Here is a 136937-nt window from a genome sequence, read left to right on the forward strand (position 1 = left end):
ATTTTTCCAAGGCATTTAAAGTAGCATTTAGATGATTGACCTACAAAGACATTTGTGGGCCAGGGAGGAAAAAAAGCCAAAACCTAACTAAAGTACTAGCAATGAGTTCCACAGGAATGTGAATTTTCTGTGAAAAGGTTTCCATATTAATACAGTAGACTGAAGTACAGTCAAAGGCACATGTGGAAAAAAACCTTTTACTCTGCCTTTATGGATTATTAAATTTTAACTGGGCCAGAAGGTGATCCAGTGGAGAAGCGGAACCAGGAGGATCAGTGCTTCACTGGGTAGGAAGGGAATAGGGAGTACAGTTTGCAGCGGTGATATTGATCCCAGGCCTCTCCATCCTATTGGTATTTCCTCCTTGCCCACCATATTTCTCAGACCTCCACTATATATTCTTCAGTGTAAGAAAATATTAGCAATCCTTGTCCTTAATTTTATGCAAGTTAGATTTGAAAAGTATCATTGGGAAAGATATTGTAAGTCAGTAAGTCTCATTATGACCTGATCAAAATTTAGCCACATTTGAAATCTCTGGACTGAAAACACAACCTGCTATGGAAAAAAAAATGATCAGGTTTTAAAATTAAAGYAGCTTCTCTCTTCTTTAGAAGGAAAAAATGCAACCAGGAGACAACTCTCCAATATTATCTAAATAGGGGTGTACAGAGCCAGTGAAGACCACTTCAAAAAGATTATAAAAACAACCGGGAAAGAACAAGGATAAGCCAGAAAATACAGAAAAACTATTTCTAGGGAACACAAACTTACAGTTTACTAGAGCAAATAATGTTTGTGAAAAGAAAAATCTTTTGCATGCACACCAAATCCAAGAAAGACACTTCTTTCATAACACAGAAAGTCTTGCAGATTGCAGTTACATTTTGCTCATAGGTACTAAATGGCTCGAAAAAAAAGGGAAAAGTGTCACAAACACTAGGAAATAGACTGATATGGTGAAAATTACTTGCTATGTTCTTCAGACTTGTGTTGCTCTGAAATGGGTGGAGTTCCTAATTTGGTAGCACATTTACTTAGGAATAACTTTAACTGAACATTGAAGATAAGACATTAAGACACAGAATGTTAACTTACAAGTAGCAGGGTGCTGCAGCATAAAACATCTCTTGAACCTCTGCTTGGAATTAAAAATCTCTTCTCTCTATGTCTTCCAGTTCAGTCCATATATAATAAAAATTGAACCGCTTTAGCTTCCCAAGAGGAATGGTCAATCTGACATAACTGTAATTCAGCATGTGTCTATTGTCAACATCTGAGGCAATGCCAGACACAGTGACCTTAGCAGACTGGCAAAGAAAACTGGAAGTGCAGCTTTCTGGTTTGGAGCAAGTCTAGCAATGGTGGGATTTCCTGGTTTTACTTGGTCTGATTTTTGGTGGTGGGGGGATGGGATCAAGAAACCACAAAGATGGTTCCTGTGAGGAAGTTCTAGAAGCTTTTTCCTTCTTGTCCCTATCCCCTGTGCCCTATCTAAAAGGAGCCCTATCGCCTGTGTTTTAGAGCCAATCCATTATGGCTCTGAGGTTGATGGACAGGCTGCCCATCAGGCCTGGGCCAATTGCACAGGCTAGTTACACCTCTGTGATGATGTATGGTCTTGTACTTAAGAAGAATTCAAAACAAGATAGGGGTGGCTGCCATGTAGTTTTTAGGTTGTTAGTATTTAGTTTTAGTGTTATGCACTGGGGAAAAACAGAGCAGGAGGTGAGGAGATGTAAGAAAAAAATGGAGACCCAAGATCACAGGAAGAAGAAGACAGGTGCTGTGCTGTTGCTGTGGTGCTCGAACATGGAGAAAACAAGCTGTTCTTGAAAGGACTATTACTTCAATGGGAGACCTGTATAGAAAAGAGAGCAACCTTGCTCTGAGAAAAAAAAAAATACCCTGGCCTTTGAGGAATGGACTGAACTGATTAGAAGCCAAAAAAAGGGGGAAGAGGCCTGGCTCCCCCTCACGAATGAAGTGAGTTGGTTCTAAGAAGAAATTGTGTTCTGCGAGGCGGGGGAAGAGGTGCCCCCTGCCCCATGTCTGAAGCAAGTGGATGCTTAGAAGAAGCTGCATTCTGCCAGGAGATTTGTGATAGTGGCCTTACATCACCGAAATAACGCGGTCTGGCCTYGGAGAACACTCTTTCCTTTCTCCCACGAGGTAAAGAAAAGAATCATTGCCATCAGCAGATACACACTGACTGTTTCTTGGGAAAGGATCTTCCACCACTTGGAGCTGTAAGAACGCTTCTCCTATGATGCTGGACATCAACCATAATGAGTAGTTTGATCTATGTTAGACTTTCATWCCTGCCCCCCTTTGCATGTGCGAAGACATGGGGAGGGTGGAGAGGGACGACCTGACAAAGAGACAGGTCCGGGGAAGRAATAAGAGGTGTCTTAAAATGTCTGTTTTTATTTTTCCTCTCCTTGTAAATTTTTCTCTATCTTTGTTTCCCTCCCAGAGTATTCTTAGTAGTTTTTAGTAATAAATCTATTTTGCAACTTAAGTTATTCAGCCTGTCTGACCATTTTCTGGAGCATATATGTATATTTGTCTCAATTATGTTATGTTATCTGAAAGCCATAAATTTCAGTGTTAATTCGGCTTTTGCTCCCCCTTCTGCCTCTCTGGTGGGGCGAAAGGGAGGGAACATCGTGGGTGCAGTGGCCCATCGTTGGCCCAATTCAAACCATGGCATGGGATAAAATATTACAGTTAGAAACAGCAACAAATTAAATTCTGATCAGTAAAGACCACCCCTTCTCTGTACATGTTACATCAGACTGTCCCTGATAGTAAGTCTTCTTTCCCATGAAAAGAACTCCATTCTCCTTTCATCATTTACAGCAGAATTCTGCTCCCATCTGCACAGAGCACTCTAAACTCAGATATGACGCTTGGACAATTTGTACYCTTGTGAGATCTGCTGCATTTTATACAAATTAAGCATTGTCCTTGGTACTCTGGAACAGGATGAACCTCTTTTCCTACCTTGTTTCCTTTGTTGAGAAAGCACTGAGCATGTAATTGTCACCTCTAGGAAGGACAAATGGTTTAAGTGAAGAGTTTCTGCAAAACGTAGCAAAACCCGAAGAAAACTAAATCTGTAAGCATTCATTCAAGCTCACTATAAAGCAAACAAAACTAATGACACATCAAGAACATAGACACACAAAAAGGCAAATTCCCGCAATAACGACTCTGGTTTAGCTTGCTAACCCAATGGCTCCCTCTGCAGGGTGACACACCTTCTCAGGATATAAAATAGTTTTGCTATGTAACTGATGTATATCTCAAGCTGTTTCCACAGGAAGATGACATATTCTTGGGATCAGTGAATCCCTTGTGTTCAGATACCATTTTGTTTTATGTGCAAAATAAATGTATGATATATTAGATTTAAAGTACACACTGTCTCACTTGAACATCATTCTCTCAAAAATTTCTGTATGTACCTGTTCAGTCCCTTATCCCACTGCTAAATCAATGACTTCATGAACCTCCTTGCAATCTGACAGAGATATCAAATATATTATGCTTCCCTCTTTACTTAGCAGAGTCATCACACTTGAGCCTTTCTGTTAGAAAAGAATACAATCTTGACGAAAGAATGTTAAAACTTATTATAAAAAATACCCAGAAAATAATAAGAACATGAAAGAGACTTCACTCAGAAAAACAACAGTGCTTTGCTAGTCTGAAAATTCTATTTCTARTAACAATAAATGTCTAGATAAAGAAAGGAAAGCATGGTTACCGAACTTTCTGATAATTGACATTTTCAATGAAATTTCTGTTGCTATTCATTAGCTTTCAGAGAAAGACACGATCATTTATATGCTTCTTTGTAGTGTTTCAAGGACCATTTATTAGGGGTTGATGTTCAAAAGCTAAGGCTGAGACGTACTGTTCCTGGGAAACATTCTGTCCACTTTAGGTAGCAACATGTCCTTTTCTAATCATTAATTTCTCATTCACCTTGGAAATTGGCAGTGTATGGCCTCCTAAATTTCTTCTAAAAGCTGAGTGTCTCTTACAATGCCTTTGTCTAGACATATAAAACATAGTTAGAGAAAACTCAAAATAAATACCATTATTATTCTATCACACCTTATTGCAGCACTAGGTACTAATAAGCTGTTTCAAAAGAGTTGTTGAAGCAAATGCTCCCCACTGTCAGTACATTTCAAAGTAATTCTCTGGACACCAGACATGCTATTTAAAATATGTATTTAATGTATTATATGTATTTAAATACATCTAATATTCATGAGTTGGACTATTTTGTGTAGCCATAAATAGATATATTACTCGAAGAATTTATTTACTGAGCATCTCTAGATACTTTTATATACTCTTAAACATTCTAAGAATGTATTAGTCATATAGCTACTATCATCTCCTCGTATAGAAAAAAAAGTAGGCATTTTTCTAGTGGTTTTGAAAAGAAAATAATGTCTTCCTACAATTTTTTTTCTTGAATCCTGTCCCACTAGCCCCTCATTTAGAAGCTTTCAGCAAACTGAGAAACTGGAAGCCATACATATCTCTGTGGATTGTAAAGTTGCACCGATTTCTGATAGGTTCAAATAAACGCTTACAACTATCTCTATAAAGCCACAAATCATGATTAATGTGACACTGGGGTATAAACTGGTATTGTGTGATATACATAGATGCTGTACTAACACAACCTACCCAAAATGACTTTTAAGCTCAGTGCTGAAAGGGTTCAGAAGCAGACAAAAGTCCTGTTTTGCATTTTACCTCAAGGAGGATAATTAGAATTCATGTTCAAGAGCCCACAAGCATACTTTGAACTCTCCTTAGATCCAGCCAGCAGACATATTTTTCAAAGGATGCTAGAATAAATGTATATTTGGCATAAGGAAGGAAACCCCTGCCCAGTTGTGTAAGGATGTCTTACTGAAGGCTTCAACATGCCTKAGAAAAGAATAATTGCAGATGGAATTTGCACTGACACTGTTCTAGATATCAGCTGTGGCTCATCCATGTACTCAATACTCAACTCACACCAACACAGAAAATCAAATGAAAGGCAGTGTATTGAGGGCATATTGTTGCAAGTAAATTAAACCATGAACACAATGGGATACGTGAGGATGAAGAGTATTTTCTCATTATTGTCTCAGATCCATCCATTACAGAAACAACATCCCATTTTAGTTGCACCTGGAAGCTCACATAATAGAAATTCAGTTAATACAAATAAATAAGAGGGTGGCAGAAAGCCCATTAAGTGAGGTTTAATAATTCTATGCTATATCCTGGCCTCAGTCTCAATCATTTATCTGTGAAGATAGACTGGTGAAAACCAGCCTGGCTAATCGATACAAATACGCTTTATTTCTCCACACAGCAGACTTCAGGCTGTTTTGAGAAGTAACAGATGGAGTTTTACCTTCAGTTGGAGAAAGTTTCAGCAAGGCAAAAAATTGATTTAGAAGCACTTTAATATGCTGCTCCAGCACCATGCCTACATAATCTCTATAACCAGCCTGCCTGGCTGGATTCTCCAGAATGTGCAAAGACAAGATCCTCAAATTACCACTATGAAAAACCCGGCTTCCCATTAGTTACAAATACCTTTTTCCTATAATTTTTCAAAGACAGAAGTATATGCAGTATAAACAAAATATAATAGACATGAAACAGTAAATCTTCCCAAATGCAGAGGAAACGTGTAAGGAAAAGCAGTATTTAGGAGGCCAGGCTCATTCTTGAATCAGCAGGCAGCGGACTGAGCAAGCCACACGAGGGAGCGCAAACACTGTTGGAAAATGCAAAGAAACGCGGGGGAAAAGGGCTAGGGCCAGGCAGCGCTTGATGCAGAGTCTGTTGCTCATAACGCGCATTCTAATTTGTATTAAAAATCAATTTAATTTTCTCGTCAGATTTAATGCGTTACAAGTTTTTCTTCAATACTAATCTGGTCAGGAGAGAGCAAGAAAAAAGCATTCTTTATGCTTGAGCTGGATAAATGGAATGCAGAGCCAGGTCAGAGAAGCGGGCAAGGCAGACTTGGGAATCAGGCAAATGGAACTAAAAGGCTGCACCTCTTACCTGCGGCAGAAAAAAAATAAAAAGGAGGTCAGCTGTGCACTTCTGCCTCCTGCTTTTGATCCCGCTTTTGCTGCCACCGAAGGAGGGACAGGGGCATGTGCAAGGGCCAGTCCTACCCAAAAGGGGCACCTACTGCTAACATCTAGCAGCAGCCCAAACAGGCACTCCCACCCTCTCGGACTGTTCCAGCCTCACCCTACTTCTTTTTCCTTTCATGAGAGACAACAAATAATGCACCTTAAGGGTGATRACATAGGCTGTCAAAATAAATACCTGACTGAAGATATTTTCAAACTRAAATGTTTGCATGTGCATCAAATACAAGTTTCTGAATTCTTCCACCATCATAGCCAGATTTTTCTCATCTCTAATCTCTGGATATTAGACAGTCAAATTCTGTTATTGAGCTGAAAGTGATTTATATAAGCCGAGGATAAATGTATTCTTAAGAGCTGTTCTTTCTGGGTGGTTTAGCAGAGTATAGTGGTTGCATATCCATTTCACTTAGCTGATGCAGTATTTAGCAGGAAACAGCAGCAGGAGACCAATGCTATGCAGAGGGCAAGACCAAAACAGGTATGCTTGTGAATACTGATCTCCTGAGTGATGTAATCATTGTGATAAAAAAATATCTTAGTAGTATAAGGCCCAACTCTTCTGCATGAACTTAGATACATTCAGCACAAATCTAGTTTCTTCTGGGAGCTGAAAAAAGAGGAAGGTCACATGGCTGTGGAGGTCACATGCCTCCATGGGATCCAGCAGAGCAGCAGAAGACCTGGCACTGGTAGGTCTTTGGGCACAGCTTCAGGATTCACGACTGCATCAAAACCCAGGTAYGAGCGCGGATCCCTTACCCAGGATGAAGGAGATGCTGAAATGYCTCCCAGCAGAGTCTTGGCACACCAGGTGCTGGGAGGCAACAAATCAACTGGGGCTTCTGCACTTGCAGATTAAAAATGGTATTCCAGCCAAATAATTGTATGTATTTTTCTAGTAATGCATGAAATCAGTGAAATATCCTTAAGTGAAATTAATTGGCTCTGAGGTTTTCCCAGTAGTCACCACACATGTGATTTCCCTTTGCATGACAAGATCATGAAAGTTCTTATCAAGTAGTTTATTTAAAATCTTCATTACTTATATAYCCTGCTCATCTCTTCCTGTCCTTCTGTCCTTCACATTTCTCCTTCTCCTCTTTCTTAGTCTGCAGTTCTGTTACTTAATGAACAACCAATGGTTCAAACACTAATTCTAACCATCTTCTACTGCCKGTAATGGGAAAGAAAGGTCCAACGTAAGTTTTTCCATCTACACTGTAATAAATTATCCAGTTGTGGCAACCCCAGAATAGATGAGTGACTTGCAAATTTTAAAAAAAATGTTTAAAAATTGTGAATCACCTGGTGCTACTCAAAGACTGTTACAATACTTAAATTCTGTATAAGGGTGTGAATTTTGTAACTGTGCTACAGTAAGAGCAGAAAATAGTTATGTTTAAAAGATAAGCAAATAGGACTGCAGAACGGTAAGTTCACACTTAAAAAGGTAATGCCAGCCTATAAGAACAAGTTAYCTCCATTAGTTCACAAAACTTATAAACTCAGGCCACAGATTCAGCCTACAGCTCCAGGGACACTTGAAAAGGTATTGCAAGGGCATCCAATGTTGGCAGGGTGCCAACATTGCCAGCTCCACACTTTTGAATCTCTGTCCCCTATAGCAATGAGGACCTCTGCCATAGTGCCAAGCTGCCATTAGGGTTAGGGTTGAGAGAGTTGAAGAACCTTGAGCTCCAGGAACACTGGGGCTGGAAAAGGCATGSCAAGGYAATCCCAGCCAGGCACCAACTTTGTCGCTCCTACATCTTTCTARTCTGGACCACCCATGGTGCTAGGGACCTCAGTCCCAGCAACAAGAATAAAGGATGTTCATTTAATTTCATTAAATGAAGAATGAAGAATTTTCATTGGATTTGAGGAATGGAAATGAAATCTTGAGGTRTAAACGAGTATAATTTTATGAAGTTTCAGCTCATTTCACTGCACTGTAATTCATTCTATTCCATTTTATTGTTTTCAATTCACTTCAGAATTTTCATTTTTTCAAATTAGTTCTCTCGTATTTTCTTTCCTTGCCATTCATTTCACTTCATTCTTTGATTCTCTTTTGGTATTTTCCATTTATTCATTTTTATTTCCTTTTATTTTAATTTAAACTCATTCCTGGGTTTCTCATTTCAGAAAATGAAAATACTTGCTTTCATGAAAAGAAACAAAATCTCATTATTTGAATTAGCATCATTTCATAAAGTTTCATCTCATTTCACTGCATTTCATTTCATTCCACTGAATTTCAAAAGTTTAACTTCTCCTAAGATTTTTTTTTTTTCAGTTAGATTTCCTTATATTTCTTTTCCTKTCTTTTCATTTMACTTCATTCCTTGATTTCTCAATTAATTTTCTTTTATGACATGAAAATTCTTCATGTCATGAAAGGAAATCTTGAGATCTTGATTTCAATGAAAATCATTTCATGAAGTTTCAGCTCATTTCACTGCTCTTCACATGGAGTAGCTAAGTTTACCACAGCTTCCAGTATTTAGTTTTCATAAATTCACAGTTTACGTAATTTTCAGAGTGGCAAATACATTGTACATCAATTATTGAAAAATCACATAATGTTATTGTTAGTTACTCAAAAATTACCTTCATAAATCTGAACAGTGGGTAGKTTGTAAAGAGAAACTCTATACTTGCTCTTTACAAAGGTCAACTTAAATACTATTGTTTTCTCAGTTTCTAGTCCTCTCCTTCAAGCTGTATCCAAAAAGCAACGATATCAAACCATCTCCTAGTTGGTGGGGAAGAAATATTTCACTAAGAACAAAATTATATAAATAAGGTCCATTTAATTATTCAGTGAAGGCTCAATATACAGAAAACATTAAAGTACCAAAAGTCCTGAATGACAATCATCAAATATGCTTTAACAAAATTCAGAGTAAAGACATCTATCAACAATTTTAGCAGAGATTTCCATACTGTGATCAAAAGTAAACTGCTTGGAGAGCTTCAGATGCTGAATCCCTTTAGCATTTCACTGCTTCAGAATGTGGTTTCCTTTGGCAGCCCACACACACTGCCACTGAAAACAGCCTCCACAGTCTACTGGCTGAAATCCATCTCATTCTCATGTCTCTTCAGCTCATCCCTGTAATGGCTTTACTTGGATGACATTTACTTTTGTCTCATTGTGTTTACTGCTGTCATCTATTTGCTCAGTGTCATCACTGGTGATAATAAAAATGATAGAGGAAGAGCTGAAAGTCACTTTCTTCTTTGGCCTGTCCCCTGCTTTCTGAGACATAACTATTGGTCGTATTGGTTTGTCACTCCCTGTTGCTGGTGTCTCTTTCATTGTCCTCTGGAATCTCATCAGGCGAAAGCACAGGAGTTGCAAAAGGCAGTGTCGAAACTGCAAGAAAGAATTAACAGAATCAAGTTCAGCTTCTTATGCATTCACTATCATGCACAAGCCAGTGAAGGACACAGTACAATAAATGCCTCCAAATAAGAGACTTCTGAATATCTTGAGTTAGTTTCAGTAACAAAACATGGTGCCTTTGTAGTGGGTAYATTTTCCGCTACAAATGAAAAGGATCATCGAGCCAACAGAGGGCACTGAAATGCAATTGAGCATTGTACCAGCCACAAGATCTGCAATCCACATCTGCAAAAGACAAATGGACTAGGTGCTATAGGTTTTGTTTCCATATTCAAAAATCACACATTTGATCCAGCAGGGAAAGAATATTCTCACAAACACTTCACAGAACACAAAGGGAAAGAACAAGAGGAGGAGGAAGGGGATACAAAGTGATATTTTTTTTCCTTTTAAGTAACTCCAGGGTCTGGAATTTTAACAAAAGCATTTAATGTCAAGATGTAAAATGAAATTTCAGTTTTAACACTGTCCCCATTGAATGGGGAAGTCAACAGGCAGCCTGTTCTACTGTATGACTAAAAAATGTGAGGCATTCAGTGAAAGCTTGCACCAGCATATAGAAAGAAAATTTAAGTAGTAGTGTTAATTCTGTATTAATTGTGTTAATTGTCTAATTATGGTCTCCCCTTCAACAAAACAAAGACCCAAGTATGAAAGTTAAAGGATGCATTCATTCAGTAGTTCCATGTGTGCACACATTTAAAGCTCAAAAATTATCCTTTGGGGAAGATCTCTGGTTCTACAAGAAATAAGTGGGCAATTTCATCTTTGTTTAATAACCTATAACAAGGCTTGCCTGGAATGTATGAAGAGGACTTCAGCCAACCAACCAACCAACCAACCAACCAACCAACCAACCAACCAACCAACCAAAATATCAAAAAAACCCTAAACAAAAACAACAAAACACACACACAACAACAACAAACATCCAGGGGCTGGTGGGAAATGCACCATTTCTCTGAATAGTGGGTGGGACACATTTTTTGAACAGCCTTCCATTTAGCTGTGTTAAGGATTACTCTGTATTATCCTGCATGATCAGTACCTCTGTTTTCCAAGCTATCATGCAAGAAGCAATCTGACATGCCAGTTTGGAACAAGGTTCTGCTGTGGAAAATAAATCCTACTCTGATACAGAGAAGGCAATAGGTCTGTCCTGTTGGGAAAGGGACTCAGCTAATTTCAAGATGTCAGAGAAAGATAATCTGGTGCAAAAGAATGGTCATGCAAGCCAGTGTAGGAAATAAGAGAATCTTACATCTCTATAATGAGTTTAAAGGGAAGGAAAGCCCAGGAAAATCCCTCCAACAACCATTCATGGATTTTTACCCTTTGTTAAGGGATTCTATTAAACACCAGATATCTTTATACAATCTTGGTTTCAGAAGTTTACAATGTGTATGTTGCACATACAGTTTCAGTCCTTGTGTTGCTATAAAATAGAACTTAAAGGCAAGTTTTTTTATTCCTAAAAACCAGACACTGATCCTTCTAAATTTTCTCTGATGGAGTTCTGCTATGGTAAGGGAGTGATTTATATGAGGTCTTCTACTTGCAATCTATTTCACAGGTAAACTGTCAAAACTAGACAATTAAATTCTGACACTCTCTCCCATCCCTTTCATGCAAGTTAAATGTCTGAATTCACATATGAACAAATTAAATTTCTAATCTGGTAGTATTTAAGCACCATCAGGGGTTTTACTCACTTCTTCTAGATTGTCACCATTTATCCTAGCTTTTCAAATTTGAAAAAAAAATCAGATTAAAATATATCTGAACTTAACTCCACAACGATACTGGCTACTAATAATTCAAACAAGAAAACCTTTAATGTACCTACCTTTCTACTCATGAAGATATAGATGACTGGATTATAAGCAGTGCTTGACTTGGCAAAGAAAGATGGAATGATAGCTACTGTTGGAGTCACAAGGTTGCTATAGCCATATGTTATCAAGAGGGAGACTACAGCATAGGGCATCCAACAAATAAGGAATGTGGAAATCATCAGGAAACACATTTTAGCCACCTTCTTTTCATATTTTAGAAGTTTGATCACTTGAACTGTCTGGAAATCTTCAACAGAACGAAGCTGTAGATGAAAATAACATAGTAAAATAAAAAAAAAATAGCTTTACATACTATTTGAAGATAGTATTCAAGTAGTATTACTTGAATAGTTCTATATTTATTTATAAGTAACTGATTCACTAATTTAGTTTAAGGTACAGACACTCTACTCCTTATCTTGTAAACCACAATTCTTCTAGAAGCTTACATCATATTTCTCAGACCTTTATTCTCTACATTAAGTGTAAAAATACAAGCCAAGAAAAAATAGAATAGCCAATCTTCCAGAAAATAACAAATTCAGAGATGTAACAAAACATGCTGCAGTTATAAGTATTTTAGAAACATAACTKGCCCACAGGTATTGGCATAAGCAAGTTCAGTTTACATTACTGTTCTTTTGTCTGAATAGTTAGACAATCCTGTAGATCTGTGTCATCAGAAATCTTTAGAGAAAAGAAAATTTCATAAATAGATTTCCCTGTACTGCTTTGCCCTAAAGTTGGTTACCCTAAAATTATGAAATCTCTATAGAAGACTACTAGTCAGTAGGTTCTCAGTGTTATCTGAGTCATAAAATAGGGAAAATATAGGACATGCAATGAACATACTCCACAAATTATCCATTGTGCCAATACTGTTGACCATAAACTTGAATGGGTCCAGACTAACTACCCACAAAATATGAATCATTAACAATTTCTCATACTAGGAATTTGCATTGAATTTGCAGGTGAGAACCTGATGTGGATTAGTAAGCATAAGCAGTTCCCTGCTTCCTCCCAGTGAAACCACACAACAAATAAACCTCGGTAGATCTAGGCTGGCTCTCTTCCAATCCTACATCCTATCTAGTGGTACCTGACATACATGAACATCAAACATTCAGAAGTTTGAATGGCAAGTGAAAGTGCCAATTTGTCTTGGATTCAACCTTAATATGCAGCTTCAACATTTTTCACTATTAATATTACATTAAGGGAAGTCTTAGTTGAATTAACTTACCATTCTTACTGCATAGAGAATATGGCCATAGCAATAGGCCATGATCCCAACAGGGGCTACTAGACAGCCAAGGAAAAAAAGGAGCACAAAGGAGGTATCATTGGGGTCTTTTGACTTCCAGTCCACTGAGCAACCTAATCCATGAATTTCCAGTGTGTATCTGTTCCAGCCCAAAAGAGGTGCTCCAGTCCAGGCTAGTGAGTATAGCCAGATGTACGTGATAGCCCGCCAAGACCAAGAGAAGTCAATCACTTTTGCATGGACCACCCGAATGTAGCGTTCATAGGCAAGAGCAGTGAGAGTCATAATTGAAACAATTCCTGAAAAAAAAAAACCAAAAAAAAAACTAATTTAAATATTCACAAATACTGTAAATTGCACTGAACTCCCCTTGATAAACGTTGCCTTTGCTAGCAAGTTAACTCATAACTACCTAGCTCATATTATGTATCTAACATCAATAAGATTTTTGATCCATGATGTACAATGGCCAAGAACTGGGACAAGAAAGAAAGAGACCAAACCAATATTTCTTCCTAAATATTACTTCATTAAGTGAGGAACCATGGTCCATGGTTTGGGAGTTTTTTCTGCTGGCAATTGTTGTAGGGTTTGTTGTTGTTATTCCTTCCTTTGGGGTTTGTGGTTTCGTTTGGTTGTTGTTGCTTAGGGTTYTTAAAAGGAAAAGCTATCAAATAAAATTGAGATAATCAACAATAAAAAAAAATCTCTTAGAAACTCAGTGAATTGAGAGTTGAGAATGAAATTAAAGAAAGCCTGAATAAACTGAAAACATAGATGTGCACCTTTACTGTGAACAAAATTACTAGAAGAATCCAAATTTATTTCAAGATATCCTGTAAGTCTTTGCATTCCAAAAAGAACCAGGTAGGCAAAACATTACATTGCTGAAGGTTCCCCATCTGAAAGACATTCAGTTATTTCAAGTGTCCTTTCCTATCTTTCTGCTTTCATGAAAGTATCAGTCCTTGTTCATTTATGTACGCTCTTCCTTTTCTGCCCACCTCAAACCCAGTACACAATTATTAGCATGTTATGACAGAAATGACACATTATCTTCATCTCTCGGTGTTACCCTATCCAGACACTTTTATCATTTCGTGAAGTCAAGGCAATAAGGATTTCTGTTTCAATGGTCTGTAACATTTGATGATCAAAAACAAAATTGCCCATCAGGAAACTGTCAAACATATGAAATCTGTTATGATTCAGCCATCAAGCTCATTAACATAGGTTCTTAAACAATAAAAGGACATATTTCACTGCATTCTGTGAGATTRTACAGATATCTGTGTCTAAATATGTATAGATTTTATCTAATTTGAAGGGTAAGTATTTTGTCATGAATATGGACAGCATTTGATTTTCACATTCATATGTGCCAGATAATGTGCATGTATACAGCTGTAAGAAGGTTAACTGTGCAGATTTCACTAGCAAAGAGAGAATAAGCATTTTTAGTCATCAGAAACCTGATCTCATGTTGAAAAAGAAAGAATAAGCATTTAATTAAGACAAATTAACAACAGCATAAAAGGACCAGTAACTTGGAATTTAGGAAGGCAACTAAGAGTAGCAAAATCTGGAGCAACACATAGCCTCTCTGTCAAGGTATTCAACAGCAAAACCAGTTTATTATTAACCAAATATCTCACAGTASGATATCCTTTAGGATTCTAAGAAAGTTACTTTATGCTGCAGTTATTAAAGGATTCCCTTTCTATAAGTGATGAGCTCGGAAAACTTTCTTGATTAGGCGAATTTCCCTTTCTAAAAGAAAATATGCCACAGTCTTTCGTAGATTTCTCTAAAATGAAACTATTTAATTTTTTTTTATGATGTCCTTTTTTTCTAGTTATCTTTAAACCTTCATCACAAAGTGATGTATATATTGTTGGGCATGCAGTAACCTTTCACATTTCGTTTTTTGGGGGGTTTTTTATTGTACAAATCATTGCTGTAGAATTTCATTTTCATAGCTTGGAACTGGACTAGCAAATGAGCTTCCAAAGAGCTAACATTTGGTTCATTAGTTGTTCTTTTGCATTTTGTTTTTAAATGAAGTTGAAAAGTAGTGCTTCATGGCCTTTTTTGTGACCCAAGATGCTGAAAACACATTAAACAATGTGGATCTAAGCAAAATATCAGGCACTAGAAAAAAACTACAGGATTTTTAAGGTACTATTTTACACTTACACTGGCTCAGGTAAGTGCTTTATTTAAATAATTCAAATGCAGTCTACTACCTGAACACAAAGCAAGGCAAGTTCCCCTCACATTTCCCTTACCCAAAGATTAGTCACTACAAAATTTTATCAGACATGTTTCTGGACAAAAGTTCACATCACTCAACTTAAGGCTCAGTTTGTTTATATAATGCACTGCAGCTTTGTCTGATCAGTCGAGAGAAAGAACAGCTCCTCAGGATGATGAGCTCTTTACCAGCTTCCTTCTCCCTACAATGGTATTCAGTGACTGATGTCCCTGTGTGCTCTTAATATTTCCTCACCCCTTTCTATATGAGTGCTGAATTCTAGCCACAACAAAGTAATCAGAAGCATGCATGCTTGGTTGAAAGTACAGGTGTTCAGAAGCAATAATTCACTAAGTCCTCGACATTCTCAAGGAAGGCATTGGATCCTCAATATTTCTAAAAATCTGTATGTACACAGGGATGTTTGAACAATGTTCTATCTGAAACCACTGCCCTTCAAAGGCATACTTCAATTTCTTCCCTGCCTCAAAGGGTAACTAGGACCTTGGAAAGCCTGTTGGACAGTATGCACCAAATATGCAAATATGCAAGTATGCAAATCCCTGTTCTGTTGGTATTCAAGGAGTGTCTGGTCACATGCAGACATGAGGCAGGAAACGCTGGTCACAGCATAAGATATATACGATTTTTGCATGTGTATGGCTCCATTTTCTAGGTATGATTCAGCTTCTGTAGTCTAGTGCAGAGGAAAGCACTGAATTTTATTTCACTCCCTGCCCCCCTGCCGCTCCAGAAGCTTTTCTGGAAATCATTAAATTTTATTCTGAGTGAGTTGCATATTTTAATATGATGAATCATTAAAAAAAACAAAAAACAAATCTGCTACAGAAAGCCATTATGGTTATTGTTTGGGTATTAGCCCCCTCTTAGCAAAAATATGCATTTCAAACCATTTTTACCTTTTATCTGAAAAAAATGCTGTTGAGCTTCTTGAAGATCTACGTATTTTGATTCAATGTTAAGGCCCAAGATTCTGAGGGTTGATTTATTCTACCAGCAAATTCTAACTCCTTCAGAAAGACTTGACTGCCCAGTGTTTACAGAGAATGATGTCTGATATACAGATTTTTATCTCAGAGAATTCTGCTATCTGTAAGTGCTGATTATAAACATAAATACTCTTTTTGTTTAGGAACTGATGCTGGGTTYAGTGCTGATTTAAGCCTGGGCAATTACCCCAGCACAAATGGGATCATTCCCATATAAGTCGCTGATAAACGTAGCAAAACTGAAGTGCCTTCTTGTTTAAGCCAATAGCTTTGCAATTTCTGCAACTCCTCTTCTTCTCCAGTGGCCAGTCACATAGAATCAGGGACCAGTGACAAGCTACTTCTTGTTATTTGGATGTTTATGAAGAAAATTCTCATTTTTGCCATTTTATTTTGTTTTCCTACCGAAATACTGCATTTAGTGTAGATTGGATTATGTATCATATATGACAATTATTTCTTCTCTTCTCTGGGCTTTTCTAGGAATCATATTCATTCTGAATGCATCATTAAATACTTCAAGCTGCATTGTGTGGGTCATCACAGAGAAGACTGCAAAACACAGCTAAGCTGTAGTGTGTTGTACCATACAATGTGTGTATTCTGACTTTATAATCCTTAATTAGAAGAAAAATATTGCAGTGCCTTTAGAATTGAAGCACTAGTTTCAACGGTTTCTGTCCTCTCCATGCAAGATATGCCTTATTTTCATGGTTTGCCTCATTGAGCCCCCACCCCAAACACGGCCTATAATTTGGTCAGAGGTGGTATCAAATATTCCCAAAGAATATTCTCTACACAGCACCTGTAGCATAACATAGCAAATAAGATCCATTTCTGAGACAGACCATGGCTTCTGTCAAATGGCATTACTTTCTATAGCAATTAATCCTTCCCCTGCATTCAAGTGCTGAATGACAGTTTTGAATACCTAATCAGAAGAAAGCCATTCCTGCAAYGCCTCCTCACCTACTTTCACATTTAAAAAGCTAGACAGCAGCAATTCAGTAGAAGTAACTTCCTGTCCATAGCAAGACAGGGTGCTATTGCACTCTCTAGTTTCATACCACAAAATAGATAACCAATCTATCTGAATTCAGCATTTATGCATTACAATAAGTTTTAGGCACCAGCTATGCATCACTTCTAATTTTTCAACCGATTTTAACATCTGCATTCAAATCTAGGTAGGAGAAAAAACACTTCTCTTAGACGTAATAGACTTCAAGTATATTTTATATGCAGCGGTCCTGTAAAACTATAGTGCAATAAATCACCTCTTACAGATTCAATACTCAAAATAATTAACTTGCTCTAAAAAAAAATAAAGCTGAAGCTGAAAGCATGCTGATTGAGCCTCCAGCTATTTGTAACACAAGATCTTAAAACTATCTGCTAAGTAACAATAGAAAATGCTTTTAGTGAGATTAAATCAGTGCATATAACATACATTGGTAATGCAAGAGGGTGGCACAGGACATCATTCTGTCACTGTGCAGAGAAGAGCCTTAGGTGAACAGGCTGTAACTGAAGCCTGGTCCACAGGACACTCTCAGGCAATTAATCCTTGTTTCAACATTTGGTGGATGCAGTGGTGCTGGTGTCAGCTTGCCTTGAAACAAACAAATAAAAGAACCTCAGTTCTACACACAGCAGCTCTTCATGGGAAAGTACAGTCTGTAAAACAACTTAAAATTTTTCCCATCCTCTAGTTCACATTACAGGAATGGAGTGTACACACGGATATCAACATTTATTTGGTAGTTCCTCAAGATCTAGCTGCTGTATACCAGTGGTAATCTGTCCAGAAGGGACACAATACTTTTAATTAATTTGACATTAAAAGCTGGCAGTGGTTTTTTGCCSTTACAAAAACAGCTTGCAGTTAGGAAAGACAGAGGTCTCTAATCACACTTCAGTAACAGTAGCTTTTAAATCACAAACAAGGCTTAATAATACAAAGCCTACCAGAGTACACCATGACTGTGCAATCTTCTGTCAAGAGACTACCTCAGATAAACCGTTTTGGTTCCTGTTCCTCAAGACTATTCCTGTTATCAGCCAGTTTTTCCACTCCTTTTTTCCTTTGYGTGATTAAACTTCCCAGAAAGAGTTAGAACACCAGTACTGGCCAATGGTTTAGCTGCCATTACTTGTAGCTGAAGTGATTTGTGCTCAAGGGGTTATGTGTCTATGCTCCACGTGATAAGACTAGCTTACCTCAAAACCCTCAGGGCYTATTTCAGAGGGCATTAAAGCAGACATCCATTGCCTGGGGCTGAGCAGCACACAAATTTCTCTTGTGCACATGAAGTTCTGATAGTTGCTGTCAATTTAAAAAAACCTTGTATGTCTGAGAGAAGCCAGCAGATACATTAAGATCATGACACCCTGACCCTGTATTTCACAATTACCCTCTCACCTGAAGAAAGAAATTATCTGTGTCTKCTAACCAAGACTTTGAACAGCTGTCAGGTGACTTCTCTAGAAACTATACCCAAAAAACTATGCTGACAGTGACAGACAGAAAACCTCCCAAGTATGAGCAGTATTCCTAAATCAGATAAAGAGATTACACAGATTTCTACTACTTACAGCTTGGTTGACTACAGACAGGGAAAGATAAGCTTTTCAGCTTAAAGAGAGGGTGGCAGATGAAATAGGGCCAGCGTAGAGTGAGTTGATTGCATACCTCCATAGAAAGGTGACCCTCATGGTATAAATAAATCACTTAATTGAAGCAGCTATGGTATCACACCAGGATACATCACCTGTTACAACACTGGAACTCAGTGAAACAAAATTAAGAGGGGATTATTGTCTAAGAAGAACCTACGTCACGAAGGCTTAGCCTAAGACTTGTCAGGTAATCATTTATGTCATTTTCCCCACATTAGTATATGAGGTGCAAAGAATGGCTTTGCAGTAGAGTCCATGTAAAATATGAAGACATGTACCTAAACTACATCTTGGCTTCAGACTTCAATCAGTAAAAGAAAGTAGGAGCTCTTATTTGTGCAACAAGGAGAGATGTTCAGTAGCCAAAATGACCAGCTTTACACTGTACCAAGCAGGTCTCTGCACCTTCTAAAGGCTCAATATAAAGCTTTCAAGTCACAGAAAAAATAGGCAGTAGCACAAACATCAGGTTTAGAGCTGTAAAATGCAGCTCAAGATCAGATATTACCACATGGGCTTGTCTCACCATAAAGTTATGATAATGCAGAAGCAGATTGTTGYGAGGACCACAAAAACCAGCCACCATGCATTCCTAGACAGACAATAGTTCTGCTGCCATGTTCTCAACTTAAAAGGTTCAGACCATGAACATCTGCTTACAGTGTCTAAGTTCTGGATCGTACATGCCTCCAACTGGGTGGCAAAATGCAAAGCACTCYAACAAAGAAAATGTGCAGATTCATCAATGCAAAATTATTAGAAGTGTAGAGAGTGGCCTCTAAGGAGGAAAAATCGTTGTCATTATTATATAATGAAGGTTTCCAAAAATATAGATGCTACCAGTTTATTTTAAGCATAAATGCCACCTATGTGTTTAATCATATTGAAATCCTCAAGAGGAACACAGAAATCTCTTGATCTTGGCTTTCAAAACAGTATGAGCAAAAAAAACTTTGCAACAASACATGAAAATTTAAAATAAAGTAGATTGATCATGGTTTTCAAAGTGACKTCTGATTGACTACAGTAATTAGAATGAATCTGATTTTTAAAATTTGTTGACAATGACCTCTGAATTTAAAGTGAAAATCCTATTTAAAAAAAAATTAAAGAAAAGCAGATGTAATAATTTGTCCCAAACATGTTTCGTATCAGGGAACCTCTCATTTATAAGTCAAAACATGCAGAGAACAACTTCCACMAAGTATTGGGCCTTAGGAACTGTTCTTCCAAATTAAAAAAATGCATTAAGATTGAAAGTAAGTCTGAACAGCCTTCAGACCTGAAGGAGTGGCACCGAAAGCTCATGTAGCAATGCCCAAGTTCATACCCAAGAACGAAACCACCTAGCTGTAAATAAACAGGTTTCGGTGATCTTATGTATGACCAAAATAAATGAGCCAGACCGAGTCCAGTCTCAGGAATATCTACACCACTAAAGTAACCTCACATGATCTGTTATGATTTAATAGACTCGACATCCATGGTATCAGAGCTACCACCACTTTATTCTAGAAACATCATCTTTATGTCATTGTGGCTTACTGAGCAATTGAACACTGCAAAACTATCAATTTTGTAAGTTTTCTGATCAGCAAATATACTTTGTATTCCCAAAAGATCCTGGGGAGAGTGTTATGCTTTCAGAAGCACCTGTAGGTAACTACACATGTAAGACTTCCATTACATTACTTTTCCCACCACCATCATCTCAAGATAATAGGTGTCTTGGGCTATTGTATACGAGAGAAGTACGTTTATAAATATAATACTTGGTTACTGTGAATGAAATCTTCAACTGGTATCCTCACCACTACCAGGGGAAAAACAAANCCACAAACAAACAAAACCAGAAAAACAAACAAACAAAAAAGCACAAAAAGCCCACAAAAAACCCAACCAAAATACCTAACCCCAAACAACAACAAAAAACTATGAAACAGAAACAAACAAAAAACGTTTAAATTACTCCTCTTCTTTTGTAGACACATTAAAAATTAAAATAGAAGTCATGGTAGCAATAATCTAGATGGCAAACAAGTGTGATGCCACCTGTGGGGCACCATTTATAATTTTKTTCCTCAGTATTGACATGGTCCTGATTTCCTACACAGATGGGGAACCACTTACCTTAAAAAMAGGAAAGAACAATCCTTCTATTTCTAGATGAGAATACGAAAACAATGCTGTGGAGATTAAGTTCAGACATCAGTTTTTCAATTTAGTATTCAATTGTAATAGTCAAGTGAAATATTTTCTATTACTTTACCTAATAGCTAAAAAAAATAAATTCAGGCATCATTCCTGAACATTAAGTTGTGCTTTTACTTTATACTTCCATATGATCAACTACACACAAACACACACTTTTGTAACAATAATCATWAAAAAAATCTTCCCAGTGAAACACATTACGGAAGAGGAATATAGTGTGACCAGGCACAAGAAGATGTAATTTTGCAAACCACTGATGCTAACTTGACTACTCTCTAGATAAGGCCCGTGAATTTGCCTAGTCTATTTGGAAAAAAAATTTCTTACATAGAGGGATGCAAGAAAGCATCAATGCTGAATATCTTTATAGTAAAAATTTCATACCACAATTCAAAATAAAAAAAAATTAGAAGTCCTCTGTGATCAAGTAATTTCTTTACCAATTTACATACCTCATTGTTTCTATTTCTACTATTTCAGAAGACAGCACAAGATTATTATAGTCTGGTTTTTCTACCCTTACTATCTTATTTTTTGAACCTATATGGAAAACGTCTCCATCAAAAATAATAAGTAAAATATTTAAGAAATAAAAATAGGCACAGAACCGTATTTCACATCTCCTTTGTAGGCTTAATGTTCAGTTTTCTGGCAGCATCTGTTTGGCAGACACTAGAGTTTCCCAAGAATTTGAGCAGCCTGGGTGATGGAGATAATCTTATGCTAACAAGGTTCTGTAGTACCTTCCCCCCTAACAACAGCTACACAAATGTCTGAGCTGTGCACTGCAGAAAGCATCTGGTACTAAACCTGGCACAAATGGTTAACTACATCCTGCACCAACTGCAACTTTCAAGATTTTTGCTGCACTATGCAGCAGCAGTCAAATCGATCATGAGCAGCCATGCACCTCTGCCCAGTAGCTCACAAAAGACAGACTACAGAGCCATGTGCAACAAAGGTCATGTATGCAGGAAAGCTACAAAGCTTACTGAAGACTTTGATGTGCTGCCTTAGAGTCAATTGTCAGTGCATACATGTCCCATGGGTGTGCTGTGTTCCACCTGTAATTTATACACCTCTGCCAGAAAAGAAAGTATCTGATAAGAGCTTTAGATTTCGATCCTGATTAGCCAAACATTTACTTTCACCATTAGAAACCCAACCCTGTTCTTTTGCAACATCCTTTACTGGTAAAACAAAGCCATATTCCTTGTAACAGACTGCATGGGCATAGCTGGACTGCAACCTATTCTTCTGCAGAGTTCTGCAAAGGGTATGTATTCATTTAAGGAAGGAAACCAGTGAAGAGCTTACAGGTTTTGAAAACAGAAATCATGCACATACTCCTTCTGCAGAGCAAAAATTTCATGGGAATCAGTGGTTTCCCAAAGCCTAACTGTGACACCGTTATGACTGAAAGATGGTACTCGAATTTCACATATGGATAAGGAAATTCAAGGCACTGTCACACACTGCGTAGCTTTATAAACAGAGAAGTTGGGACCCTGGAAAGAYTGCTGTGGAACAGCTTTCCACCTGTTCCACGGTGGCGGGACACTGCTGATCCTAGAACCCAGAGCCCTATGTGCTCGTTATCCACAGATTGCAGCGATTCCTCCTRTAAAATACAGTCGTTTATGCTCATGAATTCTGCGCAACACTCGGTCAACTCGAGACGCCGTCTAACAGCGCTACTGCCCTCTTCCCTAAGTGCCCCGTTACACCGGCAAGGCCGGTGCCGTTACACCGGGAGGCCGAGAAACTGATTCTCGGAGATTTTTTTTTCCTCTGGATCGTTTTCTTCAGCACTGCCGCTCTCCTTTACTAAAAAGCGCCCGCTCCCGCCCTGCCAGGGAGGCGATTGAACCCCCCGAGCCGGAGTGACTCGAGGGAGCGGCGGGGAGGCGGCGGTCGGGGCCGGCAGTGAGCGGGACGGGGCGGTTGGGAAGCGGGGACGGAGCGTTGGGGCGGTTGGGAAAGCGGGGACGAGGCGCGGGACCGCCGGTAATAGCGGGAGAGGAGGAACCCCCTCAACAGGACAGGGAGTGACAGGCGGCGCCCGCGGCCCCAGCACCCACCGAAGAGGCTGCTGCTGAAGCCGTCCCAGACGCAGCCGGCGGCATTCCATACCCAGCGGCTCCTCAGGCAAGACATGAAGGTAAGGCTCACGCCGAAGACCGACACGAGCAAGTCGCTGAGGCTGATATTGACGAGGAAGAGGTTGGTGGGCGTGCGGAGCCGCTTGAACTTGTAGTAGAGCACCAGCACCAGCAAGTTGTTGCACAAGCCCAGCATGCCGATGGTGGCGACCAGCAGCGCCAGCAGCTCGTAGGTGCCGGCGCTGAAGAGGGGCCGCTCGCCCGGCACCTCCTGCTCGGGCGCCGCGGGATCCGGGCGGCTGGAGGTGTTAGTGTCGTTCCCCGAGGGCATGGCTCCCGGCCGGAGCGGGGCTAAACCTCCCAGYCCGCTCCCAGCCCCATCGCACACCGATGTTCTTGGCAGGAGGAGGAGTCCACGCTGCCTTCCCGCCCACAGAGGGCGCGCCCTCGAGTGGCTTCGCCCTTGCCTGCCACTGGGCGGGCCGTAGCAAGGCTCATTCTAAACAGATAGCTCGTCTCGCCGTCTTGCCGCGGTGAGCAGCCTGATGTGGGTGGCTGTTGTCTTCTTTTCCTTAAAAATCCTCTGTGCGCTTTCTCTGGGCCACGGCGGGCCTCAGCAGCCCTCCCCTCACGGAGGCCGCGTTTGAGCAGACCTCCTCTGCTCGGGAGGTCTGCTCAAACGCGGAGGGTCTGCTCAAACGGGAGGCCAGCTTCGGGAAGAGGTAGAACAGGTATTTAGGCTTCTTCCCCAGATGTCCTGCCAATGAAAACTCTTATTATGGCAAAAGCCATAATAGTCTTCTCAGGAGGTCTCCCGCATGCCCACAGCTTGGCCTTAGGAGTTAGAACCCCACAAAGCAACCAGCAGCATCACAGCCCGGGCAAACTTGTGGTGCAAGTGAMCACTTTTTTTTTGTCAGGCATGGGGCAAGTAAAACACCACGTTTTGCACCGTGAAGTCACCCGTTCTTTGTCTCCAGTGTGTGTTCTGTGAAAACAGTACAGGAATGCCCTAGATGCCTGTGTACAGCTCTAGCTGGTGTTAGTCACAGTATTGCCCTTAGGTCCAGCTGTGCTGGCCTGTCTGTACTGTATCCAAACACAACCCAGCCCTGAGTGTTTCACAGGGAATTTGCTCACCATGATCCTACACCCAAAACACCTTGCCAGACCAAGCACCAGTTTTCCTCTTAGGAAGATATCTAGCTTATTTGCTTTAATACATGTTAATATGTGACAGCCTTCATATGGGCTCAAAGAAAACTTTCAGTTTAGGTCTATTCTTCAGTTTAAAAAAAGAAACCCAGCTGTGAAAGCAGTAGAATTTTAATGTATATATATATCTTGTCCAAAAAGAGCTGGTATATTTTTCTTCTTTTATACACAGGGGTATTAAATGGTTTAGACTGAGAGTGAACTGAGACTGAAAGCATAGGTGGTTGAGGTAGGTTTGATGTCTTTCAAAACACAAAACTATATACAAATTATGGGCAWCTCATGGCACTAAATTTTATATGACAAATTAATGCAGTAATATAAGGTAGTAGGAATGAAGTCATAGGTCAGAAAACTAAAAAACTGATTAAAGTAGCTGTTCTTACTAATGTTAACTTTATTTACAGTCCATGTTGTTAAATCCCCCAAATATGATGCAATCAGTAATTGAAACTGAATTAAAAAAGCTACTTCAGTCTGTTTCCTAATCACTGGGGTTTTTCTCATTGCAAAGGAAGTCGCAGCTTCCTTTCTCAAAATCAATTATATGTTTTTTACCATGAAAACTGTATTTAGAGAACATATGACCTTCCAAAACTTCCAGTRACAGACCACAGTACTTGAGCATGGGTTTTAGGGAAGGCATAATTTTGTCTTTCATTGTCAATAAAATAAATTTATCTGCATGTAACAAACCATGTGCAAAAATATTATGTCAATGCACAGTCATGGGTGCATTTAAGACAGTTAGTGCATTTTAAAAGTCTAACAATGACATTATTGGGCCAAATTAATGCTGCACCTCATTGAGAACAAGACATCTCTATCTTCTGCCTTTAAAGGAAAATCTTGAATTCTATATCTTTTTATTCCTGCAAAATGGAAGGAGAGAAAGGGTGGTAGGAAGAACAGGGGCAAAATGTAATTTAGTGAGTAGTGCATGCCAGACAAAATACTGTCCATTCGCAGATTCCATTATATACTTAGAGTTTCTAAGAGGTATTTCACTACAGTCAGAAATACTCCCTCTAGATGTCTTTGAATTTATGGAAGATAAGAGGAGGAGAAGCCATAACTTGCATTTTCCAAAGATCATATCTCAGAATTCCTGGTTTGGACTTCTTTGTAGCAAAATTAAATAGATCCATGAATGTCCAATCTCTTCAGTACTTTATTTGCAATAGTCAAATTATTAATACTGTAAAATTGCTAATGTTATTCAAGTGGTCTTGGATACTTCATGAGCAGAGTTCCATTTGTCTTCCATGCAGTTTCACTTCTCATATGAGTCACAACAAAAAGAAATGCTGTTTTGTTGTATCATCAAATCAAAGGCAAAGCTGGAAACAGAACCCAGACAGTCAAACTCCTGTTTTATCTAACCCAGTCTAGAGCCAATGCAGCTATGATTTTAATAATCKAATTTAATTCTTTAGTCAATCATTTTCTGCTGCAAAGAGGTTTTCACTTTTACTTTTACCATTGCATAAGAGGATAAGCCAGAACCCATTTCTAAAAGTTGTGTGTGACTTACTGGAGGTGCATCTCAACTCAAAGTACTAAACATGTAGGTAGTTAAGCTCATGGGATTCAAAAAGTAGAAAAAGAAGCGGTAATAGAAGGACCCCAGTCCTGTACTAAACTGTTCAAAAATAGTCTCTGAACCTCCCAATGACTTCCTAGATCTCTTCTGCAACAATCCTTTTAACATTGTCTGTTATGTACAATTCACATGTACTGGAAGAATGCATTGGCTGTAAATTCTCAGGTGGCAAACATATGTGTACACATGCATAAGACAAACCTTAAAAGCAAGCCTTGGTACTAATAATTCATAACTATAAAATTTGCAGATGTCTGGGACTGTCTTCAAAAATTTTTGGTGTTTAGTAATTTTGAAATGTTTTAACACATCAGAGCATTGAGTATCACATGTAAGAACTGAAGAATCTGAAGCTGAGCAAATAAAGTGTCAAAGTCACTGCTTCTCCCTAAGCTTGTGTAGAAATACAAACTGCAAACCATGACTCCCACTTGTAACTGCACCATTAAAAACGTGTGAGCTTTTGCAGTGAGAATGCTGTGGGGTGGAAAAAGGCATTCAAGAGACCTATTTCATTTAATGTTCACTGACTTAYGTGTTGCTTTGACTCATTTTCTCTATTCTCTGCTGTCTTCTGCTAGTGTGCCTTTGAAGGCACAAGCTCTTTCCCATCTTTCTTGACAAGCAGAGAGTGAGCATCAAGTCAAAAGTCAAGCTTTTGTCCGTATTAAATACATTTGTTTTAGGATTCAGATGACACTGGGGTTTTGCTGCCTGGTTGGAATTTTGTAAACTTATTTTTTCAAAGGGCATGGTATAGAGCCAGAATGCAGACCTCTGAAAACAAAACAAAACTTCCCAAAAACTGTCTACCTGGCTTCTGGCTATCTGGCTTCGACTTTAGTTTTGTTTTTTTAACAGTGTTCTGGCATTCTTTTTCTTACATATTGTTTTTGCTATTCTTTAGCATTAAAGACAGAAGAAAGTCAAGTATTATTCACTGTCTCTATATAGCTGCACTGCATATCTACAGAGCAAGGGTGAGTTTATGGACAGTGAAACCTTTCATCTGTTCCCAACCTCTTGGTATTAAAACAAAGCTTTTAATATAGTTCTACACTTCTTGATAATGGAATATATAAGTAAAAGAAACTAAAAAAAAAAATAAAAATAAAAAAAAAAAAAAAGAAAAATAAAAAAAAAAAAGCCAAAATGCACAGGTCTAATGGCAAAAGTTTAAAACTAGGGCTTCATCTTGCAAAATTTATAATCCTGCCTATACAATCTAGTTCATATTGGGATGTGAACTTTAAATCATGAAGCAGATAAAGTGCAACTGTTGCAAGAATGTGAGACTATTCTGGGTTGAGATGAATGTTTGGCACAGTTCACTGAAGCAAACACATCAGCATGGGAGGGGAACGCAAGCAAGCAAGCAATCCTGGGAGGTGAAGGCGAACAATCAGAGCATGTGTGCTGAAGTTGGAAGTTGGCTGCAGCTTGTTCCATGATGTGTGAGCTCAGGTATGCCTGACATGTGCACAAAGAGCTGTAGTAGCTGCAGGTGTGATTCATCTCACCTAARTGATGTATTTGAAAGTTAAGCACCTAAGACCAGTAAGATGAATCACTCTCTGGAAGTGTTTATTGACTGGCACATAAGGTGACCTGAATAATGGATTTTAGATGCTTGAGTTAGGTGAGAGGGGCTTAATCTTGGCTACACAAACCTGTGTGGGACTGTGGTATGTGCTCAGATGGCAGATGCATATCGATGCCTCTGTGGCACTTGATTCTTGCAGAAGGGATTAAAAGAAATGGTGATATGTATTTCACCATCATACCATGATATCATACCATGCTTGGCTGTACAGACACAGCTTATAGGGCGGCCTGAACTCTAAATACTAGCATTATAAAACCATTATAAGACCAACAACACCAGGTTTTGCAACAAAAACACTGTGAAATTAATTTGTGATATAAACTCGTTGTTTTCAAGGAATAACCTTGCATTGTAGTTCATACTTATGCTGCAGCTTCTTGATAGAGTGACAAATGTGAAATGAGAGCATTTAAAAACTCACTGTGCTGTTGTCATTTTCCAGAGTCCAACATACAAATCAATATGTAGTTCATCGGAAATACTGTTTTTAAAACTATCACTTGGTCATTTCAGCTGCTGTTAGTGACAGAGAGGACCAGACTTTATAGCAAGGAGTGCAGTACCACTYGTGGGGTGTTAATATCAAAAGCAAAGTGAAAAATTAAGCCAGCAGAGAAAAYGAGTGAGCTAATGTAAATGTCAACATCATAGTACCCCTTAAACACTGTTTCTTGGAAACAATTTAATTTTTACGGTGCTGAAATTTATTACTTTCCCAGCCCTGTACTGGTCAGAGAGTTCAGGATAGAGCTGCTTGAGTTCTGAAGTCTGAACTCAAGCAGCTGTATCCTGATCCAACTTAAACACAGCCAGGTTTAACAGGGTTTATATGGAAGAAATAGCAAAGGATGAGTAAGCTCATCAAAAGAAAGCGTCTTCAGAGACTGATTTTTTTTTTCTTTGTTAAACGTCTGGACTTTATCTGGATGAAAATCAGTCAGAAACAAAGTCTTTTATGTCCCAGAGCCTCTTTAGGAACGACTAAGGCCAGTTAAAATCTACTGTGTTTTCTTTGGGGTGTTCTGAACCGTCATTTTATTTGGGTAGAATTTGTGTTTGCATGAGACTRCCAGGAAGAGTGATTGGCAGCCTGGTCCAGGCAGAAAAGAAGATCTGTCACCTTTTGCTGTTTGTCTTCTTCAGTTGCCTTGGGTTATTTGTTATTGGCCGTTAAATTACATGGTCAGAATTTTAAAACTTGCATTACATTTCATAGACTTATGACAGTTATAGAGATAAAGATTGAAAATTACTGATTTTTCAAATGAGGTGCCAATCCTGCAATGAACTTTCTGCAGTTGTTCTTTGCATCCATATAGRTACACAAATCATTATCTTTGTATTGAGAATTTCCAATAATTGAGACTAATAGGATTATGTRGGAGGGTTAACTTCTGAATAAACATAAATTCTACCATATTCCATATCCAATGTTTTTCACTCTATCAGTAAGGGAGACAGTGAAGAAAATGTTTTTCATTCAGTTAGTGCTACTGTAGGCCTATTAATGCAAGGACTTCCTGACTCATCAATTAAATATTGCATTTGCCTTTTAAACTTTGCTTATCCTCTAATGCAATTCCTATCTTCTCCACTTTTGTATTTCAATCATCACATCTTATTTTTAAGTTGTACTGTACTTTTCTTTTTTATTTGAAACGTTAAAGACAACATAATCAGCTGGTACTGAAAGCCATTATTCCTCTTTTGGCRTTTCTTTGTGTTTTTATTATGTTACATAACATGGAGTTTTTATATGGACTTTTGCAAGAGACCAAAATACAGCATTCTTTACTTAACCCTCTATTCTGAGGATGGATGGTAATACCCTTTATGAACCTTAAACCCTGTCATCAACTGGGAAATGAAAATATAACCTGATGTCATACAAGCTTAGATGACAGAGACTGGAAATATTAATCAACAGGAAGCACTGCATGACAAGAATTCAGATGGAGTCAGTATATCAAATACACCACAACTCTGACCAAGATGTAGTATCTGACCAGCCACTGCATACCTTATCACACAAAGGAAATCCTTTCCTGGAGAATTACTGCTGGAAACAGCAAAAATGTATCCTCAAGCTATCCCTTCCTTTTCCGGGTATCATTGCTGTTTTTCTTTGCCAATCTTTTTCTCATTCTAATTGAAATAAATATGTATTGCAGTAGAGCAGAAGTACCCAAAAACTTTTATGTCCCTCCCTTTGAAATGATAGAATTTCAAGCAGTTGGATTGCTTGTGTTAGGTAGCATATTGATGCCTGATGATTTTTGCCTTTCTTTTCATGTACCCTTTTTTATACTTTTATATCCTTTTATACATTTTCTGTACCCTTTATGTATCACTTGTACCCCTTAGCCCACATGTTTGTAAATTCCTGTCACCTGATGTTCCAGCTTAGTTTAGGAGTTCTGCTGGGCAGAGAGACCAAACATCCTGAGGAAGGAGTCAGTGTGTCCTGTGCTATCTTAAACCTGAGGCTCCAGCCTTGGTGAAGCCTTCTCTCTGGAACATCTTGTRTAAACTGGGCTCTGGCCTCATCGGGGGGGGACTCATTAGAATAGGGGGACATTACTGCATTTGTTAAGTTTCTTATTGGGGAATCCTAGATAGATATGCTAATTTCTGAAACCTATAAAACTTGTATCTGTGCTATACATAGGGGTGCATTCTGCCATCAAGTTGTGCACCTGGGATCCCAAATACTGAGGTAAAACCCTTTTATCCCCTTAACCATGTCTGTGTCATTATTAAAAACTGGCTGTTCAAGGCAACAATATCATGAGACACCATTTCCCCTGAAGAGCTAGCTGTTCATGCAGAGATATTTCCATGCATTATTTTTAGTAACTCTGTTTAATACCCAGTAGTTGCCTTCCCTATAAGTTTCAGAAATGTTCAGCTGATTTTCCAAATGTGTGTGAAGACTATGGATTTAATCTGTTTTGTTTGTTTTCTTTGAAGAAGTGACTTGTATATTCTTGAAACATGCCAGTTTGGTATCAATCCTCTAGATTGCCATAAGGAACTATAAAATATAATTTCTCATTTTCTTTCAACTACAGAATCTCCACAGACCAAAGACTCCATGCTCAGGAATTCAAGAAAGCCTTGACCAGTAAACCTGGCACCAGCCTTGGGTGAAGTAATAGAAAAGTGGATCTGGAGATCAATAGCTAAAGCACATTACAAAGAAATTGATCAGTGTGGTCTACAGAAAAGTGAGTTTAACAAAAAGCCTGAAAATCATCATTTGCCTTTTATGGTCTAGCAGAGTAACATGGCATTACAATTCTTTAAAGATGTTAAAAAGATGAAAAATGAGGAATCGCAGTTATATTGAGACCTAAAGGAAAGAGCTGCAATAGGAGACAGAAAGTTTAGTCTGCTTTAATTAATGTAAGAAMAAAATGGAGTAGTAGTCCAGGTACAAAGGCCCTTAGTATGAGAATGTACCAACTAAATTAGTGACGCTATTCCCAGAGCTGCCCTTAGGAAACAGAAGCCACACAAAATCATATAGGAGGCTTGAATGTTAACAGTGTGTGTAATTAACCTTTGGAACACACCTGTTGGATTGTCCATCTTTTTATGTCTGAAGATTAACACTTGACACCTTACTATATGTTAGAACAAAATTTTGGGCTCAATATAGTGATAAATGGCTGATATTTATTGATCTGTAGCATAAAGGAGGTAAATGTAGACTTAAAGGTTTCTTCTGTCACTTATTACATGAGATAATATGAAATAATCTCACATGCCAGGTTGTTTGGTGATCCTGATTCATGACTTATGGCCATGCAGTGAGTAGGACTCTATGATGTCATGGGGGGTTGCGACAGTTCTCTACACTTTGGCAGCTTGACATGCTAAGCCAGAGTCTCCTCTTTTTTATTATATAATATTTGGAATATCTGTCATGCAGCTGCGTTTCACATGAACTCATGTGGGAGTTTAAATAAAACAAGGCTCRGACCTGGTTGTAAGAACTCCCCCTCTTGTCTTTTGTTAATGAAGGATGTCTGGAAAGAAGCATCGTGATAAGGAGAGTTGCTCTTCTCTTGAATTGATTGATTTCAAGAATGCTTTGGAGCAGTTCCATAATCTAGTTGAAAAAATGGTCATCCAGAAGACCAAGGAGAGTTCAGGCTTGTATACTAAAGATGATGGTAAGAGATATTCATTCTGATGGAAAAGTGTAATTTTTACATGGAGAGAATGTATCATAGAGAGAAGATGATAAGAAAGACCTCAAGYTAATGTTCTAACTATAATTGTTTGATTTTTTACAGAAAATAGAGAGATTGCACAATGAGAATTCTTTTCTCCTTCTATTAGGATTTCTGGCCAAATTGTAAGGCCATGGTAATCACTCAAAATATAATTGGTGGAGTTGCCACATATAGAAGTTAGCATGATGCAATGTTTCTGTAAAGGCACAAACCCGATGAATTATGTAAATATGGTGGTTAATTGTAAATAATGGAGGCAAAATTTTGCTTTTCTCAATGCAAGTGGCTATTGCTGCTTGAAAGGAGAAATTTTGTCCTAAAGTTAGTGGTTTTAAAGTCCATTCAGGTTCAAAAAGTCAAATCAGAATTATGACAAAGAGGGGAAGAAAAAAGAAGTGAGAAATTTTTATCCATTCTTTTATCTGTTTCCTGTCATGCATTGCAAATTAGGTCATTTGGAAAAGAGCAAATATTAGGATTGKTTTTTTTTTTTTTCAAATGCTTTAGTGAATACAATGTGAGAAGCTAGAATGTGTATGCTATTGAAATTGAAAGAAATTAAACCAGAGGTAGGGTGGATGAGAAAGGAATCTGTAACTTACCAGTTTTAAACTTTGTGGACATTGTTCCTCCCATACAGATGAGATAGACTATGATAAATTCTATGCAACCACAAGAACACTTTTTGGTCCAGCAGTCAAGGATCATAATATTCAGGCCTTTTTCAGGAAGGCTATGAGCAACCTTGATGAAAGGCCAGAATGGCTTGAGGTAAGGATTTCTAAAGTTTTCTTAAATATGAAAAGCTAATTAGAATCTTAAACGGTGGTGGTATTTACCTGTTGACTGTATGTTGTTTACAAGTCTGTTTTTCATGAGCTCCAAGGCATAATGAGGCACTCTGTTGCTGATATTTATCCTTGCTTCCTGAAGCCTGGGTGTACTTAGGTCTTCACAACTACTTCCATGATACGCATTGCCCTAAGGCTTCTTGACAAAATGCAAAATCTCTTTTGACTACAGTATGCCATTTGTGCTCTGAGGACAAGTCTATCTCTAGCTAAACCTTCAGAAATGCTTCCTTGTTTTCTCCTCTTCCCTCTCTTTTCTCTTACCTCTGCTCCCTTGCCTTTCTCTTCCCTTGTTCAAAGCATAAATCTGGCCCTTACTTTAAATATGAAGCATTAGAGGGCATCATTTTGATAGAGTTTTTTAACCAGAGAATTCTGTATATATTTTTTGGTTCTGTAGTTGAATGAGCGAGATCCATGTAATCAATTTGTCTGTCTCTTRTGGTGGTAAATCACCAATTCTCATCAAGAGCTCCTATCATCATATATTACTACAAGATTTTTAGGTTTTTTCTTACCTGAAGAGAAAATTGTGCAGAAGGGGCRTAACTTCAGCACACAGTGACTTTCCTATGGTAGCATAGGAGGCATTGGATGCATAGCAAGTTCTTGCTGGACTTAAAGTCTTATGGCAGAATATTAGCAAGTGACATGAATATAAATTCATCAATGTATTTCCATTTTATGTTACTCTCAAACATCACACTACTGTTGGAACCTTGAACATACCCAACACCTATTCCTTACATGTTATCAACAACTACTATCAAGTAGTTTCCTAATATCATCTTAAAAGGGATGTGTTCAGCTATTTCTATTTAATAAGGATCTGTATGGAAACATTTTTGAGTACTACCTTTCTTAACCATAATTTTTTCTTACAGTGTAACATTACTCACAGGGTTTGCTCATGTCAGGCATTAAAGATTTCCTTCAGGGAGGGCTTGGGGCAAATCTGGAAAATAGTTGACAGTCTGAAGGACTGATTTTCCTTCATTTAGGGTAGCAGAACAGTTTCAAATAACRTGCAGCCTCATTCCTTTGTAAGAGAGCTGAGGGAAGCTCTGTTTTTTTATTGGAGTGTGTATCATTTATTCCAAAACCTTCCTTGAGTCTAATTCAGTCAGACTACTTAGTAAATTACATAATTACATACATAATTTGGCTACATAATTACACAAACAAGCACAGCATGGGGTCTAATAAAGGAGGTGAGGCCACCTTAGTTTCCTTATGAAATCTGTGCATTATTTGCCCCGGATAAAACTCCCCAGAGCCCTTTCTATGAGCATTTCCCCAATTTTATGAAGGGTGAGCTGAGTAATGACAGCCTTTTAATATGCCTTGTGCTTTTTCTTGAAAAAAGCAGAGCATGGTAAACAATGAATCTTCAGCATCGCTCATCATGCGTGTCATGTAGACTATGGATAAGAATAAGCATATAAAGAGTGCTATAGGCAATAAAACAGAAATATTTATAGTTTTTTCTGTTCAAAAGAATCCTGATTAAAATGTTAATTTGGGGGGGTTTCCCATTATTTTCTCCTGGGGGAGAGAAATATTTAACATAAAGTAACTGGAAGTTYATCCATGACAGAGTTGATAGTTCAGTTATGAAATAGACAAAGATCAGACTCAATAGTCTATTTATTTCTTTACCTTAACACAGCCTTATCCAGCAMGGTTTGAAATATAATACTGCATTGAAAAGCTGCAATGCATTTTTTGCTTTTTTTTTTCCTCTCTGTTTAGTGAGAAATCTGATGGTCCATATGTTATATACATTATGGAACATAAAGTCAAGCTCCTTTCAGGGAAAAAAAAAAAAAAAGGATAAGATTTGGTTTATTGGTAGTCTAGCTAGAGAGAAAGAGAAAAAACTGCAACAGAAAAACTGCTGACTTCTGGAATTCTCCAAATTTGGCTTACACAGAAGCAAAATAATTCCTGAATCGATCATTTGATTGATGTCTAAACCCAATTTACTTCAACCATAAATTCAGCATGAGCTTTTGAATTCCTGTAATTGTGGAAGCATCCTATCCATAATGATTGGATCAAAACAGATCCTTCCAGATTTATTTGAATGGGTTCCGATAAAATAAAATGTGATTGGTTTGTATCCTACATAGTATGTGTTGGTGACATTTAAAAATTTTGTTTCTCTGACAAACTCTACAGTTTCAAAATTGTTCAGGTAATTCTGGAAAGTTACTAATGTCAGGAATGAAGGCAGGAATGTTCTGACTGGCTACTTTGCCAGAGACTTACAATTGTAAGTTTATACAGCTCTAAATTCTTTTCATCTGTCTTTAACCTCTTGATAGTCAAAGATGTCCACGTGTAGTTACTGATGAGGATCATAGACCTTTTGTTGCTTCCACCCATATCTGTAGCTCTTCTTTTTTATATGATTTTGAAGTTGACTCTATTTAATCCTTGGCCAGACTAAATMCCACTTGCATTTCTCTTGCTCCTTAGTCTTTTAATTCCTTTTAAATTAAGGTTGTCTTTTTTCTGAAAAAAAAACACCCAAAAAATCAGCAAAACACAATACAAATTAAAACACCTGCCAAACAAAACCCCATCAGCCACAGACACAAAAAAAAAAAAACAAAAAAAACCAAGAAACCAAAAAACAACTGCAAATCTGCTCTTTGACATACTTAATAACTTTATTGAAATTATCATCAAGCTTTTAAGAGGCCAAAGTATTCTTTGGAAATACTAGCTAACACCAGCTRTTGTTTGAGAGAGATGGTGAAAGAGACAGCAAGGCCTCCCTTACCTGATGGTATTCTTACAGTGTTCATTAATCTACTAATTATGTCAGAAAAATCACATTTATAAACTGCAATTTGGACATATCTTTCATGACCCGCTGTGAACAATGGAAGCAGCCTTGATCTTGCTTCAGCCTCCTTTTTTATAACYTAATTTTTTAAATGTATCATTAATAGCAATTACTGTAACATCKTAAACAGCCATCATGGTTTCTGCTGTCCGTGCTCCAGTTTTCTAATGATTTTTTTCTAAAAGTCCTGTATTATAACCTTGTTCTTCTGAGTTCCCCTGCTCCTTTTAGCACTGCTGAGCATGCCCTCAGTCTTGAAAATCAAGAAACAGGGATACACCTCACTTCATTCCTTTCATATGTCTCTTTTATAATTTCTCTCTCTCTCACCTTAGCCCTCTTCTCAGAACTCTATCCCTGACCCTTTGCTCCTATTTTCCTACTATAACAAGTCTAATTTTTTTCAAATTCACCTCTCGATTTCTGGCCTCTCTTCAGCTTGACAAAATCTTACAAATTTATTTCCATGGTTTGTGTGAGTGTTCTTATTTCTTTAACTTACTGATATTTCTCTTTTTCAAGTACTTTATGTTCAAGGGTTTCCTAAGTTTCCGGTGGTCTCCACAACAATGTACCCATGTTCAAAGGATACTTTTTTATATGAGAAAAAAAAAGTTATTTTAATCATCTCTAGTTAAATTGGGATCCACCCTTTGTCATTTGCTCACTTCACAGTTTAAAAGACTTTTCCTGGACAGTTCAGCAGCTATAATTTATCGATGACTTGGGAAACTCACCTCTGCATCTTTTTCTCAAATGTAGTTAGCTCTTAGAAAGCTACATTTTTTTTTGGAAATAAACATCTGAAGTATGTGTAAGGTGCATTTTATTTCACTATCAATATCTCATAGACGTTATGGGCTGGGGCTTGTTGGGCCGCATCAAAGTCAGCAGAAGCCATTAATGCAGCTGTAAGGTATTTCAGTGATGCTCTTTCTTTGGGCAGTGTCCTGCATGCTGGGCAGAAGCAAAAGTGGCATTGTCTCATGTCTGCAGGAAGCATGACAGACACACCTGTGTGGGCACCGAAAACTTTCACCTCTGCTGGTTTTAGGGCAGCTGCTGGCCTAGCGCAACCACTGCACCTGGCATCCTGAGTCAGGACTCAGGAGGGACCTGATACTGGATAAGCCTGTCCTTAAACAAAATGTCCTCCCACCAAATCCTTAGTCCCCAGAAAGCTGACAAGCCTGTTCTCTGCTGGAAAGTTGGTGCACACAATTAAGAAAGCAAAATGTTGCTCCTTTCAATAAGAGCAAGAGCTCGGATCCTTGGAATTACAGGATAACTTAGCCTCTCTGTGTGGATACAGGATAGAAAGACAAGATGATGCTACAAAAAACTAGAAATCTGAATCTCTCAAAGAAGGAAAATGGGAGCCCTCTTGTATAACATGGAAAATATTGAACTAGAATAAAATACAACATTTTGTCTTCCATCCAAAAGGGCATTGCTTTTAGAACTCATGGTATGAAGTATATGTACTGTCCATAATGTGAGAAAGGAGTTAAAAAATCTGTACAGCTGAATGGGACTGAACTAATTTCCTAAAAAATTACCAAACTACTTTTAGGTACAAAGCTTGAGATTTGTAGAGCATTTCAGCTGAAAATTTCACATCCTGGAGCAGCATCCCTGACTATCCTGTGCAGGGATCTCCATCATGTTCAGTACAAATGAAACATTGCCAGATTTAATGAGATGACTAAAAAAAAAATTTAAAAATATTGTCTTTATGCTATTTTTTTTCCAGCAAATGGGAATCGACATATCTTTTTGGAAAAGCTCTTCTTCTGTTTAGGTTAAAATGCTATGCTGCATTGAATGTCTCAGTTTATAAATACAGAGTGGTTGGGGTTTTTGTCCTAGYTGAGGGTCTAGTTTAGGAAGAACAAGTAGGTAGAACTGGAAAATGAAAATTGAATATGATTATTTATAAACAATCATTACGAAGCAAAGCTGTATAACAACTTTAGCAAACAGATGGGCTATATTCCTAGAAGCCCTGTGCAAGCTGGCTTTTTCGTAAACACTGAAGAAAGAGTGTGCCTGAGTAGCAGATCTCAGCACTCTAAAGTCATATTGGCAGCTAATGGTTAAAGGAAACAGCACTAGGGTAATTAAAAAAAAAATTTAATTATTAAAATGTGAGATAAGTATTTGACTTTATACATACATCTTCCAGAATTAGTTTTACAATAAATTACTTGTTTATTTCTATTTTGTTTTGTTTAGATTTTTGGCTGTTTCATAGGAGAAAGTGATGGCATGCCTTCCCCTTCGAAAGAAAGCATGGTCTTTCTTGTATCTGAAAAACAGCAGATTACTCATTCAGGTGACATACTTCATCTTATATCACAAAATACTTTTTCTAAGGCAGTGTGTTGCTCACTTTTTTGAAAGTACAATGATAAGATCTGTCTTTGTTTATTCATGCTTCTTCTTCTTCTTATATGTTCCAAACTATATGGGTTTTTTACTAAATTCACTGCATCTGAATGCTCCACTGCTACATTTCCCAGTGATCCACATTCCTACATTATTTTGAAATTATGAACTTTTCTGAACCGGACTATTTTTTTATGCAGTTACTCGTCTTTCTGTATTTTTTGAAAAAATGTAGGAAGATCTAGCACATCCAGAATACATTAATGAAATTTAGAAATGCAACATGATTAATTAACTAAGTATAGAATAGAATAATATATTGCATCACTGCCTTGAATTTGGTACCAAAATGCATTTCAGGAAGACAAAATGTTCTTAGTATTATAATTCTATTTTTTTTTATGTTTTCCATGTCTGTAAGATTAAAAGTAATATTTTTTCATTGACAGTTGTCAAGAGAAAAGATGTGATTAAAGGAATGGTGAGGGTGCCCCTTCAGAACTTCATAGTAACAGCCTCTCAGAAAGGAGTGCTAAMTGTTTTTAGTGAACAGGTAATTCTAAATCAATTTTTTTATTATTCCATTAGGCAGTACACAGGGGAACTGATTGGACTTTGATCTAGAACTCAGGTTTTCCCATAAAAACCTAGATATCTTTCTTAACAAAGTTATTTTTTTTCTGTATTTTAGAGTACAGTAGGAAACATACATTGTTCTTTTAAAATATAAAACTATTAGACAGTCCACAGAAACTGATAGAAGGTAGACATGGCTACTAATAGATATTCTTCATAGAAATTTGTTTCATAGAAAATAATCTGCACTTCTGTTTAGAAAAGGTTTTCCTTAATACAAAATATGCTATTGGAATTAAATTTTCTATATAGAGTGGAAATCAGAAAATTAACTGTTTTCTACAGCTACTGAAAATATCTAGAATGGACAGAAACAGTTGTTTGCAAATAAGATTTATTCAGTCCAGCAACATCTAGAAGCTTGAAAGTTCTGAGTTTGACAACAGTCTGCATGACAGTTTCTGATTTACTGAGTTACTGATTCACAGTTAGTCCCCTCATCAGTAAACTGTAAGGAGATCTGTACCATTTTAAGTAGAAATTCAGACTTAAGATGCTCTTAAACTAAAATCTGTAAATTAATCTCCCAAATTATTATGTTACTATTTAGAGGTATCCACTTGCAGATGCTATGAGGTACATCATGCATCTATACTTGTTGGTGCTTTACATTCATACTATTTTAATGCAACAATTTTTTTAAAGTTATTTCAGACAATGCAGTAAAGCTTAAAAGCAGCATTAGTGCTTTCTAGGGATTTTAGCTAATTAGTGCATAATGCTTATGGCAGGAGCCTTTAAACCAAGAAGGACCTCCATGGATGATTAAACAACAAAGCGGTACTGCAGCTTTGGTAAATGCTAAAATAATTTATTTGAAAGCCTGGCCTCCAGAACATTATCCCTCTTACATATCTATGAAAAACAATTTCCCAAAGTATGAGATTAAAAATAGCTCTCTCCCCCCCCCGTACCTCCCCAGTCTATTTTCAGGTTGACTTGCTGCCTCCTCATAGGATGGATTGATGTTATCCGACATCAGTGACTACAATGTAAATGATTTTATACTCAGCTGCTTAAGACAGTGAATTAGGGACCTCAAATCCCACTTATAAAACTATGTTCTGAAAATGACTAAGGCATTATGACAGCCTCAAGATGTGCCAGGAGAGGATAAGATTGGWTATTAGGAATAATTTCTTTACCCAAAGGGTTGTCAAGCATTGGAACTGCCCAGGGAAGTGGTTGAGTCACCCACCCTGGAGGTATTCAAAAGATACAGAGAAGTGGCTTTTGGGAACATGATCTAGTGTTAGTTTTACAGTTGGACTKGATCACCTTAAAGATCTTTTCCAGCCTTCATCTRTAATTCTGTGATTTCATTTGAGGGCTGAGCATTGCTTTCTGCAATAAATGTGGGCCTAATACGCTTCAACACCGGTATACAGCTCTACACCATCAAACAGCTTACTACAGAGCATGAGACACTTACCTTTGTCGGACATGGATACTGCCTTGACTAGCAGATGAAATCGGTAGGAGTAGACAGCCTTAACAGCACACTCTACTTACTGTAGATAAAGCCAAGTCTGATAATAGTGGATGGATATCCATCTCTTGATTAACAATACCCTTAAACTATGCTCAAAGATTGCCCATGATCACACTTAGCATCTCACTTCTATGGGAAGAAAGACTTTCATCCTAACTTCTTTATTTTAAAATATGGAATAGCTGGGATAGGTATGCCATTTAATCATTACTGCTGAGGGGCAGGGGCAAGTGTGGGGGGAAAAGCATCTGTGGGTGTTTCAGAAGGGAAAAGKTTGAATCTGCTTTTGGAAACTTAATGGTTTTGTTAAAGGACATAGAAGGTAACCCTGTCTGTACTGGATAATGGTGACACTTAAAACTTCAGGTTTTGAGCTACATGCTACACTGTCTACCACTAGCGAAAGATGCTGTACCAGTGTGAGTATTCCTGTTTGCAGCCTGAAATACTGCCTCTGCCTGGCATTTTGCTGGCACTAGTTGACATGGCATCTGGGCCAGCATTTGCTTGGATTTCTRTATGACACATCCTATCTATCAGAGCAGCTAATGCTGTTTTAGGTGTCAATAACCATTAAAAGCACAATTCCATCCAAAGACCAGCTGATCTGTATTCCATTGTAAAAATGAGTATTTTTTACTTGTTTGCTCACTCCAATATCTCAATGTAAAAACCACAAACTGAACAAGAAATTATGAAACACTTGTGAAAAAAGAGAAGTTTTAAATTCCTCACTATGTACAGAAGAACAGACAGCAGGCAGCTTAAGGATCTTTCTAAGATCTTCACCRCCTACTCTTTCAGTTTGCAAATATTGTTCTAATCTGCCTGTGAAGAGATGACTTTGTTTAGACTTCTAATTTAAGTGCTAACTTGATATTGTGACAAAATCTTTTTTGATTTTTCAGATGAAGGTTCTGGCAACTCTCAATGTTGAAGTAAGTTCTCTTTTGTCTCCTTTCTGTTAAATAATTTTAAGTAAAGATCAGCATGTACTAAACTAAAAAAAATTAGAAACTGAGCATTATTCTAATATCACTTCTAACTTTGAGACTTTTGCATGATTTGTCATAGGGAGCTGTAGGTCAAATAGTTTCAATTCATTCCTTTTAGTTACAGAAACAATTCAGTAACTTGATTTCTTTCCTCTGATAAATGAAACCTCACATAAATGCTGGTTTTTTTCTACCAAATTGTCCTTTATCCATTACCTTGCCAGGATTTTTTCTTCTAAAATCCAAAACTTCAATTGTCACTGTAAAATTTAAATAAGTAAAATTCTAAGTTTGTTCATGAAAAATAGTTCTAAGTTTTACTAGGTAGATGATTGGCTACACAGTATATACATTAAGACCTCATGTAGAGGTTTTACGTCTTATAAACCCTGGGAGTATCACTGCAGATTTTAGGTAATGAGYTTCTTTCAGATGACCTGTAGACAAGAGACATTAGTCTTAGCAAAGTGATGTGACCCTGTGTCCTAAAAGTCCATGTAGGTCTCTTGTACCAGGAGGCAGTGCATTTTGTTGATTCTCTCTTGCATATTGTGGGAGTCCTAGAATTCAATAGAAGTACTCCACACCAGAGGCTTTACTACTCCAACTMAGAAAATAGCTCTGAGCCTGAGTTGAATTTAATTTATTGCAAGGGCTAATCTGACCTGTGGAATCAGTGCAGAGAGGCAACTATGAGAAATATTGTTAAGACCCATGGACTTTTGGAAACATAGACTAGAATTAGAGCTTCTCCTACGGGTGTGCTACAGGAGAGAATTTCAGTTGTTCCAGCTTTGCTTGTAAGAGCTGCTTTCTCCAATCCAAATATGCATAGGATCTCCCCCAGAGATACCAAGCGGAAGAAGCTGGAAAAAGCTGGAGTGTTAGCCCGATGCTGCAGAGGACTGCAGGGTCTCTTTCCTTTCTGAGCTCTAAGGACTTGTCTTAAAATGATTCCTCAATGAATCTGAAGGTCTTTTTGCTGCAAAAGTAGCACAGTATTTGGCAGCTGTGGCAGTCTTAGGCGCCACTGAAGGACATCATTGCCATTAAAAGTGGGAAAGAAGGGTATGTTTAACCTAATGATATCTCTCTGTGCGATGGTGTAATACCATAATTGTGAGGATTGTGATTTCAAATACAATACTAAAGCTGGTAGTTTTAGTGTCTGTGAGCASCCACTTGTTTCAGCTCTGTATCATATCTGTGTGGGCTGCCATGTTCTGCTGTCATTGTAATTATAGGCCAGTTTCCSATTCTTTCCCAGCTGAGATATTTTCACTTTTTCAGCCTTTCCTAAAGACAGAAGAAGTAGGTTAAAAATAGTTTGGATTSTTCTCCATGTTTGGGATGGAGGATCATTGCTGCTGGGGATCATTTGATCGGCTGTGATCATTACTGCTGAGTATGACAGTCTCTACTGTATAGTGTCTTTCAGAGGAAAATCTTTGGTTTCTCAGGGGCATTTGGTTGACTGTGGAGCTGACAGTTGGTGAAAAGATAAACACATGCTCACCCTGTGAAATCCCTCTGGTTCTATATCTGAAAGATTTTATGGTATTTGGTGATGTCATTTTAGCTTTGTTGAGGTTATTATATTTACATTTTTGGTATCAGAGTTACAAAATTTTCAGATGACTTAATTAAAAATTACCCTTTTCTGCTTTGTGCTCTGCCTTGTCTTATGGAATTGGAATTTTTATCTAATATTCTTATTTAAGTGAATGATCCTACCCTTGTTCAATTCAATTTATTCTCATGTTTCCTCTAACTACTACACAGAAAAGAGAATTAAAAAGCCTTTTGTTGGAATTGAGGTTCCTGAACTTTTTGATGGTTATTGAAAAATTTTAATGCTTGTAGAATGTAATATTTTATGTTTGTTCTTTAAATTTAAATTCCCAAACTGAAATGAAATAAAATTCTGGATTACCTTGAATACCACTTTCCAGAATGATGAAATGTATGATGCTATTAAATTTATTAACTTGAGGACTCTTTGAGAGAATCAATGAATTCATTCTAATGTAAAACATGCTTATAAAAACTGAAGCTTTGCATCTCAATACCTCTAATCTAAACACTTACTAAAAATCAAAGTACAATATCTTATGAAAGTATAAATCATCACCCACCAAGTACTTATTAAAGATATGGTGAACAATACTTGTTGAAGACTTCAGCACCAAATGATCATAATGTACAATTACAAATAATAGCTTATGATTAATATCTAAATACCTAACAAAAAAAGATGACTGCCTTTCAAGGCTTACATTTCACTTTTTCTGATCTGCAGAAATAATGACATATTCTTTTCTCACCACAATTATTATGCGGTTTTCAGTTGTTTTGATATCCTCAATAGTGGCATCAATAGCTAACTGATAAAGCTATGTACTTTTGTGCACCTGCCTGCAAATGTAGTAAGGTTCTGAATTCAGGACTTATWCAGAGATAAGTTATCAGACTCCAAACCTTCTATCCATTGATAGTGACGCATCTAGAGGGTGGCTTACAGATTTAAACAATTCTTGTGTTCCTATGCTTTCTTCCATTCAGTGTTCTCATTCTTGAGATGTTTCAGAATAGAGACCTACTCAAGCAGAGTGATAGAGGTCTTGGCCCTGAGGATAGTAAAGCAGAAAGACTGTGACACATAGTAGTGCTAGAAATAAAATCCAGTGGAATGCAGCCATCAGAACTTTCCTAGCATAACGATGGTATAAATGGAGCATGAACTACCGCATACATTAGTTAAAGGGATAAACTTCACTTCAGGAAAACCCGATTTCATTTCTTGATGAAATTAAGTGACTGAGTGAAAAGAGTAGAGGCATAAATATAACACGCTTTAAACTCTATACAGTATTTGGCTTAGTACCACATGACCTTCTGGTTTAAAATATAATGACTGGGGAAAAAACCACTAGAGTGCATTGATTAACAATTGTCCAGCTGACAGGTTCAAAAATAGCTATCAGCATAGAATCGTTGCTGAATGGTGATGTGAATACTGGTAGTGAGCAAATCACTTCTTTCAAAAATAGAAATGAAATGTCTTTTCAATATAGCATAGAAAAGCATAAACAGACTCAATGGATGAGCCAAAGTGAAACAGAAGCTGTATTGAAAACAAAGGAGGAAAGATAAGAGCCCTTGAGTGACAGGATGGAATAAGAAAATCATGAAAATGTTGATCAGATACAGCTGCCTAGTTGTCTGTCAAGGATGGCAGTGCTAAGAGAAATTCTTATAACCTTTCCTCTAAAGCTGAAACCTGCTACTTCGACTGCCTCATCACAAGCTAATATAACAAATTAGTGACTTGACTACAAATTTAAAATCATCTTTTTCAAGCCAGTTAGTCATTGTTATCTGACGCTATTATAAGGACCTCAAAAAGATACAGTTAACAAAGTCTTCCAGAAGAATTGCCAAACAATCCATAAGACCTCTGCGGGACCGACATTTTCCACATATTTATTGTACTAAAGGGCACAAAAAAATCCTCTGTCAGGATTTTGCACTCTTTACAGTAAGAGCAATGCAATGGAAATAAAAATAGAAGCATCGGGAGTCTGATCTATACTTTGCAAAMGCAATTATTTTACATTAATACCTATATAATAAGAGGAATATGTGAACAATTACTTAATAGGGATAGATGTATGTATTTTTAAATATTTGATGTACCTATTGGGAGAATTATAATATTTGATAAAGTGCATTATTTTCATAAATATTCATTTCAGTGGGGTTTTTGTTACTATAGCTGAAGTTTTGACTGCCTTCAAATGTATTTCATTTCAAAGCAAACTGTATCCAGGTAAAAGCTCAATCTGCTTTACTATGGATGTTTTAGCTTAAGCTTCTTCTGCTTAGAGTGTTTTTCCAGAGTGTCATTACAGTTCAACTAACAGTATATGTGTGTTGTGTCCTCTCATGTGCAGCATTTGTGCCTCTGAGGTGAGTCATTGTTAACAGAGGTTAAGCCTGGTGCCTCTGTAACTTAATGTCTGAGCTATTCCTGGAATTAGAACTCTATATCTCATACATGAACTGGGGCTAGACCCAGCAGGAGCTGGTGCAGAGTATATATAATTTATGTAGGAATTGTTTAAAATATGTACTTACATGATAGAAAGGTTGATAAATTTACAGAGAAAATCCTTCTTTAGATACTCTTTTTATTTTCATCAGGATACTGCTTGGATCACTGGATGTGATTTCCTACCTAATCTGAAATATGTTGTGGCTGTAACTGAAAACACAATCATTCTCTGGGACTACAGACCAAAAGAAACCAAGGTATTATGTTGGATCAGACAAATGCCAAAATGAAACCTGAAAGCTGATCAATCTTTTTTTTCCAATATACATTCACATCGCTTTGGTCTAATAGGATGAAGGCTTTTAATTGTTGTGTGTAGGAACTCAGTGAAACAGTGGAATTCACACTAAAGGAGGAATTCTCTTTGCACACCAAATGGGATTATTAAAGTATATTAAAAGTTTGGAAGAAAATAAAAAAAAAAAATCATGCTATGGTGCAAAGAAACCCCCAAAAAATTATTTATGTGCATCTAGTGCATKCATGTGCACCTGTATATCTAATATGTGTGCATGGGCAGATAGGTATCTTAGAACCTATTAAGAATCAAGGAACAGGTTTTCCAAGGAATATAACATAAATTCTTTTTGAGGTAACTTYCTGATCTAAAAAAAAATATTTCTTCATATCCTGTATTTTTTTCCAGACATTCTAAGAGCAAAAACATTTTGATGTTCATGTATGTCCAAATTGTTAAAGTTTTCTTGAATGCCTTATGCATTTTCCCGACCTATATCTTAGTTTTTTCCTCCTGTTCCTGAGACTTCTTGGAAATTGCAAGTTAGCTGAGATGATAAGGAGAAGCAAAGTAAATATTTTAGGGTAAGATTGGCTTAAGATTTAGGGTTTGGTTTTTTTCAKTATTAAAGGGTTGCTTCCCAAGCTCAGGTCAATTTAAGTCTATTTGTCAACACAACTGGACTTCTGGGAGAAAAGCTTAGAAATATATTCTCCACTTATTATTCTCCAAGTTCCCTCCAGTCATTGCATCAGTAAGAGCTGCAGGTATCCTGTTGATGAATAGGTGAAGCTCTCTTTCAGACCATAGAAACAGTATACAGACAGTTCTATAKGTCTGTTATGTGTCTTTAATGTTTCTGTGCTACAGATAGCTTTGAAGCAGTTAATTCCTATGGCCTGTGAACACTTCCCAGTTTAGGTTGGCAAGGATGCTTTAATCAAATAACAGATGAAGTCAGGCAGAAGAACCAATAAACAGTGTAATGCAGAAGACCTCAAACCCCTTTCCTGGGTCTTCTAGCAAAATACCACAATGACTTGCAACTGTATTCATTCTCACTATCTCTGTGCTTCCAAAATTGAAACACCTGCCCATATAAGTACACTTGGCATTCCCAAGTTGTAGTATCAATTAGGAATCTGATATAGTTTCTCCCTGTCTGTTGCTGCTATATTTTGTGGTTTGAATTATTCTTTAATTTTATTTCCAATTTCCAATTTCCTTGTAGACAGCATTTTATTTAACAGGAAACCACATACAGTCTTATCAAATRTGCCAGCCCACATAGCATGCAAAGATCCTTCCTAGAATTTAATGAAGTAATTAATAGAAATAATTAATAAAAGTAATTAATACTTCTTCACTAGAATGGAAAAAGCTACCTATGAAATAAAGTCTTGCTGAAACCCTTAAGTTTTGCTTTTAACTCCACTTGGTGATGATCTTCCATGAGTTTCTGATACAGGGAAACAGCTATCACAGGGGCAGCTTGAAAAAAAAAAAAAGTCAAGAATCAAACACTGATGTAACTTGATAAGTGTGATAGATTCAGTTTAAGGGCCCTCGTGCAATATCTAATAAACTCTCTACCTATTCCACAGTATGAAGGCTTTGTCATCAAACCAATGAAAAACTGTCTGCTCTGTGTTTGTACGGTGACTATGGCAGATAACTTGCCTAGAGATACTATCTTAATGGGAGATGATAAGGGTTACATTTACCTGCTTACTATGACTAGTGATGACTTCATAATGAAGCAATCTAGAGCCGACAAAGAATCACAATTTAGGTTCTTCGACTCCGAATCCTTTACCATGTAAGTTGTTTATGATAAAATATTATCAGTCTTGCATTCTGTTTGGGTTTTAATTCTGATTTTGCTAGCCCTAAATAGAGGATTAACTTCTATTTATAAATTAACCCCATCTAACCAAAGCAAATAATCTTTCAAACTGCGGTAAGTATGATTTGCTTGTTGCTCTGTGAAGGAAATGCCATTAATTTCAATAGMAGATTTTACAAGAGATCTTACAACAGAGAGGATGCAGAATAAAATTCAAGGAGAGAATTCGCAATTAATGTTATTCTGTTTGACAAAGAAACAGCTTTATTGTGCCAAATCAGGTGGAAGAATGATTGTGACTGGAAGAGTGCATGATTAAACCCCGACTTTCTCTCTGCTTGCATTTGAGCTGTAAGAGTGATTCTGTATCTGCCCTGGATATTAAATTAGCATTGGTTGTGCATATAATCTCACTGAAAAAAATCCCTGTCCACCTTCAGATGCATCGCTGTCGTTGCTACTGTAGCCTAAAAACGTCTCCATTTGTATCCCCAGGCTTAAACGCAAGCTACATGATGACTGGGTTGGGAAAGTCAGGTATATTTCTGCCCTAAAGCGTTTTGCATCCTGCTCCACAGACAGTACTAAATCATTTGTTTTGGATGACATAAAGCGATTAGAGGACAACTTGTAAGTATCTGATATCTAGACAAAAATAGACCTGCTTTATAACTGTGCTGGAAATCAGTGCCTTGCAAGGTGTCATGTTGTTGTACTGAAGCTGCCTTTTCTATAAGCATTGTTAATGAAAACATAAATACAATTGCTTAAGTGCTTGAATATCTTTGTGTGCTAGATTTTGATGTAGAAGATTGTCCATTTATGTTCAGTACTCACAACCCTTAAAATACATTACGTTGACAGTGTTGTCTCTTCCAATTTCTCCTCAGCAAGCAAATTTTAGTTAGAAAATTGATTGATTTGTTGCATGCATATCATGTACCCATTCATTTAAAATTTATACCCAGACAAAAATAAACTCAGCTAGGTTTCATTCACAGTTTTAGTCTCACAAGTTTGAGTTACACTAGATTAAACCAACAACGCAATTTATTTTGAGGGCTATGAAATGGTGTTACAAAGCAGCAGGAAAGAGGTCATGGCCTCCTTATTTGTGCCACATCCTTCTTCATACGGCACATCAGTTCCATAGCTGATTCCAAGCCTTATTAGTCTGTGAATTTAGAAAAGTTTATAGCACAATTAAATAATACTAATTCAATTTGATTTTTAAAGGAACTATAAATAACATATAGATAGAACTTCAAATGTTTCAAAGCATTGTAAATATTATGTCTGCTTCACAATTCCACTGTGAGGTACATCCAGAGAGATTAATTAATTTTAAGGCTAGCAGCTACAATTATTATAATCTGTTTTATTTCTTGTATAACATAGGCAATAAATATTCATGCAGTAATTCTTGAACCAATACAGTAACCTTAGGTTTTATGATTATTGCATGTATGTTGAGGATGGGGAAAGTGAACTATGAAACACTTATAGATTATACAAGTTCACATACCTGTGTCAGCTGAAAAGCTGACAAATCCTGTTTGTTTTTGTTGAGAGTTTTAGAAAAATAGAATTAATTAGAAGAGAAGAAAACTAAGTCTGCAGAACCAAAAGTCTGATCAGCATAGATGCTACCATYATATACTTCAATAAAAAACATTAACTGCAGATATATTCATAGCTCTTTTTCTTATTACACTGGCTATGGTTTGTGTCTCCAAATGCAAGAAAKGTGTATCTCTAAGCAGTTTCACACAACAGCTAAATGAAATTATATTTGGACAACTGAAAAATTATGTAGCTGTTAAAATGAAATTAACAGTCCTAAAAATATCTATGGATCAAATAACTTTGAAATGTCCATTTAATAAGTAACTAGTTTAAACATATGATTTACTGGTTCTAACAAAATAAATTTCTGCAACAAACTTTGCAAGAAGGAATTAGTATTGTACTTAGGCAGGGATGCAGTGCATCTTCTCTCTTATGTGACTAAAGTTTCTTTGTCCATARTGGCTGGTGAAGAGCTATAACCTTTCCTTGTAAAGTATCTAAAAAAGGGAGGTATAAATATGATCCTTCTGTGCTTCTGTTGCAAGGCCATGGCTTAGACAGGGCTTCATAGTGCCAAAATCCCTTATTCTCACTCATCTTGGAAGAGCATCAAGACTGCTCAGTAAAGACCTAATAGACAGTTAAATAGAAGTATAAAAGGTAAAAAAAAAAGTAGGAAATCTGTTAATCAGACATTTAAATCAATAAATTGTTATTTTATACTGTCAAGAGAATTGAGACTTCTTTGTTAGAGCTCTAGGAAGAAAACTTTGCTTACTCTAATTAGTAGAAAGCAAACAGCCTATTTTTAATACCTGCCTAGAAATAACACTTTCATTAATCCTTAAAATTTCCCGATTCTTTTGTCAGATTTATTGTAACCCCCATTTAAGGTTTTCAATTTTAATGATTACTCTAGCCCAGAATGGATGAACTAATACTTGTCTGAATTTCAAATGAAAAATTAAACTTATATTCATTTAGTTCTATAAAGCATATTTACACTGACAGACATTGTTTCAGGTGTTAACCCTTCTATTGCTACATCCAAAAATCAATAAAATATTCACTTATTAGTAGCCATGGATGAAACATGGATAGATAAGCAGAAGTTGCTGAAAGGATGGGTTTAGAAGGGGCACTGAATCAATCTCAGTCTGTGTTGTCAGTTTGAATTCTCGTGCTTTAGCAGTGAATGTAACAGACTAACTTCTGAGTTTCAGATACTTGTGGTCTCTTCATGTTGTTCTACAACACAAAATACACCATGTAAAGAACATTCATTATGAAATACATTATACAAAAGCAGCAGAAAATTAACTGCACTTACTTAATGTATCACTGAGATCACAGTAGACCTCCATGTCTGAAAAAGGCAAACACAGTTGCTTTTCTCCTGTGATTAACTGCTTTAAACACACACGCTTGTGTGCAGCTTACTTTGGCAGTAGCTACCATTTTAGGAGTCTGTTTGGAATTTGCTTGTTAAAGAATTCAGGTGTGCAAATCATATATTTATTTCTTTAATGGAAATTGCACCCTGTTTCTGTTTCATTGATGTCAGTATAAGTCTCTCTTGTAAATCAATTTGCTTTTAACAAGAGATTGTATACATTATGCAAACAACTATTCTATGTACTATAGAAAAATAAGGTGGAATGACTGTAAACTGTATTTTCCTAATATTTCTTACATGATTGTTTTATTATCAATTGCAGACCTGTAAAGGAATTTTCTGTCCCTAAAGGAGTAAATGCCTTCACATATTGTGGAAAGACAAAAGTCATTGTCACTGGAGGTAAGTAATAGGGTTTTTTTCCAAGAGATTGTTCTTGGAAAAAACTGTGAATTTTTTACTTGCAGTTAGATTAGATCAAATAAAGCTGAGTTAGCATCTGAAGATTTTAAATAATGTCTTCTGCCTACAATTAGAGGAAACAGAGGCCTTGCTTTTAATTGCTGGGAGCCCTCATCTGAAGAGGAGAGTAGAGGATAGGAAACTCTCAAGTGCTCCATCTGGGTTTGATTCAAGTATCATTTATATGCTAAAACAGAAGAAATAGTATGTTCAACTACTGTAAATTATCTTTCCAAGTCACAGTGGTCTGGGCCACGTTATACACTTTTTTCCTTGCTGTATCAGCAGGGCTGCCACCCTATTACTCTTTGGCCAACCTTTCCTATCTTAAGCAGCCACTTGTCTTAATACTTTTCATTGGTTGATCATATTTCCCCAAAGTGTTACTGTTTGTTCTTCCTACAAAGCAGACTGCAGGAATGGCACTCTTACATCCATTTCTTGCCTYTTATCCAGTACCTGTCTACTGCAGTGGTCATATTTGATGCTGCAGAAATGTTGCTAGAGTATGGCAGCAATTTTGTTGATATATTCTGACTGGGTGGTGCCCCGGAGTGACATTGACACTGCTGTTCTACAAGTCTTTTTTGCTTAAAACTTTGTTAAAAAAATTGCAACAGCAAACATAGGAGTTCTTACATCTATATTTAACAAGAACCAAAAATAATGGCCAGGACTTTCGTCTCCAGCCTAGATAATATACATGGCAGTAAACTAACTAAAAAAAAAAAAAAAAAAACAAGAAGGTAAAGCACAAAAACCCAAACAAAAAAACCCACAGCAACCAAAATACCTAGACATGGGGAATAATGCAATTCATGTTTAATTGTAACAGTTTACCAAGAGGAAAATTGTGACAGATACCAAAATGGTCTATTGATTTTCTAGATGCAGGATTTAAAGGAAAAGCAATAGAGCTAGAGARGAGTTAGTGAAAATTCTGAAGTTCAGCCTTGGAGGAGATACTGTGTACATTGATTACCTTGTCACAAAAAAAGTAGTCTGGAGAAATTTACTGATTACACAAATTAGGGAGGTCCTATCGCAAAAAATGTGGTTCCTACAGGTACAAAATACTGGTTGAAATATCTGTTATRCAAGTAACAAAGAACTGACTTCTCTGAATTCGACACATGTAGTGGAATTCACTGTATCATTGATATACACCATGTTTAAGATTACTTGAATAGAAGAAAAGGGTGGGGTAAATCTTATAAAACTAGAACAGAATCACAGAATATTGAGTGGAAAGGGACTCATAAGGATCATCAAGTCCAGCTCTTAAGTGAATACAATGATTGAACTCACAGCTGTGATGTTTTCAGCAGCAGGCTCTAACCAACTAAGCTAAGCTCTAACTGCGCCATTGTGCAGAGATTAAAAAAGTGTATTTTCAAAATAACAATTAACAAGGAATGCCACTTATGTCTATTAGAGCAAAAATTAGAGTAGTGATGTTCAGGAAGAATCTTCTGAATAGTGGCAGATGCAGAAAAATATCCTGTTTGGAATGGAGCTTCAAATTTTTGAAAAGGTTAGATTGCCTAATYGTTTGTGATGGTTGGAGCATAGTCTTTGAATACAGAAGCTCCTATTCCTTCTAAACACCTACCTAATCAGAATAGTTTAGAAGCAGATGAGTTTTCTCAGCRCCAAATTTTAATTTGTTTTTACATTCACTGCACAGAAGTACTGAAAATGTAGGCAACATGAAAAATGTTTGATAATATTGTGTTTAAGGACTTTGTAATGATGATTTTGGTGATTTTGAAAAAGTGTAAGAAATTGTACTTACTTCTAATAATCTTCCTGTCTATTCATAATATTTACATACCCTTGAGTTGGAATCCTGTCACCAGCCTTTTTCTTGTTGTTGAAAGGTGTCCTCKTGCCTCTCACTCTCATTCCCAAAGCTTAACCCTGCTTCTCCCCTTGAATATGAAATGAAATTGTTCCTGAGCTGGATTACTAAGTGTCACAGGACACAGTGGGAATGCATGTTCAAAGGCAAAGACAGGGTGGGATCATCTCTTTTAATTTCATTTTGAAGTTAGATCAGTCAGGGCCTACTCTGAAGCTGCACCCAGAATTTAGAATAATGCTACAGATCTTGGAACACCCATCTACTAAATCCTTCAAAAGCTGAGCTTTAGAATTCTGTGATCTGTTAATGAAATACACTGCTCAGTACATTGTCAAGCTGGAGCACATTACGTTTGCCTCTGGATCTTAAAATTCTCACCCTTGACTAACAGAGAAACATACGCTGATGATCCAATTAATGACAGACTTAAACTATTTTAAATGAACACTAGCTAATCCTGTTAATTAGGGATACTGCAATTTTATCTGTAATATACCCTGAAAACCAAAGACCATAACAGGTAAATCATTCAGGATTCATAATATATAGACTTTTTGGTGACACGTTCAATCATATGTAAAAGCTATGTTTATTTGTCACATTTAGCAATGAAAATAAAAGAAAAATCCAGCCTTTGATTGCAGACTAGTTTCTGTAATATTCAGCCAGGGTAAACCTGCTAACTATTTTACTAAGTCCCAACTTAATTGTATTTAGCCAGGTGTTTATAGCACAAATGGAATTCTACATACTCTGATAAATTATTATTGTGACTATTTTAAAAGCCACATTTTAATGTCCTTACTCTTCCATCATTTCTTTGTATTTGATTATACTCATAAGTTTCTCAGTACTGTGACACAACCTAATTTTGTCTTCTAGATATTTGACATTTACAATAATGAATAAGATAAAAAGCAAAGCTGGTACTGAGTTCACTTTTCATGCATAAGGCTTGATTTCAACTGTAAAATGATAAAATTTTGATAGTGGCCTAAAATATGGAGCCTAGAGTAGTTTTAAATAACTCTCTGTATAGCATTTTGCATTAATATTATGTTGAATGGTAAAGTTACATGGCTCTCTTCTTTTTCTGTATTCATTTCAATTCCAGCTATGTCTTAATCATCGCTTCAGGGAACAACTGCAATTRAAATCAAATTAGGTATGCATATAAAAGTGGGAAATGCTCAGTTTTAACTGATTCATCAACTCCTAATCTTATTTGTTCTTCAAATCTGGCTGTTGTTCTCCAGTGAGCAATGAAGCAGAAGAAAAASTATTAGTGATTTCTAAATCTAGCAGAAACAGATTAAGACTGCTAAAAGGAACTACTCAATGCTTGTTCAGTTTCCTTTGAGAATTCCTGGAACAAGTGAAGCATATTTTCAGGAATTCCCAGGAATCCTAGTGATAGAAATCAAATGCCAGAGCTCCTCTAATATTAGCTCTCAGCAGCATAGCAAACTCATTTCCATGATGCAGTCTAAAATTAGGAAGAATATACAAAGACAGACAAGGAAGCATAAAGAAAAAAAAAMCAACAGAGACATTTGTCAGTATGAAAAACATTTGAATTTTTGCTAGTTTAGCAGATGTTTGACTGTTCTGAAGAGGTTTTACAGACATTATAARGCAAGATTATTTAAAAGATATATTTGAGGAAAAGACAAGTTCTTTTAACGCATAAGGAGTTTTCTATATGAGGGTAGCAGCCTAGAAAGAAACAGGAGTTATATTTTTCATTTCAAGTCTATCAAGGATGCTAGGCTAAGCCTAGTATTTCCCCATTCAAAAATGTTATTGTTCTCAAGTGTGTTTCAACATCACTGAAATGCAGACATCTCAGCAAACTTGTAATACCACACAAATTGCTAAGTTGTGTCAGCAAGACAGTTTGATGAAGCATCACATGTTCAAAGTAGCTGTTTGAGTCCATAACATCTATCTAGAATAGACCTGTGATTGTAGAATCTGACTTCTAAAAAAACTCTAAACATCTGTTTTTATAATTATTTATCATGGAAAGGACCACACTCAATTGAATCTGTTTTGATTCAAATAATTGATTTCACAAAATCTTAAAAATTTGCTGTTGGATACGTAGGCAAATCATCTTCAAGGTTTTCTTGAATGTTCTTTATACCCACGCTTTCGGTGTGAGGATTCTGAATCCTGGAGGCATATTTGGAGCATGGAGAGAACAAATGTTCCAGGAAATGTTCCAGTGTAGCAGTGAATGTTAGGGCCTATCTGGCAATAGTCCAGAAAGAGAGAAGAGAGCACACGTACTATAATAAAATCTACCATTATTTCCACATCAGTAAAAGGAAGTGAAATTAATCCAATACTTCACATGAAAAGCAAACAGTATTTGTAAAATAGGGAAAGGTTTCCTTCCCTAAAGTCACTTTATCTTCCTGCTAATATCTGAAGTACATAACGCATTAGTGATTCTACTCTTAAAAGAAACTCTCTGTACCAGAATTAAAGGGCACTATCTTCCCCTTCAATCATCTGCCAACACTTCAGGAATATAAAGAAAAGAGCAGTTAGGAAGACCAAGAAATATTCTGTTCCTCAAAAGTGCGGCAAGGAGGTAGTCACGTTGATCAAAAATTTTCAACAACTTCTAYTTGCTTCACCATCATCTTAAGTAAGACATGACCGTTTCCATCTGGGACTGGTAAGGGGTATGTTGTTGAAGTAATGTTTGTTCCCTCTGATGTTATAAACAATCTCACCAGTCTCACTGGAGGCTTCTGTCTACTATATCTTGTGTCCTTCTGTTGATCTCATGGGAGGTCTGCAAGCTGAGTTTTACTCCCATGGACTTGTTTCTCAGTTTATACTGATTTGGTCATAAGGGTTCTGCTAACTTGCAGGACATGTCTGGGACAGCCTAACACAAAATCTAGAAGTGAGCAGGGATCCACAGTGTTCTGGACTTTCCCCATCCAAAAAGGATTCATCAGCTATTTGTGCAGTTATAACTCATTTAAGCTACTTCCTGCCATGCTTATATCATATACAGATTATCTAGAGTAGTTTTGCTTGAAGGCTGCCCCGAAAAAGAAACTGTTCCCCCTAAAGTTACAAGCCAGTCAGCTACTCACTCATGACCCTCCTTTCGTGTGCAGTTCTCCCTCCATTGTGCTGATACATGCTGTTTGCATGGTTGAATTCTGAGTCACACTTGTGAAATGAGCTGGCATAAAACAAAATGGCTTTCTGTTGTAGCTATTTTAAGAGTAGATTATTCCTTCAGTGAGCATCTCTCATTTAGAGAGATGCCAAACAGTGGACTCAATTTAACTGAGAGAACATCATTGTTTAATGGAGGAAAATGGAGATCGGATGCTCCATTAATCTTGCTGTATTAAGAAGGAAGRGAACAGATTTCTGGAGAGAGAAATGGAAGAACTGACTAAAGASAGTAGGTTGAAGAAGCTTAAGGAAGTTTATTAACATAATTGAGCTGACTGCTTAACATAATTGAGCTGATTCTCTTGGAGCATGTAATTCCAAATCTATGGTTTTTTTGGCTTTGCTCTTCGATTTAAGATGAGAGCAAACTAAAACTCAAACTGAAATCTAGACAAAATGTGGCTATTTCATTTATTGTGKGTCAAATGTGTCAGTGTTCAGCTAACTGCATACAATTCATACAATTGCAATATTTGCGAGAATTGAAAGTTATTAAGTAAGTTTTTAACACCTTTGTGCTTTGAAATATTTATGAAAACTATTAGCAAAGTAGTACCAGAATATTCAGCAATAATACAATCAAGGATTATTCCTAAAATTGTAGGCAAATTCAAAGTCTGAACATACAAGTAAGTATGAAATACCTAATTCTCATTTACTTTGCAACAAACTCAATTAGCAGCAGTTASTGTTTCCTATCTGCCCTAAATTTTAATGCCCACTTCTTTCTGCATGCTTGCCTTCTTCCATAAAGGTGGTTACCTCTTAATGTCCTGGCTAAGCTGACTCAAAAATTATATAGACATTTTTCTAAATTACATCTTTGAAGGAAACAAAATCTGAGCTCCAGATGTGTTTCTTTTWAAGTACTCTGCTCCTCTGGGACTAGTCCATGTAGTCCCATCCAGTGTCCCTGCCATTCCTCTAGCAAAATAAAAAGGCTTTGAAAGGTGAATCAGTTATGCCTTTTTAATACATGTTTGGGAATAAGCAATGAAACATAAGCTGGATCCAGCCCTTAGAATGAAAAAATCACATCTTTATGTGGGAGTAGTCAACATGAATGAAAGGACAGGCTTCTGAACACTAAACTCTCAGTTAAAAAAATAATTTGTAATACATRTGACTATTTGGTCTTTCTGACTACATATACTATTTTTTCTTTCAGGTAATGACAGAATCCTTCGTTTGTGGAATCCTGCTGTTAATTTTTGTCCTACAGGGAAGCTCTTAGGACACAAACACAGTGTTGTGGAAATTGTGACAAATGAGAAAGATCAACATGTCATCAGCCTTTCCTGTGCAAAGGTAAAAAACTTCTCTGAACCTCATAAAAATAGGGTTGGAAGAAGGATCCAGAGAAGGACAGGCTTGTCAGCCTGATCTAAGTGCCCTGCAAAGTGATGGAACAGATATCTGGAGTGCAAGCACACCATGCATATAGGACAACCAAGGAATCAGGTCTGACCAGTAYGGGTTTAGGAAAGGCAGGTCCTGCCTTACCAAGCTGGTCTCCTTTTATGGCCAGGTGACCCACCTGGTGGGTGAGGAGAATTCTGGACTGGTTGCTGGTCCAGGTAGGCAACCAGGACTTCAGCAAAGCCTTTGATACTGTCTCCCATGGGATTCTCCAGGCCCAGAGAGTGGTGAATGGTGCTGCATCCAGTTGGTGGCCAGACTTCACAGCTGAACCCCATGGATAGTATTGGATTCAGACMTATTCAATATCCCTGTTCATGACTGGGTTGAAGGGACCAAGTGCACTCTCAGTAAATTCACAGATGACACCAAGTTGGGGGAATAATGATGTGCTGGAGGGTAGTAGGGCTCTGCAGATTCATCTGGAGAGGCTGGATTGGTGAGCTGAGGCCAACATTGTGAGGTTCAATAAGACCAAGAATCAGGTCCTGATTCAGGCCACAGCAACCCCAGGCAACATTCCAGGCTGGAGACAGAGTGGCTGGAAAGCTACCCAGAATARGATTCAGGCGTATCAGTTAACAGCAGCTTAACATGAGCTGGGAGGGTGGCCAGGTTGACAGGAAAGCCAATGGCATCCTGACCTGGATCAGCAATAGTGTGGCCGGTGGGACAAGGGCAGTGATTGCTCCCCTGTACTCAGCTCTGGTGAGGCCACACCTCAAATCCTGTGTCCAGTTTTGGGCCTCTCACTTCAGGATGGACATTGAGGTGTTGGAGTTCTTCCAGAGAAGAGCAATGAGTCTGATGACGGTTCTGGAGTTCAAGTCCTTTGGGGAGTGGCTGAGGGAGCTGGGTGTGTTTAGCCTTGAAAAAAAGGAGGCTCAGGGGAGACCTTATCACTCTACAACTGCCTGAAAGGAGGATGTAGCCAGGTGTGGGTCATCCTCTTCTCCCAGGCATCTAGAAACAGGATAAGAGGAAATGGCTTCACAATGTGCCAGGGGAAGTTTAGGTTTAATATTAAGAAGAATTTCTCCACAGAAAGGATTGTTAAACTTTAGAATAGGCTGCCCAAGTGGGTGGTGAAGTCACGATCATTGGAAATGTTAAGAAACAACTGGAAATGGAACTTAGTGTCATGATCTGCTTGACAAGGTGTTGCTTGGTTAGAGGTTGGGCTCAGTGGTCTTGGAGGTCTTTCCAACCTAAATTATTCTTTGAGTCCATTAAATCAGTGCTTTAAATTSAAGTTGGAATCTATTTTTGAATAAGTACTTCTGATAGTAATTGCTTATCAATTTGTTTATTTTAATAAAAAGGCAGAGTTTTAGCTTAAAATTTCCAAATTCTTTTATACTGAGAATCAATGCTAGAATGGAACTATTTGACATATTATCTTCCTGATTGTGTCAAAAGAATACTTACAATAGAAGATATTAACATTCCAGTAATTTCTGTATTATTTCAGCAACTGCCAGAGTTAAAACAGAGCCTGTACTTGAATGCTTCATTCAATAGTGATCACCTGCAAAACTTCCTACAATGCTTTTGCCCTTCTCTCTGCCTGCCAGCCTGCTAGATCTGACTATTTCTGGTGTCATTATATACCATGTTCAACTATTGAACTCTTTCTAAGCAGTGTCTTTTACCAGGTTTACTAATCCAAAACATTGCCCATTAACAGGAATATTAATAAAATCAGTAATAATACTTCTTCAACCTTCTTGCAAATACTGCCAGATTCTACTGGTAACAGATGGGTTTACGATAAGTTATTGATGATATCATGGCATTGTTGATTTGTTTCAGATTTGTCAAAATGAGACTGTTCACRAGAGAATAGAAATGTCTATAATAAATATGTGCAAAAATAAAAGAGAAATACCTGAAGGAGTAGCTGTGAATGGCTATAGAACTCTTTTAATAGTGCTCCAATGCAATATTTTCTATATTGGGCAGCATTCAATATCTTTATTATCATCTACAATGATGAAATAGATAGGATAGATACTAAATTAACCAGTTGCCCCAAAGTGGGTAAAGTTGAAGGCCTTGAGCAGAAGTATTAGAGTTCAGAATGATCATTAGAATTGAAGGTATGATCTATGAAAAACAGCTCCTATAAATCAATAAGGACCTACTGTAATTAGTGTTCTGAGATAGTGATCTATCTCAAGTTTCCAGACTTTTGTTGGGTCATGTAGGAAATGTTACTGAGCTATTTGTCCTGCCCATGCCACTCCTCTACCATAAATGCTTACCACTGTTCATTGTGGTAACAGTAAATACCACATTTTCATGTCTTTAATCTTATTCTTAAGAAAGCTCACACATTTCTAAGAGTACTAACAGCTGAAAATAAGATACCAACATTTCCTATCTTCACATAATCCTGAAGCTATAACCCTTCCTCCTTCGTCATGCATATAAATCTATACCTGTCTGTTCTGTAGAAAGCTCTGTAACTTTGCTGCAGGGATACATTACTGTGAATTAAGGAGGGTTTTGACAGCCTGCAAGCTATACATCTGGGAAAAATGGAATAAGACATAAGATATGACTTAAGGGGAATAAATGAGCATAAGGATATTTATGGAAGAGCAACTAAGAATAAAGCCCTGGGGCAGTAAATGTAGAAGATCTCTTGCGGCCCTTCTGGGCTTTTCTGTGATTCAATATGATGATTCATAGGAAAGCACAATCTATTTTAAAAGTCTCCAAGTTTATGGACACATGATCTTAACTAAATATAGCTCAGTTGTGCMAATGATATCAGCAAAATCACTTGTATCTGCAAATGAATATATGGAAGTATGCTTTAATTAAAAGCTATGTGTCTTTAAATAGTGCAGTGAGTTATAAGGCCAAAATTCTACTTCTCAGAAAAAAAAAAAAGAAAAATTGGCATAAATTCCTAGACTTTCAAATGTCAGATAAATCTTGTGGGCATAGTGAAAACTGTAACCAAAAAAGAAGGAATCCCTCACAGAGAAGTCTAAACATAGACTTTCAAATTAAGTGATGATCAGTCTGGGCCTCAAATTTGCAATCTATAGATGATGTACGGTATACTAAATAGCAGAAGGAGGTCAGCTATAACAGGATTGCTTCCAACCCATTTAAAGCACATTTATGTTTGAGAGATAAGAACCAGGTATTATGCAAAGATGTGCAGCTTCTTAGGGATCTCATAGAAGCATTGTATCCAAGGGAATCAAAATCTCTTTATACAGACTTTGCAATAAATATTTGACAAAATAGCAGAACTAGAGAAAGGCTTAAGAAAATTAAACTAATACTTTTTCAGAACCTTCCCCAAATTAAATTTAACCAAAACTGTAACAGATATCCAAATTAAAATAAAAGCTTTATTATGGTGYAATTTTTAGCTAAAATTGCAAAACAAGGTGAAAAATAGGGAGTCATTTTTTTAATTAAGATTTGCAATTGTTATCTTTGTTACATAATTTTTACATTTGAAGATTCAGACTGACTTTCAACTTTAAGGTTTTTTTTCAACTATATTGAAAAGTTCCTKGTCATTGTAAAGGTATTTTAATGCAATATAAAATGTGCTCACAAGAATGTGTCTGCAGCCTGTATGTAACTGATTTATACTACAGAGTAGTAGTAAAAGTAAGGGATCGGATTAGCTTTTGGTTTCAGTCTTGTGCTGCAGCAAAGCATTGCAGTCTGAAGAAATAATGGCTGAATTTAGGGGTTAAAACCTGCAGTGAATGGTTTTAAAGATATCACATATGTTACACATCTGTTACAGGAGTACAAGGGGATTTCTTTTGATGGTATTAGCCTTAGTTCCACAGAGAACATTAATGTGTGTTGCAGTCTATACAAAAATTTAAAAATGAACAAATTGTAAACCATGGTTTCACAGCACTAGTGAAAAAAAAAATAGAAATCACAGGGCATTTGTATTATAGTCGAAGAATACATAGAAGATAKATTAACTCTAACAGTCCGAACATTCCAGAGCATGGACAACAGAGTAGATCCCAGAAGGGGAAGGAGGCATCAGTGTGTTAAGGAAGTATKAAAAGAAACCTCTCATTCAATAAAATGGTCAAAATACAAAACAAATATCTCTGTGAAGGGAACAGTATGATCATGTAGACCTGAAATAAAAAACTAAAACTCCATAAACACAAAGAGTTTTCTTCTTTTCTGAAGCATAGGAGTTCTTCAGAAACATTTTTACTGTATCCTAGATTAAAGGCAATATTGAAGTTTTCCAGTAAGTCTAGGAAAGAAGAACTAAATAAAGCATTTTGTATTACACTTGTTTTGAAAACCTCTTTAGCCATGGTTTTAAATAGAAATAATTGAAATATTTTTAACACAAGGGTCAGTATTAAGCAATGAGGGAGATTATCACAGTGCCATAGCTTAACTGAGGCAGTACCTTGCTGCTTACTTCTTGTAAGGCCTTTTAGCATATGTTTTATTTATACTGTGTACAAGCAATTGGTTTGAAGGCTGCAAGTATTTGAAGTGTTTGAAGTGTTTGAAGTGTTTTCTGTGGCTGCTATTTTTTATTTTAAGTCTGCTTTTAATTTCAATTCCATGAGTTAGTCTGTTTTCTTAAGAAATATAACTACATAATATCTTAACCATAGCAATATTTAAACAACAGACCATCTGATTATCTGAAGTTGTTGAATATATCACAGACCAATTATACCTACATGATGTGTGTTTTTTCCAAGTTATTTTGAAGATGAATGTGCAGAGGACTGCTCTGCTTGCTTTTCATCTGTTGCTGGATGGTCTGACTGGATTTCAGTTGATCTCTTCTGACACTGCCCAAGTCTGTTCATATAATTCAACTTTGTCAGGTAGACAGATTATCCCAAAAGTACAGATTACTCAGAAAGCCTTGGCTCTGTGCAAGTCTGGCTCAGTGATAACAAAAACATCTCTATGTTATCAACTTGTGTTCAGCACGAATCCAAAACACAGTCCCATAGCAGCCACTGGGAAGAAAATTGAATCTACCCCAGTCAAAACTAGTACACTTCACTAGATCACTTCCATTTTTGTCAGCAGAAGAAACRTTTGAGCAGTGCTGTCTTCTTTTGTGAGCAGACTTCTTTATTTACACTGTGGCATTTTGGCCAGTATGCAGTACAGTTTCCTGGAAAACATTGAAGAAACTTCTGTGATATTTAATCTAACTGAAAAGAAGTTGTCCTGAGCCAGAAGTAACAAAACAATTATGAAAACAATTAGGAAACTAATTGGAATTTGAATTTAAATKATGGTCCTGTTTAAGAAAATGAAGACTTCTGTAACTATTCCAGCACATAACCATTTTGTTAGCTCGGATACTATAAGGATTTCTTGATAGAACTAATTATTAGTAAACTGTTGTCAGGCAGCTATTAAAAATTATCTAATTCTCTTAAAAAATAAAAGAACTTAAACTCAGTTTCTTGTGTTTATAACATAAAAATAACTACAAATTAGACAAAGACATTGATTTTTATATAATTTCTGTGTAGCCTTTACTCATATGAAATATTATTTCTGTAATAGTGACATTGAGGTAGAGGAGAGGGCCAGGGCAGGAATTGTCATTATTCTGTACTGCTGAACTTGCTTCAGAGTACAATATTCATGGAAAGAAATTTGTTGCTGATCTTCCAGATTGTGAAGACCTTAGAGGTAGCAGTCTCCATAGGTGCAGTTACAGCTGTAGTCCACAGCCACATCTTTTTCTTTAGCAGTTCAGTTGAGTGAATTTACTAGAAGGTCTGAAATACTGATGTTATCTACACATTCCTAATCATAGGAACATGTTCTGAATCTTTTCTTGAGATTTCCCACCCAAAAAAAAATGTTATATTATGTACCACAGACCAATAGGAACTGCATTCAACCCAACTACACTTACAGTGTGTCTGTCTTGACTAACATTTTGGTTGAAAATAYTTCCACRAAGGAATTACTGTTACATTTGTCTGAAGGTATTAACTCATGCCTTATGYCATTGTACCAAAATACTCAGCATTTCATATAATACCTGGACTCTTTGCTAAAGTGTCAGCATGTGGTAGTCACAGGTTAGATTATTGGCATAAAAGTAAAAGCATATGTGTATAGCTGTAAATGCAAATGTATATAAATCTTTGATTGGAATTATGCTGCAGAAGCCACTGAAGCAGTTTTCAGGAAACATTTTTTCCAAGATTACTGCYAAAGCCAATCTCTAGACTTATAATTGTTATATCATTGACATGTATCATTTAGGAGTTATAAAAAGAAGAGTGAATGATGTGTTTCCCACTGTTTGAACTATTTTACTGCTTTTCTCTACAAAATAAAATAATATGGCTTGTTCAAGCACTAAAGCAACATCTTTCTTATTATCAAAAAAGGCTGGTAGAATATGTTAAGTCCTTTTAAAAAAGCCAGCTTTGGACTTGAAATAACAGCTAAGCAGCATCCTCAGATGCTTCAGGATACCCTAGATAGACAATGATTTATGACATGAGTCTAATGTTTCAAGCCAGACAAGGCAAGATTGTCCTGTATAAAGGTACTTGATCTTCCTGGTTATTACATTACCACTACTGCATTTTTCTGCAAATATCAGTACTCTAAGTTAGTAGAAATTGCTGTAGTTGTTAGGGTTGGTTTTTTTTGTTTGTTTGTTTTTTGGTTTTTTTTTAATGGATCCAGTGAACTGAAGTATTACTTTTACAGAGGGTTTGGTAATACCAGAACAGTCTGTGGGGTAAGGAAATAATGGAAAACTGATCTGATGCTTCAGAACAAGATAGAAGAATATTCATAGGAAATCTCTGTTGTGTTTATTTTTTTCCTCTCCTTCCTGTCTCTCAGCATTTCATTTCCCCTTTCTCTCTATAGTTAGTTTGCCTATTCTTATCTTCATCCTGCATCATGAAGCATTTATTACTTCATTTTTTCATATTACTGAAGTGATTGAATGCATTCAGGAAACATAGAGTAAACAAAAAAACACTCATAGGCACAGGAGCTATTAAGCCTGGAGATGTGCAGGAAGCAGGCCATTATCTGAAAGATAATCTTAGCCTCTCTGGAAACAAGAAGGTTGAGGCTAATGGCACAGAGCAGACCTGACTGAATACCTCTTGTGCTGAAAGGCTGTGAAGCAGTGACCAGCCATTCTCTCCCACTTAGTGCAGTGCGGGTTCACAACTTGAACAGTGGAGGCTACAGCGTCATGTCTTGCCTGCTTGAGTTGTCAATGGAAGTTAGAAAGCCAGAATTTACTACACCAGTWGTTTCATTGACTTTATTAAAACATCTCCAGTGGTGGGTTTGGTTGAATTAGACMGCATAAGTGAGTCAGGAGAACAAGATTTGAGCCTGAAAATTTCAATTCATAAAACAAACAGTTTTGTTTGATGATCAGTAGGGCTAATATAAGGAATATATTCCCAATCTTTAAACCACTGTACAGTATCTTTTGTAAACACAAAACTCTTTTTTAATTTTTTTTAATGAATGAAGGCAGTATTCTTTGGGTTTTTTCTTTTTAAAAGTAATTTCATTTTTGGTAGCTAAGGAGCAATGCACACATTTACACATGGCAGAAGAGTAGTGCAATAAATGCGAATTTCTCATATCTCCGTTCTGGGGCATGGGAGAGTTTCATTCCATTCATAATTTCTTTAAAATCTAATGCATGATGTAACCATGTGAATACTTCCCTGCTAAGGTTTGCCCATCCCAAATTAACTCTGTTGTACATATGTTAGCTTTATTCTTACACAAAGTAAGGGTAGATTTTTAGCATTTCAGAGACGATAAAGGGAGGTAAGATATGCTATTAGTTTGGGGGTTTTCTTCTGACTTTTGCARATTTACTGAACCCCTAATGCTATCAGTCTCCTGTCCTCTCTCTCCACATCTGCTTAATATCAGCTAGGTGATGCCCCTGTGAGAAGTCCTAAGCGTCTTTGTCTGGAACTGAGCAGGGGATTGTATCAAAGCCTGTTTGTGTGGATATTTGTCTAACCTGTTTTGAAAGCACATGACATTGTTAAAAGGATGCAATTATACTACACCCATTTGTCTTCCTGAAAAATGAGAGCAACTCAGCTGGAAACGCACTGCTTAATTTATGTCAAACCATGGCTAATCATGGCTGTTACTGGAATGTACTGTGTATCAACAATATTAAATTTAATCTAGATAATTTGAAAAAGAGGCATTTGGGAAATCTGCTCCAGTCATCTTTCATAAGAATTATGTGGCCACATCTATATCAGATCCATTTTTTGTATTCAGCTTTGAAACCCAAAGTTCTCTTACTGATGTGCTTTTATTCTCTTTGGTTTATTTGCTTCTCCTAGATATTAAGACTTTTATTCTTGTTTTGTATTGCATAATCCTTCAATAACATTGAATATTCTTTGGAATTTTCATGTAAGATATCCAACTTTCTGTTATTTCCTGTTCCATTTTCTAATATTCAAATTACTCCATCTTTAGAGCCAATGTGCCTTAGGTCATCTGCAAAAAAAACTCCAGTACAAAATTAGCCAACAGAAATCTCAAGGGATATTTCATCCATTTATATAAACTTTGAAAGGGAGTGTGCAAAAAAAGATGGYACCAGGAGCTTTTTAGTGGTTGCCAGTGACCAGAACAGAGACAATTAAAATTGAAACACAGGAGATTTTTCTGAACATCAGAWAACATTTACTGTRAGGGAGACCAAGCACTGACATAGKGTGTMCAGGGTGATTGTGGAATCTCCATCCTTGGATATATTTAGAATCCACCTAGGCATGGCCCTGCTCTGTGTGGCCTCACTTGAACTGTGGTGTTAAAACTGTGGTGTTAAAACTGTGGTGTTAAAACTGTGGTGTTAAAACTGTTGTGATCTCCAGAGGTCCCTTCCCACCACAGCTGTTGTTACTCCATGAAAGAGTAAAATTACTTCAAGAACTATGTCTAAGGTGAGAGAATCATTCTAAGATTGGTTGAATATTGACAGGAGGAACCAGATTGCTTTTTAACTTTTCTGATTCAGGTATCTATGGGCAGCCACCTCTGTCCTACACCTTTAGGTTCCTGTTTCTGACCCCCACACCATCTAAATGTCCACTGAAACTGTTTTCCAGTGTTGACTGTTATTTTATCTTTGCAGGAGGGATCAGGTATGTCTGTTGTCAGCACATYCTGCACACAGCACAGAGACAAGACATGCAAAGCATTTACACACTCTCAATAGCAGCACCCATTAAATATCCTTCAGGATCATTACTATGTAATTAGACTCACTATTGCATACAACAGTTTGATTTCTTTCCAGCATCCCTTCATATTTGGGAAAAGTAAATAACTTTACATACTACCAAGTTAATGGTATTATCTGACCAAATGATTTGAAATGCTCATAAATTTGAACTTTGCCAAGTTGCTATCTTGACAAGGCAGTAGTTACAGTATTGTCTGCTGTACCATATTGCATTAATATGATTAAGGCTAAATCCTCCTTGCTTTAACCTCACAAGTAATCCCATTGACATCAGTTTGTTCCTAAGTCTTCTTAGTATGACAGGGAGTTGTAGCACTTTGAAGAATCACCTTCAGGGATCACAAGACACATAATAGGCACTCTCTGCAGGTAACTTACTCTATTAAAGAACACAGCAAACAGAACTGCGGTTTGACATTCAAGTCTGGTGATTTTTGTCTTTGAGGCCTCAGACATTCTGTATGAAGTTGTGAATTTTTTCACTTAGACCATGGAGACTTCAATGACCTTCTCAAACTGGTGAACACTGTAGCAAATAGGAGAAGATAAACTTCAACAAAAAAATCAACTTTAATTGTTGCTTACTCTTCCTGTCTATGCCTACAGTGAATACTGTGGCTAGCGCAACTTCTTTCTACCCCAAGAGTTGCTGGATTTTGGATTTTCCTGCATATTTTTTTTCRTAAATCCTTTTAAAGACTTGCAGCATAACCATTCTATAAAACTGAGGAAAGTTTATTTCTTAAAAAAAATTCTTTAACTTACAAAAAGTATCAGCAGAATGTGAGAGTTTAGAAGAACTAAAATGAAGTTACTGTTTTCTCTAGAGAGTTGTTGAGATATTTCCCATAGAACAGTGTTTCAAAGTCACTTTCTTGTTCTTAACTAGCAACAATTTGAAGGGATTATGTTTTTGTGGGGGAAGGGGGAGGGGCAAAACCTGAACTTTTTTACTCCTTATCTATCTCTGTTAATTACAGATAGAAAGGAGAAGAAGAGGATTTCCTTCTTCCAAAGTCAAAGCATRTTTCCACAGTGGCATCCTCATAAAAACCCAGCAGGAAATAAGTGTTCCCAAATCTGAACTTTATTGTACTGAAAGCATGTAAAAAATTTATTTGTCAATTTTTTCTGGCCCTATTTTCCATCTTTTTTCTATTTCACTCTGGTTTTCAGAGTTAGTTAAGGTATTTTAGTTGTTAAGATAGATCTTTTGCTCTTTGTCTGAATGTATTAAGAAAAGTAGAAGAGAGGTATGTTTTACATGATAAAAAAACATAAGCTTTAGAGCCAATGGAAAAGATTGTTCAGACTTTTTTCTATGTTCTGAGTTTTACGGCTTGAAGGAAGGTGGTACTCGACAGAAAAGTGTTTATGAAGGCAAATGTAAACATTTAAATTTTTTAAGGGACAGAAGGCTCAGAAGGGGTCTCTGTGGCAATAAATCCCACTGTATTCTGGGGGAGGTTTGRTTCCAAATTTTCATTAGTGTCTACAGAAATTCCAACTATAACTATGTGATTTTGCCATTGGAATGAAAAATGAATTATGCAAGAAGAGCACCCCAGAAYAGAGGGAGCTGATCCAGACTACAGTCCTGGAGAGGATGAAAGAGTAGTTTGCTGAGACTGTTGCATCCAAGGTTGGAAAGAGATGCAGTGTTCATTCCTTGAATGCCCCTGTGTGCCAGTTACTGAAGGTGGGAAGAAGGCTGGTCACCTTGGAACACAGGCAAGAATCCCTGCTGCACTAACTCTTAGAAAAGTCTATCTTTGTGTCAAGGCCAATTCTGCTAACAACTAAACCAAACCAAGTTTTTCATTAATGTAAGCTACTATTGTAGATATAATGTTGCTGGAAGTACAGCTCAGCTTTTCCTATAAGGTTCAAATAGTGGGTTGTTTCCAATAGCACTTGAAGCACCTTCTTTCCACATTCCTTCTCCTTCTTGCTTGTATATAGTCTGTATTTAGTGATTTCAGAAGACACAGTCTAAAAGCACCTTGCCATAAAGAATATGCTCTCAGAGGTTTTCAGGGATTCCCGGTATTTCTCGGGCTGCTGTCCTACCTGCTAAATAAGTAGGACAGTAAAGTTAGTATTAACAAAACACTCCTAAGGCAACTCCCCCTARTCACCTCCTAATTTCTAAATAAGCATGCATTTTGTTGCCTCTCTTCATGCATGGATTCATGCACAGTCCTGTGTTCTGATGAAGATGAGCACACTGGCACTGTCTTCAGGCCACATTGGTGATGCCATGTGTGGGAGTTACTCATGTGGAACAGTGGTTTATGTAATCTCCCCATCCCTGCCCRCAGGCTGGGAAAAGAAGGCAGCCATAAGATTTATGAATGCTATGGTTTATCTATGTTTTTGCTGTCACTTTAAGTGACTGCATTTTCTTAATGTGATACTGGCCTTAACAGCTGAACAAGCAGCAAGAAATAGCATGGGAAGCTCTTACTTATGTTCACTTSTGCTATAAAAACACCTTCTCTTTTGATTACTTTGATATTATGTCAAATCCACGTCCCACTTTTTGACCAATTTAACTTGAATGGTCCATTAGACTATTAGAATTGTCTTTCTTCATTTTTGTTTTTTGTAATTTCACAAACACTGTAACAGATCAGTGTGATGTTTAGGGAAGGGTTATTATATCTCTGTTCAGTCACTTATTATTTTCACATGACTGTAGTATCTCCAAAGATACCTACTTTTAATTAATTTTCAGCTCTTATACCTCTTTTTAGGTGCTCTAATTGTGAGCAGAATTGAGCTTGMAGGTCCACCTGCAGTATTGCTCTAACTTTCTCAATTCTCACTACCAATTCTTCTTTCTATTTTTGCTGGTCTGCTCTTCAACTAGTTGAAGAGCTTAATAATTTTTTTCCTATTCAAATGGATTTTCTGTTTCAAGGAATCTCAAGTACTGTTGTGGTTTTTATATGCTTTAGAAATTGCATGTCTGAGTGAACTCTGAAATGTAATCAGAAGTCAGTCAGAGGAATGTGATGGACACGGTTCTTTTGACTCAGTACTGTCTCAGAGAAAATTTGTTCTCAGTAGAAAGTTCTTTAGAGTCCTTTCTTTTGAGTTTTCTGAAAACAAACAAAATATTAAGGAGAAATTTTCTTCTACTTAACGTTCTGAAACACTCATGTATTAATTTCTTTCTGGTGCCAAAGGTGAATYGTTTAAACAATGATTGATGTCTCTGTTCCTTTTCTTCCCTTTCTTTTCAGAATTCTGATGGATCCACTGTAGCATCCTTTAAAATCAGGTTATGACTTTTGTCAAGGCTCACAACACTCRAAATATTGATGAGAGTATTGATATTGTACTAACATGTGTCTTTGTGTTAAAATCTCAGTTAAAAGTACAGCCATAATAATAGCAAAATTCAATGAATACGAATAACTTTCACAGATACATGTATGAGACTGACCATAGTTTTGGCAGCTGAATAAGAGTTACAGACAGAAGCAATGACAGAATTACTTTTGAGAGCATAGAAAAATTATCTAGCAGAGAAATATACCGCATTAAAGCCGGTGGGATCTGAGTAATTAAATCTTGATTTCTTGAATTATTAAAAGTAGTTTGTATGGGGTAGCAGTAAGTTCAATACAGCTTGTGATCAGGCAGGATGAGTAAGTGCTGCTAACATATAATTATTCTAGAGCTTAAAGCAGATGCTGTGTTTTCCATTGAATCTGAAAGTAAGAACAAATACATCTAAATACATCTAGTGCTTCTTACAGGATGGTACCCCAACTGTAACTGATAGCATTTCCTTATGGAGAGCACAAGAACTTCATATGCATAAAAATAATGCTTCTGCAATGTATTCTGATCCTCACTTGGTTCAACATCAGTTGTCAGTCAAAAGTTTCAGGAATTCCTTTGTCCAGAGCTCCCTGAAATTTATCTTTGTAATGTTGCCTCAAGACACCATTTCATAGTCTAGTTCAAATACAAGTTTTTTAACAAGTGGCATTTATCTGTATGCGATAGAAGAACATGACACACAATGGAGACATCTCGTCACTAAGGGGTAGAACCAATTTTCATGAGATCTGGTTCTGCTGTGGACTTCTCAGGTGAAGACTACAAAATTCAGCCCTTCTGTGCCTTTTATCCTTAATAACCATTCTTAACAATGTGATTTTCATTGGAGGCTATAATATTATGTCATAGAAACAAAAAGTAGCTGAAAATCCAGTCAGGATACAGTACTAGATTTTCTCCTCTCTCTTCCCCTCTAGGTGTATAGAGTGTGGGATATACAGACCCTTTCACCATTGCAGGTCTTCCAYGAAGGTCAAGGGAGTCGWGAAGAGATGGATACCTTTCCCATGGTATTTGACAATGATAATGGCATGCTTTTCATGGGTAGGTTATTGCAGGTACATATTGGTGTATGAGAGCATGCCCTTTCCCCTAGAATCCAACTTCCTTTATGATTACACATAACTAAAGTTGAGTACAGGAACAAGGTATATGAGAATATACAGAATATTGGGAGACAAGGGTATTTGCACATTAAAACTGTTTTAAAGTGGGTTATATATGGTGGTAATTTCAATATTGAAAATGGCATAAAATTACAGAGCATGGAAATTAACAGCAGGAGCCAAAGGAAATGAGAAAGGTTTCTCTGAAGGCAAGGTGAGCCCCTCACTGCAAAATTAAACTACAGACATTGTTCTAGAATTTCCATCTCTTGAAAACTACTAAGATACTGATCTCCCTGTAACTCTTCCTCTAGCAGCTGCCTCCTGTTTGGAGATGAAAACAGCAGCATAAAATCTCTGTGGARTCCTCACAAGTATATTCAAACTTGGTAGCTACAGACAGCCATACAATGTGAGCTGTCAACAGACACACTGCCCAACTGATTAGGAATAAAATATTATGGGAACCCAGTCTGGGGTTTCTGGGCTTTGTTTCCTGACTCTGTAGCAGGGAGACTGGAACCTTTGAGAGAACAGAGCTTTTGCAGTTGTCACTAAGGAAGTTAGCCTTCTGTATCCAAGGCACAGACTCTTAAAACCAGCACGGTTTGTCTGCCCCAGAGCTGTACTCACAAAAAAAGGACAGCTTTGAACTTGTTCAGGGGCTGTAGAGGACTGAGATGCACCAGGCAAATAAGGTAATTTTCTTTGAAGACAGCTTTTTCTTCCCTTTCATCAGGAACAAGGCACAAAGTTTGCTAAGTTTGTCAGATCTGAGAYGATGAATGTGAAATATTTTGTATTCGGTGACCTGTGGTTTCTACTTTTCTTTTAATCTTTAAACGGTACAGACACTGTCTTCACTTCAAATTTGTGCTAGTGAGATTTTCAAAGATTAGCAATTGAGGGAATTTATATAGGTCAATCATTGACAAAATGAGGTAACTTTGCCCTTATAAACAATGGTTCTGTAAGTACCTAAATATTTGTAAGATCTGACCCTGGACTCTGTTAATGATTCCATTAAAACCCTAAATTAATATCTCCTTGCACCTGAAGAGGGCAAGAGATTGAGGCYATATGTGAGCAAATTAATTCTCACTGCTTTGTACCAAGCTTTACAGAGTTTTTGACTTGATAATTCACTAACATTAATAAATCACAGCTCACCTTCATGCTTCATTTGAATATTGCCATAGCTTTCCTTCTGTGCCTATTTCCAAGCTGCTTGCCTCTGTGCCTGGACTTATGCCAAGGATTAGGCAATTTCCTCCTTTGCTGTGTACTCGCTGCTGCTCCTCTGCTGGTAGATCGGCATTGGTGCTGGGGCAGGGATACTGGAGCTGCAATGGGTGACTGCATGTGCACTCTGGCTTGAGAGCCYTGTACAGACCTTGTCCTTTCTTTTGTCTTATCATCCCGGTCTGCCTCTGCAACATCTTCCATCTGAGAACATTGAAAGGTATTTGGAAAACACCATTCAGACCTGCAGGGCCATATAAAGGAAGGTACTGGAAAGACATCATAATTGCCTGCAGATAGAATTGCTTTATCTCTAGGAAAGCAGATACCAGAATTTATTYGAGTGATACAGCTCCAGTTAATGTRCTTGGGTTCATTCCGTTTCATGCAAACCAACYCTGGGATTGGGACATTTATGGCTTCTAYTAATTTGCAGTCAGGATGTCAATCCCATCAGAGGTGGGCAGGGGATTGTTTAAGACAGGAAAATATTTAGCCATTTTTTGACTGGTGCTTTTTGGGGATTGTGTGTGAATGTTTTCTGCTTCRGAGAACAGGTATTCTCAAAAAACAGACTATTCCCTATCCTTTTCAGAAGAACTCATATGAACCTCACGATTTACATGAAATATTTTTATTTCCAGGGAAAGTAATTATGCACAAAATGTATCTGTACTCACTTCTCTCACCTTGTGCAGGTTCAGATGTCATTGATATTTATCCCCTAGCTAATGTGATGCAAGATTCAAAAGAGTTGCCTCAGACACATGAGAAAAGCCTTAATGTTCTGATTTACAATAAGGCTCTTCAGCAGATTCTCAGCATTTGCACTGAGTCAATACTGAAGGTGAGTGCAAGTTTTCACCCTTTATAATTAAAAATTAGAGTCTCAGCTTTTTTATTCAGAAAAAGATGTTAGTAAATTTGATAAGTTATTAGTGTTTATTATTTGAAGTGTTGCTCTCGTGACTATTTTTGAGAACCAGAGAAGTGGTAGCCATGAGCCCTATTTGGATTCAGAAGATCCAATATTTTTTAATAGTGCAACAACAATCATTGGAGGTACTGAGAACTTGTAGTTTTGACCAGCTCTTGGTACATTAGGTGGTAAAATCTGTTGGGAGAGGTAGTATCTTTTATTGGGTCAGTTGGTGATATGTCGCCTTCCCATGGAAAAAAGGCTTGTTTGTGTAATGGCTTGTGAAAATTTGCTATTGGCAGTAACTCCTGTTAGAGTAGTACACATTTTGTGACTAGTTTTAGAGGATATATAAAAAATAACTATCCTATTATTTTTTTCAGGTCTGGGATATAGAAACAGGATCACAAATATATCAACTAGAAGATGCACATGGGCTGAATACTGAGGTGACCTGTGCAGCCATTGAAATAAATGGGGTTTATCTTGCTACTGGGGCTTGTGATGGTAAAGCAATTAAATAATTACTACCTTTTTTCTTTTTTACCTTCACAACTTTTTATTAACTTTTTTAAAAATTATATAGTACATTAGCAGACAGAACTCTTCACCTTGACTGTATCAGTGACAGAATTTTGATTGTACAGCTGCCAGTCTGTAGAAGGGCAGGTATGTGTCTTGGCTGGGTTCTAGTTAATAGGTGGTTCATAGGAAAGTGATTTTTGGCTGCTTAGGCTCTGGTTATTTTTGGCCTACTACTGTGAAAAACTATCTTCAAAGATCTTGGTCTGAAAAGTTGTTTCTGCGTAAGATTTAGGACCCAGACCTATAACTAAATTTCTGCAGATGAAGAATGGTAGTTTTAAAATTTTCTAGTCTCTGAGCTCAATTTAATAGTGTCTGCATTCATTGAGAGCTAGAAAATAGGTAGATAGGTGGATAGATAGATAGATAGATAGATAGATAGATAGATAGATAGATAGATAGATAGATAGATAGATAGATAGATAGATGTCTCCTGTATTTTTCATGTCTTTTATAAATAAGAGTGCTTGAGTTTTAGGTAGTGTGACAATCTCTCCAACACAAAAGTGCATATTGAATTGTGCAGGAAGCTGTAATAACATTTTAATTTTTAACATGAAAGAAAAATTCTTCTTACATTAAATGTTCAAAAGTACACAACTGAATTATGAAAATATTTAAAATATGTGAAAGTTGCCTCATATAAAGAGGAGATGCTGGCCTATTCCACACAGCATATTGGCTAATGTTGCTTGTTTCTACTTGGGACTGAGACTGCATCCCTTATGGATCTTAAGAGTACAACAGAAGGTGAATGTTGCCAAATCTTAAAAAAGAAAAGTAACATGTAACTAATTGCTTTACTTAAGAAAATGCCATAATTCCTCCCCATTAGCTCTCTGGGATAAAGCCAGCAATCGGCTCTCTCTGCTCATTGCTGTACATAAGAACCCAAAGTCTTCTTCCAGATAGCCCACACTTTGATTGCTCTTTGGTGATGTTATTCAGAAATTGTAAGAAGTAAGATAAGCGGGGGTCTTTTATCCTGAGCTGCACCAAACAATAGACATGGGAAAAAAGATGGAAAAATTGAGAGGGTAGTGATGTTTTCTGGTAAGTTTTTTGTCCCTACAGCTGCTTTGCCAAGAAACATCCACACTATTACAATTTTTGAAAGACCGGTGACCTAGTTCTTGACCTCAAATCAGATTTTTTTTTCTTTTTCTTTTTCCTGCTTGATCCTATTTAAGCCTCTGAATTTGCAGTACAGGTTATTGCTAAAAGTTCATTCCCTTTTCTACATTTTTGTTATCCTTGTGTAGGAACAGTGAAAATTTGGGAATTTGAAAGTGGAGAAGAAGTTAAAGCCTTGCCTTTAGTGCAAGACAGTGAAGATGAGCATCGTCTGCTGAAGATAATGTATCTGAAGGCTGATGAGGGTCAACATGCAGTTTGTGTTTTGGAGCAGAGAGGAAAGATGAAAATCATTCAGGTTTTTCAAACATTCTTCCCTTCCCCCCCCCCCCCCCCCCCCCCCAATTTCATTTGGTAGCCCCTCATTTTTTGAGGCCAAATAGGACTTTTTTTATTAATTAGTAAATAAACTTCTGGAAACTGTCAAGAAAAAAAATCTACCATTTCAATGTAATCAAATTTCTGCCTTTCTTTCTAATGTTMAAATGTTTATTAGTCCATTGCTGGTTTTCAGCGTTCTCATAAYTTTTTCCTTCCATTCGTTTTTGTGTTTGTGACTGAGGTTTCAGTAGTTACACATCCTTTAAGGTAATGGCTTTAAAGTATTTGTTTTTACTAAAGATGGTATTTGGTCTATTTAAAGAGCTCCTAAAGATAATATTTTGGTGAAAAGATTATTTTATTTTATTTTTGTTTAAAATTAATAGATTAAGACAGTAGAGTCTTAGGAMCTGATAAAAAGAAACAAAGTAATAATAAATCTGATTGGCTTGCTTGGCTTGATTGTGAGCATCTACACTGTGTTCCCTTCAGCTAAAACTAACAGATGCATTTGCAGCTTACAATAATTATGGCCTAATTTCTCAGACAAACCATGTTTCTGTGGAATTTTCTTCCTCAAATTGGAATGTTTAACTTGGGACAAAATTATTTTGAAACTTTAAAGAAGCTATGTGCAAGGGAGAAAATGTAGTTTTAGACAGATTATATATCTGAGAGAAAAAAACAAATATTCAGGCTCTTATCTCAGTAAATAATTTATTCTTTTCAGCCTCCTGCTAATGAAAGCTGCTTTATACAGGGTTTTCTTTTTTTGTTCAGACTTTTTTGAAATACTACATCACACCATTTGCTCTACAGCATTATTACTGAAATTGTTAAACAATCCATTAACTGTAAATTATGTAAATGTATCCCTGTGACAAATAAGTTGGTAAGGAGTTGAATGTCCTCCAAGTCTTTTTGAAGCTAACCACACTGTTTCACATACTCAGATTTCTCAATTTTTAGTCCTTCTCTAAAGGTATTTCTTGTTTGATAAAGTCAGTAGCATAAGAATTACTAGAATCTTAATTATTGCTTCATTCTGCAGCTCAAGACATATATGAAAACAGTAGCAAACCTAAGGAACTGATTTCAGTAACACTTCTCAAAACGGACAGAAATATCAATGTTAGAGCAGGAAATACATACTGAAGTGAATTAGTTATAGCTGGAAAAACATCAAAGCAACTCCCACTTGCCTCTAGGCATGATGGGAAAGAATCAGTGATTCAGGTCTATAGCTGAGTGTGGCTTCTCACACAAAGGGAACAAGCATTTTGCTGGATGTTTTGGTAGATATSAAATGGAGAATAACAGTGTTAATGAAATAAGCAGCTATAACTAAAGAGACAATTTACTTTAAGGAGGCAAACTGAATTAAATCAATGTCTCTGGAGGGAGCTTCAGTTTGCAGTTTAGGCTTGTGCTGGTTAATATCTGTAACAGTTTGTGTAATTTGTCACAGAAAACTAGCTTTTGATACACACTTGTTACAATTCTTTATGAATAGAGAAATCCTTTCCTTCCTCTTCATTAAGTCACTTATTTTAATAGGGTGACTCAGATCAAACAGATCTATATGTCACTTGGGTGCTTCCTGAGGAAGTGCCATTTCCACGAAGGAATCCAGTTGTGTATCTGTCACTAAAGCCTGGCACCTTAAAAATACAAGATTTTTTTCCGGAGATTCGGCTTCTGTGTAACACCACTGCTTTGAGAAATGATGAAGAGGTGAGAAACACTTCAAAGTTTCACATCATTTACAGAAGACTGGAAAGTAAAATGTCTGTTGTACCCTCAAGGACTCAATGTTTTAGCAACAGGACAAGAACCAAATAATTATTCCCCACTGTGCTCCCTTGCAACCTTACACATTCTATGTTTCTGTGATTCTAAACTTTTCAGTATACTGAAATAAATGCATAAAATAAATCATGTAAGGAAGTGACTGTTTCTCAGGGCTATATCTTCCTAAAATTCCATTGCATGCTTATCAATGTAATTAAGGAGTTATTCTGAACATACACTTCACATTCCTGTACAATACTGTAAGCTGAGGTTCTCATATAAACCCTTCTAGAAATGTCTTTCTCACTATCGCTAGGCTGACCTTTAGTAATAGTGTCATGTAAAGATCAAGCTGAGTATCAGAGTGATTCCATTTTCTCTTCTTATTGCTTTGGTAAAATAAAATGTCAAATTTATGTTTCAATTTATGATTCAATTTAACTTGAATAGTCCACAAGACTTAAGTCCTGTCTTACGAAATTTCACTAAGTTTGTAACAGATATGGATGACGCTTGTGAAAAGGTCATTATATCTCTGTTCAGTGACTTCTTCCTTTAACTTGATTAAAGTATCTCCACAGACCTACTTTTGATTAATCTTCATCCCTGACACCTGTTTTGACATACTCAAACTGCAGCTGTGCTGTAAACAGCAGGTGAGGTTGGAGGCCCCTGTCTGCTGCAGCAGGGAGTCCCAATACCATCACTACCTGCTTCCTTCTGGAGCTTCTATGTAGCTCAAATACAATAGTATTACAATAGCATCCAATAGGCAGTTGTTGTAGACACTGTCAATTTAGGCATTTTGTTAGGTTAGTAGKTAAAACATTTCACTGTCCAGTATCCTATTTTTACTCTGGCTCAAATTTTTCTTTTAATCCTCTTTGCAGACTTTTATATCGTCTGTGGATATTAAGTGTTTCGATATTTTAAAAGTAGAAGGATGCAGATTGATAGCTACAGGAAGTGCAAACGGTGAAATAAATTTGTGGGATTTTGAATCTGCCTCTGTGAATTGTCTGTAAGTATTGCTTTCATGCCTTTTGATCATCATTTAGTCTATCACACAAACTTCAAAGAGCATTCTGGAAATTCCAATATGCTCAAATATAAAAGGTGATTTACAAGCAGGAATTAAAATAGCAATTTATGTAGACCCTCATCCCTCCCACTTCAAATTACTTTGCTGGCTAGTCCTGACCATTGCAGGTAGGAGAAGTGATCAAGACAGTCATTTGGGGAAGGGATGATGTAATTAAAAATAGTGTTTTAACGCAACTCAGCACTGCCCCTGAAGGAAACTCTCACTATATAAATCACTCTAGTTATTGACTAGAAGTTGCTACGGAGGTGTAGAAACATTCTTATTTTGGAAGTGTTGTGTTTGAGAGGACATCTGGAAATAATGTTACTTCAGATGATAATGTCTGATGTTCTACATTATCAGTATCTCTATCACTGTCCATACCTAGAAGACTAGAAGTTGCATTCAGTGAGGGGGAAAGTGATGTGATTTTGGAGGTTTGAGAGTAAAAATATCTCACACAAAATGACAGAGTGAGCATAGGATGGTTCCAGATATCCTTATGCCCGTTAAGGTGCTCCATCAGTGAGCCAAACAATGGCAATATGTCTGGTTGGACTGAGTGGAGCAGCATGGCAGTACTCCTGTGTTTGTGAAAGAATACATGCCTTTAAAGACCATACAGGGTCAGTATTTAACTATCCTACCCAATAGTTTCACTTCATCTTCCATGCATAAAATTGGCAAGTTTGTGAGAAAGTGAGTTGAGTTTTCTGTACCACAAAAAATAATTAAAACTTAACTGGAGTTCAGACATTGGCTCTTCCCTTGTATTTGCTTCCCCATATTTGAAGCAGCTAATTCATATGGATGCATGGAAGACAGGAAAGTCAACACTTTATAAGGAGWGTATTTTACCTAGGGTTCACATGACTGAATGCCAGGAACAAGGTACTTCAACATAAGATACTTCACTTTCCTGTTAAATTGTAATCCTCACGAAAATATTTGGTTAAATGAAATTTTAATCATTCAATCAAGTACCTGTTTTTCCTGGCACAGGCACTTTCTGCATGACCTCTTCATTGACATTAGTCCATCATAACTGATTCACTGCTTCTGAAAAACTGTCTAAAGCTTTAGGTATCATGGATTCTGGGAAATACAAATTTTAATTTTTTTTTTTTTAGTTACCAGTTAAATCTGAAACATTTTCTGGAACAAGACACAACCTATCTAACATATCCTGTACAAATACCTTTATTTTCAGGCGTAAAACTAATGAAGACAGCCAGGGCTCTGGAGTCAATGCCATATTATTCCTTGTACATCGTGTTTTCTCTTCCAGGTAACTCTGTACATTTTATCTTCCTTGGGGCAGGCACAGTCACTTGGAATTTTGTTGTAGTAGAATGAGGTAATGTTTGTCCAAGATAGCTTCTTTAAATTGAGATTTTATTTGTATTTAATCAATTCAAGTCGATACAGTTAATTAACTTTCCCATCCTTAAACTTTTGCAATGCTTGTCAAACCATACGATATATTTTTTCTTCTGCTCAGCTGTTCTTTTTGCCTCTAAATGACCTCATTAGTCCCAATTCTGTTAAAGAATTCAACAGAAGTTAGCTTTTTCAGGTATCAGTTTTCCAATGTACTATAGCCTCCATGATCTCTGTGAGATAATTGTGTGGCAGCAGGCTTTTTCTTTATTTTAAACCTGATAAAATCCGTATGCTATTAGATACTCTCACCAAAGAGGCAAGCACATTGAAGCATGCAGCCACAAGTTTCTTCTTCAAACAAACTAGAAGCTTCCATAGGCTAGTAGTGTTGGATGAAAAAGAGAATTTTAGCCAAATATGCTCATTTTCAGAAAGGCATTGTACCTGTAYATCACTTCACAAACACTTGTCTTCCAATGTATACACAAAGGCAACCATAGACAAAATTACTCCGTATGACTTAAATACTTATGCAGTTTGAARTTTTTAGCAATTAGACAGCTTTTTTGCTCTTATGAACCATAAACATGTTTTATGGTCTCATGTTCCTTTAAAATGTTCAACTAGCTTATGCAACCCCCCTAAATGTACGTATCAATGCTACTTAATGGAACATAAATTCTCTTTTCAACATTATAACTTAATGATTAGTTTAAGAAATCCTAGCTAAATAAATAAACAAGRAGTGATAAAAATTCATAAGCAGATTCTTTTTTATAAATCAAGAGAAGTTTTTACTATGCTTAAGCAGGAGGGAGGATCCTATACTGACTGAAAATCATAAAGTCTTGGGATGTTTTATATTTACTGGGAAGATGCCTGGATAAGTTCGACTGTGATCATATACACACAAAAAAAATATTCAAGTAAGTYTGTAAAATCAAACTAGAAACTGCAAAGTTGTGAGCATTTGCCCGAATTTATATGGACTACCCCAGCTGCATACTTTCTAACACTCTTGTGAAAACCAGAGCAGCTGTGACACTGGTGTGAGTTGTGTGGCAAGAACCACTTATTGACACAGCCAGAACTTTTTGTGATTCAGAAACAAAACCATTGAAGATCATGTCCATTTTTTTCCTTATTTTCTTCCACAAAATCTCATTTCTGAGAGTTTTCATAACTGATTGAGAAGAAGTTTCTATAATTAAATGAAAACTCTTTATAGAGCAAAGCACTGTGTAAAACAGTAGGAAATAAGCCACTAGCATGCAGTGAATTTTTCCCTTTCACATCTTCAGGATGAATACCAATGTTAATTTTATTTTATTATGGATTTCATTTGCTTAAAACACCTGACAGAAGAGGCTGGCTGTGTCATATGCAAATATTGCCTAGTTATTTAAAAAATATACAAAACCAACAACTCTTAGTCTAATCAGTCTAATCAATTCAGGTACTATTTTATGATGCTTTTTAATGCTGGGTGAAGTTGATTTCCAGATATCAAATGGTGACTTTGAGAATGTCAGTGATCTTCAATAATTTTTCTCATGAAGGAAAAGACGTTGCCTTTCCCCTATTACTACTTTGAGGAGTGATGCCACTGCCACTCCAGAGCACAAGAGAAATTCTTTGGACCTACATGAGGTATGTATGGTGGTTTGATGGATTTTGTAGCATTCAAAACAAATTTTGTTTTCCTTTTGGTTTTAGTTTTAAAATACTGTAGCTTACTAAAATCCCTCTATAATAGCATCCATAAAACTGAATATTAATAATTATGAATAAATTAGCTTTATTTAACTTTGTTAAACTGACTGAGGAAGTGAATTAAGAATACATTGTCAGTCAGCTGGCTCTGTAATACTTGAATAGCTGACTAACCAAGTGTTTGTCAGATGCTGGTCACTAGCAATTCTGACTTTCAAATGGGGGTACAGCAGGATTCAAGGGGGAAGGTAAAATAGACAAATTATGAAGTACRTGAATAAATGCAGAACTACTTCCACATTGCAGCCACACTTGCTTGGATACATTGTTTCAAAGGAAATGGTTTTTTGGGGGKTTGGGTTTTTTTAAAACCATCAATGTGTCCGTGTCTCAATCTGTATATTTTTGCTAAGGGTAGGATTATGGGGTTTGTGACACCTTTTGCCCTTCTGTGCCAGAAGGGCATGCCATACTTACAGACCAACAAAAAGCAGGCAAAAAGAGGAAAATCCTGCTACCTCTCTGATTCTAATYAGCATGTTGTTTCAGCAGAATGTGGCCCTTGGAAAGATTCCCAAGCAGAAACTGGCTTAACTGCTATCTGCAAACCAAAGTATCCAATACAMTGTGCTACGTTGTCATTAGAATAACAAAATGGACAGTGATTTGTAGCTTTCAAAAAGATCCCTAAAAGTCTTTCACGTCAACGCTTACATATCAATATGTAGGATGAGATTGATGTGACTTGTCCATTTCAGAGTTACTTCAAACACTCAGGGCTGCAGAGTTTTTCCTGTCTTATTTGMCTTGGCAATTTTTGAGGCCAGTATACCAATTACTGTCAGCCTTGGGGATGCTCAGAAGACTACCTGGTGAGGCACAAATGAGGGATTGTGACAATTCTCTTACTGAAAATGGAGACATGAGTAAATGTTATTGGTATTTATACACTGTTAATTTTTGCTCGGCAGTAACAAGACTATAGGCGTAGTTTGAACGAACTCCCGAAGAGATCTAGGTTACATTCACATGATTGCAAATTAATGACTTTGCTTGTCTTAAGAAATTAAGTTTATTCAGTCAAATTTACATTTAGCATATTCCTCTATTCCCTTTAATTTAATTTGTGATTTGTTCATCTGTTATTTTGATTTTCTTCAAATAAAGTGTTTCTTGTTTATAATTAGTGGAAATTGGAGGAATATTTGAGTCATCCAAATAAAAATATAAGTTCTTAAAATAATTTCAGTTACTGAACTGTTCTGTAATTGCACCCAAATTCCACTTTCTAATTCTCTTACATTTTATTCCTTGCTTTTAGGAAAATGTGAAAAGTGATGAAATTAATACTGAAACAGCAACAGGTATAGAAAGATATTTTTCATTCTTTTTGTTGTTGATCCATGAGTTCTGCGTMGATTATTGTAGAAATGGAATTGGTCAGTTTGTCCGGCAAACTGCATTTAGAATAATTGGGATACCTTTGGTAGGTGGATGACAGATCTCATCATCATATGTTCCTTCCTGATTTGCAGTTATTTCCCAAAAGCCAGGCCAGGATGTAGGACATACAAGACCTTATTTGCTGTTTTAGCCAAGTAGACATGATGACACTTTCAGAGTTTGGGAATGTCAATTATACACACTTTTCTTCTACACAAATATTCAAGCAATGAATTCCTGGAATAGTATAGTAAGACCCAACTTGAGTTGAGCATCAGTAGATGGCCTCACGGACAAAGGCTTCCAAACTAGGTGAAATTTTAGAAAGAAAAGTTTCCATTAYAATATATGTCCTTAAAAAATCATAATCAAGAGAGAGCTGAGGGCTTAAGAGTTAAAGCTGTGCAAATGATTTGGTGAATTTGCAAGAAGTAAATCCTCTAGATTCTCCTGAATCCCTTAGAAATTCTCCGCTGGAAAGCAGAATTTTCCAATAACAAGAAATTTGATAATCTGCAACATGCATTTAAGATCAATTTATTTGGCAAAAAAAAAGAAAAGCATGCCCTAAAACCAAAATATTCCTAAGCCTTTTGGCTTAGGACAAGCTGCCCAATGAAATAGACATTCATGTTAGGTCTTGCATCCACTGAATATCCACTCGTGGATCTTCATGGGACCTGCCAGCATCTCCAGCTCTGGAGAAGTCACAGCAGAACCACAAGGTTCTTTGTGGCCACCACTTTGCATTTGGCAAAAGTTTTGAACTGGAGAAGAAAGTACAGAAATGTAGGATTCCAGAATTGTTAAGTGTCATTTAGTTATTAAACTTCATTGCTGAATTCACAGTTTTCTCTAAAAGCCTCATGCAGAGGCTGCACATCTGCCTGGTAGCTATAATGGTGACCACTATCCTGCACTCCTCCACTCTCACTCGTGTTTGCACTTTCTGTAAAATCTATATAAGATTCTCTTATAATAAGAGAATATTATTCTCTTATTGTATATAAGGCTTCTTATAATAAGAACCTTCTCTATATAAGGCTTTCTTATCATAAGGTTCCCCTGCATCACAAACAATAGTTCTGGCTGGTTAAGACAAGACAGAGAAGATTGTTCCAATTACTTTTCAGTTGTCTTTATCCATACTTCTAATGTTTTTAGAGTAACACCATCTTGATGATGGAGTTTATTTTCAAATTTAATTCTTTTTTCTAGGGTTGTGTAATTTCTATACATTGAAAAGCAACACTAAAACTTTTTGAGAAAATATATGATATTTTGTGTTCTAAAGCAGAAGAAGCAGCTAACAGTAAGAACACCCAAAATGTGGAGATGGATGAACAGTTGTTGAAGGCTAAAGCGGGAAAATCACCATTATTGGCTTCTGCTCATGAAAGTGGCTGTATCCGCCTGTGGAGTATTCAGGTAGACAACTGAATATCTTAGGGAAGGGACTGGAATATTGACAAGATAAATCCATTGACAAGATAAATCCACTAATCTTTGGAAAAATGCTCTTTAACTAGCAATTGCAGCAGCAGGTATTTATTGCATCTTTTGGTTATCAGTTTCTTCCATGGAYGCAAATTAGTTCTGCTTTAGCGACTGTAGCGAGGGCTTAATGGCAAGTGGAAAACAAAGAAATGTGATTTGAAATAATTATAACAAACTGAGTATAAATTTATGTGGAAATCTAGAATCTGATTTTTCACCCACAACATTTACTTTCTAAGAAAGGTTTGTAGGCAAGGCAGTGTCCTACTGTTGGAAGATGAGAAGCATGTCTGGAAAATTGTACAAGCCAGCTAGCACTAGTAGGGCTACAAACCAGGAGAAATTAGTGTCCTAACACCTAGTGTCTACAACTGTTATAGGCTTGAAAAACCAGTCATGCAACTGAATGGCAAAGACTTATTTGTCATATCGTCTCAGATCTGTAAGAGCCTATTCCAGAAAACATGTGACTCTAAACAAGACATACAAAGTAAACACAGCAAGGGAAAGTACCATGATGTGGTTGGTTGATTGGTAATACTGCTTATTGTGGCAAACAGTCACCATCATAGCTCAGCCATGTAAAACTTTAAGAGGAATCCCAGCTAAAACAAGTCATGGGGAGAATTTGTCAGAAGGATGGTGAGGTAACTTTGCAGATGTTTTCCACAAAAATAAAAAATTATGGTAAATGTAACTAAGTATAGTCGAGTCGGTGTGAGCTTTGCTGGGTTTTGTTTTCTTCATAGTTGACGTAGTAGTGTCCTTAGATTCCTAGAGAACCTCCAAGTGTAGCCCAAGTTGGTCATGATGATTGTCATAACCATTACATGTATGACAAAATAAGAATCTCTTTATCAGCAAGACATTCTCCTTCACATCCTCCCAATCCTGAAGAGGCAATAAAGGAGAAAGTCTACTGATGCTCACTTGAAAAATAGAACAAATAGAACAAATTGGTGAAGGAGACATCATGGGCACATGATTTGCAGAAACAAAATTTCAGTAGCAAATGAGGTGCATACTGATGTTAATCCACAGCAAATGAGGGTTAAGTGGTGAAATCGGGGTAGGTACAACTAGTCTGACTTGCTGGAACAATTAAATAGCTTGTCCTTTTGACGTACAAGAGACAGCAATCCAGGAGAATACACCACAGTTATCTTTGTCATTCAGTAGATTTAGTAACTTACCTTCTCAGCAGCTTTCTGAATAGATATGAGCTAGTAATTTTGAATAGATAAAATCAATGATACTCAAATTCTGATGCATTAATATTTTTTATGTAGGTATTACAAGATAAATAYGTGGRGTTTATTTATTTGTTTGTTTGTTTGTATGTTTTAGGGAAACTTAATGAAAGAACTTTTGCCATTTTCAGAACATCCCTCAGGTCCTCTGACAGCACTGTGTACAGACACCTTCACTAAAATTCTTGTGGCAGGCAGTAAAGGTGAGTAAACATGTTAGTCATTCTCTTCAGGACAGTCAGTAGGACAAGAAAATATGGTGCAAATGTGCCAGAAATGTGGAAACAAAGGTCTAAATGCTGCCAAATTTTTTCCATCAAAGCTATAATTAAATAATTGTAAAAGTTTTTGTTTTTTAAAAAGATGGTAGATTAAAGCTTAGTGTTATAGTGTTGTCAGTACAATTGTTTTCATAAAAAGAATTACAATTTTCTTCATTCACATGCCCTGCATATACTTTACATCTAAATTATGCTATTAATCCCAAGGGCAAAGATTACTGCTAAAAACAAGCAAAAATTTCAGTTCCATGGTAATAATACTAAATAAAAAGTTGCAACTTGGGCTGCACGGARAGCTGTGATTCAGACACTGATATGGAGTGCCCAGTAATGGCTTCAGCAGTACACCACTATATAGGAAAAGCACTTGTCTGTGCTAGTAACTCATTGCTAGACTTTAAATTCCACAGGAAATCTGGCTTTCCTTTGGCGGAATGTTCAAATGTTTGTCTGCTGTCTCATTCTTCTTCAAACCTTTAGAATCACCCTGTCAATTTTCCTTCTCTGTGTCTCTTATAATGTGTCACTTTTCTTTTGAAATGCTTATTAGAACTGTTTTCTGCCAGCTTCCTGCTCTTATGTTGTYAGAAATTGAATGGAGCAAGGGATTTGATCCTCATTTGTTTCAAATTTGAGCAATAATTTTACTTTTATGTTGAAAATGATGAGAAGTTTCCACTCCTCTCTGATTAAAATGAGTAAATGAGTTCAGAAAGGCAGCATGCACTGAACAGGATTTAATTAATTGTGGAAAAGTATCCACCCTACTACTTATTCATTTGATACTCTCCTTTTGCCATTTTGTGTTTGTGTCACTGTGTACTTGCTTTTCGTACTTTCCACACTCTTTTATCTGTACTGCTGCTACCAATTTCCTTTTCCCACTACAGATTTTTCCTTGTTAGGAAAAGGTCAACTTCTCCGCCTGCCTCCTCACTTGCTTGCAAATGTACCATCCTAGAAATAAGAAGTGACTGCTATGAAAGTTGGGATTAAACAAAATATTCCTCTGTCTTGTTGCAGAAATGAGAAATAAGAGGCAATTTCATCAGGAAGTGGGGAGCCTAGGCAGGAACCCAAGCAGTTGTGGGTGATAAGGAAAGTGGTTCTTTGATTCTAGTTTCACATGAGCACACTAAAATGTTGTAAAATATTGTGTTCATTATGTATGTCATTAACTAAACTTTGACCATTTTACTCAGCTTGAAACCATTGTAATCCCCAGGAAGCTCTCATACCTTGGCTGTTCAATAGCCAACTGTCTTGACAAGATGACTTATTTTCCACTCATATAATTTAAATAAAAAGATTACTTCCATTTCAAACCTATTCAATTAATGACACGTTGCTCATAAGTAGCACGTGTTTCTTTGTGTATTAATGAACAGTCCATTATTTCTACTCAGTGTTTGACAATTAGATAGTTAGTCTCACTGTAAACTAACTGACCTGTAATCTCTGTCTCATTTTGCCTAGTGTCGACTGAGAGCAAGTGGCAGCCACAAGCAAAGGAGTAGCACTAATGAAACTTATTGATGTTTTGCTTTGTTTTGCTTTCTCCTTTCTTAAACAGAGGGATATGTTATTCGCTGGAATATTGCCTCATTCTTAGAAGATTCACAAAATAGAAAAAAAGTAAGGAAAAATCTCTCAGATCTTTTTAACTTGAACAGTATACCTAGACAAACAGGAAAAAAAATAATTCAGAGTTCTACAGGGATAAAAATGTTTTCTGCATATAAAGATTATGTTTTGTGCAGAAATAATAACTTGATGCCGTGAAAAAACAGGAAAACATAAGTAAAATGGTGTTAACATTGTTTCATTGTGTTCAGAGAAAGTATATTATGAATTAATCCATGTCCCCAATTGATGTTTCTACCATATGCCATTTGCAGGCTGTTTCATGGAGGGATTTTTTTTTCACCTCTTCTCATTTTCAGAAAGACTTGCTCGACTAAGCGAGCAACAATTGTGGGATACAGAGCTGCCTCAAATGCAGTTGTGGGGGTTTTTTTTCCTCAGGAAGTAAAGGAGGAGGTCTGCTGGAGGGCACATGCTACTGAAGTGGTTGACTTATTTTTTGAAGAGGAGAAAAATGTGGTAGTGACAGCATCCATTGATGGTTCAGTCAGGTATAAAATTACTAACACTTCTTACTCCTATGGCAAATCAACTGAGCTATTTTCAAAGTTCCTTTTCTTGGTGCACTTGTATATAGGCTGGAACTTAAATAAAATAAAACCGTGGGTACATTTTGTGTTCTGCATTTGAAAGAGCTGGTTTTAATGTCACACTTCTCAGGAAGTAAAATGTTTTGCGGACTGACATTTTCTTTCAGCCTTGCTTTACTTGAACACGTAGRTAATGGCTACATAACTTTAAAAATTAGATCCTGTTCTAATCCTATTTTAGCTTTCAATACTTGTTAAATTGACATGGATCTAAAGTATGGCATCTAATCAATGCATATGCAATTAGACTATGGAAGCTTGAAGATTCTTCATAGACAATATAATTCCTTCTTGGCTAACAAGTATATTTGAAGGAGTTTCTTTTGCTTTCCTGGAAGTATCAATGAAGAAATTTTGTGTAGCTCCTKCTCGGGTGTCAGCACTTTACCACAGGAACAGTCAGGACTTTGGTACATTTACTCCTCAATAACATAAATACAAACATGAACAATTTGTTTTCTGCTTTTTACAACAACCTTCTGAATTTTATTTTACTCTCAAATTATTTAAATCATAAAAGCAATCTCATTGATGTTTTTATGACTAGCATATTGACCTCTACAACAGTGCCGCAGATTTTGATAATGTGCACAGATATCATCTCACTTCTGTTCCACTTCTAAAAATATCCAATTTTCTTCTGTCCTATGGCATTGCTTCTACTGTGTCTGTAGGCTTTGGCATGCCATGACTGGATACTATTTTGGTTACTTTGGACAAGCGAGGAAGTTTGAATTAACAGATACCAGTCGGCTGATTTTGCCTCCTGATGTTAATGATGTTCCTGCTATAATTAAAGGGGAGAGCAAACATTTGGAAAAGAAGAAAGTTGAATATCCTCTCATGCTGGACAGAGACAAGTAAGATCTCATACATTTACATACATGTATGATTGGGAGAACAGTTTTGAAAATATGCCTTTAAAACACCTTTCCTCTGAAGGTCAGAAAAAAATTAGTACTATGTGTTATTCGGAAATATCTTTTTTAAGAGGTTTTTTTTTTTTTTTTTTTTTTTTTTTTTTTTACCCAGTATGGATAAATCTTTTCATTTTTATTACTTGGGGACAGTCAGGATTAGGTGATGTTCAAGGTTTGAACCCAGTAATAGTGATGGCTACATACATGTCTCAGCTTTTACCTAATTAGAAGTGATATATTATATATGCTGTTCAGGTTAGCAGCCTTTACCCTTCAAATTCCAAAAGCTGCTATATTTCTGGGATCTCCAAAAATTTGCTGAAAAAGCTTAATGTGAATAGTTTCATGCAAAACACCAATCCTTCTAGAAGAATAAACCAAATTTATCTTTCAGTTTTAATAATGGTCATCTTAAATTTGCTGGGATGTTATGGATATGTTCACTTACATGGATAACAGACTCATAGAGTATGACATTCTGAAACTGGCATAAATATGTGTTCGACAGCAGTGCTGAACTTTTCTTCTAGGTAGAGTTCTAGAGGGATATGGTTTAGTTACAAGTCAAGTCAGAGAGCCTTGGCTCTTTAGTTTAAGTGGTATTTCTAGTCCTGGAACTCTCCAGTTCATTAATTAGTGAATTGGCCAAGTGAACATCGATATTGAAGGCATCTTCAGAGGCAGTGCACACAGTTTCTTAAGTGACAAAGAAATTAAATCTGAACAAAATATACTTCAGGGCTTAAAAAGCCATGCATTCTTTAGTGGTAAGGTTTCATATACCATGTCCATTCTTATGCTGCCTTTCAACCAAAACACTTTGGGACAATGGAAAATCTCCAAGGTGCTTTAGAGTTACCCCATTTAATCTGGTATCCTGTCAATAATTATTATTCCATGGAGTTTTTACTAATATGAGTAGCGTGACTGCAGTCAGAACAGTAACTCATCAATACAGAGAAGTGCTTGGCTGTTTGAAGGACTAACCCCTGTAACTTATCTAAATAGTCATCACTGGTTTGAAACCTCTGGACCAAAGATACTATCATTAAGTCAGTTAACCCAAAAGAAACTTTCCATAAATTACATGCCTGTGACTACTTTTTGAGGATTCTTCAAATATATCAGTAAAGGAGAATGGCTGCCATACATTTAAACACATTACCTTAACAGACAAAGAACAAGAAAATGAGAAATGCTTAACTGTGTAGCGAACTGGAAAAAAAAGTGTAGCCACATGCTSTGCAACACAGTTTCAGTCTTATCATTCTACATACTCTGTATGCTGTCATCTCAAGAGTGACCTGGTTCCTCTGGGTTAACTGTACCAAACAGTGTAAGAGAGMTAGTCAACCATCATCCAAAAGGCAGTGTTACTTATGGATGCTAGGCTTTGCTCTTTGCAGGATGCTGACAATGGTGTTGGGACAAGTCACTTATCTTTGTGATGCATATGACATTCATCACTAAGATAATATTTGAGGATCTCAATTAACTAATCATGTTATAAGTRTTATTAACAGATATATATTCATAGAATCATAGACTCATTAAGGTTAGAAAATGCCTCAAAGATCTACCATTAACCGTCCCGCAAGTGCTACATCCAGATGCCTTTTGAACATTATCAGAAACAGACTCCACAGCCTCTTTGCAGAGCCTGTTCCCATGTCTGACCAGCCTTTCAGCAAACAAACTTTTTCAAATATCTAATCGAAACCTCCCCTCGGTGGAATTTGAAGCCATTTGCTCTTGTAGTGTTGTCATCTGGGAGAGAGGCCAAACCCTACCTGGCTATGCCCTCTTTTCAGGCAGTTGTAGAATGCAATAAGGTCTCTCCTGAGCCTGCTTTTCTCCAGGCTAAACAATTCCAGCTCTTCCATCTGCTCCTCATAGGACTCATCCTCCAGACTCTTCACCAGCTCTGTTGCCCTTCTTTGGACACACTCCAGCACCTCAACATCCTTCCTGAATTGAGAGGCCCAGAACTGGACACAGCACTCAAGGGGTGGCCTCACCAGTGCCAAGTACAGGGGGACAATCACCCCTAGTGCGGCTGGCCACCTATTTGTATATGACAGATTGAATATCACAAAATGTTCTGAGTTGGAACGGACCCACAAATGTGAAGTCCAGTTCTTAAGCAAATGGCCTGTATGGGGATCAAGCCTACGACTTGAGCATTATGAGCACCATGCTGTAACCAACTGAGCTAGTTACCATGTGCTATTGGCCTTCTTGGCCACCTGGGCACACACTGGCTCATGCTCAATCACTGTCGACCAGCACCCTCAGGTTCTTTTCCACAAGGCAGCTTTCCAGCCACTCTGCCCCAGCCTGTAGTGCTATCATGGATTGTGACCCCAGGCCAGGACCTGGCACATGGCCTTGTTGAACCTCGTATCATTGTCCTTAGCCCATTGGTCCAGCCTGTCCAGATCCCTCTGCAGAGGTTTCCCACTGGCCAGCATATCAACATTCCCATCCAACTTGCTGTCATCTTTGAACTTACTGAGGGTGCACTTGATCCCCTCATCTAGATCATCAATAAAGATATTAAACAGCAGTGTACCCAACACTAAGCACTAAGTGTTCACTAAGTGAACATCTCTAATGACTGGGTGCCAGCTGGAGTTAAGGCCATTCATCACCACTCTCTGGGTCCARCCATCCAGCCAGAACATTGCACCCAGCTAAGCCATTAGCAGTCAGCTTCTCCAGGAGAAAGTTGCACGAAAATATTCCCTGCCGTGGCCCTCGCTATCTTACAGCTGTGTGTGGGGGCTGGRCTCAGAAACAGCCTGGACTCAGATAGACTAAACAGCGCAGGCACAGTCTAGGTGACGCAGCCAGCCACAGAGATGAACGGGATTGGACAAATGAAGCTGACCACCAATTATAGAAAGGTGCATGGACATTGGATGTTGCCTGGCCATGTGATGTGGCTGAGGCATGTGTGACTGGTGTAACTCTATATGTGGGAGATAAGAAACTGTATATAATTCATGCTAGCTGGCTGGTAGAGAGAGAGCTGGAATCCAAAGATTAATAAAGAAGAACCTGGACCTGCCTCTCAGAGTTCACGTCGTCTTTCCCGCGGTGGGCGCTTACAATTCCCCAAGTGTGCACCTACTTAACAAGGCATAAATCTATCTGAGCAKCATAGTTGCTTGCAGTTTAGACAAGCATCTCAGGATTCAATTGAAAAATGCCAGCAGGTAGATAGACTCATATAGAAGAATAGTCTCAGTTTCTCTCTGCAGTTCCTTAGGTTGTGTGACCTGACATTTTCCTGATTATAAAGGAAACTGTTAATCTGCACTAGCAGACATTCCAGGTAATATCTTCTCATGGCTAARTTCGGAAACCAGACATATGAGCAGAGGAAACTTTTGTTATGGAAGTTGCATTCAGGTATTCTAGTCAGAACTTACAGAAATTCTGAAAAGAAATCATCAGTGACAGTGACATGTGACTGYTGTAACTAGTGTTTATATTAATATTTCCTGCCTTCTACAGGTGATAGCAAGTACCTGGATTGACAAAGTGTTAGTGAAGCACTTCATGACACCTATGAAGTCCAAATATAAATTATATTTTGAAGACATATGAAGCCATTTGTAGTTCAAAATAATTTTATTTTGGAGCCAGATAAGAATGTTGCATTCATAACTGTTCTTTTGATAGGAACTTCAGTTTTTTTCTTGTCTTGTATGTACAGGTGGAAGTCACTGACCAGATCAGCTTTAAAAAAGGCTGGACAAGGGGATGAAACTCACAGCTTTAAGTTTTTCAAAGCTCTGGCTCCTGAAAAGGTACCTAATGTATATGAAAAATTTGTTTATGTTCTGTTCAACATATAAGAAATGCAACTATATTTCTCATTTTAAAAATATCCATAAATAAGCCTATATCCCTTTCTCATTCAATGTACAAGCTAGAACAAAAACACATAAACAGAAGGATCTAAGAAACCTCTGTGGTTTTCACTCCCATTTTTCACATTTTAGAATTTCCGCAAGCGCGGCAATATTATATTTGAGAACTGTTTATTCATAAAGAAGGGTAAGTGTTCTTATCACTTCTTACCAAGAGGGGATAGAAAAGGGAACAGAGGGAAAAAGAGAAAYGGAGAGAGATAGAATAGCAGACAGATTGTTACCGCTGTACCCCGGGCACCCCGTCGACGTCAGTTCGGCAGAAGGAGCGTGTGTGCTGCGAACCGCGAGGAGCCTGCGTGGCTTTCGAGGTGGGCTGGGCACGATTTCCAAACAGCACYGGCTGCGTGTCCCTACCGTCRGCGGAGAACACGGTGCYGTGGCTACGGGCACACTCGTGGGATAGCTGCAACTTCTGTGGGCAGGCTGGGGCTGTGGGCACTGCTGGACACACGGCTGGGGCTGCGGGCACTGGTGGACACACGGCTGCGGGTAGGCAGGCAGCGGCTGCTGCTGCGGGACCCACGACAGCGGCTGCTGCAGGCGGCGGCTCSGTCGGGAAGAGCAAACACGAGGTTGTYGCAGGGTCGAGCTGCCTCGGGGAAGCGGYRAAACAGAGCACACGAACAGGATAGGTGCGAACAGGGAAGGCAGGACCACAAGGAGAAAAGGAAAAGCGAGGGAGTGGGGGGAGGCCAAGGTGACTCTCCAGGCGGGCCCCTGCTCCCTCCAAGAACTCCAAAGGAAAATGGCCTCGGTTGTGTCGCCGTTATCTGCTTTTATATGCCTCGCGCTCCCATAGCGCTCYGTGATTTCCTGYGCATTTTTTTCCGCAYGCTGTTTTCCTGGGCATCCCCCCACCAGCAAGGGGGGCAGAGCGCTTGCAGAGCAGCAGGGGAAGCTGTCTGTGCCATGCCTGGCTGCCAGGCAAAACTTCCTGAGGGACAGAGCTCCCAGCACATAACACATGTTGAGGCATAAATAAAAATCAGATTGGTCTCTCTCAGTAGCACAACTCATTCACTGGTTTAAAAGTGTAAAAATACCCTAGCATTTTTCTCTTCTTCAACGGGAAATCTAAATGTCTTAAGTTTACTTGAAGGATGTGTGAAAATACTAGAATGACAGTGAATCCCTGGTTACATACAGTTGCTCTTTCAGTGTTCCCATGAAATCAGAAACCAGGAGAGTCAAATTTCATTACATGCATTTTCTACAACTCTAACTGAATATCCATGCAGCTCCTCCATCTTTACGTGACTTAATGCTTAAAAGTCATGGGAATAAAAATTGTCTTGCAGTTGTAATCAAAATGTCTTCATTACCTTTCGTCTGCAGTTAGTAATGCACTGACTTAGGCTTTTCTTGGTCAGGGTCACCCTTTGGAAACCTTTGAATTCGCAAGCAGAGAGGCTGGTGCAATATTTGGGTTTCTTCCTATATATGAGGTAAGCACAAGTGTTTTCTACTTTTTGCAGTGGCATTCATAGATCAGAAGCCATTAGCACTTGTACATTATTACAGTGATATACTCTGACATTCCACTGTTAATTGTCTGCTTCTCAATTTAATTTTCTGACTTGATTTCCTTTACTACCTATCCAACTCCATTTGGTGGAAGCTTGATAATCCAGTTGAAGTGAGGATGCCGAAAAGTAAGTATTGCAGATGTTTTCTTCTCCTGTTCAACCTCATGTCATTAATTTTTTGCTCAGAATAAATGCTTTTAACCAGCCCCAAACCTATTGATTCTCATCTGCCCAAAGCTTCACATATTGTAAGATAGTACTATTTTATGGGTATTAATGAACTGATCTATTGCAAACTGTCTAGCAAAGCTTCTTAGGTTTTCCTTCTATGGAGAAAGATCAGATTAGTCCACAGGCTTGTCTATCCCACTTATCATAGAATGAAAAGAATGACCCCTAGCAAAGGTGCTGATCTCTTTCTATAGAGGGTACCTAGAGAACTAACTTGGATAAGGCTCCAAACTCCTAGATGTCTGGTTAGGTGGGATAAATAGGATAATTTGCATTTCAGCTGTACATTCCAATATATATGACCCAATGCAGTATCTCAGACAAAACTCAGGAGCAGAGTGTTCAAATAATTGGCACATATGCTATTTTTCTGACCATTAATGTACTTTGGAAATCTGTGGGTTTTTTGCTTCCCAAAGAAGAAAATAAAATACAGGGAGTCTTGTGCCTTGGGAAATTAGGAGCAATTATTCTGAAGCCAGTGGCACTGCAATGGATTTAAAACAAAATTAAGTCAGATTTTTTGTTAGATATACACACAATTTTTTGGTTTTTCTGTGTTGTTACAATATGCTAGCAATCTGGTCTATTCACCTCATATGTTAACTAGTTCTTGAAATTTTTTAAAGGTCTTCAAAGGGTCAAAGCTGAGAAGTCCAGTCCCAGGGGACGGGAAGTGGATATAGATTCCATTGAAGACTTGAGTCAAGACAATAAAATGTAGTTACTATCTTCATTAAAGTGGATTAGCAGATCTCTTTTATTAATTTTTCTGGGCTTTTTTTTTCAATTATATTTAAATTCATTTCATTATTAAGCAGAATGTACAGAAAACAAATCTTTACTTCTCTTCCAATCCTTCATGCAGAGAATAAACTCTAACAAAGTCAGTGTATGATTAAACTAGATATAGAAAAGCCCATCTGACGTAATGTACATTTGCTGACAGTTACTCTTTATGTCAAAACCACTAGTTTCCTCTCTGCTTCAATTTTTCCAGTTTGAACTTCTGTATATTGAATATTACACTGCTTTTTTTCCTGCCAGATTAATGATATACTCTACAAAGAGTTAATATGCCCTGCGGTTTCTGCCTGTTAGCGCCTTGCTTATGCTTTCAAAGAGCATGTTCATCCTCTAAGCCAGAAAAGTGCCTGCTGAGCTTACATTCAATTAATTATCCATCATGATTCCACAAATCCTTTCTGGCATTTCAGTGTTCCAGGACAATGTCACAACATGACACAGAGCACAGACACATTTTCATCTTTTGGCTGTATGTACAAATGATGCCAAGTGTCTCACCTTAGTGAGTAGTTAAGATAATACATATAACTACTGACATGATTACATGCTATTTTGGGGAAAATAGCAGGTTTTCTATACTACTGGTATTGAATGGTGTTTAATCTGCTGGCCTTCTTGGACAGACATTCTGCTCATGAACTGAATATACAGTGACTTGCAATGATTTACCTTCCTTCAGCTTGTTATAGGGTATGACGGATTTAGGGGTAACTGCAAAATACCTTGCAGGAGTATATTTTAAATTCTTATGATCAGCTGTACCAGGTCTGGCAGGGATTAATGTAATTTTCTCCATGGCAGCCTGTATGGTGCTGTGTCCTGGATTTGTGAATAAAACAGTGTTGTTAACACGCCACTGTTTTGGCTACTGCTGAGCAATGCCAGCACAACAAGGTGCTATATTCCCACACCCAGTGAGTAGGCTGGGAAGGGACACAGACAGGACAGCTGACCTGTACTGGCCAGAAATTTTCCATACCATATAATACCCTCATGGAATGGAGCAGGGAACCAAGATGTTCATGATTATAGTGTTTGTTCTTTCCAAGTAACCATTCATTATGTGAGCTGAGGTGCTRCTTCCCAGAAGTGGCTAAACAAACATCTGCCTGCTGGTGATAAGTAATGCTTGAATTCCTTAGTTTGCTTTGCTTGCGCATGCATCTTGGCTTCACCTATTAAACTGTCTTCATTGTGGCCCAAGAATTTTCTCACTTTTGCTCTTCCCAATCTCTTTCCCATCACACTGAAAGAAGAAGCAAGGAAGAAATTGGGCAGGCACTTGGTGTCTTCCACCACCATATTAACCAACCTTATGATTGGTTAAAAAAATCAGGCTTGTCTGACAAACCAAATGGCACCAGATAAAGATTTGCCATTTYCTATTCGTGTTCACTTCATTTGACCCATGATTTAACAGTTAGCATATGAAAGGTAACATTTTTGCAAGTCTGAGTCCTATATCCCTTTGAAAACTACATAAACTCTCTTTCACTTACCTGRAAATTGCCTAATCTTCAAAGATTATTAGAAAGCACAGTTCAGGTTCAGAGAGATTCTTACCCATTTATTTTGRTGCTCCTATGTGTTATGTTTTATCATATGAAATGTAATATTTTCTCTTTGGTATTGTCCCTACTAATAGTCATGCCTAAATTATTTTACTGTGGTTGCAAGATGCAGATATCCCACTTCTCTTCAATGTATTAAGTGACTATTCACTTCCTCAGAACTATTTGCTCAATATTTTCTTTTTACCCAACCTTTAGCACTGCTAGGATTTCACAGATTCTTCATTTTCAAATGGTACCCTTTTCAGACTTACTTCCTTCTCCCTTCTGTTTTCTTTACTAATTTCCTGTGTTTTCCAAGTGCTGATTTGTAGTCATGGCTATTTGTGACACTATATTCTCCACTGTGTAGAAAATATCCATAATGTAGTACTGTTCCCAGTAAAAAGCATTTAATCCTATGGTGAATGAAATCTATGGACAAGCTCTCAGGAGGGAATCGTGCTTGCAAGGAGAACTGTCAAAAATGTGTGATATCTCTGTGCTGTCTCTATCAGCCTCCCATCCAGTCACTACCTTACTGTTATGCTATTTAAAGTGTAACAAAATTACAGTGCTATAAGTGCTATCAGATCTTTTTTTTTTCCAATTCATTAAATTAAAAAAAAAACTGAAGTAGATCAAACTGCATGTTATTGCTCAGCATTACTGCTTACTTCCAAATCCTAGGGCTTTATAAGCACCAAATTGAAAGTGGTCCTGGCCCCAAACATTTTACACAATGATATAACCCAACTGTCTTTCTTAAGTGTCAAAAGAAAAGCAGAGACATTTAATTTCTTTGAATAGATAATCCAGTGAGGCACTGTGCAAAATTTATTACAAGATTAGTTGTTTATTGTGTACTTCAAAACAGAAGATGAGACTGGAAAGAAATTAAGCACTGTAAGTGATACTTGCACCCACTCATCTTTCAGCAGCCTTTTGAATTCTTGATCCTGCACAAGGCTGTGTGTTAATGGACTTGTTGGTACTAAGTGTGGACTTCCTCTATGTCAATGTATTTTTTTGCAGGATGGTTCCTTTCTACCAGCATCCACAATTCTATTGCAGGCTTAAATGTTCCAGATGAGTGAATTSTTCTATTGTTCCAGATCACTACTGTATTAAGGAAAGGTACAAGACAGCCTCTTTCAGCATGGCAGAAGTCCATATTTGTACTGGCTGCAGTAGTTAGTTTGCCAGAATTTCATTACAGCCCTTGCCAGAGCTTTACAAAATCTGCGGCGCTCTTCAGCTGCCCTCACCCACTGGGGTAGTTCAAGCTGAATGGCATCAATGGTGCCAGAACTGCGGGAACCAAAAGTCTTTGTTATGTATCCACCACTATAATAGCTTCCATTATTTGGGCTAGGGTTGGATGGAGAAGGCACACAAACATAACTCTTATTTTGTTCTTCAATATATTTACCCAAACTTCTGTTCCCTGCAATCAAAGCCTCAGAAGACACATTGAACAACTGACTGGCCAGATAGCTAATTGAGGAATTTGATGCAGAAAAGATACCTGAGTTAAGGGAAGTTTTTGAAAGAGTGTAACCTAGTTCTATCCACCTTTCAGGATGTACTTGTCCATGGATATCCAGAATTAAGCCGCCTGACATCTGTGATTTTGCAGTRGTCAAAAATCCCATATAGTCCTCCCAGGCCTGTTCTGCTTGGGGAATTCCAAAGGAGGCTTCTTCCTTTTCCCTGTTAGCATCCATCTTGAACCGCTGTAGGTGGTTTATGATGATATGTGGGAAGAAGCCATCAGTAATGTTGTTGATTTCTTCAGCAAGAGCTTGAGCCACCTCTATAGTATACCTGTCTTGGTTGGTAGACACTTTGCATTTCTTAGAATTTTGAATACTTCCAGGAGGACAGTCATGAGAGAAAATACAAGAGGATGTCTTTGCATCCCAACAGGCAGCCTCTCGATCAGGGATGTCTTTGGGTTCCATTGACCCACCATGTGGGACAGAGAGAATGAGGTTCATGTTGCCCACTTGATATTCTGTGAAATTTTTATGACCAAATACAACATCTTTGGTGCCAGTGACTTTCAAAAGCAAAGGTGAAATGGAAAGGAGGAACAAATACATATTTTTAATTTGCTGCCAGAAGACTCAGCAATATGTAATWTATCAGTATCTACAAAAAAGCAAAAGACAGGTTATAGATTACTTCAGCTGGGAACACATGAGAAACTGTTCAGATGCTGTTGGCATAATTAGTTAATGATTAACCTATTTTAGTTTTATTCCATGTGTTCTTCCAAAGAAGAACATTTATATGAGAAACAGAAATTAACAGGACACATAGTATGGCTAGATGTAACAGATGCAAGGGAAATGGTAGGTTACTGGGGCTCCCTCATTTCCCCAGAAAGCACAAACAATATTTGATCATCCCATCTGATTCCAAAAAATCACCCCAGCAAAATATTTGAAATAATTTTTCAGCACCAAAGCMTTATTTTTCACTTCTTAAATGTAAGAAAATTCTAACAAAATTTGATAAAACATCTGTATGTCATTGGCCTGTGTGAAATATCTTTTCATTATGAATATGRTTACATAAACTAGAGGCCATGTCAGTCCAGACCAGCACTAGGCTGGTGTAAAATAAGGACACTGACAAAAATTGAGTCTAAGTTACTTTAAGATCTTTATAGATAGGTGCTAATGAGTACCTTAAGTAGTGACTCTCTTATCTTTAGTTTGCAAGTCTCCATTCTCTTCAAGTGACCTAAGATATTTTKAAGCCCTCACTATGCCATTTTTTGTAAAGCTGGAATTCAACAAGATGCTGACARGTCTTTCTCATTTGAAGACATCTCTAGAAAGATAAGTGTCTTGAGTGTAACCGTGTTGGGTGAATGTAATATGAACCAGTGAAGCCAGTGAAATGCTGAATGAAAGAGGATATTTTCACTTCCATTAATAAAAAAGCCTCCTCAGAAAAGGCCAGATGATGAGTAAATAGACACAGGCATATGCAGATGAATAAGGGTGCCCTGTTGTCTGTCCTGCCCATATCATTACATCACCTGCAGAAATGCAGAGGATAAGAACACAGACAAAGGAGAGAATAAGAAAGAAGGTCTGAAAGAATCGATCCCCAACATCTGGCCTAAGACCATGTATGACAACAGCCAGTAATCCTGAGAGGGCAGGGGGAACTATGGAAGCACCCCTCCCATCAGCTGCCTACTCTAAGAAAGGGAGAGGACAACTTCACCCAAATAATGCAACAAAGTATTATTTTCCTACTATAAGGAAGTGCCACTGGATTTTTAGAGATAACCACTGCTGCCCACTGAACTGGTCCCCTCTGAGGAGCCTACACCTGAAAAATAAAGGTGTAGGCGTATGTAGGTGTATTTATTTATAAAAATAAATAAAAAATAAAAACATCTGTCTTCCTCTCTTCCTTCTGGGCTGAAAGCCCCATAAAAGTCTGTCTGGAATCAGGGAGCTGGAATCAGATCCCTGAGAATCTAATCCAAAGTTTTCCTGCTCACGAACAAAGATTTTTTGGTTTCATTTTATGCTTTCATTTAAAAGGTCGTTTTAGTTGAGCTACTGGCTTAAAACAACATTTTATCCAAGGCCTTGTATGGTTTATGCTTCTCTAGACTTCCCTGAGACACAGACATTTACCTGTTAGTTCACTGCTTGCACTACCAGAAACGCTGAGGAAAGGAATGCTGTCAAACATTATTTAAAGTCCCATTTCTCAGAAAAACAGACTACACATGCAGTGTGTAAGTATAGGAATAGCTTACCTGAGGTGCAGTGGGGTCCAGCACCAAGTTAAATAAATCAACAGCACCAACCCCCAGGTTGGCTCACCTGCCCCAGAAGAACTCAGGTTTCGTCTCAGGCTCTCATTTAAACATGATGACACAGCTGCTCCTTTCCCACAGCATGCCAAACTGTTTGTGGTCAGCAGCAGCAGTTTGCTTGTCTTTTTGCAATTTCTTGTTAATGACTGAATCAAGCTGTTAATGCTACTACATCACGCCTCARTGATATATGGAGAGAGAGTACTGTATAATTCCCAAAGTGAGAGAAAGTCACCTTGGCACAGCTCAAGCTCTGGACAGACTTGGARAGTCTGGAGGAACTCAATAACCCCAGACTGGCTTAAAGAGTGTTCTGGACAACATACAGATGTTGTCTGGGATGCAGAAGACGTAAAGTCACAGTAATACAGGAGAGAAATTCTATTCAGGTCTTCATCATAGCAAAACACACACTCTCCAAATAATTTTAACTGAAAGGAAGGGTAATTAGAGAAGCACAGAAGCATCTGCAGCTAGGAAGAATATGCTAGCATTTACCTTCTTCAGCACAAGGGTAAGATTCATGTGCATGATGAACGAATTAACTGTAACAGGTTCCAAGTTCTCTTTGATGGTAGGTATATTTATATTATTGTAAGGTCAAAAAGCATCCACGATAATTAAAACCGGTAGTCATCACTGCGAGACTAGGAAAAAAGGAACGAGTCACGTCAGTTCGCCGACCTGAGTCAGGTCAGCTTCCTGCCTCTGCACCTTCATAAGCGAAACTGAACTCTCCTTGCACTCGGCTGCAGCTGAGGCTCTGTCCCGGGAAGCCTCTAGGGGCCAGGCTGAGCCACGCCATCTACAAGGAAGAGAGGCTTCAGCAGCATCCCGGATGTATTATTTCACAATGAAAGAGTACAAGCAGAAAAAAATATGCGGTGGGATGCTAGAGCTTACTATGCTTTTGTTCTCTATACTGACATTATGTTTCTAGAGATCAAAAAGTCTTGCCACAAGCAGCACAGCCACGCTTACGCTCAGATTAGCTAATAAGCTAATAATRTCAGCAGATAACCATATAAAAACTCTTTTAACTAGGTAATCTAGGTTTTTAGTAACTTTACTAACACGATTGATATAATATTTTCATGATAAATGAGGAAYTTTTACAAATATTTCCTCTGCTACTAAATATAATTTGAGGATGTCATCCTCTAAACTTCTCTCAAGTGTGTATGACTATGTTCATGAATTTGCTTGTGATATTATAGCCTGTATTCTTAGCTAAGCTATAAAAAGCTGTGAAAATATATAGTCCATAAATAGAAATTTCAATAAGTGACAGATAAAGGGCAAAGTGAATGTAATACTGCCACCTATCAGAGAGAAATCAAATTTCTTTTCTAAGAAATAGATTAAATAGTCCAGCTAACTTCCAAACTAACTTTTTTTTTTTAATAAAAATGATCAAATTCTTGAGCAGTGAAAACAATACAGTAGCACTAAAAAGAAATTCACTGAAATTTTGGAAAAACTAGTATAAACTAGATACCCAATCTACTGATATCACCATAGCTGATGCTCTGATTGTGAGCTTCAGCAAATTCTGAGTATTTTAATATACCACATGGAGATACTTCCAGCTGTGCCAGACACTGCAAGGAAGTCTAGTAAAAATCTCTAAGACGTCCTTGTCCATTGTAGTGCACAGTGATGACAAAATTAATTTTGCTTTACCTGTCTGTGTAAAGGTTAGATGTTTACATTAGACACAGTGATCCCATTTCCTCTCTTTAGGAGAACTGCGWTGAGAAAGAAGCAGTTCTAGTGGTACTTCAGTGTACTTATCTTGGGCACCTATCTCAAATTTCTATTAGGGGTAAACAGGGCTATACTCTGAATGGCTCTTTTTATTTTATTACATGATACAAAACAATTGCAAAGGAAACAAAATGTTTCTGCTATACTTTGTATTTCGAGRTCTCTTTAAAATATATTCTGCAAGTCACTATTACAAAACTGTCCAAGTAAAGAAAAAACACATAGCAGAGATTTGACACAGTAATTTCTAGCCTTGCCAGCTCTCCAGATACAGGAACTACTAGTGAAAGAAAAGAATTCTGTATATTGGTACAAGTGTAATAACAAACCATAATGTGTTGCTACTTCCCCATTTCTTGCTACTTCCCCATTTCATCTGGTACCTGTGGGAAATAAAACTGCAATACTAGAGTGTTCTTCAAAGGAATAATTCACCAAAATGTTGCCATCTGACTTTCTTCCAAGAGACAGTATTGAACTTAAGGATCAGTAACTTAATCCAGTTTTACCAATAGCTCTATTGAAACAAATAAAGCCTTTGACTCAATGTATAAAGCAACTTTTATTTTATATAAGTTATGAGATGTCCTGAGGATGGATCATACTGACTCATACATGCCTGAAGGTACTTGTAATAAACTGAATGTTAAGGCATGTTGTGCTAACTCTTCAATTCCCAAGTATTCTTCCTTTCAGATAAAGGAACTGAAAAGGAAAATCTGAGCTGGGCTAGAGAACTTCGTTGGCTCCAGTGATTCTGACTCTAAGGCTCACCTTAGGACTATTTTTAATGTAATTTACAGAAAATAGTCAAAAGTATATTTAACTGAATTGTGCATGAGACTTTGAATTATATTAGTACATTACATGGTCTACTCTGATCACTGTTCTTCCCCATGAGCACAGCAGTTTGTTAGAAAAAGGAATGTCAGAAATGATAGAAGAACACATTCTTCAGAGAAGTGATGCTAATCCAAACAGAATTCTAATTGTGATTGAATTCAAAACTTGTGGAATGTGTCATATATAGTCAGAATCATGGAGTGAAAAAAGAATTTGCAAAGTAGAATTCAATCAATACTTTCAACATTGAAACATCTTACACTGTCATTGTGGCCAAATTATTTCTATGCCCTTTTTAATTGAGAAGTTGTAATTCAGATGCGCTCTTTTCAGAATGCATTGAATTTAAGCTTTCCTGTCGGCTATCTGGAAATATTGCCTTTCTACCCTGCTGACTGAGTCACCCATGTAACTGAGTCAAAGAATCCAAGAACTGTACAGACTTCAAAATGGCAAATAGGAAAAAAAGCGTTATCGGGTAGATATAAGCCTACACGTATTTCTAATTGCAATTTGTGTTTTTATTTATGCAAGCACACCCTTGTGTTAACAAGAAAAAGAACCTTTATGACACAGTTGTACCATCCGTTCTCACATTAACCCCAGGGTTTCAGTGCTGTAACAATAACATCTGTACCTCACTCAATCCTTCTCAGTCAGTGACCCGCTTCAGCTCTTCCCCTCCCCTCCTGGGGGGCTAGGTACAGGACTCGGCCCTTTGTTCTGACACAATTCCGTGGGGCCTTTTGATGTCAGCGTATTCAATGTTTATAAATATCGCGAGGGTTGTTTTTGTCCCTGCGCAGTCTCCGCGCTCCCGCCCGTGAGGAATGCTGTCAGGAATGCTGTCAGGAATGGGCTGTCCCGCACCGGCTCAGGCGGTGCCGCGGGCCGCGCGCCGACCCCGCCCACGCCCGCGCGGGGCATCATGGGGGTCGTGGTCCCCGCGCGCGGGGCGGGGCCACCGCGCTCAGCGCGCGCTGCTTGAAAGCCCCGGGCGGCCACCGCGCGCTACGGCCGAGCTGAGCCGGGCCGGGCCGGAGGAGCCGCGTCTGCCCCAGCGAGGCGCGGGCTGGGGCTGTGTCCCCGCGTCCCCCGATCCCTCCCTGGCCCCACTTCCAGCAGCAACGAGGTACAGCCGCCGTCGCCGCCGCGTGGGGGGAGGCAGCTCCGACACGGGGTCCGTGGCGGCACCCGCAGGAGCTTCTGGTGACCCTGTCGCGGCCCAGCGCCCCGTCTGTGAGCTGACCTTCCTCGTTCCTCGAGCGAAGATTAAGAGAGAAGATCGAGAGCACAAAACACTTGGCTCCATCCTTGCTCGCACCTTTTCCCCCCACTCTGCGGCATCATGGGGATCCAGGGCCTGCTCCAGTTTATTAAGGAGGCTGCCGAGCCTTCCCACGTGAAGAAATACAAAGGGCTAACGGTGGCTGTGGACACCTACTGCTGGCTGCACAAAGGCGCCTATGCTTGCGCTGAAAAGCTGGCCCGAGGAGAGCCCACAGATCTGTAAGTCTTACGTTTAAGTCTCGGCCATTTTACAAACTAAAGGTTTGTTAACTTGGTGTCTTTTGAACTAAAAACTACATAATAGTTTCGCTTTTTACTATTGAATTCTCAGTCCCAGTTGAACTCTTTGGAAATGGAAATTTTGACGATAAAGGAACAGCTTTCCAGCTAGGCAAAATAAATATTAAAGTGCACACTGGGGAACAAACTCGAAAAAATATTGTTTTGTTAAAATACCAAGTTTTTTCCTAGCATGTCTCACTCTCAACAATAATCTAATTTCTCAGATGAAATTCTGTACATGCAGTTCTTTAATTTCAAATTTAGTAGTATTTTCAGGAATTTATTTTGTATGTACAGTTTGTAAATACTGCTGTGAGAAAGGTAATGATACCAAAGAATTATGGAAGCTCTGAATAAGGTGTGAGGTTTTTGCTTCACTTACTGTGTTTTTTGTAAAAGTGGCTTTTCTAAAACACATTTTCAGAGTTACATTTCTAGGGAAGGAAACAAACAAAAATTGTGGTCATATTTCACGTTCAGTTTTGCAACTTAGATTAGGTTTGCATAAATTCTTGCTCATCTCTGGAAAACTAGGTTGAACTCTTGTTTTAGATTGGATATAGGTAAAATTGGAAGGGATCACTAGATGTCATCTCATCTAATCTCGCTACTCATGCAGCTTCCCTTAGAGCACATCACTCAGGGTTGTATCCAGATGGCATTCAAACCCCTCCAGAGAAGGGAGAGACTCTAAAACCTCTGTGGGCAACCTGTTTCAGTGCTCGGTTACCTGGACAATAAGGAAGTTCTACGTATATTCTAGTGGAATCCCTGTGTTTTCAGCAGGTTTCTGCCTGTTGCCTTTTGCCTATCACTTGCCACCACCCGGGACCTTGGATCCATCAAATATTTGATTGGAGGCAAGAGAGAATTGGTACTTTTCAAATGGATTCAAATATTTTCTCCTGGTTATGTTCATAAGAAGAGCTGTGGAGTTTCATCCAACCCTGCCTTGAAGATAGTGGAGGTTCCTCAGAATCCTGAGGATATGATACATTCCAGTTGAGCAAAAAAAAATTGACTGTCAGGAGAAATATTTGCAGTCATAGGAAACTTTGGAATGGCTTCATTTAAATACATAGGTACTTTATCTGGCAAATCTTGTTTTGATCCTAGACCGGCACTTTAACTGTATTGTAGCGTCCTTTCACACTTTAAAATTCATCTGGATTAAGGTGTTAACAGCTACAGTGCTACTTGCTCCTCTCTTTCAAAAATCATTATTATTTTTCAGTAGCTCTAAATACAGTTTCTTCAGGGCTCATATCCTTGCATTCCAAATGCTTCTAAGTCTCTTTTCCCCTCCCTGTTGACAAGATTGCTCTTGCTGCTTTAAGCAGTATCCTTAAAATAAACTTGATTTTTTTTTTTAATTGAGCATCATTGTAATGTGCTTGCTTAGAGTTTACAGCAGATATTAGATTTTAGTTCTGTGCTGCTGGTAAAATGATCTGTAGAAATAGCGGGTAAGAAGATGAGAGGTCTGAGGGAATAAATAACATCTGGAATTCCCAGCAAATATATTTTCAAGGGGTGGGCTTTGAAGGCAGTGGAGGATTGCCTCCTGGTCCATATGCTGTCTTCACAGTACAGATTAGGGAATTTTCTGCCTTTTGGAATATTTTCAGTGCTGTGCCTGTATTTCTAGTATGGSAAGATAGGTTTGTATGTCTTGTCCATATAAATATGATAGATATTTCGATCATCTGGAGAGAAGAGTGGATAGTTCCACAAGGAGTGATTTAGTAACACATCACTCCTTCCTATTCTATGAATGTGCATTTAGTCTTCTTTTCTGGGGAAGGATCATGTACTATGTTGTCTGCCTCCTGATTATCTGGCCATTATGAATTGAGTTGCTGAAAGTAAAGAGATGATCCATGTTTTAATGTATCAAGTTTTTGTCAATGTTGAATCCTAATGTAGCAACATCAAACTGAATTATGCTTGAATTCTTATTTCATTTTGTCTAGGATAGAGGAGAAGTCATCCCAGTTCTTATTTAGGAGGTAGACCATTTCTCTTGGTAAAAAAGCCAACCAGACAGCATTCAAGTGTTCTTAGTTTTTTGTGATACTGGAGAAATATACAATCTGTTATAATTTTTGAACGATAGATAGTCCTAAACTTAAAGTTCTCCTTTCCTGCAAGTGAAAAATATGTAACAGACCTGTGGTTAACAACAAAATCTATCTTTCTTTTCTTACTTTTGTTTTTGTTGATACAGTTATGTAGTTTTCTGTATGAAACTTGTTAATATGCTCCTGTCATTTGGAATTAAACCAATTTTGGTATTTGATGGATGTACCCTACCCTCTAAGAAGGAAGTGGAAAAGGCACGACGGGAGTAAGTACTGATCTGTATTGACTTGCAAGCAAAGCAGTTTTATCAAAAGTCAAAATCAAAAAACCTCTAAGTAGGTAGCAAGCTCTGGTAAAGTCCCCTGCAATATAGTGTGATTTCTTTTAATTACAAGTCATACTGACTTTAGAGGTTTTAGTCCAAAAATAGCAATGCACTTCATAAATGAAAGCCATTTTATAGAGGAAGGAAGTAAACATTTGAGCACTAGTTCCTGTAATGTATTAGAGGCTTTTAGTTTACCCACACTTGTGATCTCCAAACATAAAAGATTTTCTCCTAATATAATTTTATTTAAAAATAACACCTCCTTCCTTATCCTTCTTTAGAATTATTCATATAAATTTGTTTCAGGTTTGGACACTGGTCCCTCTAAATGGGACTTTTCACTGAAGCTGTGAGAATTTTTTAGTAGTGGTTGTTATTAATAAATTCTCATGAGACACATGCTTCCTTCTGCGTGAACTATTTCCGATATACGAAATTAAGTAAATTAGGTTTTGTGTCCCCTAAATCAATGAGTATCTAGTGTCAGGTATTCCCACCTTCCATTAGGTCTATTTTACTGCAATCTGAGAGTGGATGCATTCCTTCTTTTATGCTGCTGATTTCAATTCCTGATTTATCACTGTTTTCTGAGAAAATATTCTAAATTTCAACATTCAATTCTAGTTGTCCTTGTCAATACAATGACCTAGTTATCCTTTTGTTTTAAAAAATTATGCAGTATCCCAGATTTGGAAAGTGTTGCAATTTTTTCCCCCTTTCTTACCTGTACCTCTTTAGTCCTTTCTGCTATTTGGTAATTTAAGTGAAAAATAATCTGACATTGGTGGATATTGTCTTTCTTTTAGGAAGCGTCAAGCCAGTCTTCTGAAGGGGAAACARTTGTTGCAGGAAGGGAGACTCTCAGAAGCTAGGGAATGTTTTGGGCGCAGTGTAAATATTACCCATGCTATGGCTCATGAAGTTATTAAAGTAAGTTTTCAACACTCTTGATAATGCCCCTTTTAAAAAAATCTATGCAGTAGGTAGCATTTCCTACTCTGTATGTGTGGCTACATCACTACCTCTTCTATATGGGCAAGAAAAGAGTTCACTCCTACTTAGTCTCTAATAGCCCTGCATGTTATTGGATTGTCTCAGACACAATTAACAAACTTCTCTTCAAGTTTATTATGCCAATTTGTATAAATGATAATGATAAATAGTGAAATACATCTCTTCTTACTGCTATGAATTGAACTTGATAACACCTCTGTCTTACTTTTGCTGCACAAAAAATAATCACAATTTTTTGGTATTTTTTCCCTTGTCTAGTTTCTGGGCATAGACTACAGAAAAATATTGGCTGATTAAAAGTTGTTCTAGTAGGTTTTTGCTATACTTTCAATGCAGTTATAGGATCTTTATCAAAAAGTATTAAGTTTGTTCTAGTGCTGTTCTCCCTTATCCAGAATATAACTTGTGTGAGTTTGAAGTTGGCACCTGTAGTCAGATGGAGTGGCAAGAGTGTTACAGGAGAGGTTGTTTTGTAAACCAGTGTGTGTAGATCTAAACTGCTAGAAATTTGAGTTTTTGCTTATGAAATATTGGGGTCTTACTGGGGCCAGGATGAGTGTGTGATTAGAGAAGTCATGGTTTTGGCTTTTTAACATAGAGGTTCTTATGCTTTCAGATGACTTAATGAAATTACTGAAAATTGATGCAAATGCTTGTATGCTTTTTGTTTATGGACAGGCTGCACGAGCCCAGGGAGTTGATTGTATTGTTGCTCCTTATGAAGCTGATGCTCAACTGGCTTATCTTAATAAGATTGGCATGGTTCAAGCTATAATTACCGAAGACTCTGATCTTTTAGCTTTTGGATGTAAAAAGGTATGGAAGAAAATACTGATAGCCTTTACTTCTTGCTTATATCTTAAAAACAGAGTTTGAAGATACGTGTCACGTGTGGATTTAACTCTTCTACAGTAAATGTGGGAAACGGAAGAGATGAGAATAGCACTTTGCCTCTCTTGTTTCCACCAAGTGCAATGAACCATCTTACATGGGTGAAAATTATTGTTTTCACTTCCTCTTAATTTCAGGTGTTTCTGAAAATTGACAAGTTTGGAAATGGACTAGAGATAGATCAAGCTCGACTAGGAAACTGCAAGCAGCTTGGAAATGTATTTACGGAAGAGAAATTCCGCTACATGTGTATTCTTTCTGGYTGTGACTACCTCCCATCAATTCATGGAATTGGGCTAGCTAAAGCATGCAAGTTACTAAAATTATCCAATAATCCAGACATTATAAAGGTAAATTCAGTTTTACTTTGTGTTTTGCTTTTTTGGCAGCCTATATCAGTATATATGAAATTAACACAATTGAAATATGAATGGTTCTTCTTTTGTTTTGAGGAGAATACTAAAGAGTATTTTTACCTGTGCTTTATAAAGATGCTGAAGTAAACTTATTGAAGCTGTTATAATAATATAAGAAATACAGTGAGGTAAACTTTAGATAAAGACTTGTAATCCTTCAAGGGATTCTGTTTGAAGAGAAACTTAATTTTTTGTAAGATTTTGAATTYTTTTCCCTCCTGTTTTTTTTTTCTGAGTACTACTTCTGCTGAGTAGTTATTAGAACTGCTGAATGAACTCTTACTTCTATATAAGTACATGTTTATCTGTATGGGGGAGGAGTAAAGATTGAGACTCTTACTTAATGTAATATGTATAAATATGGACATTTCTATATTAAAAATCAATATGGAAAAAATGTGATGTGATTGAAAATAAATTAATATAGGGTGGTTCTTTTCTTGTCCGATGTATGAAATGAAAAATAAATCTTGTATTAGGTATTAGAGAGGCTAAGAGGGTAGAAATAATGTCTTCTGTGTGGGTAGTAAGGGAGTAGAGAGATTAAAAGCTAATAAGAATACCCATGGGGCTGTCCTGAAGAGGCAGGTAAATCTAATCCAGAAATGGATTTTAATATGCAGTCTAATTAACTTAGTGTGTTATCTTCTCTCTAAAGTGTGCTTTATTGTGTTTTATTTTTTTCTCTCACAGACAAAGAACCACGATTTTTAACTTCAAAATGTTTTGTATCRTGTAAAATCAACTAGTTTGGCTTTTGTGGAAGTAAAAAGGGAACTTTGAACTTTTCCCATGCAAATAATTTTTTGCTTAAATGTATCTCTGAGCAAAATGCCAGGTTTTCATCTGGTTAGTTTTGCTTTTTTTTCTCCATTGTTGGAAAAAAAAAAAATTGCTTATATGTTCTGATAATATGAATGTTAAAAATTTGATATGCATTAGTTTATGCAAATATAGCTTAGGGAGATTATCTGTTTTTATAATCACCTTATTTATTTATAATCACCTTGTTTATTTATGTATGTATTATTGAGCAWGGAGTTATAAAAAGTTAAGTAGTGTTATTTATGTGCTTGTAAACAATTTGAGTGGGAAGATCTTTCCTTCCCATTTAAGTTGAATCTGCTTGCTGCAGTAGGACACTCGTTCTACATTTAATTACAAGCAAAGATAATTAACAGATGAAATGTATTTAACCTTTTGTGTGAACTGTTTAAATGAAAGAGTTGATTAATTTCTTTTTTGACAGATTATTAAGAAAATGGGGCAGTACTTGAAGATGAATATAACAGTACCAGAAGAATACATACAGGGTTTTACACGAGCTAATAATACCTTCCTTTATCAGTTAGTTTTTGATCCTGTTAACAGAAAATTAGTTCCTCTGAATGTATATGGAGATGATATTGATCCAGAAACACTGATTTATGCAGGACGGTATCCTTTGTGTTGAAACTGCGGAATGGGGAAATAAGGGTGAGCWGATGTGGGATCTTATAATTTTCATTGTACCTGTGGCGTACTTCATTGGATCCCTATTGTTGACTAAAGCCTGGCTTTTCTGCAGTCTGAAACTGCAGAGGGGGGTGGTTTCTTCTTTTCTTCTTTGCTCTGATTTTCATCAATTAAAAAAAAGTGCGGGGGGTAACTAAGTGACCTATCATTGATACATAGTTTTAGGCAGAAGTTATTTCTGATTTTTTCCTCTTTGGAAAACAAATTGTTAAATACAGTTTATATTTAAACTGAATTGCTTTATGACTGTCTTGAATTTTACTTGTGTTGTGTGTGGTAATGTCTGCCAGTTTAATTCTTATAATTCCAACTCATTCTCTAAGCATTTCCTGTTTTATCGAACCACTCTTCCTATAGACAAAGTAGCATTTTGCCACATTTCTGCAACATAAATTTCAGCATGAAGATTAGGAAAATGGTGAGATAGAGGGGACTGTTGAAGCAGTTACTAGCTTCCTATGTTCGAGCTACCTAATCTCTGTCATTTCCAGAAATTAGGAAGGAGAAAGTTGATACCTTTCCTGCTGATAGTTGAAGGATTTAATTTTGAGTTCCATGTTTTGCTAGGGATTTCAGATCTATTACTGCTGTTCCATACTACTGCTGGAATTATTTTTCCATCAGATTGAGCTAAGAGTGGTAGTATTAGTCCTTTTGGTTAATATTCTAGCCATGCTTTTTAGCACAAGAACAGGAAAATGGCCATTCTAACTTTTTTCGATACAGTTGTTGAAATATAATATTCAGATTTTTCCTTTACTATGATGAGAACAGACATTTTGGTGATGGTACTGCTTTTCAAATTGCTATTGGCAACATTGATATCAATACAATGGAACAAATTGATAATTACAATCCCGACACGGCACAGGTAACAATATCTTTCTTCTGAAGTTATAAAGTAAGAATTTGATGTTGGTCTGAATGTTAATGGGAAAATATTATTGAATGTTATTCACAAATTAATTGGCAGTGAAAGCTATTCTGGTGTTACAGAAACTATGCTCCCACACACATAATTCTCACTCTTTTTAAAGGTAAAGTTTTATTTTTCATGGCATTTGACTTTAGTATTTGTTTTACTTTCATACTTTTTTGGCAAGTCCTTAATCCTATTTACAAAAGTAAATAGGACTTAAAAAGAAAAAACTCAGACTTTTGGATTTCTTCCAAGAATAATCCAATATTATGTTTTCTGAACAGAAATAAAGTTTAAATTTGGTCTGACATAAGCAGATAGTCACTTGTGCCATATTGAAATGAAGATATCATGGCAGCACAAAAAATGTGGGAACAAAAAAAAAGTTTATGTGGGGTATGTCACTAGATGTACAAATGCAAAAATCCTTTTATGCAAAGTGAGGAAATCATAGGTAGAAGGCAAGATTATAAACATGTGTCTTGATTTTTAATCGTTGTTTGTAACCTGTACAGCAGAGAAGTTGTGGCTGGAATGACCAACATGGTAATCATGTAAATAGCATTTGGAGCAGAGAATACAAGTTCAGCCCTACTGAAGATACTGCTCCTCCTAAAATGCATTTCCCAGAGAAACCAACAACCAAAGGCATGGAGAAAATAATTAGTGTTAAAGGACTAAAACTTCCAGGCAAAGAGCTCTTGGTGAAAAGGCCAAGGAGTGGTATGTTTTTATTWAACAAATATATGAGTAACAGTAGAAAGCTATGGGGAAAATAAGGATTTTATCTTGTACTTTATGGTATAAGACATTAGAGGCTTAACTCTGAAATCTTATTGTCTGTATTCTGTTTTCAACAAGCTACAAGACTAACAAGCTGTAATACTAAAACCTAGATTATGGTTAAGGGTGACAGAAAACTTTCAGCAGGCCTTGATTTTAAATTTCTTTGGTTTGCTGTAAAACTCTGGTGGTTTCAACTTCAAGTTATGTTTAATACAATCTTTATTTTGATATATTTTTGATGTTAATTTCTAACTTAAAATACCTTGTGAAAAAGTTAAAACATCCTGTTTTTCCTAGAATTGATATCAGGCCAGTTAAAAAATGTAAAGAATGTTTTCTGTACTCTTCTGATACTGTGCTGCCTCTATGCCTTATATAGGTGTTCTTTGTGCCAACTTTCTCACTTTTTCTAGTGCACCTGTGATATCTTGTCTTCTATATCACCTGAGTTACATGTGTTCAAATAAACTGTGGGCTTGTAAGAGAAGAGGCAATTCCTTGTTTCTATTGTGCTTTATCTAATATGTCAAGTGTTTTCTCTTCCTCTGCATCCTTTGCTTTCTGTTATACTACTAGGGCTTTGGTTTTTTCCCTTTGTTACTCCTGGCATCTTCCTAATCCCTCACTTACCAAAGTCTGCAGGTAGTTTAGCAACCTGCCTTTCAGTCAAATGTAGCTTCATTTTAATTGTTCTGCCTTCACTCCATCTAGCTCTTCACTGAGTTATTTTTAAGGCTACGTACTAGAAAACAATGGTGTAAAAGACATCTAAACTGTATGGTCAATAATGTTCTTACCAGACCTTACTAATATTTTTTAGCCTGTACGAGTAACTATGTAACATTTAGTAATCTCATAAACTGGTTGATTGTGGAATATGCTTTTACAGTGATGCTTAAATTGTCTTTAGATTCAGAAGAAATGTCTGATGGAGATCTGTTGAAACAATACTCATTTTCAAAAGCAAAAAGAATCAAGGAGGAGAATGTTCGTAATGGTCAAAAGAGTGTGTCAGCAATACAAAGCCTTGATTCTCCASGGAATTGCATCACTCAAGAAAGCTCTAACTCCCTGCCCAGGCTTAGAAATAAATTTGCTTCGTTTTTACAGAGGAAAAACAAAGAGGAGGATGGTGTAATTGYTCCAGGAACAAGAAGCAGGTAGGCTTATGTCACATGTTTGCATAAGTAGCAAAATACTATTTGCTATCCTGGTTGCTAAAAWAACTTGAATGCTGAAAAGAGGAAAAATGCTACATCAAACTCTTTTATGCAACCCTATGCCCATGAGCCAAGATGGAGGATCCTTTGTGCTAAGCATGCTATCTATCGGTGAGACAGATAATATTCATTTTTTACTGCAGAACTGAAGACTAAGACTATTCATAGAATGGTTTGGTTTGGAGGAGACCTTAGAATCATCTCATCCCAGCCTCCCTGACATTGTCAGAATACCTTTCAATAGACCAGGTTGCTCAGAGATCCATCCAACTAGATCTTGAACACTTCCAGGAATGGGGCATCTGCAGYTTCTCTGGGCAACCTGTTCCAGTGCATCACCACAGTCACAGTAAAGAACTTCTTCCCAATATCTAATTTCAACCTCATTCAGCTTTAGATCATTCCTTTTTGTCCTGTTACTACATGCCCATCCCGCTCTCCTGAAGACTCCCCTGTAGAYGCTGCAAAGTGCTATAAGGTCTTCCTGGAGCCTTCTCTTCTCCAGGCTGAGCAACCCTGACTTTCTCAGCCTGTRCTTGTAGGAGAGGTGCTCCAGCCCTGTGATCAATTTAGTGGCCYTTAATATAATATTCAGTACCTCTGGGTATCAAAATCAATTAGGAATTGGCTGGGGTTTCTTTCCAGGTAAAGGACATATATCTCAAAAAAAAAACCCCAAAGTAGCTGCTTTGTGCAAATATGTAAGCAGTTAGTGAATACATGGATGTCAGCTGACAGGGCTTTTTGTTCATTTCAGTAAAGCTAGGCCTCCTCATACCCTGTGATAAATAGCTGTCCTTATCCCATCCCATTCAATTGACACTGCTAATCTCTGCAGCAGCACTTTGAGAAGAGGGACTTTGTTATGTTTTGGGTTTTTTTCACTTAAAAAAAGTAGCCACAGCTACTTGAATTTGTTTTAAAAAAACATTATCACAATTAAGTCTATTATTGTGTAAATTTTATCTTAAATAATCTGAATATTTTAGAGCAGTGTGGTTTTTTAAGGGGACAGTCTTAATACCTGAGTTTTAAAGCACACCTTTCTGAGCTGAAAATTTTTGAAAATTTTTTTTATATGTTGCATCAAAAATTAAGAGTTGTCACTGATGGTAGGTTCTTCCCTAAATCTGTGCTCAGTAATCTCAGAAGCTGTTGCTATTCCATGGAAAAGAAGCAGTAAAGTTCTAATTTTGTTGATAAATGGTGCTGAAGTATTTTGCTATTGCTTAGCCTTATCCCTAATTAATATAGTCTTAAATTTTGTAGGATTTCTAGATGTTTTCTCTTTCAGGTGAAGAATAATCTTAGTATTTCAGTCAATGAATGACATTTTTTACAGATGCCTCTTCCTGCTTTTTTTACTGTAATTTTCCAAATACCTCCCTGAGGGATTTTGCCCATTGTCAAAATAATTTGTCTGCAAGTGTACCTTGAAAATAAAATTAATGGATAGAGACAATAATGGAGACGACATACCTGTTTGCATAACTTTTTTCTCCCTTGTCTTTACCTTTTTTTCTCTTTTAGGTTTTTCTGCAATGATGCAGTTATGTTTGACAGTAGAGCAAAGAAGGATGATAGTGATCTAGCTCAACATGCTGAGCAGGACTCATGCATGGAGAAACAGGAAGCAAAACCTGTAGCAGAATATGTTTCTCAGTTTCCAGAAACTGAAAAATCAAGGACTGTCTCTAGACCTCCTGGAGAAAAGAAGAAAAGTTGTTTCCAGTGGTTTAGTAGCTACGTTAGTAATTCAGGAAATCTTGGTGCATCTCACAGTGTATTTTCACAGCAATTTCACCAACAGAGAAACAACTGTGTTGTRTCAGAGGAACATCAGGTTAATGGGGTAGTGTGTGATGAATCAGAGGAAGAGTCCTCCCCCTTAATAGAACTGGAAAAGTCAGCACAGTCTCATGGGTCTTGTGAGCCATCAGAATACAGGTTGGAGTCTTCAGAAACACTACAAGGGTCCGACAACAATTCAGGTGCAAAAGTAAGAAAATTTGACATTGTTTCAGCATTTGTTTTTTCTTTTAATAATTGAAGAAATTATGCAGTGAAGTCTCCTCTTCAGAATGGTGCCACACCAAGATTATATAGCTTGTGCTAACAAAACTTGTCTCTAAAAAGAATCACAGAATGATCATATTTCATTCTCATCAATGCTTAACTTAATATGTTAACCCATTCTACACAATTATCTTAAATAAAGTCTGTTCTCTGGTTTTAGCTTGTCTTCAGTCTTTCTGCTGCTATCACTGCAGTGGCTTATAAAAACACCTGGTAGGCAAGCTTTTGTTCTCTGCTTTTTTTAGCTCCTGAAGTACTTTTAGAAAGCRTAAGTGTGTCTTTGCAGTGTTGCTTGCTAAAAGCCCAGGTTTTTGTATAAATTCTTAGAACAGCTGAAAACGTTATACTTTAAATTATACATGTGTAGGTATGAAAACATGTATTGCATTTATGAAAAAACATGACCCGTTGTAAAACCAAATCAATTTTCTCTTTAAGGAATCTGATTCCAATTCAAAACTGGCTGATGAGCAATGTACTGTGTCTCCAGCATTTTCTGCTGTTAAAACTGACAAAAAAATTCCAATCATGAAGACCAAGGTAAGAGTTCTTTTGTTTTTATGAGCTTTACTAAACTCTGAAAATCAGAATTTCTTCTAGTTGATTTTAGAACTTCTAATGAAAGATTTAAGCAATGCAAATGTTGGAAAGACAAAACTGTGTTCTTGTTCCTCTGTTGGATCTGAGATGAAATATAACAAAGCCATCTATGATCGATAATAAAGTTGCACCTTGTTTGGGGATTCTAAGCACTGTGGTATAAAATAAGTCAAGCTAAGGCAAAAAACTCCACTTCAGGTGTTATGATATAAATTCCAGTAATGTTCACAGTCCAAATAGTCACAAGATACAACTGTATTTTGACTTCTCTGTTGTTTTCTGAAAGTCTAAGAGTAAACTTMTGTTCCTTGTCTTTGAGATATTTCTTAAGAGCTTAATATCTTTGTATACTTGATAAAAACTTCTAAGACTTTAACAGCTCTGGCTCCTTAGGTGTTGTCATTAGAATTGGCCGCAAGATGAATAAGTAAGGGGAAGATGTTTTCATCCTTTTATGTATACTTCTACTAAATTTTCTTGTAGGCATACTGAAAATCACAAGCTTTTCTCTGCCAGACAAGAATATTGCATGTTTTGTAAAATAGTGACATCTTGTGGTGATTTCTTGTTAGGAACGTATTTGTTAAGAAATTTACGTTTGTATTTTGGAACATAAACATTTTTCCTGCTTCTCCTCAACAAGACTGAGCAAGGAAGTCATCCTGGGATTCTGAATTCTATTACTTTGGTTTTAAGGCTATATTTAATGTTTTACTTTGTTTTGCTCACCTTTGAAGGTATTATTGGGAAAATGAATATATTAAATATTGGGGAATATACATAATGGAAGTACTGGTGTAATATTAGCATCATGTAAACAAAAAATTTCAGTATGCTTGGAGCCTTCTGAAAACAAGTGCTGAAGTTCAAAAAAAGCTATCCTGACAACAACAACCAATAGGTCAGTCATGTTGTCACTTTGACCCACCCAGATTCTTAAGACTCCTCTGAGTCATAGGACCTGTAAGACCACAGGAGAGGGAAAGCAGAGATAAGAAGCACCCCTTTTGGCTCAGTTTTCTTTTAGGATTTACTAAAATGTAGGTTTCTTATTAGGACCCTGCGAGTGTAAAATAACAGAAAAGTTTGCTGGTATGTTTGACTGAATTACCGTGAAAGAGTATGATGGGATTTCAGATTTCTACCTTGCAAATTAGAATGTGAGTCAGTGTAAAAGTATGTCTGAATTTTTTCTATTTTTAGGAATGGATAGTATTTCTTTTTGTAGCAGATGAAGGCACAGAAGGATATCTTAACCTGTGAAATAGATTTTTTTTCTATTCCTGACATTCCAGCTTTGTTTGCAAAGCACTTTGGTTTTTTGATTATAAGCTTTGCAGCATAATATCTGTTGTTTGCTGATTGCAGTTTTAACCATGTGTACTGCAATATTAAAATCACGCAGGTTCCCGGCTTACGTAAATCCAGTAATATAAGGTCACATATGGTAACAAAGCTCAAGCCATTGATACCAGCTAAAGTAAGTGGACTAAGCAGGAAACTCTCACCTGTACAGAAGAGAAAGGACTCTGATACTGAAAATAAGCTGGGAGTGCAAACCACCATTGGTGAACTCTGGAAAAGCTTCCAATTTAAAAGGTGAGTTGCTGTAACTCTACATAGTATCCTGTGTACTTTATTCCCAGAGAAACAATTTCAAAGCAGGCTCTATATATGTTCTCTATGCAATGTAATAAGGATAATAGCCCAAGAACAGCTGTTTTCTGTATTGAATTTATAACTTCCTAAGCTTGATGTAAACATGAAGCACGGCTTTTGGTAAGTATGTTTTTAGAATTACTTTTTTCTTTCTAAGCAGGAAAAAACTCTCAGCTAAAATTCATTTAATGAATTTTATTGATTATTATGTTTAGTTTGCCATAACTGATGTGAAAATCAGTGCCATTGCTTGCCATCAAACACCAAAAGTAATTTCTTGGCCTAAATGCAAAAACTGCATAAAAATGCTAAATTTARTTGAATACAAGGTTGTTTCTATTTAACTCTGTGTCACTCACATTTGGAGATGGCTGATTGTCTGAAGTGTAATATTAGCATTCTGTTTTCAAGATGATGTTGAGTTGATGGAATATTTCTGTTAGCTGGAGTATCTGATTACAAGAGACATTTTTGCACGTTATAAAATGCTTTTCCTTGTGCAGATGATGTGACTAGCTTTATTGCTTGACCTCTAATTGTGAATGTGTGACCAGGGTTGCTCACAGGGAGAAAATTCATATATTCTGATTTATCAAAATACAGGCAGATAGAATAGCGTGAACGTAGATGGCACTCTCTGCTGATGATTTCAAGACTAGGCTCTCACCATGCACATTTTATCCATCCAGTTTTGGCTGGTTTGTAACTTCTGGGCATTTGTACTGGGATACTTATTTTTGTAGTACTTACGTCTGTGTAAGTAATTGTTTATTAGGTTTTAGGGGATTCTTTTCTCACCATATGTCACAAAATCGGGTTTTTAACTACTAGGACTTGCTTTGTTCTGAGTATTTTCTTTATTTTTTAAGATTTTAAGATGTTTCTACATTAGCTTTACGCTTTAACAATTATGCTACCTGATGGCAAATAAATCATGTGGGACTCTAGCTTGTTCTGCTTTAATGTCAAGGCTCACAGGACATATATATGTAAAACTACACTTATTCAGAAGACTTAAGTGTTAAGGAGGCATGTACAACCCAGACTAGGATGGGGTACATACAGTCTTCCATAAATAAATCCAAGAGTTATCACTCTGTCACTTTCAGTGAAGTTGTTGGGCTGCAATGAAATTGAAATTACAATTTTGCATCACAGATTTTTTTTATTTTGTACTTATTMTTAGATAGAGTAGGTAGTTAGTGAGGGGTCTTGCTTTGTTTTAACCTATATACTCTTACTGGCCTGTGGTTAAGAAACACAAAATATAACATTTTTGGTTTTGTGTTTGTTTTTTTGTACAGAGAGTATGAAAAACTTCCTTCTTGTAGAAAGTCAGATCCTTTGTCTCCAATCAAAGATAATATACAGCTGACACCAGAAACAGAAGAAGAAATCTTTAATCATCTGGAACGCAGTCATGTTCAGCGAGCTATATTCCAATGAACTACATGCTGCTTACAATGGGATTTTAATCATTGTCGAAATTTACCTTTTGGATATTTCATCAATATAGACAAGATGCTTTGAAAACCAGCAATATACTTTAGTCTGACTAGTCATTTATTCTCTCTTTTCTAAAAGCATGCATTCAAAGGCACAATTCTATACTGACTGGAATAAAATAATTCAGATTCCTGTGTTCTCTTATTGAAAGACCCCATGCTAAACTTTTGTCCAAACACTTTCTCAGTTGCTCCCAGGCATTTTATGTAGGTCTCACATACAATTCAAGTTTCTATGATGGCAGAAGAACAAGTTTGTGTCTTAATTTTTAATAATGAATTATTTACCTCTTTTTTCCTCTTGAGGCTAATCTGGCTTCAAGACAGGTTTAAAACTACTGTCCAGTGTGCATAACAGTCTGCAACATACTTCCAGTACTCTGATAACTATTTCTTTTCATTATAAGGTAAGATTTGCTCTCTCAACAGTTGGCTTTCTGTTTGATAGTCATGTTGGTGGTGGAATAACTTGGGGTCTGTAGAAAGGAATATCACAGATATCTTATACCCAGATTCTAACATTAATAGAATGATATACAAAAAAGTGTAGTGTTCCTCTGTTTAACCTGCCTGTTTCATATTTATGTTCTTCAATAACAGACACGCAAAATACCAGTTCTCAGAGGCAGGGTTACAAGATAACATTGCTATCACAACTGGCCGAGCTTCAGTGTTCAGCTAAAGGGAAAGAATCCAGGAGACTAGGGGTCCTTGCTATGTTTGACTGAATTACCGTGAAAGAGTATGATGGGATTTCAGATTTCTACCTTGCAAATTAGAATGTGAGTCAGTGTAAAAGTATGTCTGAATTTTTTCTATTTTTAGGAATGGATAGTATTTCTTTTTGTAGCAGATGAAGGCACAGAAGGATATCTTAACCTGTGAAATAGATTTTTTTTCTATTCCTGASATTCCAGCTTTTGAGCTTTTTGCAAGAATTTCAACTTTGAAATTACCTGTGAGAGGCAGGAGTTTTTTAGGCTGCAATGTACTCTTTTTCCTCTCAAGAGAATTTCCATCTGTGAAACTAAGGTGACCAGCTAAATTAAATTACAAATAAGCTGCTTAAAAGAGTATGTTATGCATATATTTGTGGGATCAGCCCTCTTATTTCTGCATTTATGGTGAAAGTATGAGATACAAGAATTGAAGCAGTGGTGCTCTAGGACAGGCTTGCTCTCATAYGTGCACCTCTACAAAATCCCTACTCCTGAAAAGCAGGTTATTTAATGTTSATCTTCATAGTTGAGAATTATCTCAGCTATGATGTTTCAAATATAGGCCAGGGATAAATGTTTATGTTTTCAGTCACAGAACTATTGCCTAGGATGAATTTTTATGTGTTCCAACAAATGTTATAAATATGACAAAATGAATCCTTGAACAGGAAACAAAAATAGTTTATTTTCATCCATTGCTTATTTATCAGTGTGGGAGTTGCAATGTTATTTTGTACAGTGCCTTTTTCCTGCCTCTTCAATCAAAGGGCCACCTGTTCCTGCCTTAGTGGATCATCATAAGAGACAAACTGCTTGTTTTTGTATTGTCAAGGACAGGTAGTTTTAAAGGATTATTTTATGTGCAAACTACATTCTATGTTCTTAAAACAGATTTCCTAAAAATACTTTGTATAGTTTCTAATTTGTACTTTTGAGACCTTGGGTATTGACTTCATATTACAGGGGATTCTTCTCAGGAATAGAAGCATGTCTTACATGTGTTACACATTTACATATAAGCATATAATAGTATTTAGGTTTTATACTTTTAGTATGGGGTTATTATGTTGGTGTTTGGTCTGTGGAAGGTACAATAAYATATGCAAATGAAATAGTGCAAGATTTTGTTCCTGAGGTAAATAGGAAAAACTCCATAGTAAAACTTATTAAGTAGTAAAATAGAAGAAATTATTACAGGTTGTGATGGCCTGGGGAAGATAAAATATAACACCATGAAAAAAAAAAAACCCAAAAACATGGAGAAGGGAGAGTTTGGTAATTTTTGAAAAAACAGGCATTTAAAATTTGGGTAATTGGAAAATGAAGAAGAAATGAGTGGGAGGAATTGAAAGCAGATGGCAAGCAGAGCCATGTCTTTGTGTGTTGCTTGCTTTATAATCTCATATGAAATACTAAATACATCTTTTTAATATTTGTAACTAATATTTCTAATTTTATCACCAGGACTTCTGAGTATTCTTACAAAATGGATGGCATTGCTATACCATATCCAAAGGGTGAATCTAGCCCAGAAAAAACTAAATTTACTGATGGTGGTGTAATCAAGCTTCACTTTTGAAAGTGCTGGCTGGCCCATTCCTTCATCAGAATACCCATAGGACCTATAAATATTCAGTGTCACAGAGAATTAATATGAGAGTGTATGATTATCCAAATCAAGTAATAGCTTTGAAACTGTAGGTAAGTGACTTGTCCAAATTCAACTGAGTATTTCTGCTTAAATCTTATTATTCCCTCTCACACAAATCAATACAATTGTCATTTTTATGAATGCATGGGAATATGGATGTTTTGAGGTCAATTAGCAGCTATTAGCATAATTTTTTGGCAATTAGCTACTTCTGTTAAACTAAATGCAATTTTAGATATTTCACCTTACTGTTTTTTCCTCTAATGGTCTTAATTAAATTAGCTAATGCTAAATTTAGTATATTAAAACCATTTTAATTAGCAAAAATCCTTCAATATTCACCTGATTTACAGTGGACATTTTTAAATGTCTTAGAACTAAACATAAGTATTGATTTATAAATAATTTCTAGAGTAAATATAGAGGACTCTGACTTCTGAGGTAATGGTTGCTAAATATAAGAAACMATTGAACATTTTTGGGTGGGTTTTCATTTGGGGATTTTTCTTGTTGTGTGGTTGTTTTTTCAATAAGATAATTTGCTAAKCAAAGTAGAGTTCAGTTAATGGTCTAAAATCTGATCAAAACTGGATTGTCCTGTGTCCAATGCTATATGAATGTTCAGAGATTTAAAAAAATAAGCTAATATTTATACTGGCTTAAAAGTCTACTTCTTGGGGTCAGTCACAGTGAGAACATCCATCTTCTCACTAAGCTATAAAAATTACATGATTTTGGAGGCTTCTGTGGTTTGTCTTGTTTTTCTTGGTTTCCTGTATCTGGCATGCACTTTCTGCCGACACCAGAATCCTGAAGTGATATCTGTTGGACAAATTTCTGTCTGACAATAAAGACCAGGATACTTGGTCAGTTTTCTTCATGTTGATGTAGTTTTCACCCACTTTGATTTCACAACATTACTAGCTTCAGGTATGCAATAATCCTATGTTCTGGATCAGGATTTTTAAGTCAAATTTCAACTGTCTTTAAAAAAGAAAAAACAATGAAAGTGCACCTACTGTCAGTGCTTAGCTGAATAAATACAAACCACATATAAATATCGCCATATTGGTACTAATGCATCTTTTGCATACCTTCAGGTTTCTTTTTTAAACAATTGTTTAAAACACATAAAAGCTTTGCACAATGGATGAGTTATGATAGTCAAAGTGTAGTTTTGGGGTTGTTTTTTTTTTTGGCTGACAATATGGTATTTCCTTAGCAAAAATAGCATGAAAGGCTTTCCTTTTTTTGCACTGGCCCCCATTTTGATTTATTTATCTATTCAACCATCAAAATGTCTTGCATATCTGCTTTTCAAGCCAGCAGTGACAAGTGAGGAGAAGGAATTTTGTGCATTTTCTGGAGAAGTTGCAATAGTCTGCAGTAGTGATTTCCCCAAAATAAATGATCGTTTGGTCTCCCTTCAAAACAGTCCTCTGAAGATTTTTGTAGTTTCCCAGGTTATAGACTGTTATTCTAATCTTATTTACTTAACCTTGAAGTTAGTTCATTGACATCATTATTTGTCTTCAAGGCAGTAAACAGTGATTACTGAACTTTACAGCTATCAAATGCTGTTTTCATTCTCTCTTTTCTTTTAAGTTCTTGACTTGCTTTGTAGCGCTGGCATGAATGTGAAACAGTAATTTAAAGCATATTTAATCTACCTTTCCTTTTCTATAGTAAAGGACAATATTTGTTCTGCAGTCCTGCTTTTATTTTCCCACACAAAGTTATACAGCTATAGGAAGCACTAAGAGACTGTGAGACTAGATGCCTGAGAAAGTTTTATTTTACTTGAGACTCACTGACTYGTGTGGATTGATGTAGGTGTTTTAAAACAACATCCCAAGACCCTGAATTTGTTTCATTTTTGCCCAGTACCAAATGTTATAGACCTTTGACCTCTGGCAAGCATTTGAAAAACAAAATCCTTCAAATTTTGCTAAAAACTCTTAAGATCTGTTCTGAATCCTCTTCATAAAATACAGCACAAACTTAAGGCAACAGAGCAATGCCAGAGATGGGGAGGTGTTATCAATTATTAGAATGAATATTTAGTCTACCCTAGTCTAGGGCATTAACTAAGACTATTTTTGTAACCAATATAARTAGTAAACAGCAAATTTCTACCTGTAAAGTCTTAGAGCAAATGGTGAAATCTAATTAACAAAAATGCAATTGAATTTCATTAAATAGTGTTTCAGCCTAAAGGTACAGAGGAGTAACAAGGCTTTACACATTGTGACAATGCACATCTCAGAAGGTCTGAGTGCTCACTCTGTTCCTTGTAGGCAAGGCTCTTGCTGAATTCAACTCACTCCCTGTGGCTAAAAAGCTGGGGAATGTTTATTGCTATGCTCATTCAACACAAAATAGAGTAATTACCATCCATATCCTGCTTGAGGATCTGAAAATAGGGACCATTTGTCACAGTGCCTACTCCTGATTTGCTGGCATGCCTTGTAATAAAGTAAGAGATATATTTACACATTTCTGGCCTTAGTACCCTGATTAAAAATCTACACCTGAACCCCACTCTCACAGGGAAAGACTCCCTGAACTTACATTTTCAGCTGAAAAGTTCAAAAAAGCTCCCAGCTCTAAACAAGTATCACCAAATTTAAACCAAATAAAGCCATTCTAGAGTACAAACATTTTATGCGGGGTGTGTAAAGCATTTCTTCCACTCCCCTTGTTAGTCTCCAATAGCAAGGAGTACTGTTGGGCACCAWACGTGAAGAAAAATATAGACACCCTGGAGACAATCCAGAGAGGAGTAAAAAGAATGAACAACAGTCTAGAGGCAGCATGAGGGAGGGTGGAAGGAATTGGCATTGTTTAGTCTAGAGAAGGGAGGACTAAGAAAGGATGGGATATCAGCCCATAACCATGAACACTGTTTCTGCAAAAAAGAAAATATCAACCATAGCTGGATAGAGAAGTAATGAAAAGAACGCAGCAGGGGAGCTTCAATATTGTGGCTAAAGTAACTTTCCTTATAAATAGATTGGTTGAAGGCTTAAAAGTTTTCTGGCTGCCCTTAATTTTTAGTTTAAAAATTAAATACTGATGTCTGCAAAGATGTGAATCACAAATAAACTCTGTATATAAGCTGTAACTCCTAGGCCAATTCAGAAGCCTTAACAATAAACTCTCTAGGATGTCTGGAAGATTTTMTATTAAACATATGCCTGCAGTAAGTCATGCCCACTTAGGATGAYAGGATACTTGTTGCTGAATGCAACTGAGTTGAAGTTGAACGTAATTGGTGCTAAGTTTATAAGTAGCAGCACTCTATTTTCATCTGGGTTTTTATTTCATTTTTCAGGCCAGCAAGAAAATTTCCTGGGGTAGTAATGGTTCAAACCAAATTTTTCTTTGGATCTTTTTCTTTTTGTGGCCACTGAACAGAAACATTGATTTTGCTCATAGTCGTAGTAGTTAATTTTGTGTAAGATCTGGCCCTCTTTCTATTCTGAATCTATAATGTTTTCAGAATTGAAAAGTAGTTTTAGACTTTCAAACCAGTTGCTCTTAATCTTTTTGGAGGAACTTTGGGGAAACTCATTTTCCCTCTTTATGTTGATTTTCTTTAATTCTGAATATTTKGGAGCTGACTTTTCAGCCCTGTCTTCTTGTTCAATTCCTACTCCTTTCTAGGGATCTTAATAATAAATTCACTAAAGACTACCCACTTTAGCTATAAGCAAGTAATAAGTAATCCAGGACACTATGTCTGGATATGTGCATTGGAAATTCATAAAAATGAGAGGATATCTTAAGCTTGTATCATTCTGAACTGAAACTTGGAACTTTACACTTCCTGTGGGGACAGTATTTATATTACTCACATTTACTTTATTTGTGCTTCTAGAGACCTGCTAGCTCAGAAGGGACCATTCACCAGTGATTTGCAAATATATCTAGTCAGAAAAGAGGAACAATCTGGGCTCCCCTTCCCAGAGGGCTGCTAGAAATCATCAGATGTGGCAGGTAGAGGAAGCTACTCTATCACAATTGTATTTTACTTAGTGTGTTATATTGTGCCATACCTTCTTAACTCCTTAAGGATGGGAGTATTGTTGAGTACTTACCTGCTTCACAGAATACATGAACATACAACTGTTGTGAGAGTAAATTCTGAGTTGCAGTCATTTTAGCTTATATAGTTTTCAGTAACAGATCTTAAAGCAACAAAGGTCAACAGTGCTCTCCTTGTTTTTTAAAAAATAGAAACTCTTAAGATTTGGGCTGGCTGGGAGGATTAGCCACTGTTCTCTAAAGTAGCGAGAGAGTGAAAAATAGGACTTGGGTACTTTGAGTCACAGTTCTGCACTGTGACAGAATTCCTGAATTCACCTAAAGCACGCTGAAAATTTATATCAGCAATGAAAACTGATTATAAGACTGTTAGTGTGTGACCTTCTTCAGTGGGTCACAGATAGTCAGAAAGGAATGATATAAATATAAGCCCCAGATCTTCAATTCAAAAGGCTGACTATAAACTTACAATCAGCTTTTAGGAGGTCTGGGAATACCATTGCCTCTTGGTTGATTTTAGGTTCTGCACCAGCAAGGCTAAACAAGGTGAATCGAATAATAGAGATGTGTAGGAAGCAGGAGCAGTGTCCAGCCAGTTAGAACTCACTCCAAATTCCAAGAATAAACATTCATTCCATTACCCTTCCCTCCTGCCCCTGCTTGCATATAACCAGGTGACAAAAATTCTTGGAAAACAGTTACATTTCTGCTGGAGATCAAAGATACACATTTTTTCTGTACAATACTAAATGAATRGATGACACACGAATGCATCAGTCCAATAAGTTATATGTCTAAGWCTCTGTTGTCTGGAGTATAACTTACAAAGCTGCTTCTGCACGTGAGACATGCACCTAATATAGCTGTATGTCTGAACATTCCTCAGCTGTGCCTGCAGGAGAAGGAATGCAGAACTGTTACATCTCCCACATTTATAGCTGTTCTGAAATGCTGGCATGCTCTAGCAATCAGCATTAATACTTGAGTTGGTTTTGTGGATTTCTTGTTTAAATTACTCTAAGTTTAAAGAACTTCCATCTCCTGCATGTGATGTGGATTTCAGATGTSAATGTGCTCATGTCTGTATGTGTGTTGGAGATTAAGAGATTGAACTAGGCGTGTTCTATAGCTCTTAAATACCTGTGGGTTAAGYTTTAAATATAGCATATGTATAATTAACTTCTCCAGTGCTGCATTGCTGCACAACTACAGGAATACGTAGGTACAAAAAGACTTGATATACAATGGTTTCTGTAMTGCCACTGAATTTGCACATACGGAAGTTTTATCATCTGGAAAAATTCTATAACTTACTTTTTTAAAAACCGAAGATGACTTCTGTAAGTGATATAATGCAGTGTATTTTCATGTATGTGATAAACTATTTCAAAGAACACTTGCCAGTGAAATCAGTCAATTGGTTCCATTTGTCTTTTTACAAAAAATAGATTTGGTGTGCACTGAGATGTCTACTCCAGTTGTGCAGCAGGAGAATCCATTATTTATCGTAATTTTGGGGGGGGTGTTGTTCAGGACAGATTAAATATTTAGACTTCAGGGCTGGGAAACCACACATCAGCTAGAGTGAATGTCTATTATTTAATTCAGCTATTGGCCTGTATCATGGGGAGTTGCAGCACTTGAGGACTTTGAATGTCATTCAAATCTACCTTAGTTCTACCTATCAGTCTTGCCTAGAATTTGCCTTGACTGGACCAGAGATACTGGCTCACAAAATGTTGCAGCTGTGGGAGACAAAGTAATTCCCAAAAAGTATGGTAGAAAAGATCATTGGTGGGGTCTTTTTTTGTATCTAAGCATGTGGCCCATTGAAAGTGAACTCTGTTTGAAAGTGAACTCATTTTGCTGGAAAATGGTAACATCTTGCAGATTTATTTTCAGACAGAAATGTATCTTATTTTTCTTAGTGACTATATTTTTTCAAACAAAATGTTACTGTTTTCAAGTGTGATGTGTTTGAAGTTCACAAGAAATTTTGCTTTGAACAAGTAACATTAAAACTAGAAACTTCAAAAAAGCAACAGGAAAGGTGATATTTATTGGATGACAAGTGGGGTAAATGCTCAAACTAATGTATTCTATCAATGTTATTTAGCACTCATGACACATGAAGGAGAACTCTAGAAAAGGACCTTTTGCCTCAGCTTGACCAGACTGTAAATGTCTGGCCTCATTAATCCATTATGCTACGTTAGCCTTTGTTCTGAGCTCCCTATACTGCATAAGAAGGTATCCTAGGCCACTGTTGTGTGGTTACTTTAATCTAGCAAATGTCTGCACTGCTACCAGACATTATTGTACTTTTCTCCACTCCAATAATCCATTGCCTTTTCCCTTCTGCTTTCCATGTCCTACCTCTTGTGTGCACATAGCAACCTTTTGAATCTGGCCAAAGAAYATTATCTGTTTGAAAACTAGTATTAAAGAAACAAAAAAAAGTCAGTGTTCTTGCAAGAAAGCTGTCCATTGATGCAAAGGTGGTAGTACTGCACTTCTATGGAACACTGTAGATTGTACCGAACTGACCACATAAACTTGCTTTTAGGCATTCAGAGAGAATAGCAGCATCTAGAGCTGAAGAGAGGCCAGTTAATSAGGAAATGGAGCTGTGGACATCAGCAGTTAAATCTAGACATGTTTCTAAATCTAGACATGTTTTACTTTGTCCCTGTAATAAATATGCACAAACCCTGTCAAAATCTGTTATATCTTTAAAGATATGTCTTCCCTGCTTCTTAGGAAATCTAGGCTGGAAAAGCTCATTCCACATCAGTTAGGATTTATTTCTATTTGAGTCACTTGTGCTGTCACAATAATGCACAACTGACATATATGAATTTATTTATGCTATGTAACCAAATTAAGGCTCTTACAACTCTGCTGCATATCCCACAACACTTTTGCAGGAGGGATGATTCATCTTGACAGGCTTAGCTAGTGAAACGTCAACTAACTATATATGAAACATATGCTTCAAGGATGGAAAACATTTTGAGAGTGGAGTAAGTCCAGGAATAGCAGCTGTCACTAATACAGTATAGTGAGATTTGATTTCTCATACAAGACAAACTAAAGCAAATTTAATTTCCAAGAACCTTTGTTTACAGAGCTAAACACAAAGGTTAAAAAATACAGAACTACAAAGCATACTGACTTATCTTTTCTACCATGGTTCAAGGACAACATTTTGTTTTGTAAATAGGCAAAGTTTCCATTTGAAGGTAGGCAGAGAGAGCTGCTGGGAGTTATCTGACAGATTCAGAAAAGAGGAAAGCTGACGGAGGAGCTGAAGTGTATGTCAGAACATCATATTCAGGACTCAAAGGGGCAGGGGGTTATTATGCTGAATCATTGCTGGGGCTTAGGTTGAAAGTCAGAGCATCTGAGACTTATGTTTGCTTCACTCTAGCTACTCCCAGTTTTTTGTGCCCTTAACTCAAATTTGGGGAATCCAGTGACATCAGGGAGAGAAATATGTTTGAAAGTCTTAAGAATATTATAAAGAGAAATCTGAAGGCAGGAACAAAACAGATGATAATGTGAACATATGAGGAAWTACAGTTGAGGTTGAAGAGAATTTATATCTGAGAGTCATGGGCTATAAGGAAGAAACAGTTTCAGAAGCAAGTTTCCAGCAGAAAATTTCAGGTGAAAAGTCTCCCTACATTATTCTGTTTTATTTAGCTTCTAAATGACCGTGGGATAACCAGACTAGCTGAGCGATCTTTTGCATCATGAGCATCAACACACAGTACCTGTCTTTTAGTCTCTTCCTTAGTTTTACTTCTGTGAAAGGATGAGATTAATGCTTCTCCATTCCAGCTAATGGAGCTGTGGCTTGTGAGGAGCTCACACAAATACACCTGCAATGCAACTTCGTCATGCTGAAGCTGTTAGAGRAGGAACAGGGCATGTGGCTATGTGTGCACTTGTATGTTTAAGAGGTGATAATGAGCATGGCAGTAAAGACGATGGAGGCAGGATTTCATGTAAGCAACTTTATTTCCTTTTGGGTAGTTTACATTTGCTGGTTTTCTCGGCAAAAGAAGTCTTCTTACACAGAAGTAACATGTTTTCCTTTTTGTATAAAATCAACACTTAAACGATTTTGAATAGACATTAACCATATTTGAATAGACACAAGCTGTTAAGCAGGAGAAACATAAAATATTTCCCCCCATTTATCTCTCCAAACCAGGTATTTTTCCATGCCATGTCAGTCCTGATCTCTGGAGCTGGCRTGGGAAAATAGAGATGTTAAATGACATATTCATTTTTGGATGACCCCAAGCTCATCCTAACATGGGAGGGCAAACTATTCTCCATATCTTAGCTTTCAGATGTGAGTGCATCTGCACAGTAGGGGAGTGCTAATCTCCTCTGCAGCGAGGACTGGAAGAGAAGGCCAARTCATACCTCAGATTATACCAACAGGACAGATGGGGTGACCCCATCTGATTTAGCTAGCTGTGTGCTTTGAACCCTTTCTGCTCTTTGACATTCTATAATAATGTTGCATTCTGCTCTTTGACGTTCTATAATAACATTGCATTTTTGAAAGGGAATAAAAGGTATTATTAAAACAGTAGTGCATCAAAACAAGCAATTCGGGATTCTAAATATGTGCAATGAAGTTCTGTATTTATTTTAATTTCATTTTTTTCTACCTCTTCCATCTATTTTCTTCTTGTTAGTTTTCACATAGACATAAACATAATACAAATTCTTTTATAGTCAAGGTGTCTTACCATAGAACTGTGTTAAGACTTCATTAACACTAACTGAGGTTTTGGGCTACAGTTCCCCCTTTCAAAAAACATCTAATCTTGATTTAAAAATTCCTAAAGGGGGAAATATCACTGTTACTTTTAGCAACTTTTCTCTGTGTTTATAACCTTTATCAAACAAAAAAAAATTCTCTGTATAGTCCTGCTTCATTTAGTTCCAGTTCCTATCTACTTGACCTTGCCCTATGTTCTTTAGCTGGACTGAAAAATCCATTCTCAAATTTTCCTTCCTAAACTGTTATGGATTTAAAGATTAGTTTAGCCATCTATTAAAGTAGACTGGATGTARCAACAGTCATTCCACTGGCAGGTGCAGAAGTTAAAATTCTTCTGYCTGTACACACATCCAAGGATTTTTAACCTTTTTTTTATTATTGGCAACACATGGGGGCTACCCTATAGRTATTCTCATATTTTTCTACAAGACAAGGCCCAGTAGCACCTCTTGTAATTACAGCTGTATTTGGACTTTATGTGGCTATTTTTTTTACAACTGTATGTGCCCACCTTCACAGCACCCAGTAGCATTGATCTGACCTTCACTTTTTATCACCATCTCCTGCCCTGTAAACTATTAACAGTGTGATACTTCTCATTGTTACTATGTTTGCAATTGTTCCATTTTGTTTCTTTCTGAATACTTCTAGAACGCAGATAGCCAGGTTGCAGGTTTCAGATGAAGAACAGTATGAGGAGGTGGGCAGGGTCTAAAAAGCCCCTTTCTAGTACATAAGTAGTCTGTGGCACATGGGCATTTTCTTCCCCTTCCTTTTCAAAGAGCCTTTCGTTTGTGAGGAATATCATGTCCCTTTTTGAGCACTTTCTTCTTGAGGCTAAACCACCTCAGTTCATGCAATTTTTGTCATACTAAATTTCTCCTCATCGTCAATAATCTTTGAAATCTCAGGTAGATCATATCCTTCTTGGTGTGCAGTGCCTAAACTACACACAATATTTCAGATGAAGCCCTACCATTGTTTAGTACAGCACAGAACATGCTTCTTTCACACACCTTGCAGGCTCTACTCGTGGTTAGAAACCCATTATTGAAACTGATTTTTTCACAACATTATAGTGTTGTTTTTCACAGCATTATAGTGTTGACTCTTGCTTAGCTTATGATTTGGTATATATTCAGTATATTCCATGAACCCTTTTAAGAAAAAAATGCCACCAGCCACTTGTTTTTCACCCTATGTTTATGCATTGGATTATTCTTGTTCTAATGCAGGGGTTTACATATCCCTCTTGAATAGTGCCCAGGCAGTGATGAGAACCAGCTTCATTCTTCCTGTAAGATCTCTGCCAACATTGTTGTATTTCTTATTGCAAAACCCACAAGATAATCAGGACTAATGCTATGATATGGGTATTTATTTTTGCCTTTGATTCGTATCTTTGTTTAGAAGGCATAGTGAAGTCGGGTGTTAGATAAGCACCAGCTCTGTTAGCAAATACTTTGTATGTGGACAAGAAGACAAGAGAAGAAACCTCTCAATTTGCGGGGTAAACTCCATAAATTCTGATTTGTTTAACCAGAGATTAAACCCCGATGTGAAGCAAACCACATTAGGAAGAAAAAGGCAGGAGCTGCATTGGTTAAACCTTTGTAAAATTCCATGACGTCAAGCAGATGATTAGAATTTCAGTCAGGAGAAAGACCTTCAGCATGTATAGATTTCCTTTGTGCCCTTTTGCAATGCAATCATGATTTCTGGTGCAAAGCAATCAAGGAATTAGGTAAAAAGAAAACATCTCTTYAGTATTTTGTGTAGGTAGAAATAGGTCTTTGTACAGTGTTTAGCTCACACTTGAAAAAGAAAATTAAATAAACAGCTCTTCAGCTGTTTATGTTTATGGAGGCAAAATTTATGTTGGAGGCAAAACTGGTTCTGAGCACTCCTGAGAATATGGCAGAAATAAGAAAATGTGTATAAATAAAAGTATCATTAAACGTGAGTATGAGCACAGCTTTTATATCACAAATACTTTTACTGGTAAATATAAGTATTTGGGGTTAGTAGCTAATTAAATTTAAGATGTTTGCTTCGAAACACACAAAGCACCAGAATTTGTTTTGATCTCACTTCTATAGTTTTGGAATCACTGTTCAACTATTTGTTATTAAATTYAGTAAAACAGAAACTGAGGCAAAATGGGAAGGACACTAGTGTTTTGAGCACTTAAATCAGTCTGAGCCTTAAATTTTGGCCTGCTTTAGGTGTGGGGTTTTTGTTAATCTCTTGATTCATTTCCTCTAGTGTCCCAGAAGCAAACCAGGAACGACTTTGAAGCGCCTATTTTTTTATTGTTTGCATAATACAGCATTGCTCAAAAAGTCTCAGTTTTTGATTCAAATTGTGTAGCAGACTTCACTGTGGCATTAACTTTGATAATCACATAAATATAAGAAACAGTACTCATACGCCTAGTATGAAAATACAGGTGTAGAGAAAAAATCTGTCCTTTCCCCAAAGGATTATATTTTCAAATTTCCTGATGTTTTCCCTGCAATCTGGACTCCTTAGAGCATCAATCTCATGAAAACTGAGGGTTTGTTAACAGATTTCGAGAAGGGTAGGCCCTATATCAAAATGAGAAGACATACACACATAATCTGATTCAGTTTGTAGTATGATTGTCTTTTTCAAATTCAGTTTGACTGTAACATCCTCTGAGGAGTTTGACAGCAATAACCTACTGAGCTGCACAATCCATGGATAGATGCATACTATGTTGTACTCTTGCTTTTCTCTTTGCTTGTGTACTGAAGGCAACCTTGATTTAGTCCTTTTGTACTTCAGCAAGTCTGTAAAACACATCCAACCAAAAGTGTGTGGATCTCATTTGTATGTAACCAAAACACATCCAAACCCCCCACAAAACACAAAACTTATGCTGAGAACTAGCAGAAAGTTCCACCTCATTTTAAAATAAGATTACTAAAAGGGAATAACCACTCTTTTGTTCTTTTCAGTTACCTGAGTGCCTCTTACCATACATTTTGCAAATTTTAATGGCAATTACACAAGTGTAACTTAATAGTCAACAAGCTTTTTTTTTAAATTCATCTTTTCCCCCATGTAAGTTGAGATTTAGATTTTGACTTCTGATAAACCAGCTTAAGTAAAATTGATTTGATGGGGAAAAATTGGAGCACTTTGAGCCAGAAAACAAGATACTTGGCAAAACTGTATTCTGAAACGGTTTCTGCCAGGAACTTAAAATCTTTCATGTCTGCTAGAGTGCTTGACCTTTCTTTCTTCTCTTCACCTCCTGTGGATAAGTGCTTCCTCCCAAGAATTGTAATGTGGTAGCTTTAGCTTTGCAGCCTTTATGGCTCCGGACACTAAGTTTAGTGCCTGTCCCAGCTTCTACTGGAATTGCTTCATTGCTTTTATAGGGTTTTGCCTAAGTTTTCCTCTAGTAAAATTGCAGCCTCTCACAGATCCTGCAGTTGGATARTTCATTTTCAGAAAGAGAAGGTAGGCTGGGGGTTTATTTGGGAGCTGAGTTCAAGCCCCTTAGCCACACACATCTGCTGTCACTCTGGGTTTTACCTATAAAGGCCCTAGCTTCTGGCAGGAGATAGCTCATTTTCTGTTCTGGGTCCAGTGAGACAGGAGCTACTGGGAGTGCACAGTGTGAAGTTTGTGGCTTAGCCTCATCAGGGAGAAAGAAGAATCACAGCAGGGTCTTCCCAGCTCTTTATCCATTGAATTATAAGGATGCTCCTCTGTGAAGCACATGACAATAATCTTGCACAACGCTTGCCTAGCAGGACAGCTGCCTGGGATGTCAGAAACAAAGGAAACCTTCCTTTAAGGAAGGTTATTAAGGCAAGAGTCCTGACTTAGACAAGCCTGCAGACCCCTATAATCTTCAAGGTCTACCTATAGCAGTAGCAGTTCACCCCTCAGTTTCTTGTGACAGCCCTCCTCTGCACCAAGCCCCTCTTGAATGTCATCACCTCTCACCAGCCTGCACTGTGTAAGGCATCCTGCTTCCTTGGCAAAATCATCTGGATGAGCTGGGGCATGAAATTAAGCTGCTACATTAACCGCTGTTATACCCACAGCAAAAATAGTTCACACTGGTGAGCAAGGCTAACTCACACAGCTGTTCTTCAGCTGATTCAAGAAATTTTGTCTCAACAAAATTCTCTGGAAGGAGAGAGTTCCCCAAATAGCAGTCATGGCCTCAGCCATCTCATTTAAAGTGCTGCTCCAGATCTGACGGAAGCTTAGAAGGCTGAGTGACTGAGGCACAGCCAAATTTTGYGTGCTCAACACAGGCTGAATTACAATAGCAGCACAGCTATGAATTTTCATACAAATTTGTTACCTGGCAACTAAGGGCATATTATAAATTTCAGCAATCTTGGACTGTATGCAGGTTCTTCAAACACAGAAAGCCCGGTCCCTTTCCAAAAAAAAAGAATGGGAACAAAATCAGAGGATGGCTGGAAAGAGCTGAGGGCTAAACCAAATCCAGCTGCCTCCTAGGAAAATGTATTTTATCCTGAGGCCTCTCCTGACAGTTTTGACAGTAGAGCCAATATAATTTCAAACAGCAAAACTATCTTCACAACCCCTGCAATGTTTGGATTACCCTGGCAGTCTAGACAGCACAGATGTGTCTGCAGTAAGCTGGTGATTCTGCCCTCACCTGCACCACAGCAGCTGTTTTTACTATCAATGGCTCTTTTATTTTGTAGGTGTGTAATGCATCAAGCTGCTGGAAAATTAATTAATTTTCCTCAGCCAGTCAACATTCAAATATGCAGCTCACATCACTCTGTGATTTTTAATTTTTGAGCAAAGATGCAGCATTTTAGGAGAGAAGGGTCAGACAGAGACCATACTCCTATCCATCACCTGACATCAAGTTTTGAAATTCTCAGAGTAAGGGCCAAATTGCCTTGTGAAGTAGTGCCAGCACTAAAAATAGAATTTCATTATTTGCCATGTCTGTCTTTCAGCACTGTTCTGTGTGTTTTTTTCCACTGGCGGAGTTTACGTTTTGTTCAGGAAAAGGCCATTTCCACCCTCCATCTGTGAGCATTTGTTTCTTTCTCACAAGTTCTCTTTGTAAGCTAATGTGTGTAATAGTTGCCTCAGTGAGATCACACTGAGGCTCAGGTTTTCCAGGCAGTCACAGGCAGGCTTGTGAGGAGTACATGGTTGCAGCTGCTTTGGGCAGAAGCACTGATATGCATGCTTAACCCACTGGCTCACTCCTTCCCCTCTCCTCACCAACTGGTTAGCTGACCTAAAGATTTCCCTAGAAATCCATCTGTCAGGCTGTAAAATCTTGGCTCTGTTCTTCAGAATGAGAAATACATTTTAGGTCTACCAGGGATGTCTTGGTTAACAGCACCAAGGACCATGCAATCAATAACCTTTCTGACATAAAACAGGCTTGGATTGAAGGTCTGATTAAGATCCAGACCATGCTGTTATACACAGAAAGAAAGTGAAACCAGGGTCTTGAAAYAGTTGCAAAAATAAACACCATCAGCCAAGCCCACCCTGCAACAAATCATAAACAACCTCATAAAGGCCCTTTACAGTCCCTGACGGACATGATGTAAGTGCTGAGTGGCCCAAGCAGCCCCTYCTCAGTCCTGCCTGCCTGCTCTGGTAGCTCCATGTGTACCCAGTACGCACTATTCCCCCCTTGAGGGGTCTGCCACTCCCCCCACTGAGGGTCTACCACTGCAGGGGAAAGGACAGTGCTGCTATTCAAACTCCAGCAGTGACTTGCTCTATGTTCTTTGAAACCCATCTGGACTGCACTGCTACAGTTGGGTGCCATAGAAACATTCGAGTTACAAGAGAGGCACCACATGAAAAAGAGGAGGCAGGGAGTGATAGGACTTTCTGGGGAGATGCTTTAAGGGCATCACTACTTTCATTAAAGTTATATTCACGTCCCTCTAAACTRGGGTCTGACTTATTTATCATAGGACCTGACTGGCCTTGCATGTTGTGGACTGTATAGGAACAAGGAGTAGCTAACTTAAACTCATATGAAGCAGCCTAAAAACATCAGGGGAGAGAAGAGGGTAGAGCTAACAAAAGAAAGAAGCTTCTTAAAAGCTAAAGAAACTAAGCACAT

The 136937-nt window shown here is 37.3% G+C and overlaps 4 protein-coding genes across 6 annotated transcripts; 2 read left to right on the plus strand and 2 right to left on the minus strand.

Moving 5' to 3' along the window:
* Positions 1-7949: 7949 nt before the first annotated feature.
* Positions 7950-23360, minus strand: OPN3 (opsin 3). The gene is made up of 4 exons (XM_057363965.1): positions 22947-23360; positions 12688-13007; positions 11453-11704; positions 7950-9576 (listed from the first exon to the last, which is right to left on the minus strand). The coding sequence occupies exons 1-4, from the start codon at positions 23296-23298 to the stop codon at positions 9307-9309; spliced, it is 1194 nt and encodes a 397-aa protein (XP_057219948.1). The 5' UTR covers positions 23299-23360; the 3' UTR covers positions 7950-9306.
* An 8058-nt stretch (positions 23361-31418) lies between these two features.
* WDR64 (WD repeat domain 64) lies at positions 31419-97356 on the plus strand. The gene is made up of 28 exons (XM_057363978.1): positions 31419-31569; positions 32273-32403; positions 37573-37672; positions 38175-38278; positions 40762-40791; positions 45052-45159; positions 46805-47019; positions 47542-47676; positions 50334-50413; positions 56713-56852; positions 70509-70635; positions 72638-72786; positions 73242-73365; positions 74706-74875; positions 76456-76632; positions 77580-77710; positions 78984-79061; positions 80716-80806; positions 82191-82233; positions 83607-83740; positions 85157-85262; positions 86914-86975; positions 87366-87475; positions 88249-88434; positions 92216-92309; positions 93806-93880; positions 94054-94087; positions 94822-97356. Exons 1-28 carry the CDS (start codon positions 31419-31421, stop codon positions 94914-94916), a joined length of 3180 nt encoding a protein of 1059 aa, XP_057219961.1. The 3' UTR covers positions 94917-97356.
* A 30-nt stretch (positions 97357-97386) lies between these two features.
* On the minus strand, positions 97387-103845 carry LOC130572345 (uncharacterized). Of its 2 annotated transcripts, none has more exons than XM_057363979.1 (2): positions 103647-103845; positions 97387-98703 (listed from the first exon to the last, which is right to left on the minus strand). In XM_057363979.1, exon 2 carries the CDS (start codon positions 98652-98654, stop codon positions 97704-97706), a length of 951 nt encoding a protein of 316 aa, XP_057219962.1. In that variant the 5' UTR covers positions 98655-98703; positions 103647-103845; the 3' UTR covers positions 97387-97703. The 2 variants fall into 2 exon arrangements, with proteins under 2 accessions (XP_057219962.1, XP_057219963.1); XM_057363980.1 differs by lacking the exon at positions 103647-103845 and adding an exon at positions 100340-101514.
* A 171-nt stretch (positions 103846-104016) lies between these two features.
* Positions 104017-121449, plus strand: EXO1 (exonuclease 1). 2 transcript variants are annotated; one of them, XM_057363981.1, is made up of 13 exons: positions 104017-104518; positions 106809-106928; positions 107798-107921; positions 108684-108821; positions 109034-109246; positions 110562-110749; positions 111602-111698; positions 112262-112469; positions 113443-113692; positions 115283-115751; positions 116267-116368; positions 117834-118027; positions 119392-121449. In XM_057363981.1, exons 1-13 carry the CDS (start codon positions 104358-104360, stop codon positions 119531-119533), a joined length of 2406 nt encoding a protein of 801 aa, XP_057219964.1. In that variant the 5' UTR covers positions 104017-104357; the 3' UTR covers positions 119534-121449. The 2 variants fall into 2 exon arrangements, with proteins under 2 accessions (XP_057219964.1, XP_057219965.1); XM_057363982.1 differs by having other exon boundaries at positions 112265-112469.
* Positions 121450-136937: the final 15488 nt, after the last annotated feature.

The sequence above is a fragment of the Malurus melanocephalus genome, unplaced genomic scaffold (genome assembly GCF_030028575.1).
Source record: "Malurus melanocephalus ecotype Western Australia unplaced genomic scaffold, MMel_1.1 scaffold_33, whole genome shotgun sequence".
Lineage (NCBI taxonomy): Eukaryota > Metazoa > Chordata > Aves > Passeriformes > Maluridae > Malurus > Malurus melanocephalus.

What these genes read in the sequence shown, in the direction of transcription:
- OPN3 (XM_057363965.1), bottom strand. Translation starts at nt 23,298, where the DNA reads ATGCCCTCGGGGAACGACACTAACACCTCCAGCCGCCCGGATCCCGCG. An exon ending in CTTCAGCAGCAGCCTCTTCG is followed by an intron (nt 13,008 to 22,946) that starts GTGGGTGCTGGG and finishes TTTTTTTTTCAG; the next exon opens with GAATTGTTTCAATTATGACT. An exon ending in ATATCTTCATGAGTAGAAAG is followed by an intron (nt 9,577 to 11,452) that starts GTAGGTACATTA and finishes TCTTTCTTGCAG; the next exon opens with TTTCGACACTGCCTTTTGCA.